Genomic DNA, 144,179 nt, shown 5'->3' with positions numbered 1-144,179 from the left:
TAATTACCATGTATCATACAATGTAATTCTATCAAATTCTACTTGTACAATAATCAATATATCGGCTCCGTCATGCCAGAATCACGAATGTGCAATGTTCTTGAAAAAAAAAATAACACGGGAAATGACGTTTAAATGTTACTCTATGGAAGTTATTTTCCTAAAATGTGTGTTTTGTAACGTGTGTTTTAATAGGTATACACATTCGAGTTTCAGGCACAACTTAGATCGCCAAACAGCTGATATAAAAAAGAAAATTTGTACATTCGTGCTTCTGGCATGCGGCGGACGATAACAAGTTAGTACTTTTACATGGCGACTGAGAGAGAATCAGCCGTTATCAAAATTGTATATTTCTCAAAAATTAAAAACACAGAATAAATGGAATGATAAGTAATATGCGAATATACGGGGGGAAATGTGTGTACGTTTTATGAACAATTTGTTTTTAATAGTCGATTTCAAGTGTAGAATCATTTTGTAATCGGATGATTCTTTCTTAACACTAAGTTATTAAAAACAAGGTAAATGTTTATATGATAAAAAAAAAAATTGAATATCTTTGGAAGTGAATATCGAATCAAATCAAATTTATTCATTTCCAACGTACAGAGATTTAGATTAGTTGAAAAAAAAAGATATATTTATTATCCAGAGGCTGTGATGCCTGTACGGATGATTGAAAATTTATATGATAATTAATGAATAAAATATACAGGGTGATCAGCGAATAAGCCCTTATTTCAAAATTAAATATCTCTACAACAAAGATCAATAGAATTATGCAGTAAACGGTACGTTTATTAGCTAAACTGTAAGAATGTTGTACAGAAATTTCGAAAATTTAGTTTTTGTTTTAATTTTTTAAAATTTAAAAAAAAAAAAAAACTAGATTTTGGGGTTCCAAAAATCCTCATTTGCGGGAAAAGAAACCACTGCCTTCGCCAAAAGTTACTGCATGGGCTGCGGTATGCGCCATGTGTGCTGACAAATTGTTCCAAAATTGTAACGTAACGTTCAGTAGTAATCGTTTCTCGCACGAAGAAGGGGCCGATAATGCCTCTGGCGCATACCGCAGCCCATGCAGTAACTTTAGGCGAATGCAGTGGTTTCTCTTCACACAAATGAGGATTTTCGGAACCAAAAAATCTCCAGTTTTGTTCTTTTTTTAAATTTTAAAAAATTATAAAAAAAACTAAATTTTCGAAATTTCTGTACAACATTCTTACAGTTTTTTTAATAAACGTACCGTTTACCGCATAATTCTATTGATCTTTGTTGTAGAGATATTTAATTTTGAAATAAGGGCTTATTCGCTGATCACCCTGTATAAAGCATACGACATGAACAGAAACATTAAAAAAAAAGACACATTTACAACATAAAAGAGACAAAATTATCACTGTCAAATAAAAAAAAAATACGTAAAGATAAAAATCAAGAACGAAAAAACACACACAATACAAAAAAGACAAAGTTCTTAATGCATGGCGAGAAATGTAAAATAAAACAAAACATTAGATAAAAAATATATGAAAAAAGAAATGAAACTCGCACATACATGGATAAACACAAACAAGAACATTTTTTTTTAATTGAACAAATATACACAATTAAAGTGGCAAAGCTAAATTGAATAAATTTTATTTTGCTCCAGCTAAAGGTCAAAATAAGAGTTTATTGAAATTAATAATTTGAATAATGATTTTTTAAATGCCGCGTGTGTGGATATATTTTGTATTTCTAGTGGTAGTGAATTATATAATTTCGGAGTTGAAAATAATAAAAATGTTTACGAAAAAGTTCTTTCCTAAAAGTAGGAATACGGTAAATCATACGGGGCCTTCGCTCGGAAACATTATCTTTTAAACTGCATAAGCCTTTATTACGGTTTAAGAAAAGAATAATACGAAAAAGAGCATTATGGCGTAAAGAAAGTAGATTAAGATTTCTAAAAATTGTAGAAGAATGAGACTGACCCCGATTCAAAATTTTGAAAACTCTTTTTTTGTATTGAAAATAAAGGCAATAAATTAGTTTTATAATCACCACCCCCATATAATTTCACCATAATTTATAAGTGAATAAAACTAAGCATAGTAAAGGTCTTTTAAGAAATTAGCGGAAACTTTCTTACTTATATAATACAAATTATATAAAACAAAACGAAGTTTTTTAAGTAGTTCATGAACATGAGATTTCCATTTTAAATTGCTGTCTACATTTAAACCCAAGTATTTAACACTATTTACTTCTTGAATTGCATCGCAATGACAATGACGTTGAAAATCACAAGCGAGGGTGTGAAATTTAAGAGATTAAAATGTAAATCAGATTGCATAAGATTGAAATTAACGTATTTTGTCTTCTGTAAATTTAATTTTAAATCATTGGCATAGAACCATTTTTGAATTAATATTAAATCGCCTAATTAAAGGGTTCGCCTTAGACACACGCCTTAGACATCGCCTAGACCACAGGGAGCCCCCCCCTCCCTTAAACGAAGTATTTAGAACTATACGGGGATGGGGGAGAAATGCATGCTTGCCCTGGCCGAAAGAGTATTTAGTTGCGGCTCTAGGTAGCCATCGTCTAATCCTGATAGCCCTTCAATTGTGGTGCCCTGCGTACAGATATTGTAGGCATAGGGCCCTCTTCCTTGGCTGTGTGCGCTCTTTGACGAGCCCTTCTATAGTGAATTTCTAGGGTGAAGAGGAACAGAAATAGTAAGAATCGTTCTAGGCTTAAGCCCTGTCAGCCCCCACTCATCCTTGCGGGGAGTCATGACCATAGTCAGTGGTTCTAAACCCTCAAGTGCCCGAGGCTACACTTACAATTTTTTTCGCTTTACGGTGGACACTATTGCCCACAAATTTATTGCCAAACGGCTTTTTATTACCATGATATAACAGTAGTATGTATAGTTTGATAGTCGTTATCGAGTGATAAAGTCGGGGACCGGGGTTTCCGAGGGCACTGGTGGGAGGGGGGAATCGTACAAAACCATTTTAGAAGGCCGCAAAGCTGTTCTAGCAACTGGCCGCAAAATACTTGCCCGTCACTGATTAGAGTATCCGAATTTTTTCTAGCCAGGAAGTGCTCGTTTTCTCTTTTTATATATGATTGGTTGGAAATGAAAAATAAAAAAAATCTTAATCAGCTACTTTGTTATATAAGTACATTTACTAAGTATTTTCACGTTACGTAATGATTCATTATTATCCCCACACTATTCCCCCCGTGTCAACATTACACGCACTTCACATAGTTTATCGGTTAAAAATGGGAAAATTACCGAAACCATGATAAATGCTGATCAACATTACGATAAGGTATTTGAAGAACAAAATGCAATAAATCAGCAATACATGTCCTTGGCTTTTTTACAGACAAAACGTCCGAGGAGTTCCAGACATGTGTAAACTGGGGTTTAGTCTCGATTTAATAGCAAGAAGGGGGAAAAAAACCAAATGTATCGCGCTTACGTTTTGAATGGATGACATTTTTAGAGTTTCGATCTTCTCTGAGAACATTAGTAAAAAGACGAAAGATAAAATGCGATTTTTTTTGTCATAGATAAGCATTTTTTTTTGCGTAAGTTGTTCGAATGAAATTTTGATTGGAGAATCGCGGCATTTCATTTTCAATCATGCAATCCATTCACCCAGTGATAACGCGACTGTTTCTGGCAGTTTCTCTGGTCGTAGTTATTGATGGCCATTCTTATATTGGGTAAGTGTGAATTCAAGGAACCTTATAGTTATTTCATTTCTGTTCGGAAAATTGTTGTTATAAGTACCGTATAATGATTCTTTCGAGACTTGGTCCGTCGCATTCCTATTTGTAGCAATAATCTCCAACATTTTTGCAACTGCGGACCAGCGGAAGTTGGAGAAAAGGTTAGCAGACTGGCGAAAAGTGAAATATGGGAAAAATAATTTGCGGACCCGCGAGAGAAAAATAAGTAACTAGGAGGAATTATTTGTGGACCAGAAATAATAGATAGATAAATGGAAGAAAAAAAATTCAGAAACGATAAAAACACACAAATGGAAGAAATAATTTGCAGGACGGAGAAATTGACGAAATAATTTGCTCACCAGAAGAATTCGAGAAATAATGTGTGGACGGAAAACGTATATTGTATTTATTAAATCTAAAATTATGTAGCGGCAACATGACTTGGGCGAAATGTTTCGCCAGCGGTTGAAAAAAACTGCTCTAATTTGAACGTGGATTTCCAACTGGTGTTCCGCGGAGCCCTGGGGTTCTGTGGAGATTTTTTTTTTTTGGGAATTCCGCATGATCAAATGCAAAAGAAGCTTAAAAAATTCCGAAATCCGGAAAACTTTCTTGTTACTAATATTCACAAAGATGTTCATTATTTCGAATTTTAACGAGATAGCGTTATTTAAAAAAAATCAAACTCCCCTTGGATGGCTCTAAAACTTAGAACCAGTATGATTAAATTTTTTTGACATCGAATTTTCGAACCAGAAGCCTCAGAAGTTCATGAATGTCATTTTACGTTTCATCAGGAAATTTTAAGTCGTAAAAAGGATACTTTTTGCAGAATTTTTCATCTACTAGTGATATGTTTGGGAGACCGATTCTTGTATATATGTTACCGCTAAAGCTCTAAAGCCGTTAATGTGCACATTACCTAGCTAATCTGCAGATGAACTGAATTGATATCTGATAATCTGTAGAATAACTGATTTCTGCACTTTAGTGGTAATATATAACAGATAATTTACGCATACTTTACGAGACACCCAGGGCTATCTTAATGCATGAGTCCCACCCGGGTCCGGCAATCTCATTCACCTAGGGCAACGTTTCTCAACCTATGGTCCGTGGACCAGAGATGGCCCGCGATGTTGATGTAGGCGGTCCGCAGGCAGACTTGATTGCTCAATTCTAACTGAAGAAAAAAATTATTCAACCATTTTGGTTGATAGGCCTATTAGTAATACCGATATGGAGTTATATAAAAAGAAAGGACTCAGATTTACACCCTGCATACTGATACATGGCCAAAGGTCCCGGGCTATCGACTAACGACTTACACTAGCTTAGTTCTTGCAAATTAGTTATACATAATTGGATCACTTGTATAGACCTGAAAATGGTTAACATCCTACTTGGCCAACAGAAAGGATTCACAAAATTTCCATGCGTTCTTTGCATGTTGGGCAGCCCAGCTCGAGACAAACACATGGCTGTCCATAAATCTCTGGAAGCAAGCATGACGACAAATATTGCGAGTGATCCGAAATTGTCAGCTGAGAGATGATAGTTTTTCCTCCACTTACTCTCCAGCTCGAATTGATGAAGCAGTTTGTCAAGGCATTGAATGTTGATGGTGAATGTTTCGAATATATAGTTTCTTCTTTTCCTGCTGTCTTTCGAGAAGATCAAAGCAAGTGTGTTTCATGGACCTCAAATTCGTGCCCTTGTGTGCGATCCTTAATTTGTCACGAAAATGAATGAAAGGGGGAAGTCAGCGTGGCTGTCTTTTAAATCAGTTATACCAAATTTTCTTAGCAACAGAAAGTCAGATAACTATGAGATTCTGGTTACTAGAATGCTGTTGGCTTTTCGTGAGCTCGGGTGCAACATGAGTGTAAAGCTATTTCCTGTTTTGTCACCTTGATCAATTCCCCCAAGAATCTTGGGCTGTAAGGGATGAACAAGGAGAGCGATTGCATCAAATTTCAAGACGATGGAAGAACGCTACCAAGGCCGCTGGGAAAAAAATAGGATAGCGGACCACTGCTCGAGCATCAAACGGAATTTCCCTCGCAAAGTCCAGAAACGCAAGAATTCTAAGCGCAAATTCTTGCATGGAAAATGCCAGAATAAATAAATTCAGAATGAAACTAAAAATGTTATTTTGAAAACAATCTAGAGCTTATAGGAAAAAACTAAATTCAGATTTGAAATCAGCAATACTCGAATTAGGTAGGACCAAGTGCTTGTATAAATGCCAGAAAAATATTGTTCCCCCAGTGTTTTTAATTAATGTTTTCAGCTGTGAAGAAAACTCGGAAAGGCGGAAACTTTACCTAGCTGAAATTCACAGCCCTCTAGCTTCATACTTTCTCTTCAAAATCACTGTGCCGCATTTCAAATAATCATGAGACTCTCTTATGTATTCGAGCCCGCCCCCCCCCCTCCTGAGTGAGACCCATGAGTTAAAGAAAGTACCGAGAGTCCTCGTTTATAGCTCTAAAAAATAGTGAAAATTCTGATTTTCAAAGACAAAGGAAAAAAAAAGTCTTAGAATAGTTCATTTGAATTCCTACAGGTGGCAGAACACTACCAAAACTGCAAATTTCTTAAACACGAAAACGTAAAATTAAAAACAAAACAAAACTTCAATTTATTTATAAAATTGGCCAGACAAGGGCCCCTCTATCATGAATTTATGGGATGGAAAACACAAAAAAATGAGAATCCTCTCGGGATCCCGGATGTAGTCCTTTCAGCACCACCCCCTCGCGGGGGCGAGGAGGAACCAACCTTCTACGATAACATAGCACAATGATTTATGACTGATTTATGGCAATAAATGATGTATATTAAGTGCTGGTGTCCCAGTCCTCGTTCATTTTGCCGTGGTCCTATGATGTTGTTGAGACAGCAGTAGGGGACACCTTTTTTTAAGATAAATATTCAAAAATTTGTGTTTGAGTTCCGCAGAACAGCCTCATTATCATCAAGGGTTCCACGGCACAGCCTTTAGGTCCGCGAGGAACGTTACGTTGGAAACTCTTGCTCTACAGTAATGTTCTCCCAATTTTTTGCAACTAGACCGGCGGAAATTGAAGAAATAATTAGCGGACTGGCATTAAGTGAAATGTAAGAGAAATAATTTGCGGACCGGCAAAAAATAAGTAACTAGGAGGAATTAAAGTGTATTTGTGAACTGGAAAATAAATAAAAATATAAAGGAAAAGAACAAAATTTTCGAATCCCCCTATAAAAACATATGAATAGGAAAAATAATTTGTGGACCGGAGAAATTGAAGAAATGGTTTAAGGAGTGGTGTAGAGAGAGAGAAATAATTTTCGGACCGGAAAAAGTATTGTATTCATTAAATCTACAATCACGTGCGGCTACATGACTGGGGCAAAATGTTTCGCTTCGCGGACCGCTGGGAAAAATTCTGAATTACTCAAACACTACATTTCTGCTTCAACGGATTAGATACGTGTGTTCTATCACCCCTTAAGGTTTTGTCCCATGAATTCTGAATCACCTTGTATATACCCTTTGAGTGTGAAAACTTTTTTGCATCGCTGACATTTCTCTATTCATGTTATTTTTAGGTACAGTCTTCTTCGCGTTACTCCGAGGACCGAGGCCCAATTGCAGTATCTGTTGGGGATCAATTCGAATTCCTCAATTGGGGTGAGTATTGGTTAACCACTTTACGATCAAGGACGTAATATTGCGTCCAAACACCTGTGAAACAAACTCAAACAAGCTCTCTCTGTTTTCTTTCCTCTCCCCTCATCATCGCGAGGCTTTGTTGTAAATCCTACGAAGTTGTTATTTTTACTTTACTTTTATTTCTGAACAATTTTATTAGTGACTTTTATCCCCACATATATTAACAATCCTTTCACTATATACATATAAAAGCAAATTAGAACAGGTTGAGTGAGGGTGGAAAAGAGAAATCCACACTTTACCTAATCTTTCTTACCTGTACTTATATATTATACTGTTTTCCTTTCATTTGGGGGTTCCCCTTCCTTTTCTTCTTTTTTTCCTCTCAACTTCTTTCCCCTTCTCTAACGTGCGGTTAGGTTAGGACAAGCTTACCATATTTATTGCCTACTCGCCAAATAGAGATCATCCCTATGCTGTTGGCCCGATGACATCCCGAATTCCATTCTTAAATTTTGTGCTGATGAAGTCGTCGACTATCTTTTAATCCTGTTCAATATTTCACTAAATACTGCTATCCTTCCGAACGACTGGACAATCAATAAAATTATTCCTATACACAAATCGAGTCTACTTTCCAATCCCCTTAACTTTAGGGCAATAGCAATCACCTCCTCCTGCTGTAAAATCTTCGAACATTTTGTAGCAAAAGAAATCCGTATCCACTTGGACTCCACCAGCTTTTTTCCCCCCAACCAACACGGCTTCAGACAATCTCTCTCTACTACCTCCCAAGTGGCCCTCTTCATCCACGACCGCTCGGGAGGTATTGATAAAAACCTACAAACTGATATCGTTTTATTAGATTTCTCTAAAGCCTTTGATAAAGTTCCCCATGATAAACTTCTCCTCAAACTCTCATGCCTTAGGCTTAACGTACAATTACTTAAATGGGGGGAGGCTTTCCTAAAACATCGTAAACAGTTTGTCCATTTTAATAATCATAACTCCCTATCCGCCCCCGTAAAGTCTGGGACCCCTCAAGGATCGGTCCTCTCCCTGTTACTTTTCCTAATTTACATCAATGACCTTCCACAATCCCTCAACTGCACCACTAGATTATTTGCTGATGACTGAGTAATTTACCGTATCATTCACCATCAATCTGATCAAGAACTTCTTCAACATAACCTGGCTTCCATCGCGGAGTGATGTTCTTTATGGCAAATGCCAATCAATATCTCAAAAACGGTTCACATGAAAGTTACCCGTAAATTACTTCCTCTTGAATACTCCTACTCCATCAATAATTTAATATTATCCCAAGTTTCTCAAATCTCAGCCGACCTACATGGGAACAAACATGTTGCCTACGTATACCAGAAGTTTCTTAATAAACTTTTCTTCCTCCGCCGCAACCTTAAACATTCCACTCGGGATATCAGACTTTCCTGTTACCAAACTTATATCTCCCTCGTTCTTTCCTACGCCGCTGATATCTTTGACACCTACACCTCCAGTAGTATAGATAAACTCGAATCAATCCAAAATAAATCTGCCCTATTTGCTCACGACTGCTGGTCATCTTTCGTTTCCGATGTTCGAACTTAAAAACGAACTTCTTCTCCTCCCTCTCTCTCCTCTTCGTCTAATTTCTCGATTAACATTGTTTTATAAAATTTTCCATGGTCAATTTAACATAGATACCTCTGGTATCTTAGCCAAACCATCCTACATCTCTAGAAGACTCGACTATTACTTTATATTAAAACCTATTTTTGCTTCCACTGACTACTTTAAATACAGCTTCTTTCCTCATACCATGGGTGAATGGAGCAAACTCCCAAACTCTATTGTCGAATCTCCCACTATCACAATTTTTTTGTCTAATATCAAACGATATCTTTGGCATTTTTAATCGCATCCTATTGTATAGGCCCCCAGGTCCAACTATATTGTATAAATAAATATAAATAAGTAAATAAATACAAATTTCTCGTCATCACCTTGTAAGCGAAGAGGTTAATTGCAGATTGTGAAGAACTTTACGAGGGCTGTTTCAAAAATCCTCATTAGCGGCAATTACGAGATATATCGTCTATATTAACGCTCTTTATTTTGGCAATCACGAAATATCTCGGCTCCTTAAAACTCTCTCATTTAGGCCATGACGAACCAAGTTACTGCGTTGAAGTTTTTTTCACAGTCAAACATGTTTCGTATGTTCCAGCTTGTCGATGCTGCCAGTAGACGGAGTCAGCTTTTGTTCAAAGTTTGACAACAGAAGAGAGAGATAGATAGAGAGAGATAGAGATAGATGGATAGAGGTAGATAGATAGAGATAAAAAGAGAGAGAGGTCCCCCCCCCCTTCTTTTCGGATTAGTTGTAAGAATATGCTTACAGCATGAATAATGTAGAAAAGAAGATTAGATGGAAGATAGTTTCTCTTCCTAGTTTTTATTATTATATAATTATTAGGGCTAGGATTTTTATGACCTAAAAACCGACAGAATATGCTCCATAAAAATGCATTCATGCCCTAAAAAAATTAAAAATATGCCTTAAAAAAAACCTTAAATGTGCCATTATAAATAAATAGGTTGACCATATTTCCTCGAGAAAAATACGGGAAATCGCCAATCATTGTCAAAAATGATGCCATAGGTACGCAAATGAAATTGAAAATTGTTGCCGATTCCGCTGAAAAATCGGCAATTATTGCCAGAAACGGTGCCGAAGGTAAGTAAAATCACCAATTATATTGTTAATTTCACCTAAAAACAAATAATTGTGGCAAATGAAGCTGTAGGGAATAAAGAGCTTGGAGGGGGGGGGGAATCCCAATTCTTTGTTCTGGTGAAACATGCAAAATAATACTCTAAAATATGAAAATATAATTCTGAAAATCATGAAAAATGTCTTAAAATTACCGAAAATTATGAAAAAATGCTTTATCATGTAAAAATAGCGAATATTGGGAAATCATAAAAATATGCTAAGCCTAAGTCACACGCCCCGTAGTCATAAGCCAGTGGTCAGACAATACTGCGACTTAATAAATGGTCGATTCGCTGTGTTTTCTGGCCTATGCCACAGAACTGGCCTTCCACAGAATCTGTGTGATATTGCAGGTTCAAGAACTTCCGGAACAGATAGAGTAGTTGTGAATTAATTTGTTCGAATTGTCATTGTATCAAGTTGTTGTCAATTAATTTGATTAATTGTCATTGTTTTTGATTTGATTAATTTTCTTCTACGCAATTATAATCAGATTGATTTTTGGCTGCGAACGACGGCAGTTAATAAATCAGCCGATGTGATGGTCGCTCCGGAAGCTAAATCATTTTTCGAAAATGGCCTTAACGAAAGAGGAATCGCTTATAACGTCATGATCAAGGACATCGGAAAGTGAGTACTTTGTTACTGAATTATTTCTGAGAATATTTTTGCCGCTGTGGTGGTCGAGTGGTTATAGTGCCGGACTCGTGATGCGAGGATCCGGGTTCGAACCCCACAGTGGTGGTCGGCTGAAGTTGGTTTTCTGTGGTTCCCAACTTCAAGGCGCAAATGCGAGCCGATCTCCCCGTTAAAAAGTCTCGCCACAGAGAGCAACAGTCCTACAACGGTAAATCATTCAACCATAACACTTCACTCATAGTTAGAAAAACTGGGGACAGATGACAGCACTACACACAACAAGCATTACACAGAAACAAACTTTACGTCAGGTTGCACTACACGTACACGCACATTCCCGCATGTACCTATTCGTTGGGGGGGGGGTTCCGCGGGGGGGGGGGGTGCATGTGTGGTGTAGCAATAGTAGGTAGGGGCTCAGGGATCCATGATGTTCTTAAGTCAGCCACCTCGTTGGGCAATTTGCCTGTTGTGGCGTTGTATTTGTATATTTGTATTTGTATAATAGGTACCAGAATTAAGTTTAGATCGTTATAAATTCACTGTATTTACTAGAAACTAATTCATATCAATAGCTACATATAAATTACCTGTTTTGATACATATATATATGCTAGATAAATGTGATAAGTCCGGTTACTATGCCTAATCACCGAACATTTTGGAAAGTTCAAAAAATTTCCCTAAATATTAATCACTTTAAGCGGTGATTATGCATAATACTTAAGCGTCGCTGGCAAATTTAATAAGTACTACAAAATTATCACTTTTACCGGTGATTGTACATAATAACCAAGCGTCGCGTTGTTAGTAAACATGATAAATCGTTCTTTATGAGATAGTATACATGATAATCTATGCACGTGTATTGTATCATTATATGATACAATCGATCGCAAAATATGTTATCGTTGTATCGAAGTCCGACTATATTCATCACACATGCTAAACTCATTTAGAATATTTTTTAATGTTTATCAAATACACTAATTACACTAGGGTATTATGCATAGTCAAAGATGAAGGTGTTAAATTTCAAGTATTTATCAAATTCGCTAACGACGCTTGGGTATTTATTCACATTCGCTGATAAATTTGTTAAACTTACCAAGACGATTGGTAAGTATGAATAACAGGTTATTTATGAATAATAACCGATTTATCATAATTACCGTAACAAACACATATATTTAACTGATTGTAGAGTCATTAAAGAAGATGACGCAGCTCCAATATCAGATCCCTCCGCTGGATTTTTCGGACGTTATAACAGATATAATGACGTGAGTTTTTTTAAGCAAATTGTTAGAAATTCTCGAGATATGTGCATCATCAAAGCGGTAGTTTGTTTTGGTGCTTACATACAATATTAATTGCATTTTGTACAGATTGTATACAGGGTGTCCTGTAAATTCGAAAATAGTTTACGAATTCATAAAAATTAATGGAATTAGTATATTGAATGAGGTTTGCAAAAAAGTTATTCTCACGAAGGGGGGGGATTTTTTCTTTGGCGCAGAAAAAAAAATTAGTTCAGGTTTTTACCGTTAGAGGTCACTGTACGAAAGTAAATTCTGGAAATATGTAAATCAGAGTCCTGTAAAACGCAGAGTGTACGATTAACAGCTCATTTCTGAATTTTCCTGTTACTGGCGCTTATATAAGGTTTTAATTGTGATGTTGGGATCGGTTTTGTTGACACTATTTGTGGAAGCTGTTTTCCCTAAGCCCACGAATCACCCGCTGAAGCTTTACGAAAGTTTCGGACGCAGAAGAGATTGAAGGAAGGTTCAGTTCCAATCACTTCAGCAGAACTTCTTTCCCGCGCCCTCTATGAACAAAAATTTGAACTAATTTTTTGTGTAAAAATAAATCCCTCCTAGTGAGAATGGTTTTGTTTTTCGCCAACCATATTGAAACATACAAATTTCTCCAATTTTTATGAAACTTTTTTATAAACCAATTTTTATGAACTATTTACGAATTGATGGGACACCCTGTACGGTTCTTGTAAAGTGTGAGGATTATTTCAGATTTATTTTATATCTTAAAGGTTATAAATTTTGTACTGCAACTGGCACGAATATATCCTGATTTCGTGACGGTACAGGAAATCGGACGTTCTTTTGAAAACAGGCCATTGGTTTTACTGAAAGTGAGTGCTTCAAGATGTATCGCTAAATAATGATATCGGATTAGCATGCTCGTGAATTCCGTTATTTTTCTTGAAGTAATGTTTGCATTTGAATGGTTTTGAGATGAAAGAACCTAATTGCAAGAAAAGCTTTGCTTTACTGTTTATTAGGTCTGCACCTCCCATGGAAAACCGAAACCAGCAATATGGATACAAGGAGGAGCCCACGCTAGAGAGTTGCCTGGCCCTGCTGCAGTGGCGTACATCGCTCTACAGGTAGAAAGTAACTCCACCTACACCAATAACTGTTTGAAATCCCGTTATTTTGGCAGTACATGATTTTCTAGTAGAGAGTGTTTTCTGGTCACCGGTTGTTGCTCGTACTACGATAATAACGTGGAATAAATAAGTACGAAATTCTAGCCACTCATGCCATTCTTTTCATTGTGCCAATAGTAAATAAATGATGATTGTTTACCAGGACGACAATCCACTGTGTCTTAGGGTACGAACATAGTGCACGCTGGTTTCGGATTCTGTGAGACGGCGTCGTTACGGAATAGTTGAAAAATCTAAAATTCAGATTTTTAACCAATTAGCAGCGGCATCGACTCGCAGAATCGGAAAACAGCGTGTAGTATGTGTTCGTAGCCTTACAACGATATCAGAATTAACTCACAATAATTTCAGAATTTTCGAAAGAAATAATTCCGGAATTATTGAAATTATTTCGTGATTGATACAAATTTCCAATTGATGGGAGAATAATTCCAGAATTATGAATGAAATAGTTTTCAAAACAAATATTTTCGGAATTAGTGAAAAAAATTACTTCATAATTGATAAAATAACCTGTGCAAAATAATCTGCTAATATCCCTCATGGAAAGATTCCCCTTTTCATCCCTTTGAGTTAGGACATGTTCGTTTAGGCTTTGTATAGTCTATTGTGTTGTTTGTTTGTTCAGTTAAAATATAATTCCATAATTATTGAAAGAAATTATTTCAAAGTTAATGAAAGCAATATTTTTGGAACTAATGTAGGTGATATTTTCGGAATTATGAAAGAAATAATGTCAACATATATTGAAAGAAAAATAGCTTCAGAATAACCGGTATTAGAAATTAAAGAATAATTAAAAGACGTAATTAATCAGAAATTTTTTTCTAGAATTGGTGAAAGAAATGATTTCAGCTTAATAAAAATTCATAATTAATGAAAGGTATGTGATTTCAGAATACATGAAGTCTTCAGTTATTTTGGGCCCCTGCTTTACTCAGGGGCTCCGTTTTCCCTTCTGTTAAGATATCACGGTGCCATTGTAAATATGAATTTCATTTTATTATTCTACATACTAGTATGAGTTGGTGGTCTGGGGGTTTCGTGGGAAGTTTAAATTTGTCCCGCGATGTCTAAGAGATTGAAAACCCCCAGAATGTAAATGCATTCATCCTTTGTCATGATACATTTGGAGCAACAACCAGTTATTCCGAAACAGAAAGCGCTCCAGATCAAAATTATCCCCTGCCGGAATAAGTAGGAATCCGTATAACTGATAAGTGTTTCGGCCGATTAGTGGGCGAAAAATTTCGGAAGTTATTTCTTCCCGGGTTGAGCCTATGCGTTAAGACGGCTCTGCATCATGCCATCACCAAATAACGATGAACTTGAATGATTTCGATCAGGCATGTTGGATCATAGTTTCGTTTAAGTATATTAGGGATTGTTTTTACAATGTTAACAGAATATCGCATAAGCACATGGTAATGTCATATGAGTGTAATAGCGATTGAAGACATTGGTCACGATATATGCTCGTTTTTTAAATAAGAGAAAGTGCTTATTTTTCCATTTGTAGCTTATCACCTTGTCACAACAAGACAGTCACATTGCTGAGATGGTCAACGAGTTCCAATGGTACATCATGCCGGTGCTGAATCCCGATGGCTACGAGTACGCACTCACTAAAGTTAGTGAACTGGCTGATGAATGACGATAATTTCGAACGTTTAACACGTAGTTTACAGTGCTAAAGTACTCACTGTTGTTTCAATATTCGGGTTCATACCGATATTATAAACTCTTATAGAGCGACAGTCTTTTTATTTTAAACCGTTTTGATTTGAATTGCAGGATAGGCTATGGAGAAAGACAAGGTCAAGGAACAGTTCTGATGCACGCTGCGTCGGTGTCGATGCCAACAGGAACTGGGATTTCCACTGGAGTGGTAATTCAGTAGTTTAAATTGAAGAAAAATGATTTATGACTGTCTCAGCTTTAGAGACTTAGTAGAAGCCGTTTCTCGTTACCATAAACATGGCATAACCTCTTCAAATGTACCTTAAAATAGTGTTCTTCAACCACTCCGGACTCTGGTCCGTGGGAATTTCCAGCCAGTCTGTGAAATATTTCTCCCAATTCCCTCCCTGTCATCCAATTTTGAATTAGAAAATTGTTGCCCTGTCTCTCCTGAAGCCAAAAAAAAATATCCATGTTTCGATGTACTATATTGGCTGCGATATTTGAATTCAAAAAAATCGAAGAAAAGTTAGGAAAGAACAGCATAAATGAGGGAAAAGGATCGTTTCTAGCTAGTTTGTGCTGTTCTTCTAATTCGGCTTCTTATCTTATGCCCGCAGACACGGGCCAAGGATAGGGTGGCCAGGTCGTGCGACCGAGGAACCGAAAGAAATCCTGATAAATATCGGAATATAATACAAAGTCACTGACAAAAACTGGGACATCTTGAAAAAAAAAAAGCGTGCAAGGGGCATTATATATAATGTCAAATTTTAAGGCAATGGATAAAATCACCTATTGGCACCTAAACGTATGGACGTAGTACGGTTTCGTTCAGTGTTCTCCAACCTGTTCTTCTCGTTGCAGGCCGCTCAAATTAAATGAAAAATTTCGCGGACTGGCTTAATTGGGAAGAATACTTTGCGAACCGGTGAAAAAAAATATATTAGGAGGGGAAATTCCTAACCTTCTCTGACTTATTACATTTCATACTTTGCTATTATAAATACGACAAATCACTTTAAGCTAGGACTTCTGCTGTCTTTTAAGCCGGGTTTTCCTAGGAAAAGGTTTTCTACGGTGCGCTCAGCGTGAAATCGCTGATTGGTAAAAAACCTGAAATTCACGTTTTTTAACCAATCAGCGTTTTCACGCTGCAGGTAACCTGCTAATAGGAAAACCCCGCATTACCGAATGAAAACAGAACTATCTCTTATAATTGTTACAATGAATTGGTTGTTGGACTTAAATCATGTATTGTGTTTTCATTTTTATGCTGCGTATCAGTGTAAATTTTATGTGCCAAAATACTGGTTACGGAAAAATGTGCCGAGTTCTGCCCTTAGGGCTATTCCAACGGCTTACGGAAGGCCTGATAGGGTAAATAGTACTACTTCGGCGGTGACGTTGCTTCTTGGCAACTCTGCCGCATTTAACGGGCGGGCCAATGTAGTGGCCTGATTAAGTACTGATTATTATATTTTTTTGCTGAATTAATATGTAATTACCTAAAACACATAGTAACCGATATTTTGGCACATAACACTCCGATATACGGCATAAAAATAAAAATATTATTTAATACACTACATGCTGTTCGTTTTCATCCTGCACATTGCTTTAAAACCGACATCGATCATATTTAAGAATCAAAACAGACAGTTTTGCTTTCATTTGATGGATGGCAACAGAAATCCTAGAGCAGAACTTTTTTATTTCAAGCAATATTTATGAGTATTTCTCTTCTCAATACAAAAAATATCGGTACGGGAAAACTAATAGAATACGAAGAACCTTACGGTTATTTTCCTGTGTCTGGTAAGGATGACCCGATTTAGTACCACGTACCGTAATGGTGTGTGTAAGATACATATTCTGTCTGTCCGAACTTGAGGCCGTGTTGATGACACAGACCTCTCGATTCGAAACTACAAAAAAGGTAGATACTGCAGTTTGAAGCTTCAAAATAAGACAAACAAATTCTTAAAAGTAATTTGATGTTATTGAATCTTTGATCAGCGGAGAAAATACCGAGAGAAACAGCTATTCCGAAAGCATTTTTCGAGACAGTGCATTTATAATAGTCAAAACCGAGACTCGCTCCTTGGAAACCGGGGCTTTTAACCACCTTAGCCAAGGATGGATCCCATTATTGTTTTTTCCGGAAGGATTAAACTCACTAAAGAGTTAGAATGAACCGAGAAATTGTAGAGAAAGGTCTGTGCACACAAAAATTCTAGCTTCGGGGACGCGCTGAAGATTTCAGCCTATGAGATCAGTTGCACTATATAAGGGCGCCCATGACCTCCCCGGACTGCTAAATAATACGAACGTAAAAAATAGATCAAAATGACTTGACTATATATTTGTATCATGGCTGCCAAAGAAAGCATTTCTGCTGAATTTATGCACATGTGTGGGAACACTTTTGCATGAAAAAAAATGTTTTTTTACGTGGCCCGCGTCGAGCATATGGTTGGAAAAAATACATGTACGGTCAAAATTTTTACATGCCACGCGTATGTTGAGCAATATATTTGTCCAACCCATGTGAAATTATTAGAAATATTTGGAGGGCTCGAAAATATTGGGGGTAGGGGCCTCAAACCTAATATTTGTATAGGTATCATCGAGATGGTCGCAAATATTAAGAAGCCTCGTTTTCACGGATAGGATGCAAACTTACAACTACGATAATTCGAAATCGTACAGTTCACTAGCAGTTTATTGGACGTTATAGTGTATGATTATTTGTCCATTATACAGGGTGTTTCAAAAAGAATCATCCGATTTTAAAAAAATCATAACTATTCAGCTTTTAATCCGTTTTGATCGAATAATGTATAGGTAGAAAGAGGGAAATCTCGAGTTTCACGCAGTTGCCGACAGGTAGCGCTAACACTCTTCTTTCGGCCGCCACTTCAGTGTTTGTCAGTATTGGCTTTTGCCACAATTAGAAACCGATTCGGATGATTTAATTTTCCAGCAGAATGAGGCACTACCACACTGGAGCTTGGACGTTCGAGAACTTTTGAACAACCACCATAATATTACGCTTGAGAAACGATTTATAATTTTTTATTTGGTATACGTTTCATTCCACGTCGCTGATTTATGCATAGCGCTGGAATCTAAAAGCTCAGTTTAAATGGAAGGAATAAATTCAAGGCTCGTCGGAAGTGTTTTAAACCTGTGGGCGCTGGGATTAAGCTTCGTGTAGAAAAACACTGATTTTTGAATAAATTCTGGTTTGTTCGGACGTATGCCAGAAAATACTGGAGGTGTTCGAGCACCTATCGCTTCGACCAACCAAGTTGTACAAAGAGTCCCTAATGTAGGAAGTTATGAAAAAAATCTCTCGTTAAAAAAAAAAAATCTAGAGATTGTTTCAAAACGAGAAACAAATGATAAGAAATGATTGTTCCTCGGTCGAAAATATCTAACAACTCTAATGATGAATATTCACTCATAGCCGTCACCCCAATCTCTATATACCAAATTGTCTATTTTTATCGCTAAAATTTGTTTTTGAAAGTAATCCTGTACAATTAAAGTATATAAAAAGTAATATAACTAGAAAAATAACCTCTTTTTCTGTTTTCTCTCTAGAACAGTGTTTCTCAACCGGGCCCAGGCATCAGTCATACCGGCCAATGAGTGGTTCATCGTTTCATTCATACCCATTATTTCTCATTAGTCTTGTGTATGACCGGGCCTTTCACTCACAAAAAAGAAATCAACCGGACTTTCAAAAGGTTGAGAACTATTGCTCTGTTTCCACTCTTGGTAAATTTCTGCACAGGGGAGGAACCTGCACCCTAGGAGAGGGAAAAATACACGTCATTGAAAGAAGGGGGAGGGATAAAAAATTGGGGGGGGGGGCTAAAACACTAAGCATATTGACTGAAACCCTTCATTATTTTAGTGGGTAGGCTGATCAATACTCAATTTCATTGCATATATGTTGTTCTTCTATTTCTTCCTGCAGAATCACTAGGATCAAGCAGAGATCCCTGCTCGCAGAATTACGCGGGACCTACAGCTTTTTCAGAACCGGAGACACGAGCTGTTTCTCAATTCATGACCAGATACCTGAATGGCAGCCTGATACTTTTCTTGGATATACACAGCTACTCTCAAAGATGGATGACGCCATGGGGCTACACCAGCGAAAAACCGCCGAATTATGAGGAACAGGTAAATGCACTGAATCACGGATACTCACCACACAACTTCAGAGTCAAGTTTTAAAAAACTGCCACACGAAGGGCGATACGGATAGAATCAATGGGAGGAAATGTGTCGATTCTCACAGCTACCTATAATTTAGGCAGTCACCAGTGACACCGCATAGAGCAGACAGATCTTTACCGCGACACTTTCACAACATTAAAATTCAGGCATTTGTTATTTTCACTTCAAAATTTTGAAGACAGATTTCAGTATCTGTATAACATGAATCAAGCACAACCCGGCCGATATAAATACGTTAGGGACACGCATATACACGCAACACGTTTCTGAGTATAACTAATTCATTAGAAATTTCCCAGTGGAATGTTTACGAGGTGCATGTACACTAAGGTATTGGTCAGTGGTAGCCGCTGCGCGGTAATGTCACCATACGGCTGGACTCTCATCATTCTGGGGTGCTGCGGATAAACGTCAACGGAGTCGTGGGTGATAAAAATTGGAGAACTGCTAGGACAGATGATCGCAATACCGGTCAGTTATACGTATATAAGGCCAAACATTGCCAATCAATCTATTATAGATAACTACCGGAAAATCGTTCCATCCTGGAATGCAAGACTTTGTCCTCGTTGGGGTGCCTCGCAAAATCCCCTCAAAAAATCATTTTGTTTAAATCTTCTGTCTGATTTTGTGAAGTGATATTTTTTGTCTTGATTTCAGAAAAGACTTGCAGAGGTTGCTACAAAAGCTCTGGAAAAAATATACGGAACGAAATACACAGTAGGGTCATCAGCTGGAACTTTGTGTAAGATTTACAATCATTTTACAGTAAACTACAAATACCATAAAGAAGTATAGAGTGACCAATAAATTATTAATAGCCTAAAAACTTATAAAAATTGAAGGAAATGGTATGTTTGAATGAGGTTTGCAAAAAAATTCTCACGAAAAGGAATTTTTTTGCCACAGGAAAGATTTTAGTTCAATTTTTTTTTGTCGGTAGAGAGCACTGCGTGGAAGCAAATCATTGGTGATCAGACCTGAATCCCTTCAACTCTTCTGTGTCTGAAACGTTCGTTAAGATTCAGCCGGTGATTCGTGTTAAGTTAAAAAAGCTTAACAATAGTGCTTTGTCCACCAATGGTCAACATCACAATGAAAACCATATATAAGTGCCATTTACAGGAAAATTCAGAAGTGAGCTGTGAATCGTAAACCTTGCATGCTATAAGTCTCTGATTTGTAATTTTTTCAGTGATTTGCTTTCGTGCAGCGTCCTCTATCAGAAAAAAAATTGAAATAAGTTTTTTTTTCTTATACCAAAAAAATTTCCCTTAACTCTTTGGCAAACCGCATTAAAACATAATTGCCAGTTCCTTCAATTTTTATGAATTTATAAACTATTTACGAATTTATGGGATACCCTGCACCTGAAGAAGTATGTTTCTGTGCTTAAAAAATGAGTGTGTGTGAAGTTAATTTTTCCTCCCATTTCTTGCACAGACACTGTGAGCGGTGGAGCCCGTGACTGGGTCTACGGTATGATCGGAGCTCAGTACAGCTACGTTGTCGAGCTAAGAGACGACGGTAGGTTCGGCTTCGTCCTGCCCAAGGCACAGATCCTACCGACCGCAATCGAAGCCTGGGAAGGAGTCCGTGAGATGATTTGCGATTTGTACAGGATGCGTACTCGACAGAGACTAGCCAATGAAACAACGACGATGAAGGTCCCGATCAGCCAAGATTCGAGTGGGTTCGCGTATGGAATCGCTGTTTTCTGGAGAACCTGAAATAATTCGCCATTCCGTGACTTTTGATTGCAACTCGTTCAAGAGTTTTTTTGTACTGAAAAAAAAGAAAAACGAACGTTTTTTACATGTAAATTGGAATAAAATTTTTTATTCACACACATACACGTCAGAACACTCTTTCGGATCTTAAGAATTCAGAAAATTCAGAATTCACCACAGAGTGAGAGAGAGAGAGAGAAGTCAGAGAAATTATGTAGTTTCAGAATTCATTACAAAATGAGAAGAATAGTTTCGGAATACATGAGAAAAAAATTTATTCAGAATATATCAGAATGAATGATTTAGTTTCAGAATACACGAGAATGAAAGATTTAGTTTCAGAATTTAAGAAAATTATGAATACATAAGAATTAGAGAAATAATTTCAGAAATTAAAAAAAAACAAAAACAAAATTCATCAGAATTAGGGAGAGAAATATAATTTCAGAAGTATTAGTATATTCATTAGAATCAGAGAAACAATTTCCGAATTCAATAAGTCCTGAATTCATTAGAATTACTGAGCGAAATAATTTCGGAATTAGAGATCTCAATTTTATTATTCAAAATAATAATCAGAGAAATAGTTTCAGAATCGAGAAATCAGAGAAATCATTTCAGAATTTAGAAATGAGAGTAAAATAATTTCAGAATTTAGAAATGAGAGTAAAATAATTTCAGAATTGAGAAATGAGAGCAAAATAATTTCAGAATTGAGCGTAAAATAATTTCAGAATTGAGAGTAAAATAATTTCAGAATTGAGAGTAAAATAATTTCAGAATTGAGAAATGAGAGCAAAATAATTTCAGAATTGAGAGTAAAATAATTTCAGAATTGAGAGTAAAATAATTTCAGAATTGAGAGTAAAATAATTTCAGAATTGAGAGTAAAATAATTTCAGAATTGAGAGTAAAATAATTTCAGAATTGAGAGTAAAATAATTTCAGAATTGAGAGTAAAATAATTTCAGAATTGAGAAATGAGAGCAAAATAATTTCAGAATTGAGAAATGAGAGCAAAATAATTTCAGAATTGAGAGTAAAATAATTTCAGAATTGAGAGTAAAATAATTTCAGAATTGAGAGTAAAATAATTTCAGAATTGAGAGTAAAATAATTTCAGAATTGAGAGTAAAATAATTTCAGAATTGAGAAATGAGAGCAAAATAATTTCAGAATTGAGAGTAAAATAATTTCAGAATTGAGAGTAAAATAATTTCAGAATTGAGAGTAAAATAATTTCAGAATTGAGAGTAAAATAATTTCAGAATTGAGAGTAAAATAATTTTTTCAGAATTGAGAGTAAAATAATTTCAGAATTGAGAGTAAAATAATTTCAGAATTGAGAAATGAGAGTAAAATAATTTCAGAATTGAGAAATGAGAGTAAAATAATTTCAGAATTGAGAAATGAGAGTAAAATAATTTCAGAATTGAGAAATGAGAGTAAAATAATTTCAGAATTGAGAAATGAAAGAAATTGTACAACATCAGAATTAGTGAGAGAAATAATTTCAGAAATAAAAAAAAATCAAAATTCATCAGAATTAGTGAGATAAATAATTTTAGAAGTATCACGTATTCATAGAATATTATATATTATCAGAGAAACAATTTCAGAATTGGATAAAAATCCAGAATTCGTCAGAATTACTGAGCGAAATAATTTCAGAATCAGAGATCTGGATTATTATATTATTTAAAATACTAATCAAAGTTTCAGAATTGAGAAAAATAATTTTTTCGAATTCATCCACACAATCAGAGAAATAGTTTCGGAATTCGTCAAAATGAGGGATTCAATTTCAGAATTTAAGAAAATCATACATACATCAGAATTAGTGAGAGAAATAATCTCAGAATTCAATAAAATTGAGAATTCACTTGATCAGGGAGAGAAATAATTTCAGAAGTTTTTCAGTATTCATCAGAATCAGAAAAATAATTTCATAATTCAAGAAAAATCCAGAATTCGTCAGAATTACTGAGTGAAATAATTTCAGAACTTGAAAAAAAAATCGGAAATTCAAAAAATTCAAAATTTAAGAAAATTCAGAATTCATTAGAATTACCGAAAAAAAAATAATTTTTCAGGGATTATTTAAATTCTTTTATCATTTGTTTCAAAAACATTGTCTGAATTGCGTGAAATTGTATATTTTCGTGAATGCTGCTTGCGAAAAGATAGTCAGTTTCACGAAGGGGATTTTTTTTTGTTTGTTTTGGTACAAGGAAATAAAAAATTAGTTCAAATTTTTATCGATAGAAGGCACTACACAAAATCAAATCTGGAACGATTGGGCAAGAACCTTTCTTCAATCCATTGCGTGCCCGAAAAGTTCGTAAAGCTTGATCAACCGGTAGCTGAGGTGAAACAGCAATGGGGCGCTTTTATCCACCAATATCAACATCACATAGTAAACCTCATGTGAACGCCTGGTAACTGTAAAATTTAAGAATGAGCTGTTTATCGTGCACCCTGCATTTCATGGGATTCTGATTTGCATATTTCCAGTGATTTTTCTGATGCAGCGCCCTCTGTCGACAAAAACGAGAACTATGTTTTCTGTACTTTTGCAAACGGCATTCCAATTTCCCAATTCTTTCAATTTTTATGGGTTTTTTTTTGGGACACCCTGTATGTGGTATGTACATGTTACTACTAAAGCCCAAAGTTTCGTGAGCTGGCCGATTTCGGGCTTCGGCAGTTGATCCCGCCAATGTTTGAATTTAAGGCTGTGGCCGGCCCCTATATTCCGATTCCTCTGATCGTTTGGGTTGTCATAGCTAACAGTATTTATGAATGGTTCCTGTTCTTATTTCGGGCTTTGGCAGTAACATATACATCACGAGTGCTCCCAACATAAAGGGTCCGCGTATCCAAGGCGGGGACTTCGACAAATATCTTCAATGACCATGTAGATAAAGCACTGCCAACGTCCTCCCATTCGTGTACAACCACAAACATTTGCATGTAATCTACCAACCGTATATTCATTCGAGTGTCCCTAAACCCCCCCCCCCCACCTCGAGAGCGCTGCCCCTTTGGCTTTATCCATATAATTGGTAAAATTTTAATTTTGTTTATTTCTCTCACATGGAAGTCCGACGATGTTTTAGCTGAAGGACTCGTTATGAGTCCCATAGGAATCCATGCTAGGATGTCCACCTTGGGGGGGGGGGGCACAGCTCAACTATATGAGTGTCCTGGTTTAATTCGTTGGTTTAGTGTTTGCCGATAAGTTTTATTCATGGTGACGTCGGTGGGGAGGGGGGAATTGACTTTTTTCCGGAAGTTCGGGATGAATCTGATTGGTTCTTGCTGCTTTAACAATATAAAAGGGAGCCCGCGATTAATCTCAGTCTAGGGTGACACCAAATATCTGCCCATCAGGGTCTGGTTTTCTAGATGTGGTGCCCCGGAGTTTATTCGTTGCTAAAATGCGTAAAAAAAAGTTTTGTTCACGGTGACAGGGTTCTAGCTTAGGGTCCCCATGCTTAAGCTGACAGATTCACATTTCGAGGGCTCCTTGATCAATTTTATTGTTTTTCGTTGCTTTAACATCGTAAAATTCACAATAGCGGCAGCCCGAGATAAGTCCAAGTCTGGCCCTCACTAAATATCTACGCATCGGGACCCGACTTCTCTGGATGTGGGGGACCCTGGATTTTATTAGTTGGTAAAATGAATACAAATGAAATTTTTTTGTGGCCTTTATTGGGGGGGGGGGCGGGTGTCCGACAGGGTACCAGCTTGGAAGCACCCAAGGGGAAGTTAACAAGTTTCATTTCGGAGGAGGTTGTCCTTGCTGAATCTCATTGTTTTTTGTTGCTTTAACATTGTAGTATTCGTTAGTAAGCTGGTGCTTTCATACGCCACTTCCCATAGCAACCTAAAGAAGTGGGGCGCATGCCCCCCTAAACGTCAAAGGTGGGGTCGACTGATCTAATGCATATATGTATATATGAACTGACATCATCATCCAGACTTCCAAGTCTATCTCCGCCTATGGTGGGCGAAATAAATAAGGTATGATGTGAAGAGAAAAGGGGTGTTGGCTGCCAAGGGTGGTTGGTCCCACCCACTAGTATTTAATAATTTTATTAGTAATAACAAATTACACCTCACTATTTGAGGAAAAACACCACGACAATACAGAGAAGACCCATAAAGCGCACGGCGTACGACGCAGTTGACAGCTCCAAAGCCAGTCGGTCAATCCAAAGGTACGTATTAGCGCACGTTTGTTTCCGATTCTGTGAGTCGGCTCCGTCACGGATTGGTCAAAAACTTTAATCTCAAATGTTTTAAACCAATCAGTATCGGCTCCGACTCGCCGAATCGGAAACCAGCGTGCACTATGTTCGTCACCAGAGTTTACTAAAGTTGGTGTTGGCTAATCGCGCCCGACAGAAAAAAAAAATCGCTGACGTTGGACGTGTTGTGCTCTGTAGGTGAACACTCGTTTTCTTTCCTATTGGCTGCACAGCGACACGCTTATTGTTCTCAATGAAAAACAATCCCAGAATCCTTTGTCTTATGGTCAGCCAAGGTTACCTCAAAAACCAGCTTATCGCAAAAAGGTTTTGTCGCCAAGATGGCCTTATGCTACCATCCATTAAAACAGAATTGGATTAGTAAAATGATATGACTAATTAACGATTTCGCTTTTATTTAGTCTGCTCGCGAGTCGCGACAATATTACCATGATGCATTTATATAATTTAATAGTAATATAACATAATGATCATCATAATAATAATGATATATAATACCCCAACGAAAACAAAACGCGTTTCCGTCACCCGTTTTGCTTCGTCGCTTCACTCCTCCAGCCGTTAAAGGGGTCCCCCTATACCCCCCCCCCCCCCCGACTGAAAATATCAACTCTGTTTTCACCGCTACCAGAAACATGGCAAAACTGATAAGGGGCCGTTCAAGTATTACGTAAGCAAATTTTTAGCCATTTTTGACATCCTCCTCCGCTTGTCAGCAAAAGTCAGCAAAACATTGACCCCTCCCTGCCTTGTCAGCAAAATTTCGTCATCAGCTCTGCCCCTCTGAATCTTAACTCATATTTTCATAAAGGGTGGTTGATGACGTAAGCATAATCAAAACCCCCTCCCTCCCCCTATGTCATCAAAAGTCAGCAAATCGGAACCCCCCCACCCCCATCGATGATGACGTAATACTTGAACGGCCCCTAAGTTCAAACAGAATGTTCCAAAAACCGGAGCGCCAATTTTAAAGCAACCTCGTTCATGTACTGCGCTGTCGGGAGAAACTAACAGCCAGGGGACTCTTGGACTTGAACGGTGTAATTAAAAACTTCACAAGCTGAAATTCAGCTCCGATCGAAAATGTGCGATGGATCGAATTAATGTCCTGGAAATACGTCGACCTGCAATTCTTTTTTCAAAAATTTAAATTTGTTCATGTTAGTTGTTGAAAAAAAAAAAATGCAGACGTGCATACAAACAAATTCTTTGAAGAGAACTCGATATTCATGTAAGTATTATATATATTCTCGGCTCGGGGGGGTGGGCGGAGCAAATGCGGTCCTCGGAATATTCTGATGTGGCCCGCGATCTCAAACTTAATTATGTAAAAGTGAACTAATCGGCATATTTATAGATCACCGAAGTGACCCGTGGTATATTCACAGATCACTAAGGTCCGTATTCACCGACATGGTTTAAACTGTAGTCACAATTTTTGGATAAGAGATCTATCTAGATTGGTCAAAACCTGAATTTAACCAATCCGTGTCGATCTCATATCAAAAAATTGTGACTATAGTTTAAACCATGTCGGTGAATACCACCCTTAGGTGACCTGTGTGGTGTAATTCTACATCACTTAAATGACCCACGGCATATTTACAAATCGTTGAGCGAGGTTGCGCACTTTCAGAGCACTCGGAGGAGGAGGAGGGGGGGGGGCACGGCAATGTTCCACATCGATTTCCAGTTTACCCGCGGCACATTACAGATCACTCAAGTGATCTGCGGTTTATTTACAGATAGGTGACCTTCTCTCCATGCAGTTCTACAACACTAAAGGGACCCGCGTGACATTTAGCGATCACTGACGTGACCCGTGTGACAGCTATACATCAATCAAGTACCCGCGGCACATTGACAGATCACTTGAGCGACGTGCGGTACAGATCCAGAGCACTTAAATACCCCGCGATAAGGTTCCACGTCGCTCAAAATGCCCGCGGAACAGTTCCAGATTATTTATGTGGCTCATGGCACATTTCCAGATAATTTGACTAACCCGCGGCAAATTCTTAGGTGACTTCAGCTGCCCGCGAAGCACTACCAGATCACTTAAGCGGGCCGCGACAAATTTCCAAATCGATAAAGTGGCTCGCACTGTCCTAAAAGTTGAGCACCCTTGTATGATACCGCGTTATAACGCTGTATATAATATAAATATTATTTTCCCTCCGATCAGTAAGTGGAAATGACCTAAAAGCTCTGATAATGATAAATAATCTGATAGCGTTTGTTTGGTGAGATATATTTGAACTCTGACCCGTGTGTGTGGTCGTATCAGATTTTTCAGCGTTTCTCAAAAGAATGCTCAATTTCTCGGTCCTTATGCGGTTGAAGTAAGGGTCGGAGAAAGTCTATATAGTTGAGGAAAAATAATCTGACGTTATATATAAAATGTCCAGACTCTTGTTACTCGGTTTGAATCTGTTGGTCATCGCATGTGCATCAGGTGAGCTGTGTCTTATGGTTCCCATTATTTGACTATTATGATTATTCCGTGATTATTTTATGTACATGTTTCGTGGATTCACGAAACAACTGATCAGGAAACTGGAAATTAAACGCTGGAATTTTATAGCGATAGATATGAATTGCCGAATCTTGATGGTTTTATAAAGGATCAATTATAACAGTGTGTTAACTTGTTCGAGATCCTAGAACCCGGATATTTTTAGCCCCCCCCCCCAAGCTAAATTTTAGATGGGAAAATATCAAATTGTATACATTAGAGGTTAACATTTGGCGGAAAAGGTGTGTGGAATACAAAAAGATGAGGGTAGGGAATCCCTTTGATTTATGAAAGCGGCCTGGGCCGTCTTTTAGAGCATCGTGGGCTTCCCGGTAGAGTGATTTTTACTTTGCAGGCCAAGAATGCCTGCCTGCCTACCAATTTATACGCTTTTCCTTGAAAATTTTAAACGTACCTCATTTTTATGAGGCCCTCTTAGCATCGAACCCCCGGACTGTGCGTTAAGATGGCACTGCTATAACCATAGACTTCTTTACATAATAATAGTCAGCCTGTAACCATGTAAAATCAAGTTGATTGATCTCTCATTCAAACTCACGGACAGCTCCCCCCCCCCCGTAACATCTCCAAGGATCCCCTGTTTATTGACCACTGGTAGTGGATCCCGCTTATAAAGTTCCCATTTATAACGTTTTCCCGCTTAAAACTCTTACATCGTGTCATCGATATTTCTGTTTAAAGCGTTTTAGCTTTTCCAACTTACGTTTTTTTATGATGGGCTTTTCTGAAAACGTTATAAGCGGGATTCACTGTATATACGTATTGATGAAACTACTGATGATTAGGTGGTCTCCCCTGTTTGACTCTGGGTCAACAGTGGAAAACAAAACAAAACACCTATTGTATGCACCATAAATTTTTAGCTTTAATATATACTTGGTGGGTATTTGAGAAGCTCTTGTAAGATTTGAGTTAGGCCGGTAAATTATACTATAAAAGATTTAGAAAAGTTATTTTATGAAACTTGAAAAATGCAACTAATAAGTTTATTGGTTGCATTCACTCGAATATAACTGATTCGCTCATTGGTTACATTTTTGAAGTTTCATAAAAGTTCATTTATAAAACTTGAATAATTTAATATTGGTTAAATTATTATTAGGTTATCGGTTGCATTCGATAAAATGCAACCGATAGCCTTATTGGTTGAATTTTTCAAGTTTTATAAATGAAATTTTCTGAAACTTTTATAGTGTAATATCAGTTTTAGGCACACACACACACAAGCCGGTATTGCACTATAAAAGTTCTTCTATAGTAGAAAGCCTCCGAACGAAGCTTTGACGTCACTGAAATCGTCCATTTCACATGTAGCCATTGGATAAAGCAAGCCAACATATGCGAAATCTTTACCTTTTTTGGAGTATTTTCAATGACTATAGGCGAAATGGAAAGATCTCAGTGACGTCACGAGCTTCGCTCGGAGGCTTTCAGCTATAGGTGGTGTTGCCTTAGGGCAGGGAGTGGAATTATAGCTCCAGGATTCATGCGCTCCCCCATTCTGTAGGTGGGGCCATTCCATTGACTAGGATTTTTCATGCCCCCAACCAGACATTCAGTACCCTGTCAGCTCCACCCTTGTGGGGGCATCGCAAGGATAATTATATAGTAGCTTTGAAATAATTTCTTTCAACAACTAAATTTTCTTTACTTCTGCATTTTCATCGATTGACATTTTTCGGTATTGAATATTATGTAATAATACATAAATCCATGGATGCCGATTCCCCTCCCTCGCGAAATACATGAAAACGGGGCTATGGAACCCCGAAATTATTTCCACACCGGGCCTCGCATCTGTTGAGGGCGGCTCCCATTTCCACTATGAATAAGGCCGGGATTACACTATAAAAGTTTGATAAAGGCCACCACTAAGCGCATTGGAGCGAATGTAATTGATACGATTATTAGTTGTTTTCCTCCTTTTATAGTGTAATCCCGGCTTAAGATTTTTTTTTTTTTGAGGTGTGAAGTTATCGGACACCGTGCTGCCATCTCGTGGATGGGATTTTTGGATTTGATATAATGTCTAGAGCTAACATTTATTGTTTGGTGGTTTTGAAAATAGAAACGAAATTTATAGGCTGGAGTTTCCTGTTTTTTGGTGTATCGTTTCCTGTGCAGTGTTTGTGTATCGCGACGGAAATTTGGTTTCTAAAGTTAGATACCTCCATGGAGGTTTTCACTCATTAGTTATTCGCGTTGGGTTTTGTGGGAAAGTTTATTTACACAAAATCTTCCTGCACCCCATTATGGCGTAATTTATTCTTATGTTAATAATCGCACTTCGAGACTGACCATTTTCCGTAAGTTCTGAGTGTTTTTGGTAGGGCTTTTTTGATACTTTTTCTACTCTACCAAACACTCACCCCAGCCTTATCGCTATATTATAATTTACTGCCATTAATGAGTTGGGTTGAAAATGAAGGCACCAAAAACAAAAAATTGATACTTTTTCTATCGTGTCAGATGTCCTCAGGTTGCTGGACGTCCTCATTTTTGATGCCGAGCTAAGCGTCCTCATACGTTTTGAAATTTTTGTCTTCAGTTTCAGGGTTCAGTTTTTCCTTCATTGGTCATTTTTGTCGCGCCACGGTCAACGACACGGGGATCTTGAAAGTCTACCGAAATGTCCAGTCTGGATTTTAATCGTAATCTGTTTATGGATTGTGATTATTTTTACGGGTGTTCAATACTGCTCTAGTCGTGAAAATTAGACATCATGGGAGAAGGGCGGCAAAACACTTGTAGCTCACAGGTGGCAAAAGAATAAATACCTCTGTGAATATTAGGTGGGATTTTGAAAACGTGTAGGACAAAGAACAGTCTTAGATGCAGATTCTTGAACTACTTCAATCACTAATTAACAAGAAAAACACCCAGAGAACAGGTGTGGATCCAGATCGAGGGGGGTCCATCACCCGTCCCAAAAGCCGAATAATATGAGGAAATTTGCGTCCCGTAAAGTACGGGGCGATCCAAAGAAACCTTCGCAATTGTCGCCTTTTCTGAAACATCGCCCTGAGTACGAACCTGCCTCGGCTCCATTCGCGGCTGAGGATCCAGGGAAGTGGGGAGCTATTGCCCCTCTATGGATCTGCGCCTGGCTCAGGAACGTACGAGATGACGTAACGAATCGATTTGCTTATTTTTTTTTTCTTCTATGGATGTCTAATTTCACATCATACTGCGCGAAGTATTCTTTTAGAAAATAATACATAATGTTCGTTTTCAGGTTCTCCATGTGAATCCGTAACAGGGACATGGTACAACAAACTTGGTTCGGAACTGATACTCTCCAAAACTGACGCCGGCAAACTTATCGGAGAGTTCAGAACTGCCGTTGAGAAACACGAAGGGGCCGCAGGCCGATCTTATGCTGTAGTGAGAGGTAATTCTCGTATTCATTTCCATATACAGTGCGACCCATAAATTCGTGAACCGTTTAAAAATCCATAAAAAATTGAAGGAATTGGTATATTTTAATGCAGTTTGCGAAAAGATTCCTACAACGGGGACTTTTTTTTTTTTGGATAGAATTTATCTCTTCTGTGTCCGGAACGTTCGAGAATGTTCAGCCGGCGATTCATGGCTGAGGTAAAAAAAGTGTCAACATCACAATGAAAATATTGTGAGCGCGAGTAACAAAAATTCAAAAATGAGCTGTTAATCGCGTGCATCCTGCAATTTATAGGACTGATTTATATTCCAGTGGTTTACTTTATTGCAGTGCTCTCTATCAAAAAAAAAATTTGCCTACACCAAAAAATTACTCTTCGTGAGAATAACTTCTTCCCAAACCGCATTTAAACACATGTACCAATTTCTTTAATTTTATAAATTTTTAAGATATTCCCGAATTTATGGAGCTCCCTAAATAAACTCTTGACATTATTGAAAATTTAATTATATACATATGGAAAAACATCTTAGTCAATTACTTCGTTTTATGTTCTTTAGGGGTGTCAAAAAAGGATCCATTCGATCATGTCGTGGGATTCTCCGCAATATTCAATGGTGGGACCTCCGCGACAACATGGGCAGGTAAATATATATAATTTATTTAGATGTATGTAGACACAGTATGTCTGATATATAGCGTCATGTTTTCTGTAAATTTCGTAAAAATTTATTGAAAAATCGTCATTTTATAAGCAAAAATCACATGCGCTGAGAATTGGTAGTTTATAGAAAACATTTATATTTTCGTGAATATACGTGCTATTATCACGAAATTGTACAAAGTACTGCACACATACAATATTTTGTTGTAGTTACTAGTCGTCTGCAAATTTTTCTGATATAGTATTGATCAAAAACATTTTTCTTCTTTAGTTTTTTTGTCTGTCCCTTAAGCTCTTGACTAAATTTTCACAGGAAATGGTGAGTACTAATATATGGTATATACGGTGCCGTAACTAGTCATTCCTGTGCAAGAATGTGCATTTAAGATCCTTCTGGCCCATTCTTGGGGTCTCCCCCCTCCGAATGGGCCCTGTGCGGGTGCACCTATTGCACTTGCCTAGTTACGGCACTGGGTATATATGACCGAAATTTGAGAACTATTCGTCTAGTATCTTTTTAGAAGTTCCAGAGAAAGTGTCTAAGCTCCAAAAAGGACACAAACTTTTGGAAACATATATTGGCGAGCATGTGCTCCACACATTGAAAAATAGCCGCTCATGGCGCCAAAAACGCTGTCTACATTTTAACCACTTTGAATTTTAAAAAATCCTTGCTGTTCAGTTGTTATCAGCAATATTTTTCTGGTACCATGACAGGTAATTGCCAAAAATGCGGAGACGAAGAAGTGCTTCACACGACATGGATACTCCGTGGGCAATCGGAAAAATGCTCCGATCAGTGGAAAGCCGTGATGATAAACGAAGACCAATTCAGGAGGCATCCGTCAACCCCTGGACCAAGGAAAGTCCTGGGTCAGGACACACCTGTACGGTCATCGCCCGCACCTCAGGTAAACGAGCAGATCACAATAATATTAACCACAAGACAATAACCCTGTAATTAATTATTTCCAGAGCTAATGTAATTTTTTGTATTCATTTCAATTAGGATGCCGAAGAAACAAAGCCAATAAGTAAGAAGGAATTTGCATTATTTAATAACAAATCTGCTCAACCCACGGGCCCAGTGAGGCACTCGAGTCATCTGATGTGGCCCGCGACCTGAAAAAATAATTTTGTAAAAAATGAACTAACCGGCACACAAACAGATTATCTAAATGACCCGCGGTACATTTAAAAATGCTCTAGGTTACCGGCGACACAGTTACAGATCCTCCAAGCTGCCCGCGGCACATTCAGACATCACTGAAATCAGAGGCGTACGCAGAGGGGGGGGGCATTGCCATTCCCCAAGCCGATCAAAAGCTAGAAAAAAATATTTCAGTTAAAAAAAAAATTAAAACAAGAAGAAAATAAATTTTTTAAATATTCAATTTTAATCAATTTCTGTTAATTTAAATGCTTTTTTGAGGGTGGCAACTGAAAATTTCTCGGGAAGAAAAATTTTATGCCACTCTCCAAAGGTCGATCCTGCTTGCGTCCTTGACTTAAGTGATCTGGAATAGCGCCGCAGGTCACTTAAGTGCTCCGCGACCGGTTTCAAACCAACGAAGTTGTCCGCACTCCCATAAAGGTTGAGCACCCTTAATTCATAACATACTGTGATTTAATATTACTTGGCTTTATTTCAATGATATGAAAAATGACTTTCGGACGTTTTTCTTTGAAATTAAGGCGATAAAAGAATAGATGACGAGCTCAAAGGCAAATGGTACACAAGCGATGGAATGCAGCTGGAAGTTACCGAAGTTTCCAACGGCACAATAAAAGGTAAATATTGTTTTATCAATGATTACTTCAGATTATTACAATACTTTGTGTAGGTATGAGCTCACGCGTGCGGGAAATCCATCGCCAACAATTCAGTAACTGGAAATTAACAGACGAAAATTCGTCGCCATGCAGTTCACCAGATGGGAAATTCATCGGTGGGTAAATTCCCCGTCACACACGTCATATTCACGGATATGACAATTCACTACGAAGAGAATTCGCCGACACAGTTCATCGAAATAGTGAGTGAATGAGCATGTTAGTGATCGAATTTGGTCGATCATTCATTATCATTCACCTACTCACTAATATGTTCACTGCCTCGCTCAATCGCTCTCACCCATTCACAATTTCATTCATCCATATGGTCGGTCACTCAATTGAATCACTTACTCGGCGGGCTACCGATTTAATCGCTTGCTCACTCTTACGGTCATTCACTGACCAACTTATTCAGCCATACACTCCTTCACATATTCACTCACTTTCTCAACAACTCGGTCACTTACGAAAAGTTGTCGGTGAATATTCGCAGACGTGATTTCTCCGTCGACGAATCTTTCTAGCGGTGAATTTTCCCCATCGTTAACCCCTTTACGATCAGGGACGAAATATTGCGTTCAAACGCCAGTGGAATAAATTCATCTCTTTCTTCAACCTCTTTTTTCCTCATGGGCGAAGATTTATTGTAACCATGTGAAACAAAGTTGTGTGTGTTTTTCCCCCTCTCTTTTCTCCTATTACCATCGTGATATCTCGACGAGATAACGAGCTACTGAGATAACGATTGGCGGTTCTTCCCAACTTTTCCCCCTCCTTTTATTTTATATATATATTACAGTGGATTGCTTTTTTGCCCTCGCCTACAAACTTGTTTTGTAGGGTTTTTATTACTTGTTCTCTTTCTCACTTCTATGTGCTTCTATAATAGAAGTGCTTCTATAATGTATCTTTCTCAGATCCAATCCTTCTATTATAGAAGCACATAGAAGTGAGAAAGAGAACAAGTAATAAAAACCCTACAAAACAAGTTTGTAGGCGAGGGCAAAAAAGCAATCCACTGTACTAATATTCTTATACAATTATTTCTGTACTTGTTCCACCCTTATTTCTTTCTTTCCCTTCTTTAACGTGGAACAAGCCTGCCAACTTTGCAGCCTGCTAGCAAAAATACACGGTGCTTATCGGGTTTTCTTCAATAACTGGGAAGATTGAAAAAGTGACAAACCATTATGAAGGAATGAACTAGAATACTGGCAGCATAAAAGAAGTGACAAACCATTGTAAACGCATATGCATGTCTGAAACGTATTGTCAGGGGAAACACGTTAACCGAAGTAAACATTCCGGAAGTGATTGTTGGGGCCCCAGGAACCATTGTTTGCCCGACGTTTTTTTGCCAATTTCGGACATTTGCCCAGCTCTGACAAACTTTTAAAGTAGCCTACGGTTCAATCCCGGCCCTGTTTGGTAAATGTGCAAAATTTAGCGACGATCGGTCTAAAATTGTAGATTTGTATAAAGAACAAACATAGGCCTTCTCATACACACTTTCACATTTATATATAAGATACGTCTAATACACATCAATCAAATTTATCACCAGCAGCTTGTACGCGAAGGAATTAAATTGCATGGCGGTTAGTTTTCCGTGAATCGTGAGCTTAATCCTTCGCGGTCCAGAGTTTTCTGTACTTCATTGGTAAATTACGAACTGTACTGGCCTTCCCCAGCAATTAGGAAGACCCCTGAATGCTAGCTATTGAACTTTTTGTATAGCTTATGGGTTCTGCTGGGGAGCCAAATTCACAGGGGTCTTCCTGTGATTGTAAAGGTTGTTGCGAAGATGACGAAGCTACCGGTTTTTTCCTGATGTCGATTCCACCTCGACAAAGGACCGAAAAATGTTGATTTTACATCCGCGTGAATTTTTTCAGGTACACTCAAGAAGGCTGCCACTTTTAAGGAGATTGAAGTCTCCGGTAATGTAAATGAAAATAATGCTGACGGAGTGTTCGCTATGAGTGCTGTACGAGATGAAAGAAATGTTGTTGATGTTTGGGTTGGTAAGTACATTTTTTTGAGGATTTTTCTATCCAATGTAATATATCGATTCAAGTCTTTAACTGATTCTTGAACTTATGGCAATACCTGCTCTTTCGATTATTTACAAGCGGCTGCTACGCCCTATCGAGATAATATTAAAAACCTGGACTATTTTACCAGCCGCCTCCTCATCAATTGTTGAGTTCGCCCCTCCTTAATAATACAAATACAAAGGCCACAACACACAAAATGCCCAACAAGGTGAGGGAAAAATATCCATGACAGAATATAGATGTCTGATGTCTATGAGAAAAGTTGGGAGTAAAACATAAACGGACAACGCTTCTTTCCCTCTTGCACGCTGTACTTTCCCAACTTTCCTCCTGTTTTTGAATATATATATCTCTTGATTTACGTAGATTACACACACAAATATCACTGCGTATATTGAAACCCCATATCACTTAGAAACATGGACATTTTTTTTGTCGGCAGCAGGAAAATCAGGACAAAAACTTTCTCATTGGGATTTTGACGACAGGGTGTCCCTATGAAAAGTTAAAAAGTTAATATATTTTAATAACTATACGTTCTCTTGCAACATGAATGACGTATTTGGGTCCTACATGATATTTGGACAATACTTTTTGTAACTAGAAGTATGCCTCTAGAATCAACGGTTCATCAGTAAAATGGGGCAAGGGGAATTATCGAATCACCCTGTATATATATATATATATATGTATTTTGAACATAGTGGGAGCGTGGAAAAATATATCGGCAAAGGAAGAAAATCGGTTAGAGGAATGAAAAGTTCCGAATTATTATTTACGAAACAATAATTCGGAACTTTTCCATTCCTCTAATCGATTTTTCTGAATTTGCTGGTATATTTTTTTCATGCTCCCACTGTGGTTGATAACCACAGGCTTTTTCACAGGGGAAAAAAAATTTGCTTTGAGAGTACGCAATATCATTGCCTTACAATTCCATGATACACGGAGAAAACATTTTCTAATTTTTCGTTTAAAAAAAATGAATTTAATTCCAGGCCAACTTCACCGATGTGCTACTGGAGGTAAAGCAACGATCTTACAGACTTCGAGCCTGCGACTTCAGGGATCTTCAAGATGCGAGGATAGGCCTGATCGAGCTGGGTTCAGAGGAATGCAGTTCACGAGAAATGCACCCACGAAAAGTAAGTCGAAAATATACAGGATGAATATGAAATAAAGGGGGGTAAGCATTAAATAGGCATGTTCAGAGTTTTTTTCTACCTAAAGCTATAACCCATAGTCATTAGATGAAATGAAATATTTGTGCTCACACTAATTAATCTTGCAATGAAGTGAAACGTTCAATCCCCTTCTCGTAAAGAGTTTTGGCAACAAATTTGGATAATCCATATTTGATGAATCGGTGTTAAATCTGGTAAAATTGTCCTGCCTAACTACACGTTAGAAAAAGTAAGGAGAAAGAAAACAGAAGAGGGAGAAAAAATAAGAATACGTAGCAGATTGTCTTTTCCTCCTCATCGTTCTTTTTCGCTATTACATGTATATAGTAAGAAGATATGTGGGGGAGAGGGGAGAAATCACTAACAGGATTATAGAAAAAACGGGGGGGGGGAAGACTTTTTGATTTATAAGATTACAAAAAAAGGGTTGCTTCACGAAATTGAGGAAGAAATAGAACTGGATTGAATTTAGTCCATTGCCGTTTGGACGTAATATTTTGTCCGTGACTGTAAAGGGCGCAATTAAGGCAAGTGTTAATCTATGAGCAAAAGTTGAGTCACAAAGTGTTCCGAGATGGTTATACAAGTCCACGTATAGCTAGAGATTCTTGACCTAAAGCTTGAGTGGCATAAGTTTGTAGATGGGTCATGAAATTCACTTACAGCTAGGCATTCTTGAGTTATGCGTCACGACGAGCCTCGTAGATTAATAGTACGAATCCACTTACTGTCCTGTTTATAAATGCAGTTATTGCATCACTGGTTTCACTAATTTCGAAAAAGCCCCATGGGTAGCGAAGGTGATCTCGTTGGTTTTGGGTATCGAGTGAATAAGTTGAGAACCCCTGGTTAAATACTTGGGCTGCGGGAAGTAGTCAAAGAAATGCTTCTCACTGCGCGGCAGTGTAAAAATAATTCACTTTTTTTTTCAGTTGTCTTTTGTGTGAAAGATAGAGGGCCTTTCCCGCCGACTTTTCCCGGCAAACTCACTGTTGCCAAAACTAATCTTTACAATAATATTGATTACCCTGTGTGCCGCAGCGCCATCTACCGATAACAAAGAAAACTATAACTAAAAATCCTACATATATAGATTCACCTCAATCAAATTTAATCCTTAATAAGATTGATGTTGTTGATCCCTTATCTTTCTTATAAACCTGCCCCCTCTATTATACCCCAAGCACTATACGCCTCGTAGAATTCTTAAGAATTTGGCGTCGCATGGAATCGCAATTGAATCCGCTGCAAATCCCACGTGTGGCAGATTTGTTCACTAAAAATTTCTGGCGATAATCTTGGGTTGCCTCCAAGTCAGAAGGGGGCGGGGCACAGGAGTGAAGAGTAAGAAAACAGTGAAGCGCTCTGAATGTATTCTGCATTATGGCAGCCAGTTAGGAGCTGGCACTGTGACGCCACAAAACTTGCGTTCGCTTTCGCAGTATACTCTCGTGTGACTAAAGGGTCACGGGGGTAGGGAAGGGTAAAAAACTGTCTTTGACTGACACAACCCCCCCCCCCAACTTTTTCTTACGAGGCCGAATATCTATTAACAATCCCACCACAACCCATCTGCTTCTCGGAATTTCATCACTCAATCAGTTATTTAACGGAACGAGTTTTGAGGAAAGCATTTTCGCACTTTTTGTGTAATGAATTCACTCTCCTCGATAAAGGAGTTTCGCTTCAAAAAAAACATCACAGGTCGATGACAGCAGGCTATCACGCACATTGTCATCAGTGGATGATGGGTTAAGGAATGGAGGAAAAAAATAAATTGGCCGATGTTCAACATGATTTGGCGCATTCAAAAACAAAGTAAACAAGATGCTGATGTGTTTGAAATTTTCTTGTGTTGAATTTATTTTGTTATTTTTCAGACTCTGGTGACGGGGTGTGGTCGAATTTCGCGAACAAAATATCCGGATTTTTTAGCAATTTGGTTGGAAGATAATTAACACACTTTTTTTGAAACGTTAACCTAATGGTGAAACAATACTTGTATATCCATGTGTATGAACTTGTTTTGATCAATATTATTTATTAAAGTAGAATATGAATGTTAAATTTTTGTGTTTTTTTTAGTGTGATTTACTGGATGTTAATTGATAAATCTGAATGTAATTAAATAGATATCTAATAATTTTTGGTACTTGCGTGTTATGCGGCCGACCCTTTTCGAGCTGGCGCAAATTTCGCCAAACTTGCGGAAATGCAGTTTAAAATATGTGACACACTTGATGGTGTGTCACGCAGCACCTCCTGCTGCCTGACGTCCCCGAAGGGTAAGGGTTTATGATCTGCTAACTGAATGGAGTGGCCAATCGGCGCGTAAGAATCTTGACAAGAGAAATTGCATCAACATTCCATTATTGACGCTAAATCTCGCCATTTGGTGACGTTGAAAATGGTAGTCGGCATATTACGTTAATACTCCCTTTTGTGCTTACTAATAACATCTTAAAATTAATGTGTTCGATCTGAATATTACGTGACAAAATGAAGACTTTTGTACATCGTATGCATCGTCTATATTAAAAGTCGATGAGAAATTTCGGGAATTCATGCGAAATTAGTCGATTGGAATATGATTATAATAGTGGGGGGGGGGGGAATTGCAGCAAAATGCTTTAAATTAATTCGTAGTCTCATGCAGGGATTGCCGTTTGCCAAAAAACATGTAAAATGGTGATAAAACTTTGGCGTGTACAGTTACAGTACTTATGTTACTCCCAAAATTCTCCGAATGCATTGTTCTGAAGGTATTACCTTCGTCACTGTATAATAGTTCATGCAGAGAGACACGACAGGTTCGATTTTGTACTTGTGAATCGCCTAGAGAGGAGGGCGGACTCGTCCTCCATGATCAAGTGGCCAAAAAATTTTCTTTTAAAGCGATGCCTGGAAAAAAAGGCGGTGATGGGAAACCGCGAGAGAGATAATAGACTTGATACTTCGCTCAAGGATGGATAAGTCAGCCTGAGATTTCAAGAAACATACCGTTAGCAAGTCATCGTAAGCGACACCACACTCGCGCCCAGCCTGGCTCAATGGCCATTCGCAAATATTTGCTTCCAATGTTAGCCTCCCCTTGCTACATTGAAGCACCAGCCGCATAAGCTAGATACGAACTTGCCCAACGTAACTTGGCGAATATTTGCTTAGAACACATTCCGTGTTGCGAATCTTGGAGCACACGGATTGGAAGCAAGGCGGTACCTTTGACTTTGTGGGGAGTGAATGGCACTGGTCGTACTCTTCCAGCCTTCCGATACCTTGATTATCGTCAATGGTGAAGCGGTCACACTAGTCGTCCATGACCAATATTGGAACGGCAAAAATTTACATGCCCGACCGTGCATAGTGATCTCTCTCAACGGCATCCACCCTCCCCACACATAATGTACCTTTTCTCAAAAGTAATCCTTCTATTATACATATACTGTACATAGAAGTGAAAAAAAAAAACCAAACCAACCACGAAACTAGTTTGTAGGCGGGAGCACTATACTAATAATCTAATATATATTTGTATTGTTCCTCCCCACCCTTATTTTAATGTGGAACAAGACCACCCCATTTATATATCGTTCAAATTTATCACCAATAGTTAGAACGCGAAGCGGTTAAAAAGTTTTTGTTGTAGAATTGCATTCAAAAGTACTGCGATTTTAAATTTTTTTACTTCATTTCCCGCCATTAGTGATTTTTTTTTCTTAGCAATTTTACCACTTTAATAGGTGCAATAATTTGCTTACCTTTGGCAACTTTTTGTATTTTCCTTGAAATAAAGCAACCCACCAATGATTATCGTAGGAGTTTGTGTAGTTGATAGTCTTCATCGATTCTACAAGAACTCATTGACAGGGAACTTCCAGCGACAGACGAAATCACTCTAAACCCCCCTTCAAAAATGTCATATCTTTTCCTGGTAAATTAGGCTTTGTTCAGATTTTCAGCAGGTGTAGTAAGAAGTGTTTCATTGAGAAATATACTTTACAAAATATCTGGGCTTTTCAATGCTAAATTTAGTTTAAAATAAGGCGGTATATATCGTCAATGCCACTTAAAATATCAATGGCATGAGTCGAGAGCTAGATATACAACACCGATTAGTAAAAACCTCACCAATAAAGCGTTTGTCGGTACTTAAGTACAGGTTGTTCGATAAATTCGTAATTAGTTTGAAATTGGTACACGTGCAACCGGTTATTCTCGCGATGGATGTTTCAATACAGAAAAGTTCGGATTTTTGTCGACAGAGGGCGCTATACAAATTAAATCAATGAAATGTGGAAATCAGTATCCTTTAAAATTAGGGCATAAGATTAACAACTCATTTATGAATTTTCTTGTTACTAGCGGTTATACAAGGATTTTATTGCGATATTGACATTGATGGATAAAGCACTATTGTTGAAATTGTTTTACCTAAGCCACGAATCACCGTCTGAAGTGTTAGACGATATACAGCGATTGAAAACAAGGTTCAGGTAAAAAAATTCATTTCAGTCATCACAGTCTAGAAGACAGCCGCTATGGTGGTCATAGTGACGGTCTCGGGTTCAAACCCCACCGTCACCATAGTGGTTCACAACTTCAAGGCATGGATGCGAGCCGATCTCCCCGTTAAAAAGTCTCGCCACAGACCTTGCACAACGATACAATTATTCAATCATTACACTTCACTTATAGTTTGAAAAATTGATGGCAGATGGAAGCACTACACACAGCGCGTTACACAGAAACAAACTTCATGCCAGGTTCGTTACACACACATTCCAACATGTACCAATTCGTTAGAAGTTCAGCATAAGAATATGGACGAGGTGCATGTGTGGTAGCTAGTGTAGTCGTCTATGGCACAGACACATTGTATATTTCAGAGATGTTTCACAAATGATGCTCAATTTGTATTAACCACGTCTAGAATTCTCATTATCAGATGAAAGGTTGAATTGTACTGTCAGAAAGAAAAAAAATCCCCCACCGCATCAGAAATAAAAATTACACAATGATCTTATCCAAAACGAAAGGCTTTTTTGTTTTTAATTACAAGACATTTTACACAGATACTGGACAGTCAAACACACAACACATAAAAATTTAGATTTAGCATGTCTTTCGGAAAAACGCATGCTATACCATAAAGAAGCTCTTGTTGATAACTGGGAATGTAAGTATGTATCTCAATATTCACAAGCCGTAGGCCTATCATAAATGAGACCTGGACTGGATGTAAAGGGTGTCTTTCTCTCCCTCTACTTGGAAATGTCGTCCGTCTCCGGCGTCACAACATGCAGAATTTTCTGGACGAACCGTGTTAGAGTAGCTGTTGGAAATGGAATTTCATTAATTATAATCCATATTAATGGTTTTGTCATAATCTAAATAAAAAAATTTGAAGTCAAAGAAAATTTAATTGTATGTACAATGTAATGAACACAATATACAGGCACTTTCCGACTTGAGAACAAAAGTTTTTTGGTGATCTTGGCGATATTCAATGACATTTATTCAAATTTACAGATAAAATTACGTTAAATGATATCGGATTGTTCCCATACTAGCAAGGGATCGCAATTTTTTCACGCTTCAAGTACTTCGTGGGAAAGCTTTTGTATTTAGAAATACTTAGAGCCAGGGTTCCTCAGCCACGGCCCAAAATCAGTACTAATGGCATTTATACGACCCAACTTAGAAGCCCCTGTGAATCAAGTTTGGGTCATGACCCATAGTTCAAGAATCTCTGACTGTTTGTTAGCGGATTTGAACGACCCATTTCGGAATCCCATGTGACCCAAGCTTGGATTGTGACTCAGGTTAAAAACTCCTGACTTAGTCAAGGGTTTAACACACCCCTATCAGCGTACCCTTTAAGAGTGCCATTGGTCTGTTCTTGAACCCAAATTGGTGAACATTAACTTGGCGCGAAGCTATCACTGATGGACCAAGAAATTCTGAACATAAAAAACATGAAAATATGTGCACGGCATCCTTAGAAATATTTCGAATACAGTGAAACCTCTCAATAAGGGACACAAATGAGACCAAACGTTCCGTTCCATAGAGGTGTCCTTTATTGAAAGTTAAATATTGAATGTCCCTTGAACGGAGGTTTGACTGTATGTTGAAGCCACCTTGTCTGACCTCGAGGTACCCAATAGACGACACGCATTAGTTGGTAATCACAGATTACCCGAATAGTCATCTGGCCGATCTCATAGCAACCTCGAAGTGTGTCATTTGAATATCATCAAACTTGTTGGCTACAAATGACGGTGCCACCGATTTTACCTCAATGAAAATTCGTAATTTTGGCTTAGGGAGCTTGTTCGTAAGTCGGGCAGAGGCTGTACTGATTAGAAATAATGTACACGGCCGGAATTAAATGTATATGTTATCGATAGCCTCACCTGAGACAGTCGATACCTTCTTCTGGGTGTGATGAGCGATGGCGTACACCGGTATTCCAGTAGCGGTGATCGCAAGACCGATGCCAGCGCAGTAAGGTTCAGCCAGGAACGACATCACGGTCAAGAATATGCAACAGACGAGGAAAGACAACGGGAAAAAAAGATTCAACTGGATCGGTCGATGCAATTCGGGTCTGTTCCATCTCATCAACAGCATCCCTACAATAACCATGGCGATCCAGAACCAGTGGACGAAACTCAAGTAATTGATGAGCTGGTAGACGTCACTGGTGAACAGCATCAGCAAAGACATGAGACACTGCGGGATAAATAAAAAAAGTAAACATAAGTACTAGGGCTGCTGTTTCTTTATCACTGAAGTTAGACATAATCAGGAAACATAATAATAGTGGGACATAATCAGGCACTTGTGTAAGTCTCATAGTGCTGCTCATTCGCGTCAGTACGTCAGAGGAAGCGTTGCATACATGCAGCGTAGTTGCAAATGAAAAGGTATATGGACTATAGAGAAGAGAGATTCAATTAAGAAAAAGTTAAATTTTTGACTACCAGGTGAAAAAAGTGGCGCTCTTCTATAGCAGTGATCATTTTTCCCATGGTCCAAATAACGTATACGCCAAGTTCCGATGAAATACGGCCACCACAGCGAGAGTAGCGTCAGTATAATAATTAAGCTTAATGTCAATTGAATTACACTCACTACTCTGGCCTATGTTATTTGGACCATGTGAAAAAAGGTAACTGCGATAAAAGAGTGCCACTTTTTCACCTGGTGGTCGAAAATTGAACTTTTTAATAAATCTTTTTTCCCATGGTCCATATATCCTATATAATAGGCCAAGTTTCATCAAAGTACTTCTATCAGAACAGGCTCTACATGTCTGAGTAGCGTCAGTTTATTTATAACCACCCTGCACAAAGTTTCCAAGAAATTCGTAAATGCATTAAAAATTCAGAAAAATTGAAATAATCGGAAAACTTGAATGTGCGGTTTCCGAAGAAGTTATTCTCGCGAATGGAGGGGTTTCTTCTGATGAAAAAAAAAACGTGGTTCAAATTCTTTTCGATAGTGGGAGCTGTACAAAATTCCAGCAGGAGTAGAACGCGAACCTTTCGCCAATCTCTTCCAATGTCCGAAACGTTCGTAAAGCTCAAGCCGTCCATCCATGGGGGGAGGTAAAACAATGACAGATAGTATTTTATCCATCAATGGTCAACATTACTATGGGAACGTTATGTAAGAGCAAGCAGCAGGAAAATTCAGCGATGAGCTCTTAAACGTACACCCTGCATTTTATAGTACTCTGGTTTGAATTTTCCAGTTCTTGGCTCTCGTGAAGCGCCCTCAACCGATAAAAATTTGAGCTGAATTTTTTCAAAAACGGCATTCAAATGTACCAACTTCTTGAATTTTTATGAACCCTTAAACTGTTTACGAACTTACGGGACATCCTATATATAGCTAGCGTGGCTGTATTGGTCGAGTAGTCATAGTGATGGACTCGCATTGCGAGCTTCCGTGTTCGAACCCAAATCGGCGCCACAATGGTGGTCGGCTGAAGTTTCTGTGGTTCCCAGTTCAAAGGGATGAATGGGATCCAATCTCCCGTTAAAAAAAATCGCGTCACAGAGAGCTACAGGCTTACAACGGTACAAATATTCAATCATTATACTTCACTTATAGATGACGGCGCTGAAAATTCAAAAACACTACTAGATACTCACTCGGACTGTTAGGTACCTTTACACACACTTCCGGCACAACTCAATTGGTAGTAAATTGCCCGTGACGATAAACCCGAGGTGTGTTCGGTATGAATGAATGAATGTGCATAGCTAGTTGTGTGATCATCGCAAACCAGTCTTTGTGACTTATAGAATAAATAATCATCGTGAATGGTCCCATGATGCTTGTGTCATGGCTAAATAATTACATAGCCAATACAATTTCTAGAAATCCTCAAGAAATATCATGTAGACTCTAGTCCGCGAAAAAATTCATTATCAAACTTTCATTCTCTCAAACCAAGCACAACTCCGTTCTATCGCCATAGCCAATTAACTACCGAATGGGTTATGCCGGAAGTTCGCATGTTTACTCAACAGTCTGAGTGCGTATCTAGTGTTGTGCGTGAATTTCAGTGCTGCCATCTATTTTTCAAACTACGAGTGAAATGGAACGATTGAATATTTATACCGCTCCGTGGCGAGACTTTTTAATGGGGATATCGGCTCGCTTTTACAACTCGAACTTGGTAAACCACAGAAAAATCATCAAACTTGATGTTCCAAGAAAACCTCACCGCTTAAGCATCAAGAGACAAAAACATACGAAAGCACAATCGTTTAATGACGTCATCGAGTTCAATTTCTTGCCTAATCCAGGGAACATGAACCATCACCGACTGAAAGCAAATAGGACTACTGATGAGACTAAGTTACAGCTAAATCACTCCTAAGGGAGACTGACATATTGTGGCTCATAGGCCACGAATTGTACTAGGAAGGCCGCACGTGCGATACTGACGGCTCGATAATTGCTTGGTGTGTTTGTTGCTTGGAAATTTTTGGTACCATCGACATTTCACCAGCCTATTATAATGCATCTCGATACATAAAGCCGGTGGCTGATCATTTACACCAGTTTATGCCAGTCTTCAATCCCAATGGACCTTACAGATTGGGTACTACATGGTATCAGGAGTATGCCGTGGACATGCCTGTAACAAATTGCACAACTAGAAGCCTATTACTTCAATTCCATGGAGCATGTTCAGCTATTTTGGTGATTTTAGATTTGTATTAGCACTGGGAGAAAACAGTACATTTACGCCATCAATTATTACAAGTGACTCCACCTGAATCATGGATAGATGAGACTGATGTATATAAGCAAGCAATGCAATAGGCGCCTTTTTGAGCGTTAGTTGGATCAATGTCCCATCGCATGGTAAGGCTAGACGTGTCTCCACTCATTTCCCTAATCCAGTGTATAAACGGCATATGGAAGAGTAGGTAAACTTGGCCTAATAATACTCAGGAAAAATCATCAACGAAAAAGGCAAAATAAAAGGAAGTTAAGAAAACTCCTTATGCATTCGACACGCTATGGCTGTTGTCTTCAGGGGATAAACTAGGTCACAACGTTTGACGTGGGGAGATTTATATTTTTTTCTTTCCACTGAGCAATCGAGAGTTAAGATTTGGTAATCAATCCAAGTGGGATCCTCAGTCAGCGGGATAGTTTATCCACTGAAGACCACACCCATAGCGTGTCGAAATACATAAGGATTATTCGTAATTTAATTTTATTTGCCGTTTTCGTTGGTGATTTTTTTCTGAATAAACGGTGTATAATTTTTGCCAGTAATTGTACAGGTTATTCGATATCTCTTACCGTGAAAATCAATGACGGCATCGGCGTGAGGAAGTTGACGTTTATCATTCCGAGGACAGCCGGTAACTGCCCATCATGGGAACCAACTGCGAAGAGCCTGTTGAAACAAAGCATTGCGGGTGGGACATGTGAGTATATGTATTCATTGGACAATATTTTATAAATAGAATCCTGGGCGATCAAAAAAATTCAGTTTCAAGCTAAACATGTTTCACTAGAACAACACGTGGCTTCAAAATAAGCAGAAATGTTAGAAACCATTCTGACCTGCTGTTACACTGTACACAGAATTTTGTATAGCTTCATTATGACAAAATAACATGCTACCTCATAAAATATGTATAGGGAATTTTTTCCTGCTCAGGAAAACACTATGTACAGGTAACCATGGAAAAAAAAAAAATGGTGCTTTTCTTAGTTACTTTTGTTTGTAAGCAATAAACGGGTAAAAAATAAAATTTTATCAGTAAAAATGTGCCTACCAGAAAATATTGAAAACAAGTATGAAGTACATAATGTAACATGTAAACATCATTGAACTGAAACTACTGCTGTCACCTATTAAATGAAAAATACAATTGTTGCTTGATTACCGGTTTTGGATTAGTGTGCCCCATTGAAAAACTTAATATGGTTGTGATATTGGCACAAATAATTTTTGAACAATAATATTAGTTAAATTGTCAAGTTAGCTTCAAAATTTTAACAGTTGTTTGTGTGTGGTAAACTCTACGTGTCTTCAGCTACTTCGAGTTTAGACCGAAGGATGCTCGGTTAAGTGCTGATGAGAAAAACGCTCCACTAGAGAACTGCTTGGTTTACAAAATCCGAAACCGAGTTGATTTTTGTAATAGAGAATTCGTTGAATTGGTTGTTTGTAACAATATTGGTAATAAAGACATTGTCTTACCTTGCAGAGGTGAAAAGGATCCCGTTGACACCACCAAAAGTCGAGAAAGCAACGAACAGAGGCATCAAGAACGACATGTAGCCAAAAACTTTAGTAGCGAATGTCTATAGAAGAATATATGTTATAAAAATCCAAAAATCGTCCACATTGTGAAGTGTCAAAAAACTTTGAAAATTGGCAATAAAATATAGACTATGAAATGTAATGTCACTTATCGACTTTTTCGGAAATTTAAAACGCGATAACGTAACATATGCATTAGATCAGTGTTTGTCAACCGCTAGACGGCGGTGCCTGTTAATTTCCTACCGGTCCGCAAACATTTCACCCAATTCGTGTATAGACCCTACATAAATTCAAATTTAATTTTTACTATTATACGTAAACTATTTTTGTTTTTATTTCTGTCTTAGCCGACAGAGGTGTGCGAATTTTAACTATTTTTTACCTTTTGTCCGGCTCCGGCAATAATTTCTGGCATTTAGTTTTCGTTAGTCCGCAAATTATTACTACTACAACAGTATGTATATATTTTTCCTCCTCTCAATTTTTTGTCGGTCCTCGAATAATTTTTGCTACTTATATTTTGCCGGTCTGCCAGTTTGTCTGTACAATTGTCACCAATATTGTACTTTTGATATAAAACCGCAAATTATTACTACTATATTAATTTTTTGGTGATCCGAAAATTATTTCCCTATTTTTTGAGGTTTGCAAATTATATGTATGTCAGTTATTCCCAACCCCCCATCCCATTTATTTTTGACCGGTTTGAAAATTATTTCCCCTCTTTTTCTTTGAAAATTTATTTTTTACCAGCCCATATATCGCCATTTGGCAATTCCCAACTAGTGGGGTTGGGAAGGAAATGAAGGTGCCATCTATCGTTGGTCACCCAAGGCTCGGTAGGTAAAGAATTTGTTTCTGATGTTCTTGCCTGGATTCGAACCAGGGGACCTTGACGGAAATGTTCATAGTGAAAGACGAGCATCTTACCACTGCGTCACTCGAGCACATTTATTTTTTACTGGTCCGGAAATGTATATTTCCATTAATTTTTTCACCTATTTATTTTTTGGCAAATTATTTCTCCAATTTCTTTTTTGTCGGTCCGCAAATGATTTTTTTTTCATTTTGCAGATCCGCAAATTCTACTACTGCATTAAATTTTTCTCCCGCTTATTTTTGTTAGTACGCAAATTAGTTCTCCAATTTCAAACAGGTCCGTTTTACGGCCAAATAAATATTTCCCGGCAAAAAGTCTATTCGAATAATGCATTTCGAGCCACTGTTTAACCCTCAGATGCGGTCACAGACACCATTTTCATCATTCGTTACGTTGGACTGAAAGCCCTGTACGGACACGAATGATTGAAATTTTGGTTCGAATTATGCTCACTAGATGGCAACAAAAATTTAAATATAGTCGAATCCCGTTTTAACGAACACTTTTCTAATCCCCCCAGATAGGTTTACATAGGAATAATGCAAAACCCTGGAATTCCTTTATAACGAAATTTCGTTCTAGCGAAGTGATTTCTATGGTCTCTTGGAGTTCGATATAACGGGATTCGAGGCTGTACCTCTGATTAACTTTTTAACACAGTAAAACCTATTTTGCTCGACTCCGGCGGGGCAAAGAAATTCATCCGTGAAAGAGGAGTGACCGTTAGTCAGAGGTTCGAAAGTTACTTTTATTTAACGAGGGAAATTATTTTGCCGTGGAAGAGGAATGGCCGCATGTGAAAGATGTAGTTAAAAGGGGTTTTAACCGTATTTGGCTCTAAATTGCTGCTCGCGAGTTGTTAATGGTTGCTCCCTGGAGTAAGATGTAAAGTTTTTGTGGATAAAATAAATGCTTCCTTTGGGGAGCCCGGTATGGCGAACTATGATTGCCGGGCCGGGGGTTAGTATCTTTTACTTTATTTGGCTACTTTTGACTGAAATCTGAAATTCTGGCTTGAAGTTTGTTAATGTTTGGCAAATCTGATGTCCGTTTAGAATCTGATATCCCGAGTGAGCCTACTGGTTGTGCTCGTATATTATTCCACGCTGTTTAATATTTTGCCAGCTGTAGTATATAATCGTCGCGCTCTGTCACTAAGAGAAAAATTTGATGCCTCGAATACAATGAAAAACGTAAAATCTGAGTTTGTGCTCTTGCAAATGAATTCAATGCATTGATTAAATACACTTTCCTGTAAACACAATGACGGAAAGGCATTGGGATTTAGTCTCTCAGCTTAAAGTACATTTTAAAGGCGTTGAAACACTCAGTGAAGTCCACCAAACATCAAATGATCAGTTTTTCCAGCAACTTTGTATGATACAGTATTTCTGTTGTAATTTTAATTGCGTATCTATGCAATCATTATGTATATTCATGACTTCTGATTCGATCAGCCTTCTTTTACGGACTTTTTTTTCTGACCCGCGAGTGTCCGCAAAAGAGGGGGGTTTTACTGTACTTTCATATAGGTCCGCAGGTGTAAAAATTTTAAAACACTCTGGATTAGATCGCCATAAGTATTCGGACTCAAATATCGAAAAATAACTTATAGTTACGACATATTTGATTTGAATGCTTATTTTTTGATTATTTCCTCCGCTAGAAAAAGTAATTTTACGGAAAATGTGATCTGAAGAGCTAAAAAATGCAAAGGAAATAATTTCGCTTCTTAATTTTCCTTTTTTGCCCTATGGCAACGACAATTATCACACATTCATGCCTTTAACCCGAACATACTTATAGCACGACGTAACGCTTAATGATGTAGCGAAGTTGCCCATCCGCAGATTCGGCTGCAACGCGAATTCCTGAGACCGTAATGTAGTATCTACGGACACCATTAAAAGGAAAGTTCTGGCATCTCTCGGAGACGGCGAAAAATGTTCTTATTATATTACAGCGTTTCCTTTCAACTCTCATTATAACGATAGAAAATTCTAGAAATTTTCTTCGCCCGTTAGAAGTGGAAAATCTCGAGAAAAGCTTTTCTAAAGCAATTTCTACTTGATATAATTAAAGAAACAACTTCTCTATCTACACAGCCCACTCCCTGACTTGCGAACCGAAAGAGAGATTTCGCGCTCTTCGTGGATTATAGATTGATATTGGAATTATTTGTCAAAAATGTTTTTTGAAAACCTGCCTCATTTTCCGATCTGTTTCTGGTTCCATATTAGAGAATAATGACAAAGGATGATTTCGCCTTGCGAATGATTTGAATTGAGAACAGGATTCGTTCCGAGCATCGTTTATTCCGATGTATATGAATCAATTTTCAGTAGAATATTTTGGTAGAAACTGTTCTAAAAAAATCTGTTTCCAGAGGATGAACAACACTATTCATATCAAGTGGTACATAATTTCGACTCGAACAATAGCAATAAATTATACAAGGTTCATAGGTAACAGGGCGTATAACATTTTACTGGCGAACCGCGTTCATCCTAGACATACTCTTCCAAGTAGAAAAAGTTTTCAAATAACACATAGCACTCATATATGTCATTCACGTTGCAAGGATTGGTATAGTTATTGCAATAAAAAAAAATTAAATTTTTATACGGCAATATATGTGCTCAAGAACCCAATTACAAACTTGTTGCCCTGTCTCTCCTGATCCCAAAAAAAACCCCCCGCACCTTATAATCTGTGTTTCCAAGTGCAATATTCACCGAGATATCCGAATTCGGAAAATGTGGGAAAGTTAGGGGAAATGCAGCTCTAAATGCGGAAAAACCATTTTCTGCATTTAACGCTGTTTTTTCCCCTCGAATTTCACTCCGTTTTTTGAATATATTGAATATATATTGAATATATATTTGAATATATATTGAATATATATTTGAATATATATTGAATATATATTTGAATATATATTGAATATATATTTGAATATATATTTGAATATATATCGAATATATTTGAATATATATCGAATATATTTGAATATATATTGGAATATATCGAATATATTTGAATATATATTGGAATGTATCGAATATATTTGAATATATATATATATTTTTTGATAATATTGAACTTAGGAACGTGGACTTTTTGTTGGCATCGGGAAGACAGGGTAACAACTTTGAAACTGGGTTCTTGACTATAGGGTGTCCGTACAAGTATTTTTTATTTTATTTTAATAACTGCGAAACAAACCCCTTGCAACATGAATGACATATTGAGCACTATCCGTTATTTGGATACGTTTTCTAATTGCAGGTAAGCTTCTAGGATCAAACTGTTCACCAGTAAAATACCATACGCACTGTTAGTTGTGCACGCCTCTATGTAAAAAAATATATAAATTTACAAATTAGCATATTTCGGATTCTTTCTATGCGGATAGTCGTCTGCGTACGAGTCACCCAGAACCATTTGGCTGATTAATTCAGCAACGATAAACTTTTTACGAATTTAGATCATGCAGTTTTGCCGGTTTCTCATCAACAAAATTGGAATTTTTTTTTCGAGAACTGAGTTGCTAAGAAATAAATACAAAGCGGAAAGCAAATTAAGTTCCGACTAACAGAGGGCGCCGTTCTTAAAGGAAGTAAAGCTAGTTTTTTTTTGTTACAAGTTGTCATAAAACCTGGCATTATCTTTAGAACTGACACGACAATTACTTACACGTTGCTCAGTGGGCAGAACGTTAGAATGGCAGTTCGAGCCAGAAGATAAGATCAGAAAAAAAATGGCACCCATTGTTCACCTAAATTAAGTGAAGTCAGAATTTTTTCACTTTTATTTTAGAAGATTTACTGTTTAACAAATTGATCAGCAACTAATAAGCAACGAATAATGAAGATTGAACAAATTGGCCAAGAGAATCAACGCCTCTGACTGCTTGTGGATACTTCCCAACTGGATACACTTGCTCTCATAATAAAATCCTGATCTTTTTTCCCCCCTCCAACTTCGAATTATCCAAAACATTCGAAAACAATTCGATCTAAAGAAGAAATTTCGACATTAAATTAGATAAACTTCGAAACTCAGGTAGAAAGTACGACTTATCTGAAATTCGAATTAACCAGGTTGAAACGAACCAAGTTCTTCTGTACATTGGGTGCCGGAAAAAAATAACTGAAATTCAAAAAATATCTTTTTTTTATGGGAATGGATGACAAACAACAAAATAGGCACTGCAGTGACACAAGGATGCTGATATGTTAATGCCGGTGCGTGGAGATTGTAGCGAAGTACAGATGAATGAATACCACGCGAAGAGAATATCTGAAAGACGAGTCACATTTCTCTGTGGGGGAACTTTGACTTTCCTTTCCGAAATCATCTTCACTTGGTATCCAGTCATCTGTACTTTGTGTAATAGGAGAGGTTCATCGTTTCGTCCATTATTTGAATTTTTTATGCGATGATATTTTGGTTTTAAATAGAACCTCACTTATGTTCATTTGTTGTCGAATGTTCATAATTTCGTGAAACGTGAATTTTCTGTTGTTTAGTCAATTGATTTTTGGATCACCCAGTATGCATTCAAGTTTGCTTAAATCGGGTAGTTAATTTTGAACTTACCATAGCTACAGCGGGAGAAGCCAGCAACTCCGTCGGAGCTACGACGGCGAAATACGCGACATTCGTGAGGACGTATATACACGTCACCAGAGGTATTCCTATCCATATAGCCCTGGGCAGATTCCTGTAAAGTTCGAAGCAAAAAATAGTGAGAAAAAAAAATATTGTACATTTGAAGAATTATATTCTCAAACTGCAAGGTGTCATTGGAAATAATAAGATAGGTAAATTACCTATAAAGGTCTTTGAGTTCACCAGTGACAAAGTTCAGATAGTTCCTGTCGAAATAAGGAAAACCGAATGTTTCAGTCAACTAAAAATTAATTTGAATAGTCAAATTGATTTCTTTGATAAATATGAGAAATGATGCAACTCTTTTACCATCCGGCATAAGCGAACAATCCAGAATAGAAGGCCAAGGATATAGACTTCACACTGAACTCGCCATGAAATGAATTATCAAAATTATGCGTTTCACCTGAAAAATAGTATTGAGAAAAATAGTATTGAGTAATAGTATTGAGAGAGAGGATAATATATTTTTCCTACACAGAAAAACTTACTAATTTTTTTATAAGCGCATCAAGTAAATAAGTGAATGGAATTGCCTGTACAGATATCCTAGTTTCGGCTCTGTGTGTTGAGCCGTATTAACAAACCATCTTCAACAGGTTTAAGAGGGTCCGCGAGTACAGGTAATATAATAAACTTATTATTTTCACTTTATTGTGTGCTGATTGATATTCAGTGATGGAGGTTCCGTGGTCTTCATATTATTGGCATCAATGGTCCTTTCTTTCAAACCGAGCACAACTTGGGTCATCGCCGTGAGCAGTTTATTACGGAAATATTTGTGCAGGGAGTGTTTATGTGCATCTAACAATCTGAGCACGTTTCTTTAGTTGTTCATTAACTTTTAGTACCATCTTTTTTTTCACATCAGGGGCCGTTCAAGTATTACGTAAGCAATTTTTTATTCATTTTTGACCCCCCCCCCCCTGTCAGCAAAATTTCGTCATCAGCTCTGCCCCTCTGAATCCTAACTCATATTTTCATAAAGGGTGGTTGATAACGTAAGCATTATCCAAACCCCCCCCCCTTGTCATCGAAAGTCAGCAGATCGGAAACCACCCCCCCCAATCGATGATGACGTAATACTTGAACGGCCCCTCATGAGTGAAGTATAAGGATTGAATATTTGCACCATTGTTGGCCTCTGTAACGAGATTTAGGGGCCATTTAAGTATTACGTCAGCAAATTTTTAGCCATTTTTGACCCCCTAATCAGCAAATCCGAAATCCCCCTCGATGCTGGTGTAATACTTGAATGACCCCTTATTTACGAGGAGATCGGTTTGCTAAAATGCCTCGAAGTTGGGAACCACAGAAAACTAACCTCAGCTGAGTATCATCTGCGCCACCGGTGGGGTTCGAATCCGGATCCTCGCGATTAAAAAAAAAAAGAGTTGATCTCGGACATTATTTTTCAGCTATCATGAGAATTTCAAATGTTACGCAGCATTCGCCTTCTCGATTTTGCGGTACTTTGGTGGCATCCATAATCACCGTTACACACCGCTTTGTAATCGTAGTCCCGTTATTCAATACATCTTACGCGTAGAATATTTCGTGAAACCGGTGCCAATCCGTGAGAATTACTTATCGTCTCCCGAAACATTTCGACCGAGTAATATAGCAATATATACAAAAAAACCATTCCACGTTTCTCAGTGCAATGTTCACTGAGATATTCGAATTCGAAAAACGGAGGAAAACAGCTCTTATTACTGAAGAACCATTTTACCAGCATTTAACGAAGTTTTTCCCCCCAACGTTTTTGCGAATATCTCAGTGAATATTGCACTTAGAAACATGAAATTCCCTTAGTTGCCATTAAAAGAGAAAGAACTTTCTAACTGCGGTTTGGGGCACATGGGGACTGTATAATTTTTTTTTCTTTTATTTTAATAACTACATGACCCTTTGCAATATGAATGACATATCCGAGTACTACACGTCATTTGGAAACTATTTCTAATTCAAAGTATACCTCTAGGATCAACGGTTCGCCAGTAAAATGCGATACCACTTTTGCTGTGCACCCTGTATATATAGAACTAGTGGTCTGCGAATTATTTTCTAATACTTTTTATTTTTTGCCGGTCCGCAAATTATTTCTCTGGTGATCCTCTTCATTTCTTACTGGTCCTCAAACTATTTCTCGCATTTATTTACTTTTGTCGGACCTGAAACTATTTCTCCCATTTATTTTCTGCCGGTCCTCAAATATTCGCCCATTTATATATTTTCCATATATTTCCCCTTATTTATTTACATTTTATTAGCCCTCAGACTATTTTTACTATTGATTTTTTTTGCTGGTCCTCAAATTATTTCCTCCAATTCATTTTTGGCCAGTCCGCCAATATTTGTGCCCGAGTGGAATGGTGGTAAGATGCTCGTCTACCATCGTGAAGGTTGTTGTCGTCAGGGTCCCGGGTTCGAACCCAAGGGGGGATATAGATATTTTCCCTAACGAACTCGAGGCGACCACCGATAGACAGCGCCTTCACTTCCAACCCATCTTACTAATGGCAGTAAATTGCGATATGGCCAGAGTTGGTGTTTGGTGAAGTAGTCCGCCAATATCATTTTCATTTATTTTTTCCAGGTCCCCAAATTATTATTTTTTTTAGCCGATTTATAGTTTGCCAGTACACAAATTATTGCTCCTATTTCGATTTTGTCTGTGCTCAAATTATTTGTCCTATTAAATTCTTTCCACCGGTGCTCAAATTATTTTTAATTTTTATTGTTCGCCAGTCCTCCAACTATTTCCCGTATTTGTTTATTTTTTTGCCGGTCCGCGAATTATTTCTCCCATTTCCGTCGGTTCGCAGCTGTGAAAAGTTGGAGTACAGGTAACTTTTGTGAATTTCTACCATCACGTCTTTTGGTTACACCTTTGAATGCGCCACGTTGTCCTTGAACGACGGCGACTTCATGAAAAGTGTCTGCTGACCGAATATCTACTCAATAACTGTGAAACGTTATCTTTATTATGTAAGATTAGCATTATAACCTTGGGAAATATTTTAATATTCTACACTCATTTTTTAAGTTTGTGACGCAACGATTCCTTGAGTTTTACCGTAGCGTAAGTATCAACTGCTTTAACCTCGGGGATGACCGTCTTGGTCTGCTTATAGGTGTAATTGGACGATTCGATTATTATCTGTTTATCGCACTGCTGTATCTGAAACATACCACCCTGGAAATAATGTATCCAAAGCATTTTTTCAATATCGTATAGTTCGGGGGTGCACAACCTTTCCGGTCCACGGGAAACGAACTTGGTTAGTTGGAATTTTGGATAATTCGAACTCTTATGATTTGAGATTTATAATTCAAATGTTAAAATTTCTTGTTTAATTCGAAATTTCTTGGAATGATTTGGGTAATTCGAAGTTGGAGGGGAAAAAATATGATTTTCGTATGAGAAAATCTGGGAAAATTCTACGAAAAGTCAGACTTTGCATTGCTTTTCACGACCAAGTTAAGCAAATTTTCAGAAATAAACAAAAATTTGAAAATTCTGTTTTTCTCTACTCTTTCTTTAATAACATTTAACGATCATTTTAACATTTTTCAGCTGGAGTGCATTGAGAATGTGTACAACTTGATACCGATTATATTGTTAAACCTATGAGAATGAAGGAATACCATTCAAAATCGGAATATTTTTGTCATCATTAAGAACATGGAAAGCGTCAGAAAGTTCAGATTGTAATGCGATAATGAAGATACATTTTCTTGATCGCATAAGAATGACATCAAAATTTTGGAAATAGTTTCATAACGGATGATCATGAACTCTTTCCACAAATCAGACTTTGAGCATGGTGCAGAAATTCTACAGTGATGCTACGTCACCACACATCAACTCCTGCTATATCGCAATTTACTACCATTAACGAGTTGGGTTGGATATGAAGCTCGTTAGGGAAAATATTTTCAGCGATGCCGATTCCAGAGCAGCGGAATAATGTAGCAGCTAAGATCAATTATTGCATTTATCAATTATTAAAATTTGGGAAGCAGTTTCACAACTGATAAAATTTTAATAATTGAAAATTATTATCCTGTGTGAACGTGATGATTAAGTTACAATTTGTAGTCATTTTACGGATCCAGGATAGATCAATTGGATAATCAAAATTTTAGATAATTCGATCTTTTTGCCAGTGACTTCGGACCAACAGAGTTCGACTGAACATGAAGTGACCATATCACCCGTATTTTACGCGATATTACCGTATTTTTGGACGTTCCAAATTTTCTATAAAATGTTCCGTTTTACCCATTTTCAGCAAGGTTCAGTTGAATTTAAAAAAAAAATTTAATGACAAATAATTTTCCGCGATTGGCGATTTTCAGCAATCGCCGTATTGTTTATCTTTGAAACTTTTTTAAGCTGTAATTATCAAATTTACTTGTCATTGACAATTTTTAGGCAGTAAGTGACAACGTTACTTGCTTTTTGACAATTTTGTCGGTGCAAATGTAAACTTTAATTGCTTTGACAATTTTTTTTGGATTTAATTGGCAGCTTTACTTGCCCTGGTTACTTTTTTTGGCGAATTACTGTATTTTGTATGAAAGAAATATGCCTAGGCCACGTATTTATCGCGTTGTGGGCATTGATATTTTTTTACCGGAACAAATTTCACGAGCCGGATAGAAGTCACTGACGGGTCGCATTTGGCCCGCAGGCAGGAAATTGTGCAGGTTGTGCATCCCTGGTATACTTCAATGTTAATTACGCTATAGATTGCAGACGCGTCCAGTACTTATAGGGTTATATTTGGCACCTAGCGATATTCTGACAACCAAACAACTCGCAAGACAGCGGATTCCAACTCTTCATAGAAACGGTTTCGATTTTCATGGACTAAATACATAAATGTATGCACACACAACACAGCGAGAACGCAAAAAAAAAAAAACATCCATATCATTAATACCCAGAAAGATGAATGGACGCTTTATCAGCTTTTCTTATAGGAACTGAAGAATGAAGAACCCAATCTATCGCATTCATGAATAAATAAGATATAGGAGAAAGAGGTGGACACCTTTTCTTATTGATGGGACCCCGTTCATTTTGGAAGTATCGGTTACTTTCCTTGGAAGACACACGAAGTATGTCTTATCACTGTAAGTCGATACTTTATGTATGAATGCAGTCGAAGAGACGAGGTTGAACCTTGGAGTATAAAATTTCATAAAGAAATTCGAATCACGTGAAAATAACGAAAAATTTCGTGTTCGGTTTCGCTCTTTGAACTAAATAATATACTGTATACTATAAAAGCGTATTTAATGTAGGCATATGCCAATGCAATTCTTGCTCTTCACGGTTTCATTTTACCTGAATTAAGAAGTTTCTGATTTCAACTGCACGTTTTCAGATGGTTTATTAACTATACACTGTAGAAAGCTATTAGGCTCACTCACCCCGACCCGAACGCAACGGTGAGGCTGACGAGGCCCAATCCCTAGGGCTCTTGATGATTTTCGTCATTTGTTTTATCACGCTGTAAATTCACCATAAAGGGACCGATGAAAGTCTGGCCTTGGGGAGCCCGCAAAAAATCTCAGCCTAGGGATCCTGCTCCAAGATGTGGGGACGGGGGCATGCCGAAGGCAATACGAAATATCTGTAAAAGACGCCGAGAAGGCAATCCGACTCTAGGTGGTATTCACTGACATGGTTTAAACTAGTGGGGTTCTTAAGTTCCTAACCGAGGGTGCGGTGAAACATCTTTGGTGGTGCGAGATGGGAAATAAAGTATAAAATGCCGACTGATCATTCAGAAAAATTGAATTCTTCAATTCTTTTAAAAAAACGAATTCTACCGGCAATTTTGTTATGCTTTCGCTTACAGCACAGGTGTTTAACTTTTAGGAGAGAGTGCGGGCCACTTCTTTGCAAACGGGTCGATGGCGACCTAATTAAGTGATGGGACAGTACCGCAGGTTGCCGAAGTGATCTGAAAATAATGTGGCCGCGGGTAGCATGAGTGATATGGAAAAGCCTTTCGGGGCACTTAAGTCACCTGGAAATGTACCGAGAGCAGGGCCAGAACTAAAGGGGGGGGGGGCGGGGGCAAATGCCCCGGGCAGCAAAATTTAAGGGGGGTGGCAGTTTTAGGTGGGAGCAAAGAAAACTGTTACAAAATTATTGAATTTTAAAGTCGTGGGGGAGGCAAAAATCACAGTTACGGCCCTGCTTGAGTGATCTGAAAATGTTCCACTTTCCGCTTGAGGGGATATGGAACTGTGCCGTGGATGACTCAAGTAATCTAGAAATATGCTGCGGGACACTGAAGTGATCTGGAGAAGCGCCACTAGCCGCTCCAGGCATCTGTAAATTTGCCGCGGGCTGCTTGTGGTGTGGAACCGCTTCGTGCGGAGGCCTTGTTCTAAAGGCGGTGCTGCTGCACGTCGATTTCCACTTCCACTCTCGTGTGGGTGGAAAAGTTCCTGTTTTTCAAACAAGTTGCGCGACCAATAAACATTGAAATATTATAATGATGTTTTAATTTGTGTTTCATTTTATTGAACCATAAAATAAACAGAACAAACTTTTGCGTGTCGATCGTAGAATTTTAAGTAATATTAAAAATTTCAAGAAAAATGTTCGATTTCCATAAACTTCAAAATACGATTCGTGCGGCCGGAAGATATCATTCAATTTTAAAAATTTTTACGTCGCTGTTCTTCTTAGCAAAGGAGGTGACTTTTCCGCACTATAGCGATTTGAAAATAACTTCTTTTTTTGACCCACCATACTGTACAGCTTGTTGATTGCGACGGAAGATTTGAATACCAACAGTTTCCACGAGCTAGCTCGAAGCTGATGTAAGCGCCCTGCTTGTTTTAAAAGCGGGGGAAGAGATTTGGGGACGGGATAGAAATAACGATGGATGTCGACCATAGAATAGCATTCTTATTCTGTTATACAGGGTGCCCTGTAAGTGCTGATGCGACCTTTATCTCACCAACCGTCCGTCGTAGAGGCATAGTTTCAATTTAAAAAATGCTCAAAAATCACCATGTACCAATTTTGAGACTGAAAATACAGTGTGTAGCTTTTTATACAGTCCCCCGTCTTCTTAACTTCGTACTCTCTTCGGTAGTACATATACAAAAACTGGAACGAAACAGATTAGCATGTACTCTGGCTTCCAGAAAAAATTCCATATTTCTAAGTGCAATATTCACTGAGATAATTGAATTCAAAATTGGAAAAGGTTGGGAAAGGTTCGTTGTCTGTTAGCTTTTTCGTTCTTTCGTAACTTTTCTCCGAGTTTTGCATGAGAATAATGCAGTTGAAAACATGGGATTGTTGGATGGGATTCTGTTGGCCTCAACAGATACAGCGCAACAACTTTCTTACTGAAAGTTAGAGTACAACGCCATTGTATAAAAATGTAGATTTTTTATTTTGTGTGTGTGTGTTGCACTGTATTTTCACGCCGCATTAGCATTTACGAGACTCGAGGTTTAATTCTATCCTATTATTGGGGTCGCATTATCTTCACAGAATGTTTTTGGTGCGGTTGAGCCCCCCCCCCCTTCCCCACGTGATAATTGGAAGATTGAAAATCATGGCTGGAAATAGTCGTGGGTAAGAGTCAGTAGACGGTAAAAACAGTTATGGCTGCCAACCGGGCAGTAAGCAGTAGTATTTTATACTGAATGCACAGGGTGATTATGGTTTTCTAAAACTCAGCCCCTCCCCCCGATATACGCAGGGCCGTCATTTCAACTTTTTCCAGGGGCAAAGCACATCTACTCAATGTATGTATATATATACATACATATAGACATAAACAGTAAAACCTCGATAAGTCGTCACCTTAAGTTATCGAAAAATTATGACGGCTTAAGCGGAGTGACGACTTAAGAGGAGTTCTGTCAGTTTTAATGTGCAATGTAATGAAAATCTTATAAATTTAAAGTAATATGACATTTATTAAAGTATGAATCAAAATAACAATATTAATAAAATTTATAGATTGCGAAAGAAAAAATAGCAATTTTTTACCTTTTTTATCTCTTATTACTTAAATGATTGTGGTGAAATGTACTGTACACTTTGATTTAAACTAGTAATTTTTGATTTATAGACTAACAGAGCAACTGCTTGAGTAAGTAGCTTTCCTTCATAACAGAACTCTCTATTGCACATTAATTTTACATATACATCAAATTTATATAATTTAGTGTTTAAATTCTTCATCAGTTGTTCATGATGCAAGTACAAAGTAATCTCGAACACTTTTGACTTGGTGGAGGGGCCCTGGGAAGGGAAAAGTAAACAGAAGATCTCAACTTGGGAAAGAATGTCTAATTTTTTTCAACAAAGATATTTTGTTTAAATTTCAAGACCTAAATTAGTCGAGCCCATGATTATTTATTTTCTGTGCCCGCGCGTTGCACTTTGACTTTAACTTGATTAATTTGATTCTTTGATTTACGTAATTTGATTTCCTTTATGTAATCTTTGACATATCAATAAATTTTGGTTTTGCCGGAGATCAATTTGCGCCCCCCTCCCCCAAGGTGGGCGAAGTGCTTACGTTGCTTCTTGCGACAGAGCCTGGGTGTCTCGCGTTTTGTCCAGTTTCTCCAATGGAGCCCAGGCAGAAATGAGATCTAGCTTGAACAGTCCCCAACGTTCCAAAAACCTTAGTCGGCAAATGAACTTCCCGTGGCATAACTTTCGTTATTTAAACTGTTCCGTTTGGGTATATAAGATTTTATTTTATTTATTTATACAATATTGTTTGGCCGAGGCCTACACAAGAGGATGCGGAATTATATATGGCAAAAGTGTCGATTGATGGTACGAGAAAATTCAGAAATCGTAGTGCAATCTACAATATTTGATGGTAGGTTGTTCCAGTCGATAATAATTCTTGGGAAAAAGCTAAATTTGTGACAATCTGAAGAGGCAAAGATGGGCTGTAATTTTTTGGAATGATTGAGTCTAACAGAGAAATGTGAAGGTTGGATTAGAATATTGGATGTGTCAATATTAAAAACCCCATAATTTTATGGTGACTTTTAAGCATATAGCAATGCTGTTAACAAGCTCTTTTTTTAATGGGAGCCATAAAAATAGTCTGTTCTTCTTTCTCAAACTTTTTCATAGTGACGAGTTAACCGAAATTAGCGACGAGCAAACGAGGGTTTAATAACATTGTGGTCTATGAGAGCTGGAAGGGCCTGAAGAAAAATGACGACTTAACCGGAGTGACGACTTAACGAGGTCGTACTGTATATATATATATATATAGGCGAAAGATGAGAAGTTATTGAAAAATTGTAATGTTTATCGCAAAAATATAGGGGGAACTGATGGTAATTTTATGCCTATTAGGCTTACCATCATTAGAAACATTTTTGCAGTTCGGAGCAATGTGGGGGGTTCCCCCTTGAGAACGACCTCATTGATCCATATTTTCCCTTTTTTAATTTTTCAATAACTTCTCATCTTTCGCTTTTTCATAATATTTAATTTCGGGTTATGTGTATAAAGCAGCCTTTTGTGGCGCGATACTTTAACTTTTAAAATTTTTCATTGAAAATCTGTTTTTGAAATTTTTCATTGAAAATCTGTTTTTGAAATTTTTCATTGAAAATCTGTTTTTGAAATTTTTCATTGAAAGCTGATTTTGTTAATTTTTTTCTTTGATTCATACTGCATAATATATATATAGTCACGGGGCAGGAGGACCGTTGCCCCCCCCCCCAAAATGACGGGCCTGGATATACGCCCATAGCACATTTCATCCAAGGAGGTGCATTTTCCACCGGACGTTTCGTCTCCGGTACATTTCTCTCTCAAAGGAGGCTAAGTGAATGAATGAGTGAGTGACGGCAAATTCACCGACAACGTGTCATCGTCAAACAATTAATTCATCGAAAGAAAAAAAATTCAATATGTGACGTGTTGAGTGAGTGGATGAGCAAATGAATCAGTGAATCAGGGAGTTCGGAAGTGAGCGGGTGAGTAAATGAGTGAGTCACTCGTAAGGTAACTCATTCATTCAGTCGGTAACTCACCCATCCACTGACTTGGTCACTCATACGGTAAGTGATTCACTCACCCACTCGGTGTGTTGTATGGTCAGTTACTCAAATATACATTATACTCATTCATTCAATCTCCCCCTCATTCAGTCGGCATAAAATGTCGGGAACAAAATGTCCTGGGAACGAAATGTCGAAGGCGAAATTTCCAGATCTCGATTACGACTCAGGTGTCGCTTTCAAAATGGTTGGAATCAAGGACCCCCTAAAAAAGTGCTTTAATACATTCAAGTGAAAACTCATGAAGTTTTGGAAGACAAGTTTTCGGGACAAAAAAAGGCATTCAAACGATAGTCATGCAAAAATCTAAGAACTTTCCGACCAGCGGTTTTCATTTCCAATCATTCCAAAATCGAAATTTCAATTATAATCCACCCTGAACTTATGAGTATTTGAGGAAAATCGATTACAAATTACCTTGAGCTATTTTAACCAGTCCAGTAACAATGATGGCGAGTAATGCTATTACTTTGGCGCCGGTGAAAATGTCTTGAACGCTCATTGCCCATTTCACACTTCGGCAATTGATGTACGTCAGCGTACCTGCAAAAGAAGAAAAGAGTTTAACCTCTTTCTTAGAACAAGCCTGTTGGCGATAAATCTGAATTATCTCCATTAGACGTGTAGGCGATAAATGTGGAAGCCTTGTTCCACGTTAAAAAAGGAAGAATACAAATAAGGGTGGAGAGAAACAGTAGAGATATATATTGGATAAGAGAATTAGTGCAGTGTCTTGCTTTTTTTTGCCCTCAGCTACAAACTTGGTTTTTGTTTTCTCACTTATGTACAGAATATAATAGAAGGATTAGTTCTGAGAAAAATGCATTATGTGTCTGCGCGCGCGTGTGTTTGTGGGGGAGGGAAGTTGAGGAGAACCCCGCCATTGTTATATCAGTTGTTCGTTATTTCGTTGAGATATGACGGTGGGGGGAGAAGACACACAACTTTTCTCGTTGGGTTACAAGAAACCTTCGCGATCAAGAAAAAAAAAAAGAGGTTGAAGAAAGAGTCGGCTCGACTGAATTTATTCCACTGGTGTTTGGACGCAATATTACGTCCCTGATCGTAAAGCGGGTTAACCCATTTCGCTTACGAGTTATTGCCAAGAAATTCGGATGATCTGTATTTGATGAATGGGTGATAAATACGGTAACGTTGTCCTAACCTAACAGCACATTAGAATAAGGGAAAGAAGGAAAACAATAGAATAGATACGTACTGATAAGAGAGAAAATAGAGATGAGAATGGGTATATAGAAAGTAGATATTTTTTTTCCACTTTCTACCTACCTGTTCTCTTTCGCTCCTATATGTGAATATTAGAAGGGTACACCGTATGTGGGGAAAAAAGAACCCAACAATTGTATAGAAATAGAGAAGGTAGGTAAAAAGAACAACTTCGTAGGGTTACAACAAAGCCTCACGATGAGGAGAGAAGAAAGAAAACAGGTTGTATTTATTCCACAGACCTTTGGACGCAATATTGCGTCCTTAATCGTAAAGTGGTTAAATACATATTAAATATTATTTTGAAATAGTGTTTCACGGGGAAAAGGGACGTTGTCAGTACCAGTTCACGTTCTTCTCAGCATTTTTTGAGCTCCCTGTCCCTAACGGGGATACTTTAGTCGAAAAGATACAAGACTCAGAATGTCGTTAGCCTCGGTATTTCACTGGGACCTAGGCCAGGAGTTTCTAACGTAAAGCCGCTCCCCGTACCTTTGGTGGTTATAAGCAGGGCCGTCATTTCAACTTTTTCCAGGGGGGGGAGGCGGCAAAGAGCATTAAACGATGAATCACTCACGGCCCGGTTTGACTGATGTCAGGGCCCGGCGGTTGAGAAACACTGATCTATCGGACAAGAATGCTCATAAAGATGCCTATAAGGTACAGAAACGAGTCCGTTGGAATAGTATCATTTGGTCTAGTAGAGAGCAAGTGATCACATGATAACAGAACACGGCCCCTTGCGGACATATCTAGAACGTTTCACGAAGTCCGACAACGCCAAGCGTGCTTGTGATGAGATTGTATCTTCATGGCATTGCAAATTAATAAGTCATTGGCGATAAGGACGTATCAAGTGGGATTTACTCGGCTATAATCATGTCTATAATATTGATAACTCCATTGGTTTATGATTGTTTATTGATTTTTTTATTTATCGGTTATATAATTCCAGATTGACGATTACTGATGTTTCAAGATGATTGTATCAATTATTTATTGTACATTTTGTTGCCTTCGTATGAGGTGACTGTTTCTTTGATTTTAATAAAACTTTCCGGACACACCCATCCGTCGATCTGTCTCCGAGATGGGAAGCAGGGCGTGCGAGCTCTTCATAGGTCAAAGCAGTGTTTGATTGCGCTAGTGATTGCGAATCGGAGGTATGTATTTGGAGAGAATTACATTTATGCGCAGCCGCTCCCCGGCTTTCGGTTGGTATCTCGACAGTAAGATTCGCGAGATTTGGCAATCTTGTGCAATGATAGATTGTTGTCGGCGATGCTTGGTAAATTTTTTTTGAATGAACTACCTCACTCATGTTTTATTCTCTGATACGAATTGAGAAAGTGACGAATTCGGGGTGAAGGGTTCGACTTACGGATAGGATCCATTTCGAACATCGTCCGTAAGTGGTAGAGAATGGAAAATACCTTGAAACATTTACAATATTTGGTAAATATTGGCAAAAATGGGCAATGTTTGAAAAATCTTTATTTTTTTATTTTTTTTATTTTTATTATAAGTTTTGTGTTATTTTTTTGTTTCTTTCGTCTTTATCTTTAATTAGTTGCTCTGTACAGGCTCAGGCCTCTTGACAACAAATATTGAGATTTCACTGTTTCATGTATTATTTAACTTTGGAAACAAATAAATATTTGGAAATAAAAAAAAAAAAAAAAAAAAAAAAAAATGTCAGAAATTGGCGATATTTGGAGTAAAATTAGCATCGAGTCGCCGCGACGGCAACAGCATCGAATGCAAGGAAATCACGTGGCACGTTGAATAACACGGTTCGTGCCTACAATTTTCTTATCGAAATGTACAATCAAGTCTCTAAATCTTGCAATTAATTGTGTTTCAACGATTAAAAAAAGAAAGATAGAAAACTGATCTAAACATGAAAAAAAGATGAAATTGTTTCGCCTTTTAAACTCCATCGATTACACAGAAACAAACTTCACGGAAGGTTCATTAACATATACACACATTCCACATCCAAAGATTCGTTAGAAGTTACACAGAGGAATATGGACGAGGTGCATGTCTGGTTTAGTAGTAGTAATATAAGCTCAATGGAAATTAGCCATGAAAAAAATTGACGATACTTCGTTAAAATAAACTATAGTTGTCAGATACTGGCGATATTTGGTGAAAATCAATTAAAATTGTCGGAAATTGGCCATATTTGGAGAGAGAATCAGCTATAATTGTCAAACAAAAAGGCCACATTTGCTTAAAAGAAAATCAGCTATTGTCGAAATCAGGTGAAAATCAAGTAGAATCAGTTGGTCGAAAATTGGTGATACGTAGAGGAAACCAGCTTTAATTGTTGAAAAGTGGGATATTTTATTAAAATCAGCTATTAAATTGTTGAGAATTGGCAATATTTGGCAATATGTGACCAAATTTCCCGGTTTCATTCATTGCACAGAAATCTTAATATTCTATCCATATGTACTACGACCGCAAGTGACATTATTTACGAGACAAGGTATTGCGTAAGAAAAGTCCCAAAGCGGAATTAATATTCAAACGATTACCATAAAATCTTTCAAATCCACATAAAAAAAGGTGATTTAAGTTAATGGGTGTCGTCAAGTCGATGCAGAAAAGTGAAATCCAGTGCGTAGATAGTCCATGAAAGTTATAAAAACGTTCATAAACGTCATCAGATGGATTTTTCTTACGCTATACAATGCAAATACGTAATCATCCGGTGTAGAACGAAAACGGATTCCGCCTGAAGTTAAAATTACATAATCCAGGGTGCGCAGAATTTTAAGGAACGCAGTCACGGAAGTCCTTGATTCGCCCTTACGAATGACAACATAACCAAATGCCGTAAACGTATTACATAAAGGATGGAGTAATCAGGATGGACCGCCATTATATAATATCGTGTGTGTCTATATATATATATAACAGAAAAATAAATTCCGTTTGTGCCTTAAAGATAAATGAAATCCATTCTGCGTGGACAGCACCGGGAAAATTATCTGCTTGAAAAATAAGTGTGACGTGAATGAGGTTAGGAAGGTGTCAAATATGTATATGGAACACCAAGTGACTTCACTGAAGACAAACGATGTCTCGTAGATGTTTTTGGCTTTTTTTTTGTGCTCTCGGATAAAATCGCAAGTCGAATTTTAACGAAGGCGGACAGGCTGTTGGAAATGGTTTAGATATCAAGACAAGACGAGACTATCCTGTTAAGGGTGAAGAAATAGCTGGAGGCCATTAGCCGAATAAAGTCGAAAACACGATCCGTTTGACGAATCTTATGTGAAGACATTTTTTTTTTGAAATTTCATTCTAGGGATGGTGGACAGGCGTATTTGGAGCAAAATCGGGTTTCCTGGTTCACCGAGAAACAATTCATCGATAGGAATATTGACACTGACAACATATATTGTGTGATGACTGATAAACTACGTATACAGAAAATTCATCAACTATTCACAGGTAGAAAAGCACCGACGGGAAAACTCATCGCCACGCAATTTACCGACAGAATAAATCACCGACAAACAAGTCATTGATAGAAAACTAACAGAACAAAAATTCAATGACAGAAAATTCACAGAAGTAATTGATTGACAGAAAATTCACAGAAGTAATTGATTGACAGAAAATTCACAGAAGTAATTGACAGAAATCCACCGAGAAGTAAGGGCCCTTTCACACGGAGCGGATGCGGGTCCGGAAGAAGTTTTAACAATTGGAATATACTGCGCCTTTCAGACGAGCCGAAAAATCTCCGCACCTAGGAAATGTTCATGCGGGTCCGGACGTCGTCCGCATGTGTCAAAACCTAAGTGCGGGCTCCGCATCCGCACATAGAAGTTTTGACAATAGGTTTATTCGGAGCTATTCACACGATGCGGATGCGGAGCGAATTCGTCCGCATCTTTGGCTACTTTTTGAAGGTGATTTTTCACGGAATTTTTTTAATTATTTGCCATAAATACCCTTAAAACATCATATGATGGTCCCTGCTCATTAATATGATGTACCTACATACGTCTATCCCTCCGTTTCCTTCTGAGATGGAGATATAGCAACTTCAACTGCCTTTTGTCCATATTTCACAATTTTATACAAAAAAACCTGTCAACAATAGCCACTGACGGGACCAAAATTATAAGCCGTTCTGTTCATTACGAATATTTAATTGACTAAATACTTTAATAACTTTTAAATTTAATTTAAAAATTTTAATTTTTTTCTTTTATCATTTCTTTTTAAATTTTTAAAATTATTTAAAAAATTATAAATATTTGAAATATTATTTTAAATATTTGTTATTTTTTTAAATATTTATTATTTTTTTAAATTTTTAATCTTTTAATTTTTTCAAACTTAAAAAAAAATTCTTTTATTAAACAGTGTTATCCACGTACGGTGTTCACTCAGGGCCGGATTAAGACGTTTGAAGACCCTAGCACTTGAATATTTTTGGTGGCTCCCCCGATAGCTACAAGTTTATTTTACTCAATATTCAGTCTATAAACTGAAAAAATGAAATTTTATATTTCAGAAGTGAGACTAATCTAACGATGGGATTTCACTCTAAAGGGTTTATGAAAGTTATTTTATAAAACTTGAAAAAAGCAACTAATAAATTGCAAGTGCAACCGATAAATTTATTAGTTGCTTTTTTAAAAGAATTATTATAAAATTTTCATAGTGCTTGAGGCCGGGATTATACTATAAAGTTTTGTAAAAGATCTTTTATAAAAGTTGAAAAATTCAACCAATAGGCGCATCGGTTGCATTCAAGCAAATGCAACCGGTGATCTTAATGGTTGAATTTTTCACGTTTTATCAAAGAGCTTTTACAAAACTTTTATAGTGTAATCCCGGCCTAAGACAGAATTGTGATGTGAATATTTCTAAGCACAGACATTTTGAAAGTCCCAACCCCTCCCTTTTTTTATACTTGCAAATTCTTTGATATTTGCTGAACTTTTTTTTTTTTTGGAACATCGAATGTTTTGGATGTTTTTGGATTGGATTTTTCGAACATTGGATGTGTTTTTGGAATTTTCTTTCATATTTTTCCGAAAAGATAGATTTTTTTTCAAAATTTTTTGAAAATATTTTAAGATATTTTCTCCCATCGACTACTTGTGAGAATCGGAATGGAGGCATCTTTAGGCTCAATGATAAAAACCACCAAAGAATGCCTCTAGGCTGCCTATGGGCACTGAATCAGGGGTGAAGGAGAAAAACAGTTACGAAAATTGCGAAAAAATAGTTTTTATGCACGAATTTCGAACTAAAGATGCGGGCGATTCGTCCGCATCTTCAGCGCTCGTTTGAAAGGGTATGCGGACCCGCGTCCGCATCCGCTCCGTGTGAAAGGGGCCTAATTCATCGGCAGGAATACACACCGACAGCAAATATCAAGTGATGAATGAAAAAAGTGCGTGGTCGGAAAATTCATCGCCATTAACTCACAGCCGGAAAATTCACCGACAAACAATCCATCGATAAAGTGACAGTGAATGAGCGAATGATAAAATAAGCAAATAATCGAGTGAGCGAGCAGGTGAGTCACTCAATCGCTCACTCACTAGGACATTCAAACTGTCGCTTACCCTGTCACTCATACGGTTACTCACTCACTCTGTCATTCATATGGCCACTCAGTTCAGAAAAATGGACACACAATTAAATGTAAATTAGCACAAAAAATTTTGAAAATTCAGCACTGAAGATAGTTTTAAAGTAATGCAAGAATTCACGAAAATAATTTGTCCTAATGAACTAGAAACAATTCAAAAGAACAAATTCCACCACCAATGAAAATTTAGAAATAGTGGGAGAAATAATTCCAGAAATTGATAATTCAGAATTAATGAAAGAAATGATTCTAGAGTGAGGGAAGAAAATTTTCAGAACTAACGAGAGAAATAATTCGAGAAATTACGTGAAAATTTATAATTTTAGCGGAAGAAACGATTCCAGAATTCATTTCTTACTTTTTTCAATGGTTCAGGCCTATGAAGGCAGAAGCGACATTGTATTAACCGATATTTAGGGCGTGACGATCAAAATAATCAAGTATCTTGTAAATTTTTCCGGACAAAAGGAACGATAGAAAGTGAAAACGGATCAAAAAAATTCACACGTTATAAAATTGGGAAGTATTATTTAAAGTCAAAGATATAGATGACGCTGGAAAACAAAAATTAATTCATCTTGGCACGTTCCACGGCTTGAGGTTCACGGCGTTTAAAGCGAAAATCGTATTAACCGATGTTTCAGTGTATCCGATTTTGTTGTAAGTGAGCTAAACTTTCTTAAATACTGTCAAAAGGTTTAATTACACAGCACATATATTTTTTATATTTCTTTTTCAGAAGAAAATGAAAAAAAAAACACATCGTTCACGTACACATGAAATCAGTAAAATACCTTGTTGATAATAGATGCATCTAGTACAGAGGTTCTTAACCTTTTCCTCAGAACAACAAAATCAGCTTCGCGACCCATGGGACTGTAATACTTTTCGAAATCAGTAAATAAGTGAGTTTGTAACAGGACTAAGTTGATTTTAACTACCCATCTAGGAAGCCTATGCGAATCAAGACGTGACTGATAGCTCAAGAATCTCTTGCTACAAATGGATTGGTATGACCCATAGACTAAAGATATAATATTTATCATTACTTATATTAATATTACTCTGTGGTACGACCCCCTCTTAGAAGCCCTTTCGAATGAAGTTTAGATATTGATTAATAGCTCAAAAATCCCTTTCTATTAGTACATCGCTTGTCTACCTTTTTAGGACTCGCGGAGCCCTTACAATTAAAAAAATTCTATGGGACAGCCCCGTAGGCCAATTTTTTAATTATTCATCATTTTTTTTTAAATTTTACTGTTTTTAATTTTCCTCGAGCTTCCGCGGAGCCCCTGGACAGCACACAAGGAGCCCCAAGGGCAACGCGGAGCACCGGTTGAGAACCGCTGTATTAGTGGATTTTTACGACCCATCTCTGAAGCTCCTGCGTATTAAATTTGGATCGTGACCCTTAGGTCAAGAGCCCCAGGGTTTGTGCGACTACGACTTATCTCGAAAGCACCCTGCTAATGGCGTTTAGATCGTGATCCATAGATCAAGCATTTCCGTCTGTAAGTCGATTAGTTCGATCGCTCTCGGAACCCCCAGCGAATCAAGTATCGATCGCACACAGCTCAGAGCCCCCCGGCTGTAAGTGGGTTAAGAGTTTTTGGATTCAGACAACGACCCAACTTGAAAGTTCGAATAAGTTAAGAACCCCTGCTCTAGAGAGAGAAACCGAAACTAATTTTGATTGAAATGCGTGAATATCGAAACCGAAAGTTAAAACGCACGTTGGATACGGCGCGATTTTCTGCACCACGAGAACAAAATAAACGAAAACTATTTTAACCGATATTTGACCATCAAATTTCACTCCGATTAAGCTGAATTGTAGTGAATTTTATTAATATAACCAGTAATAATTAAATTTTTTCAAAAATATTGAAATAAGCATAATGCTAATATATGTATCAATTCAGAAATTAGTGTTTTAAATTCACATCAGGTGACGCTAAGGGAATTAATGAACGAAATTATTTCAGAATTGATGGAAATTCAACATTGGCGGAAGAAATATTTCCAGAGTGAATGAAAATTTTCAGAACAAACGGAAGTAACAACTCGAGAATCGACGAAAATTTAAGGAAGACAAAAAATTCCAGAATTGACTGAACAAACAATTCCGGAAATGATGAAAATACAGAATAAACGGACAAAATAATTCTAGATTTGATGAAAATACAGAATTAACAGAAGAAATAGTTCCATAATAGAGATGAAAATAAAATTTAACGGAGGAAATAACTTCAGAATCGATGAAAATCTGGAATTCGTGGAAGAAAATTCCAGAATTGATTGGAAATACAGAACTAAGGCACGAAATAATCCCAGAATTGATTGGAAATACATAACTAAGGCACGAAATAATCCCAGAATTGATTGGAAATACAGAACTAAGGCACGAAATAATCCCAGAATTGATTGGAAATACAGAACTAAGGCACGAAATAATCCCAGAATTGATTGGAAATACAGAACTAAGGCACGAAATAATTCCAGAATTGGCGATATCCTCCAATAATTTACCGTGATTGCGGGAGGCCCGGTTCAATCGCGTCTGTCGCATATTCCTAAGGGAGGCTGTGGAATTAATTCAAAAGGAGTTATGAAAATTCAAATTATCTTCAAAAAGGTGGAATTTACCGAGTCCCACAGTCATAATTTGAAAATGAATAATTTCATTCCAGGTGAAAAAATTGCGGCTCATCGAAGATTCAATGAAGTGAGACAAACATCGCATATTCAAACGACGTTAAAATGTCGAAAAACCGAAACTAATTCCCCGTTTCGTAAAAAAAGAAATAAAAATATCATTGTTTCACATAATGTAACTAATTTTCTCAAACATTCATTCGTGACGATTAGGAAGAATGTTTTGCGAGTTTATTAACTCTTTGATCACTTTTATTTCGGAATATTTTTCCCGTACAACAAACAGCCTTTGTAAATGTGTCCTTGAACACTTGGAAAACAGAGGAAAGTAATATTATTGACTGACCAGGACACGCTCCGACGCACGAATACTTTTCAGCGATAGAGCGCTTTTTCAATTCGAGGTTATACTGACCCAGTTCCCATAATCACGTGCGCAGCGGGCGCTTCCGGAAAAAAACATTATCGCCATCATTAGAAAATGGTTCTAATCTTAAATGTGTGGAGAATGCACAATATTAAGTCAGATTCATACACAGTTTCTGCATGTTATAATGTAGAAGAGGCGATCACAGCCTGGACATTCCGGTAGGATGTTAAGAGGTTAAAACAACCCTTTGAACGAAGACGAGGAATATTTAGAAAGCACTAGTGTAGCAGAATACAATCAAACTTGGTTATAAAGACGTTGTAACAACAGCGCGGCTATAACGCCAAAAATGTGCAGTCTCGACTCGACTGATTCCAATAAAGCAGTAGTTCTCAAGTTTTATCAGCCGCGGTTCCCTTACTCAAATCATGGTTTTTCAGCGGCTCCCTGCGGTCCTTACAACCTCAGTAGCACACCTATACAGAACGGCGTAGAGATTTCGATACCGTTCGACATAGAAATGACATACATTTGTCGACGTAGTTCGGCAGAGAAATTTGGATCATTGAAAAAGAGACTAATTAGAAGATATTATTCTTCGAAACCAAATACTGTAAAAAGAGTAAAACTATTTTAGAGGAAAAAAAGATATTTCGGCGTTTATATTGAGTGAATTAATTTTTACTATATCGTTCGATACCAGACACCTAAAAATTTCCGACCTCTTTCCGACGTTCGATATTCATTCGACGTTGGACTGGTATCGTTGTACTACTTGGGAAAGGTTTTCCCGAAGGTGTCTCTTTCTTAAACTGCTATGGGGGAGCCCGCGACAGTACCCAATTGTCCGGGGAAAATATGTTGTAAAAAAGTTTTATGTTTTTTTTTTTTTTTGACACTAAATAAAGTGTTGCAGACTCTGCCACGAAGCTGGGCTGGAAGAGATCTCGGCAACGGGATAAGTCCAGTGGCAAAGTTCTGGCGTTCATTCATTCATTGCTAAGGGGGAGCCGCGGATAAGCGTTGATTAGGGAAAAGCTACCGTGGGTGAAAATGGTTTGAGAACATTTGGTTTTTAGTAGATATTTTCACTTATAAAACAACCACTTCAAAGCGTAAATAACACACAAATGAATAAATATCTCCAGCTCGTCGCGAAGTACACTTTGAGGAAACACTGCCACAGAGAATAATGGTAATGAGTCTTATAACGACGATGAAATGCAACGAACTCACAAGGAAACGGTCCAATGGTGTCGTCCTCAAGTCTCGAAAAAATTTACCACTGATTCCTACTCAATTGAATATGCACAAATACATAAAAATATCGGGCGGAATCATTATGGGTCACTCAAAAAAAAAAAAAAAAAATTCAAATATTCACAGTTTGCACGCCGATAAAAGCCACGAATGAAATTAAAAATGCAGCAACCCTAAAAGTCTTAGAGCGACGTCATTCTAACACAAGATTAGATACAGCGCAGACAGTGGAAGAGAAATAGAGTTCCTGCAGGAAAAAAAAAGCTGGAGAAAAGAATTTTTTATAGGTATCGCCAAGAAGCGCGAGAGGAGATGAGTATATAGCCAACTGTTGCTTTTTTTTACTAATTTTTGTAGCTTTAATACTTGCATTCCGCATTTGCTTTAATAAATTTTTGTTTTTACTTGTTTCTGAGTGAAATGGAATGTACTTATATTTTTTCATAATTTTTTGAGGATGACACCTTTGGACCCTTTTCTCGTCAGATACATTTTTTTTCGACCCTTTTGCTCCTATTTTGTTTTCCAAAAAAAGAAAAAAATGTCCCGTTTTTGCAATGAAGCTTACAGAGACGGAGATAATTTGCAAAATCGATAATTTTCTTTTTTATTCATAATGAATATGACGAAAAATATTAATTTCTTATATTTGCCATCTTCAGCTTTTTTTATAATGATTATATACCTTTTATGTCATTGCATCTTACTTTATCTTGCAACCGACAACAACCCGGACACATTACCTTGGGGGAAATTTACGGCCTGAATGTGACTACATACTTGTTGTAGCACTTCATTTTCCATCATCATCGTGCCCCCCCCCCCCCTCCAGACCTTCAACTCTATCTTCGCCTATGATATGTGAAATATTTCTTCTTTCCATGAGAACAACTCCGGTCTATCGCCATGGGCAATTTACTATCGAAGGAGTTGTGGTGGAAGTGTGTACTTAATAGTCTGGGTGGGCATATAGTGTTGTGTCCGATTTTTCAGTGCTGCTATCTGTATTTCAAATTGTAAGGGAAGTGTAGTGATCGAATATTTGTACTGTTGTAGGTCTGTTGCTCTCCGCCGAGAGACTTTTTAACGAAGAGAAGAGATCGGCTCGTATTCGCGTCTCGAAGTTGAGAATTACAGAAAACTAACTTCAGTCGACCACAACTGTAGCACCGGTGGGGTTTGAACCCACCTGCTGGCGACGTGCGTATACACCTGCCCATGTAACCTCAACTTTGTGGCTTCTTGCCCACTGGTGGTATCTCCGTGCTTAGAGCTCCGGACGTCGCATCACTCGTCCAACATGGCCCAAACCCTCTGGATCGCCAGCTTATATCCTCAAGTGGTCCGATAGTTGCGAGAATACCTCTTGCAACTGAAATAGATAAGCTTGTATCCCCTATGGGGACAGAGCGGGGGTCATGGTCGGTTTCGGGTCCTTGCGCCACTCACGCCTTCGGGCCACTTGACCACCACAGTGACAGCCTAATAAAAATAATATAACTATAACTAACTATACGAAATAACTATACATTTGATCACATCTGACTATATTTTACATACTCAAAAGGATTTGGACACCTCGGTTATAGCGAAAAAATTTCGTGGAAATTCTCGATATCGTTATAACCGAGTAGTTCGAATGCGCATTCAAAAATTGCTGAAAAAAATATTTTTTCTTTCTTGGTTCACCTAACGATAATTCGGAAAGTCATTGTTAAAGGCAGGAATCTATTGTTGTCGGATTCCGAAGTGTTAATGGAGTTTAGGTGGAGAGGGAGGTAACACATTTCTTTTCCCAAAGTGGCAGTCTCGTGAAACAGAATGGCTTCTGTATGCTACCTTCTCAGATTATTACAGCATCCAATAAAAGACTGCGAAAAACCCACAATAACACTGGTCTGCGACGGAAAAGCTTCTTTAAAAATTGTGTTTTTCCAATTTCTTTGGGTGCTAATTACTGGAAAAACAATTAAAAAAATCCATCATGTCTAATTTTTGAGATAAAACGAAAATTAAATTTTTCTCAATACTAATGCATAAGCAGCGTACAAACAAATTGAAATTTAATTTCGTTTCTACTTATATTAAGTCATTAGACGGTCTTTATCTTTTGAACCGTTGGTTATAGAAGAACATTTTCAATTGGAAAAAGTATCTAAATAACATGTCCCTCCGTCCTCTAACTTCCAATTAGAAACACGTTGCCCTCTCTTCTGATTCCCCCCCCCCCCCAACCCCAAAAAAAATTCCACGCTTCCAAGGGCAATATTGGGTGGCATGTAGTTTAGATGTTTTTTTCCGCATTTAGATCTGTTTTCCTCCCCAAATTTCATCCGTTTTTCGAATATCTCAGCGAACATTGTACATTGAAACGCCAATTTTGTTTTTGTTGGGATCAGAAGAGAAGGACGACATCTCTCTAATTGGAAGTTAGAGGACGGGGCGGGGGGGGGGGAGCGTATAAAAAATTAAATTTTGTATCTCGATACATGTACGGCCCCTAGTAAAATAAATGACGTATCTGAGACGGACATGTTATTTTGATACTTCTTCGCATTGAAAATACGCTTCGGTAACTACCGGTTCAAAAGATAAATGGTGTCCGAGGACTTGACCTCACACCCTGTATATAATTTTCCGTGGATTATAAACAAGTATAAGGGTGGATTCACATCCACAGACACTCACCGTGTCACGATACGATAGGCATGAATACGTTCATTGGTTTTATGTTAATTGTTTGCGCGTCTGACATGACACGGTGAGTGTCTAGATTGGAAATGGATTATTAGGATGGATTCGCAAGATATTTCATTGATTTTAGCGCCTATCATTGTAATGACAGAGCTAGGATACATTCATGTAAAGTATATGTTAATGAGATAATAATTCCGAAATATTTGGATTAGAGTTATTTTCCCTCAAAGTATGAAATCGTTTTGTGAAAAAACCTTACGTGATAGAAAAAAATATGGATTGCATTTTTTGGAATTGGCACTGAAAATAAAATAAAAACAAGTTATAACAAAACTAAAAAAAGCTTTCATAAGTATTTCATAAGCTTTTCAAGAGAGTATTTTTTTGTACACCTGTGTAATCGACACTAGGCTTCAACTATTATTTCCAAAACGTTCATTCTGGGTAGGAAGTAATTAGCATTATTTTCAGTATTTAGATCCCTCCTCCCCCGTTTACATCCCAAGCATAATTGAACCCATTGTTGTCAGATTTTAGAGTCTACAGAAATTCAATCGGCACTAGCTATAATATGCGGTTATTATAGCTAGTTTATTTATATGTATAGCTAATTATTTATATGCTGTTGAAAAGGTCATTTTTTGGAAAAATCTTGGTTCTTACACCTCCCTCCCGATCCTCTTAATAAGCAGGTGTAGTGTTAATGGAAGCTTTAATGTTAATTAATTAAATATATTCAGAAAGTGTTAGAATATTCATTTTTTACGGGTCTTGGTCTTCGTACCTTGAGCAAATAAGAATATTGAAAGTCACTGCTTAACGAAAAATCTTATCTCAAAGATCTGTATTTGTTGGATTTTGCGGTACATTACGGGAAGCTCAGCAACCGCTTAATTTGTGCTAGTATTCGTAAATTTTTGTAAATTCATTGTTTGTAGAATTGGTCCCAAATGAGTATTTTACAGAGTATTATGAAATGTAAGAATCTTATGCCGAAATTACACCAAGTTTGGTAAAAATTTTTTCATAAAACTGGAAAAATGTAACCAATAAGAGTATTTGTTACATTGGATCTCGAATGTAATAGATGTACTTATCGGCTGAATTTTTGAAGTTTTATAAAATAACTGTTATCAAACTTTTTAAGTTTGAACGAATTATATGGAGAAAAATTGGTTTGTTCGGGACGATTCGGTTCGTTTGATTGGTTTGTTCTGTAAAATACGGCACGAGATCTAACGAACTTACACATTAAATCACTCCTCCCAACATATTACCCTTGATCCGCGTCTGCAGTGAACAATGCTCTTGGTGGCAAAATATTATCTGCATTCGGTAATTATACTCAAAATGAACTGTTATAGCTTCAGACACTCTAATTTTTCCCTAGAAACTTCATACCAGTTAAACAGTGTCACCAAATTACAGTGATAAATTATTGAGAAATTTCAAGAACAGATACTCACATAAACACAATGCAGACAACAACTTGAGAATCTCATCAGGAGGTGTGCAGTCCTTATAATAAGGATCCAGAATGTAATAAGCGAAAGTTAGCGCGAGGATAGCCTGGCTCGTCGGCCTGATGATCACAAGCGCTACCCACAGCCTAATGAACGCAACGAAAGGACCAAAGGCTTCCATGATATAGGCATAATCACCGCCTGATCTAGTGATACTGGTCCCGAGTTCAGCATAGCACAGCGCTCCGAACATCGAGAACAGTCCGCACAAAGCCCATATGACCAGGGAGACACCAACTGAGCCGGAATGTTCATAGACACCTTTAGGCGTCACAAAAATTCCAGATCCTATAATGGTTCCGACTATGATAGCCACACCGTTCATCAAAGTTATTTGCTTCTTCAGTTTCACTTCGGATTTCGGGGATGAGTTGACACCGTTTCTGATGACGCCGTCCCTGGCATTACTGCCGACAGATTCTTGACCACGTGACATTTTGCCCCCCACAAACAAAAGGACGCGATCCCCCCTTTTTTCAGATTGAGGTTTCCGCTGAACTCGCAGTGTCCGGCAGCTGTTGGGCTTCACCTGCTGCTGTTGCTTTGTGAGCCGTCGTGAGCACGTGTATGCGAGCGCTTGCCTCGCTTTTGTGTCTCTTTTGCCTCACTTTTCCACCTCATGCTTCTTTTCTTCTCCTAGTGTATCGTTTCCTTCGTGTTCAATTGAAGCTACCGGCTTCGGTTGCGTCATCCACGTCCTCTGCGCAAGCGCATTTTCTGAAAGTGGCGGTTGGGGATGCTGACTGAGACTTGGCTACTGACAATTTCCGTGAACTGCCTCTTCCTTCTCCTGCTGCTCCCAAACATCCATCCTCCAGCGAACAGATTGAGGTAAGTGTAAATATTCCATCATGGTTCGTAATTAAGATTGATGACAGTCGTTCTTGTACGAAATAGTCTTGTGAGATTATCTTTCATTACTTCATTGCTGATTTGATGAACATTACGATGCACGTTCCCCTCGTGTTCCTCCTGAAGAATAAAGAGGAGTGGTCTTTTTGGGGTTTAATACGATCGATGAGGTTCGGAGATGACGCGACCAATCAGAACTGACGGTACTTTTCCAGTGATGAGAAATTTCTTGTCTCTCTCTCCGTACATTTCACGTGTTTTTCAAGTGATACAGTTTATGACTAATATTATCGAATATTGGGAAATCACTCTGAAATTTGTTAGCATCCCTGAATTTAAGTGTATTGTAAAAACTATTTTCCATTAAATACAGTGAGAATTTTGTCATATGTGAGTGAAGTTCATATTCGCTCCAAACTATTACCAGAAAATTTTTTTGTAATTTTTCTCATCTTGTACAAAACTATTTTTGAGTTTCAAATTGTTAGGCTTTACATACAGTCTTACAGTGAAACCTCACTACAATGACCCTCGATAAAACGATGAATCCCTCTATAACGATATTTTTTCAAGTCTTGTTTGAAATTCCCTACGGTTTAATGTTAAATTCCTTTCGATTCAACGATATCCTTTAAAAAACGACAAATCGCTTCATCCTTTACGACAAATCGCTCTGTAACGATATTTATTCAGGAGATTTTGGAAACTGCTCTACAACGATATTTTCTATATTTTGCTCAAAATCAACTTTAATATATTTTTAAATTCCTCAACAGATTTGTTCTTTCGAGAGTTGTTTGATAGCATTGGTATTTCGCACATCTACCCTCCGAAAGTGTTTATTAAGTTGCCATGAAACATCATCTTCTATGTTTCTTTCTGTGTACTACACGGAAATACTGTGTGGTAAATCACCTTTCACAGTGTAGATCACTAATTGAATTTTGTTAATCAACTAATCATTTATAATCTTTTGTTATGCTTATAAACATATTTTGCAGTCGTACAACTAACGCTAATGATAATGATACCTCTATAACGATAATTTATCTTGGTCCACGGAATATCATTTTGTCGAGGTTTCACTGTATTAGAATGCTCTCGTCTGAGTAACTCTAAAAGTTTATAGCATCCCTAAATTTAATGCTAAGATAAAGGACTATATGGTCATTATAAATGAAGGAACCATGTTTGTGAGCATCTATAAACTTTGTCTTTTCTGAATTGCGTTGTTGAGGAAGGTACTATTATCTGATATCGAGTGTAGGCCTATGTGTGCACTGATTTTTAGAAAAAAAACCCCACTCTCATACAAAATCTTTTTTCCTTACCGGTCTTTCTCTAGGGCAGCGGTTCTCAACCGGTGCTCCTTGTGCCCTCTTTAGGGGCTCCGCGGTCACTCGAGGAAAATAAAAAAAAAACCAGTAAAATTAAAAACAAAATTATTATTAATGTTTTTAAATAGTGAAAATAAATCAATAACTTTGATAGATAATAAAGAAATGGGCCTACGGGGCTCCGCCATAGAACTTTTTTACTAAAAAGGGCTCCCCGAGTCAAAAGAGGTTGAGAATCACTGCTCTAGGGCAGTGTTTATTTTTTTTAATCCGTGGCCTCTTTTGCACCATGTTTCTCTCTTTCTGGTTTTCTGCCTTAACCAGGGGCTTCAACATCGAGAAGCGAGACGACACTGTTTTCATTTATTACTGATTAACTTTTTGAGTAAATATATGGCTTACAGAAATTTCATAAATAATGTGGATCTCCATAACTCCCGAGAAAGATACCTATCACATTTCCTCCCCTTTGATTTAACTATTTTTTCATTTACTATGACTCGGTTGTCTGATGTAAATATGCACTATTTTTTCCTCTGTTCATAACAGTTATAATTTTTCTGATTTTTAATTTTGTTATGTGCGTTTTTCTTCTCTGTACGCCAACACTGATTGGTCAATAAAATTTCAATCAATCACTTCTTCCCCTTCAGTGTAGCTCTCGCAAGGGAAAGGCTGATGGGCATCTCTGGACAATTCTACTAGATAACTGAGCTTCCCCCCCCCCGCTATATTTTTAACTTAAAATATTTACATCTGTGCTGGTTTTTCCCACTTTTCTATGGACCCCCTAATCACCTTCTATGGCACAGCAAAATGAATGGGTTAAGTCCTATTTCAGTGGTTCTTAACCTTTGGATGCGCGCGGCCCGGTTGATTTCTTTATTTTTGTGAGGGGAAAGCCCTGTCATACACACGACTAATAGGGAATAAATGGGGGAAAAAAATGAGATAGTGAATCATTCACAGCCCGGTTTGACTAATGTTAGGGCCCGACGGTTAAGAAACACTACTTAATTTGGTTTTCAGTCACGGTTACGAGTGAGCCATATGGCCTCTGGTTGAAAACCACTAGTCTAGGAAGAAGTATATTGAAAATATTTCTTAGTATGTAAAAGAGGAATCATGATACACTAGTTCATGATTGTGAGGTGCGCTATCTAGGCTATTTTCTTATCGGAATAACATTAAAACACAGTTTAGCTCTACTTCACTTTAAATATAAACTCTCTAATAGGTTTTAGAAAGCGAATTTATAGGTTTCGAGTCGGTTTTGTGGAAATGTAATCCAATAAAGTTCAGCGTGGCCCAATACATTCCAAGGGTAATCATGGGCTAGTAGTGTGGCCGCTCCACCATCGGCAATGATCGTCAAATGTTGGAGGCTGGTCGAACAGAACGACCAGTACCTTCCAGTTTCCAATCCATGTTAAAGGTGGCGCCTTTCTTCCCGATCTCCCAATCCGTCTGGCCACGCATTGGTTGCAGAACGCCAACAGTCACAAGTGTGTCTTTTAAAATCAAAGTTATATAGAAGACGCTGAAAAAACGAAACTGATTTATCTTGGCACGTTTCACGGCTTGAGGTTCACGACGTTTCAAACGAAAACCGCGTTAACCGATGATTTTGCAGGTGCGCTCAACTTTCTTAAATATTGTAGAAATGATAAATTACGCACAGTACATGTTTGAATAAGGGGGAAAAAATATCGTTCCGTACTCGTAAAATTAGAATATATTATCTATAAATTGATGTAGCTGTCATTAGTGAAACCGAAACTGATTTTGATTGGAACGCATAGATATCGAAACCGAAATTCGAAACGGACGTTATTATAGTGATTTCAATAGTTCAGGTCCACGGGAACAAAATAAACATAAATTTTTTTAACCGATATTAGACTATATTGAATTTCACTCTGATTAAGCTCGATCATGATGAATTTCATCAAAATAATAACTGATAATGTACATATCTTCAAAGGAAAAAAGATAGACATATTGCTTGAATATGCACCGATTCAGAAATTAGGGTGTAAGTCAGCAGCAGATGGCGCTAGTAAAACATTTTTCACAGGTATTTTTTTCCGCATCAACACATTTTTATAATCGCTCTTTCAATTCTTAATCAAACTGCACACAATTTATGTATATGCAGGGTATCGTGTAAGTGCTAGCACGGTTTTTATCTCATCAACCGTCTTTCGTAGACGTATGATTCCAATTTAAAGATTGCTCAACAGGCGTTCACAAATCACCGTGTACCAGTTTTGAGAGTACAAATACAGTGTGTAACAAAATAAAAAAATTTAAAGATTTATACGGGCCCCCCCCCCCCCATGTTCTAACTTTCAGTAAGAAAGTTGTTGCCCTATATTTCTCGGTTCCGTGTTTCTAAGTGCAATATTCACAGAGATAATCGAAAAACGGAGGAAATTTAGGAAAGAACAGCGCTAAATGCGGGTAAAATGGTTTTTCCGCATTTATTACTGTTTTTTTTCCCAACTTTTCTCCGTTTCTCGGATTTGAATATCTCTGTGAATACTGCATTTAGAAACATAGATTTTTTTGTTGGCATCACACACAGGAAAGATAAGGCAACAACTTTGTAATTAGAAGTTAGAGAACAAGGGGACCGTCTAAAATTTTTTTTTGTTTTTCACACTGTATTTTCACTCTCAAAGCTGGTACAGGGTAATTTTTGAACGCCTGTTGCACATTTTTTTAAATTGGAATCATACCTCTACGACGGATGGTGATAATGTCATGATATGATGAGATAAAGGCCGTGCTATATATATATAGAGCACGTTGAAAAAAAAACTTTTTTTTTTTACTTCAAAACAATGCAAAAACCTTGTTATAGAGCTTTGGAATTTTACGGTGACAAGGGAGCGGTGGCAAAATCAGGGCTACCTCTCCTGACAAAACTTCCTGTGTTTAGGCATGATGAAAATATATTGAACGCCTAGATTTCGAGTGTCCGAATGAATAACATCTTTTGCAAGTGCTGGACATGCCATTCGGAAGCATAGCAAAAGATCCTGCGAGAACAAAAAAAAGTGGCCCCTGGGAAAACATAAGAACTCATTATAAGTGCACACTACATTTCTGGAGAAAATGCCTACAGATTAAAATTTTCTGTAATAAAAATGACCAATATATGACGTCATAAATATCCGAACCCTAATGATAACACTGTGGGTACCTTAATAACAAATATGAGAAGTTTCAAAAAAATTGCTATTAATTTAGAATGTTCTTCTCTGTGTAATTCATGTAAATTTTCAATTAAATTTTTAATTAATATGGATTAATAAACTTATTTAAAATAATTAACAAAATTTGACAAAAAATAAAGTAAAATTATTGTTTTCTATTTTTTTTAAAAATTATCTCTGTTCATGGGGAAAAAAATATATTCAGATCGAAAATCAGAAAAATTTAACTTGTGAAAAAAAAAAATTGAATTCTCCTGTGCAAAAAAAATGCTAAAAAATTCTATAGCATTTCATTACACTTTTTAATTTCGAAAAATGTTAATTTCATACAAAATTTTTAATGGAAATTAGTTGAAAAAAAATTGAAACAAAGCGTTGCGCAAATGCAACGTCAGTCAACAATGGGTGCACTCTATTTTTTTCCCATGCCTTTATTATGACATCCCTGCCATACAAAAAAAAGAGCTGTTTCACCGCCGTATCGCGTGTTGAGGATATCCATCATTGTCTTTTTTGAATACATGTATCACAGATCTGTTGACTTGCTGTTTTTCTAAACACTTTTCACGTCCATCTGCTGACGGAATACATTTTAACCTGCTCTAATGTCAACATCGTCACTTACATGGCCCGTTCCATCCGGGAATTACCGATCACGTGTCAAGGACATCTTTATGCATTTTTGCTGATTTCAGTCTTTTAACGATTCGCGTCAGTTGTTTTTACATTGTCAAACATTTGTCACCAATAGACTGATAGACATTTTTTTACAATTGAAAAAAATGACTTGCTATGTTTCTGTTTTGATTTTTTTTTCAGGTGTTGAAATAATCGAAGGAAGGTTCAAGTATAAGGACTCAAGCAACTGCCATCGATAAGAAACAGACTATGTAAATAACGATTGGGGTATTTCTAGGCATTCACCCCCCCCCCCACATTTTCAATGTTTTTTTTGGGGAGAAAAACACATTTATATAAAAAAGTAATAAGTTTGTGATTCCTGTTACTCTTGGTTAGATGCGTCAGTCTATTCTTAATGAACGCCATGCTTTTAGACAGCCTGGTCTTGTAAATAATTTTTTTCGGGTATAATGGATAAAAGGATCTTATATACAGTAGACCATACATCAGGGGTGGAAAATTAAAATTTTGTTTTGTAGCACTAAAATTTTGGCAGTAAATAAAATACAGTTTTTACATGCATATATGCAGTAGCGTACACAGGATTACTTTTTGCTTTAAAAAACAGTGATTTGAGCTCAGGAGGAAGGGCGCTTCCCCCGAGGCACAATATACAGAGATTTCCTCTAGAAGAAATAATTGTATTCTTTCCAATTTTTACATCATAAATTTTGAAACAACTTGATATTTATATTCTTATATTATCTACAATATCAACAAATGAGAGGCTTTTAACATATTGTATTTCAGATTTCAAAACTAATTTGAAAAAATGAGTGTTTTTAGATTTAGCTTGTAGACATGGTAATTACTAATTAAAAAAAATCACCAAAGAAGAGACTTGATACGCTCATTAGGAAAGTAATTACTTTTTTCTTTCGTTCTCTTCAGTTTCCAAGCATTTTTGAACGTTTGATCTTTCTTCTTTTACCAGAATTTATTCATTTCTTATTTAAAATCAGGTTTTCTTTTTGAGCTCGCTCTTGTTCATTACCTCAGTTTGATTCCACATACTTTGAGACGACTTCTTTTGCTGAGCCATTCATAGAAATTTAATAGTGCGATTAAAAACTATAGACTTAAAAATAATCTAACTTAAATTATTAATTTAAACCATAGAATAATGATTAAGCTATTAGAAATTAAATAGAACGATTCTATTTTCACTAAAAAATCAGTCCGAGCACATCCGTTTTCACTCCCTATTTTTCACCTATTTCTTATTTCGTCACTCTTGCATGATCTGGCTTTTGCGTCCCAACTCCTGATGGTGAAGACGGATTGGTTATTGCTGTTTTTCCAGTGCTATAGTACGTTCTTTCGCAAACTTTTCTGTTCTGTTAAGGATACACGAATGTTTCGTCAAGTACAGCCAGTCGGGGAAAATCGGACGCAATTTAAAAAAAATAATCAACGCATAAATCAAAGTAGTCAACCTTTTTTTCCGTAAAAAATTAGCTAGAAATAGCAATTGAAGGGTTTTTTTCGTTCTGCGGATGAACGGCAATTCGCATAGTTTGACACTATTTTATACCTTGTCGGAAGCCTGGGCGTCGAATCTTGAGGAGGGGGCCTCAAGAAATAAAATTGCGGAGAGGACAAATAATGTTATCGAAGTTAGCTTCTATTCTGATGCAAGTTCACAGTTTCTTAAGGGAAAATTTTTCGTCACAAAATAGAGTAGAATTTAAGAATTTTGGCATTTTTGTAGTAGAATGTATCAGATTTTACATGTTCAACCAATAGGCTATGTATAGATGTGGCCCACGACACATTTCCAGATCACATTGAGGAACCAGCGGCATATTCATAGATCACTTGTGATCTGTGGCGCAGACAATTCCACATCATTAAATTTACCAGCACCGAAGTCAGAGGTGGTTTTTCCGCCCTTGTCTAATTTTTTTAACCACTCATTACTCTAATTCGCATCCCCGTTCAATAGCTCTTTTGGCTCCCGCTCTTGTGAATACACCCGTGTCAGTAAGCCCTTTTGGTCACTCGCATGTTTGCGTGCTTTTTTGGTACTCTTTCGCAAACTCTCGAGACTATTTTAATCACTTACTGATCTGAGATTTACTGCATCTAAGTCACTCCCATATTCACGCAGTGTCTACGCCGCTATTTTGGTCATTCACATGCTTTCACCAGGTCACCCTTCTGTTCACTAACGTGCCTGCAAACTCTAGGTCACTCACTGATTTATTCCCTTACCCTCCAGGGAGAGGTGGGGACTCTTATGGTTCTCTCCCACGCTTTTCATTTTAATTTTCTTAGCCACGCATTCTTCAAATCTGCCGATCCTCCAAACTTGCCGCCGCCGCTAAGCCTTCCCCGTAATTGTGCCACGGACCACAGTTCCAGATCCCTGAAGCAACTGAACTTCTCCAGCGTAACTTTCGTTATTTAAACTGTTCCGTTTACGTGTATAGGATGTTATGTTGACTTTTAAGCATATGGCAATGCTGTTAATAAGCTCTTTTTCTTAATGGGAGCCATAAAAATAGTCTATTCCTCTTTCTCAAACTTCTTCATAGTGACGAGTTAACCGAAATTAGCGACGAGTAAACGAGGGTTTGTTGTCTATGAGAGCTGGAAGGACCTGAAGAAAAATGACGACTTATCAGGGTGACGACTTAACGAGGTTTTACTGTATATATATATATATATCAAAGTAATAACTCTTATATAAAAGTATTGAAAAAAATACGAGAAAAATGTTATTTTATTTCCATAAGAAAAATTCAATATGGAATTTCATGTTGCGAATATACAGAGGGTATTCAACATGCATAGAATATATAAAATACCTATAAAATATTTTCTGATAAAAATAACTTTCATTGCATTATAATCGATATTAAACAAATATTACATAGTTATGCATGTACATAAATATACAGGGTGTCCATTTTTATGGTTGTCCAATAGCAGATTCCAAAACAATCACAAAGAGGAAACCCTCCAACTATAAAAACATTTCCAAAACGTTGTTGAAGATCATTCTTGAAGCTAAGTCTAAAATATTTTTGAAAGTTTCCATAATACATCTGGTCATATATCTAGAAAAATTTCATGCGCTGACATGTAAGAAAATGTTCATTCCCTTATGACCGAAACTCAAATTATGGAACACTGAGTTTCATTTTTTGTCATATTTCCCAAGGAACAGTAACATGCATTCAAAAAATGAATTTCTGGAATTTTTTTTTAGAATTTTTTTTTAATTTCAAATAATGGCATCTAGGATGATGTCCAGCAACATTTAAAAATGTTTTATAAGTGAAAAGTTTCGCCTCGGATCAACTTTAGAAGGGTTTATTTAGCTACTGGACACCCTGTGTACAGGGTGAAAAACTTCAGTCAGCTCGAATAACTTGTGAAAACCGTGGGTTACATAAACACTTTCAATTAGAAAAAATATTTAAATGCCGTGCCTATTTTAGGTCAGCTATTTTTTCACTAACGGCCGTATATGACATTTACTGAGGCACCGAAATACAAAAATTAATTTTTTATATTATTTCATTGTCTTAATTTTCGTTATAATATTGTTGCCCTATCTCTACTTAGCCCAACAAAAAAGGTTTCGTGCTTCCAAGTACAATATTAGCCAAGATATTAGAGTTCAAAATCACTCAAAATGGGGGGGGGGGGGGAAGGAAAGAACAATATATCGAGGGACAAAATTTTTTATGCCAGGGGTCGCCTACCTGTCAGAGATATTCTGGTTAAATAAAAATATCCATGAAGCCCACGGGCTAACAAGTCGTACTGCGATACATGGATCCACACAGTGGCGTCTTAACGGGTATGTCCAAAGATTGCCTAGCGCTCCATGTCGAGGGGGGGGGGAGAACTATATCATCGAAGAAATTCATGTATTTCCAGTTTTTCAAATCAAAAATGAATTTTCATCAATTCTGAAAATATTTTTTAATTAAATCTGAAAATAATTCCTTAATAATTGTTTCATAAATTGTGTATTGCATTGAATTGCGAAATAATAATTTCAAAATTAATTATTTCAATAATAATTATGAATTCCATTAGTTCTGAAGTGTTTTTTCTAGAATACATTTTCTGATTGAGATTTTTTGTTCAGCATTTTTATAAATCTTGTAAATATTTGAGGTTCTCTGTCTGCGAGCAACTTTGAAAATATTTGAGGGGGCCGCATGTTGAAGATTCCTGCTCATATGCTTATCTTCCCCTTATTTTTAGCGATTTGGAATCCAAATATATCTGCTAATATTGTACTCAATAGCATGGATTTTTTTTTGTTGGGCTCTCAGTTGGGACAGAGGAATAATTTTCTTATTGAAATATATAGGACACAGTAAGACCGCATCAAAACCGAGTTACCTGATATACGACCCTTGGCAAAACAAACAACATCTGAAATGTACATGTTATTTTAATACTTTTCCCTTATTGAAAATATGTTCCTATAACCGACGGTTAGCAAGTTACTTGAGCTGAGATGGACTCAAGTTTCAACCCAATATAATTATCACAAGAATCAGAACCATTTACAGCAGAATGTGATTGTTCATGTAGCAATACTTCGAGAAATAAAAAAATACAAATGGCACAGAGGAGTGATTGCATTGATGAAATTTGAAGATCGACTAGAGTTTATCGATAATTATTTTATGTGTATAAAAGTATTTCAGGCACTTATGCACAATAATATTCGAAAGAAAAATGGAAAATATTCAACAAAATAAATTGCGTTACATAAACCATTGAGACAGCGGGTGTCGGAGCCGGGTGCTCAAGCACCCACAGTAATTTTTTCAGCACCGTTTGAGCACTCACAGAATAAATTCCGAAGTAAAAATTTCCTATGTAAAGAACAATTCGGGCACCCACATGTCTAAAACACTTCCAACACCTCTGCATAGGGAACTTTCAATCAAGCAATGAGCTTATTATAATCTGTCTGTCGCCCCCGCCCATCAACCTCTAGATTAGCGGTTCTCAACCGGTGCTCCGTGGAGCCCCAAGGGCTCCGTGTGAACCTCCCAGGGGCTCCGCGACGATTCGGGGAAAATAAAATGAATCAGTAAATTTTATAAATAAATAAGAGAGGCCTACAAGGTTCTGCCATGAAAATTACGTACAAAAAAGGGCTTCTCGAGTCAAACAGGGCTCCACCGTAGAAATTATATATTGAAAAGGGCTCCACGAGTCAAAAAAGGTTGAGAACTGCTGCTCTAGATCATACATGCTCAACCCGTGGCCCTCGGAGTCATCTGATGTGTACAACGACCTAATACCCAATTTTTCGAAAATGAAATAAGCCGCACATTTTTACAGATAACTCAAGTATCCTGTGGGCGGTGCAGTTCCACATCATCTGAGTGACCCGCGCAGCACTTGTAGATCACCCAAGTGACCCGTGCCACATTTACAGTTCGCTTAAGCTGGCCGCGGTACATTTGCAAATCACTTAAGTGACCCACGGCATATTTACAGGTCATCAAAATGACCTCCGGCACATTTCCAGATCAATTGACTGATCCTTGGCTCATTTAGAGATTGCTTAACTTGCCCCGCGGACCATTTTCAAATTAATAAAGTGACCCGCACTCTCGTACAGCTCGAGCATCTTTGCTTTCTAGTTCAACTCTGGGGATTAAGTGATAAACAAAATTAAAGAATAGAAAACAAATTAGAACATTAATCAAATGTGGTTCAAACACATTCGTGTAAATTCAACCAAAAAACAAACATTGTGAGTGAATACAGGTATTATTCTTTTTAAAAATACTTAATGGAAGCTCTTCGTGAAGGTTAATAAAATTTGCTAAAAAATACATCATTGGAGCTTGAATACGCTGCTGCCAATCGTATAACTAAAATGATTGTATTCGACAGGTAAATGATTTGTCGTCCTGGCTTGAATCGGCCTCTGATGAATGATTGTCAGTTCGTTACGTTCATTGGTGTCGCTTTAGACACGTGATAATATATGCATCACATCACTGTATAATACATATTCTCTATTGGTGACGCTGAGATTCACATAATGATGACTAGAGAACTGTGCAATCTATTTTCTTTGTTACTAGTCGTATTTGTCTTCTGGAACGCAAAGGAGAAGTTTCTGAACCACTCGGGTGGCTTTACCTGCAATATAAAGTACAGAAGTGATTCAAAGACTAGAATAAATGCGACGGGGACATAAAATGAACAAGAATTATTTTCTGAAGGGGGGGGGGGTCACTTTCGCCTGCTCTGACTTGGTGTTTGTACGTGACTATCCTCCGAATCAGTGCTCTTCGTTTTGATCTGTTATTTTTTCCGAGCATAACTCTGGCCCATCGACATGGACAATTTATACCGAAAGAGTTGCTCCGGAAATGTGCATGTGTACCTTGCAGTCGGAATGCGTGCGGTGTGCGTGAATTTTTCAGCGCTGTCATCTATTTTTCATACGGAATATTTGTGCCGTTGTAGGTCTCTTTCTATCTGCGGCGAGACTTTTTACGGGGAAGATCGGCTCGCATTCACGCCTCGAAGCTACTACTAAACCACACATGAATCTCTTCCATATTCCTCTGCGGAACTTTAAACAAATTAGTACATGTTGGAAAGTGTGTGTTGTGAACCTAACATGAAATTTGTTTTCTGTGTAGCACTAACTATCGTGCTGCCATCTATTTTTCAACTATGAGAAGTGTCATAATTGGAGAGGTGTACCGTTGTAGGCGTATTGGTCTCTGCGGCTAGACTTTAAGAGGGAGATCGGTTCACATTCACTCCTCGAAGTTGGGAACTACAGAAACAGCTTCAGCCGACCACCACTGCGGTGCCGGTTTGCGTGCGCCTCGAAGTTGCTGTGCGGTCGTGTGGGCATCATGCCGGACTCTTGAGTGATCCAGGTTCGGAATCTGTTGGCGGCACAATGGTGACCGGCTTGAATTGTTTTTCTGGAGTTTTCCCAACTTCGAGGTGTCAAAGTCAGCGGGTCTCCCATTTGGAAAAGTGTCTCCGCAGAGAGCAGGCAGACCTTCAACCACGATACTTGTAAAGACAAGGAACAAGCACATCTCGGACAACATAAATACGTCATGGCCACGCATACACATATAAATCGTTCCTGCATGTACTTATTATCCAAGAGGAATCTTTACGAGGGTCATGTCCGTTAAGTAGCAGTAAAACTTCTCACAGACGCTACCTCTAGAAATGGGTCTGCTTTTGCCCCATAATATTTCCTCTTACTTTGCAACTTGTAAGTTTTAATTGTTGTACCTAAATATTAAACTGACTGCTATAAAAATTACAAAGTGAGTAAAAATATTTAAAATAATTTAAAAATTTGTATTTAATTTTATATGGAATTTTCTCCCACACAATTTCCCTTCTATATTTAATTTTTTAAATCATGTGTAATTTTTTTATTTTACGTTGAAAAAGTGAAGTAATAAGAATATTGGTCATATAATGGGCTAATGCGAGTCAGAAAATAATTATGTCATGGGAAGGATCGAAGAGATTTTGATTAACAAAAGGTTAAGTTTTGCTCCTGCAGGGGTTTTACTACGTTTAAGTAAGGTTTTCGAACAAAAAAATTAACTCGGACTAAAATGAATCGTGAACTTACTAATTGCTCGAGAGTAAGATTTCGGTTTGTTTCTCCAATAAATAGTGATGAAATACACGGGGATACCAGAGATGGTGATGGCAATGCCCATGCCGGTCTCCCACGGGCTGACGTAGAACGGAAGAGTTAGCAGGAAAACGCATACTATCAAAAACGTTATCGGCAGAATGAGGTTCACCTGCAAGAGAATAAAATACAAATTCAAAAATGAGTCGCAAAAATACACTTCTCATAATCAGTTCCTGATCGGGTAAAACTGGTTTCACTCAGCAGTTGGCTACGAAAGAGCTGTCAAAAGTCGAGCATTGTTTATTTACGAAATGCCAGTACACTTGTATTACATCATGCCAAAATTGCGATAACAGAAGATCATGAGTAGCATAATGATGTATGAAAGTATGATAAGTAGCATATGATATCAATGAAATACAGGGTGTCCCGTAAATTTGTAAATGGTTTAAAAATTCATAAGAATTCAAGGAATTGATTATTTGAATGCAGTCAGCGAAAAAGTTGTTCTCACGAAGGGAGACTTAAATCCAAATTTTTGTTGATAGAGAGCATTGTACGAAATTTCAGAAGCAGTGAATGGACCTGAATCGTTCTCCAATCTCTGGTGTGTCCGAAACGTTCGCAAAGCTTCAGCCGGAAATCGATGGCTGAGGTAAAACAACTTCGCACCAATAGTGTTTTATCCATCAATGATCAACATCAATAAAACCTTATTCAGGTACCAGTAACAGGAAAATTCAGAAACGAGCTGTTAATCGTACACCCTGCATTTTATGAATCGAATCGCATATTTCCAGTGATATGCTTTCGTGAAGCGCTCTCCATCAGCAAAAATTTGAACTAATTTTTTTTTCTGCATTAAAAGAAGCCCACTTCGTGAGAATAACTTTTTTGCAAACCACATTCAAATATACTGATTTTTATAAATTTTTAAACTATTTACGAATTCATGGAACATCATGTATAATGACGTCACTGTACATGAAAAGCAGTCTCTCTCGTAGTCATTTCATCTACTAACAATATTATAAAGCTGGCCTACAAACTGCAATGAAGTCAAAACTTGAGGCTGTTTAATGGGATTACTCAGTTCGTAGTCGCTCTGCGCGTCGGCGTGCAAGTAGAGAAATGCGTAGAAACAAATCAAAACTTGTTATAACAGCTATAAGCGTTAAGTTATTGTAAATATTGTGAGGGCTCAAATATATTGAGCACTGGTCCACAAAACCAATATTTGTATAGCACGGGCACCAATTGCCGGACATGAAAAATCTAGTTTGTCACGTGACGAAATATTCCGTTGCCGAAGAAAACATGTCATACAGATTGAAACGCGACGTCACTCTCTCCGCTGTTCATACGAAGTACGAAAGTATGGATAACCAAGCGAGATGAAGATCGGAAAGAAAATTCACGTTCCGTATTGGGAATCCAACCACCAATCGTCAAACCGAAATATATCCAAGCCACATCGCCATATGGCAATAGCGGCTCATTGTCCACACGGACTGGATACCTCTGGCAAATTATTATAAAAAAACATACATTACAACCATGAAATCACAATTCAAGTATAAAATCAGTTGTAAGACCACAATCAGAAATCAAACATATAATCCTGTGTATCGCATATTAAATCTTAATTTGATTATGAACCAACCAACCTCTCACAGTCTTACCCGAACAGCGAGAGGTTGGTGGTTCGATTCCCTACAGAGGAATGTGAAAAGTTTCTTTCCAAATCTTCATCACCACTTGGTTACCCAGGCGTTCGTACTTCGCAAAAACATGTCATACAAGGCTAATATTACCACTCAATCGTACATGCATCTTGTATACATTCCTCTACGGAATTTCTAACGAATTGGTTCATTCCCGTGCATGTACGTGTTGTGAACCTAATGTGAAATTTGTTTGCGTAATGATTGTTGTGTAGTTCTGCCATCAAGTTTTCTAACTATGAGTGAAGTGTGTGTACCTAACAGTCTGAGTGCGTATCTAGTATTGTGAATTATTGCCACCTATATTTGAGAAGTGAAGCGAGTAATGTGTTATGATTGAATTACATTTGTACTGTTTGTAAGTCTGTTGCTTTCTGTGGCGAGACATCTTGAAGGGCAGATCGGCTCGCATTCGCGCCTCGAAGTTCGGAACTACAGAAAACCAACTTCAGCCGACCACCGTGGCAACGGTGGGGTCCGTCGCTATGACTAGTAGACCACCACAACGGCGAATTTTTAGTGTTGCCATAAATATCCGAAATTCTGAATGAAGTATAATGATTGAATATTTGTACCGTTGTAGGCTTTATCTGTGGCGAGACTAACGTACAAGCTTGCATTTGTGCCTCAAAGTTGAGAACCACACTACTGTGGCGACGGCGGGGTTATACTCACTCACTCTAGGCCGACCATATTTCCTCGAAAAGAACTCCAAACATGGCAAAATACGGAGATCGCCAATTATCGCCAAAAACGATGCCGAAAAAGCGTCGATTGCTAAAATATGTAATCGTTGGGAAATGAAGCACTATTGCCAATTGCAGTAGATTAAAATGAATTTTACAAAATAAAACTTTGGAAATAAGTAACTATAAGATAACTTAATAACACTGGGGAGATAACTTTAAATCCTTGGTAACAATGCTGAATGACAATTCACGTTTGATAAAAAGGTAATTATTAGTCATGATGAGCAAAATTACGTAAAAATACGGAAATGTCCCGAGGAAGGGGGAAAATATGTGTTTTTTGGGATTGTGCCATGGGTGACCATATGAACTGCTTTTAAGGATAGCCCCGTATTTTTAGCAGCCTCATTTTCTTTTGTTAAATCACCAGTTTTTTCAACGGAGCCTACTCCAATTTTTATTCTTCAATGACATCAAGGATAAAAATTATTTTCCGCAAACTTATAAATATTGATAATTACGAGCAGATCTTTTCTTGCGGCCCCCTTGAAAGAGGACAAAATAAGTATATTTTTTGTGGGTGTCCTAGTTAGCTCGGGGGCCACGTTTGCCCAAGTCCAGTTACGGCCCAGTATGTAATCCAATTTAATCCACCGCTCACTGATTTGCAGTAGAGCTTCAATTCCCACTATTCGAAAATCTTCGCCGTTTTTAGCAGTAATTGGCAACTTTGTTCACTTTTAGCATAATATTAAACTACTAGCGCTTTCTCATCTCTGAAAAATCGGTCAGCCTAAAATTGCAAGTACTAAGCGATTTTTTTTAGGGATTTATCACTTTTGCAAAGCATAATGCGAGGGTGTGTTAGGGAAAAAACTTACTTTGATCGGTCTCTTCAAATTCGGTTCTTTATACCTCAACCACAACAGGCCAGCCACTGAGAAAGTCACAAATAAGGCTTCGGTGAATGCCGTGTAATTGATGAGAACATAAACTTCGGTTGTTGAGAGATACGCCAAGCTCAATAGACACTATACATTAAAAAAATAAAAACATTCAATTAACTGATCTCCCGCGTATAAATTTGGACATGTCAAATTTGGACGGTAAATCTGTCCAAATCCACAAATTGACGTACGGTTTTCACCGTTAGATTTGTAAAAGAGTTGGAGTTTTATTGAGACAATGATAAAAGGTTAAAATTTCCATCGATAGGTGGCGCCTCGTTAACATTTTTAGGTGAAAACTCCATTCATGGAGCACCACCAATTTTAAAAACACTTATACGATCTTAATAAAGTGCCACGGAATCAAGAATAGACAACATGAATATTTTCTAGCACTACTCACCCGCATCTTTACAAATGTAACCTCTTTACGTACAGGGTTTTTGCAACAAACTTGAAAAATATACTAGATTCATAGGAAAGTCTTTTTACCGCGGAACAACCGGTGAACCGTTTACCCTAAAAGCGTACTTCCAGTTGGAAAACGTATCCAAATAACGCGTGGATATCAGATAAGTCTTTCCTATTGCGAGGAGTTGTAGTCATTTAAAAAACTTTTCATTTGGCGAAATTATCCTAAAATACCCAACTACAAAGTTGTTGTCCTGCGTCTTCTGAGCCGCGTTTAACAAAATGAAAGATCTAAATTTTTATACCGGGCCCCTTTCCCCTCTAACATCCAATCAGAAAGTCGTGGCTCTGTCTCTTCTGAGGCCAACAATAGAAACGTCCATGTACTTATACGCAATATCAGCAGAGATATTTGAATTCAAAAATAGGTTATGGATTCTTTGCTTTGGAAACAGCCAATACGCACATCAAAATTACCCCTCCAAAATTCGTTGAGGAATTTAAAATAATTTTTTTGAATTGAGTTATTTCTTTACCATAAAATAATGCCCTTCTTTTTACAAAACTAACCCTTAAAATTTTGGAGGGGAGTGAAATTAATGAAAATTATTTTTTCGGAATTCTTGCTGTAATAATACTACGCAGTGCCATAACTAGCCATTCCTGTGCAAAAATTTGCATTTAGGCTCCTTCTGGCCCATTCTTGAGTCTAAATGAGCCCCTTCCAAGCGCAGGGCCGTCGTTTCAACTTTTTCCGGGGGGGGGGGCACAAACTAGATGTACTCAATGTATATATATATCTATATACCATTTTTAGTATATTTTTAAAAGTCAGGGGGCAACGGCCCCCGACCCCCCCCCCCCCCAAATGACGGGCCTGCTTCCAAGTGGGCCCTGTGCGGGGTGCACCTGCCTAGTAACGGCACTGGCACTACGTATAGTATGCAGAGATGTGTATTGGAAAAAAATTGTATCCTTATATTTAAAAAAATAAATTAAAAAAATTAAATTTCTACGTATATGACAATCACCCAGGCGTGGATCCAGGGGACGGGGGGCGATTACTCATCCAAAAGCCTGGTAGTATGGGGAGTAGTCTGTCTTATAAAATGCGGGATCCGACAAGATATACACAATTGGTCACTCCTCCCGACACATCGTAATGGATCCACGCCTGAAATTACTATGCATTATTATAGAATACATAAATACCAGGAATATCAAACTAGGTGCCGGCGTGTAATGTCCCATGTTGATCATCGCAAGGCAGCTCGGTAAATGCCCTTCGCGTGCACCAACAAAGAACAGTCTGGAAAAAAAGGCATTATTAAAATTTTTGTAGGCAGAATTTTAAACGAATTACTACGAACGTTGCAAGCAAATTTACTTTTGATAAAAATTTAGAATTTCTATGAATAGTTTCTCAAGGGGAGTTAACTAAGATGGAAATGACATCCAAATAATGTTTTGCAGAACACTCCTAGACTGAGTTTGAAACAGGTTTTGACCTCTCCCGAATGTTTTCTTCCTAGAGGAATTACTTAATTAAAATAAAGATGGCGTCAAGACGACCGCAAGTGACCCCCACACGTTTACCACTAAAGTCGTCTTATAGAAAGGAATCAGCTGTAAATGGAATATCCCGTTACAATTAAATTTGTGATATTTACGAGAAATATTTTTGTTTTATTCATATTTATTCATATACAGGGTGGTAATAAAATATCTTTACCGATATACGAGCCCCTGGCGGCAGCAAAAAAAATAAATAATAATCAGCGAATGAAATTCGAGGTATAGATATTTCGGAGTATGCGCCCAAGAACGAAGAGGACAAACAAAACCCTAGCTCTTGCAGTAAGAGTTACAGCAACAAAATTTCGAAAAGTTCAAATGGTAACACTCACTTTCATGCCACCAAATAGCCATGAATGGCTTGGAACTGCACCCGTAGCACAATACCAAACGCCGACGTAGTCAAAGAGAGATCTCGCCAAGGGGTAATGTTCTAACCTCCATAGTTTCCCCAACCTTTTTTGTCCCATCGCCCCCAGCCAAAGCCTCCTAGATACTACTTCTAGGAGGCTCTGCCCCAGCGCAATATAACCCGTAGGATCCTATGTTACATCCGTAGCTTCTACCGCCGCCTGGAACATTGTATCGCCCTCGTTGGGAATCACTGCTCTAACCCCTCGGGGGGGGGGGGAAGCGCTTCCTACGGCAGTTATGTGAACTGAATGTTTCCGTTTTGCGCCGGCGTTTATCATTGCACAGTCACATTTCTAACGACTTCTATTGTTTTTTAAATGCACGGATAACTTTTAGCAGTGCATAAAAGTGTTACCACATTTGAATTAATTTTTTTTCTCCAAATTTTGTTGTAACCATAACCGCGAGAGCCAGGTTTTTGTTTCTCTTCTCATTCTCGAGCGCATACTTTGAAAGAACTATATCTCAAATTTCCTTTGCATTCGTGGCCGCTAGGGGGCACGCATATCGGAAAAGTCATTTTATGAAGACCCTGTAAGTAAATGCAGGGAACATAACAATGCGTACAACAAATCACCATACCTAGCGGAAGCGAAGATGTTTCCATTGAGGCCACCAAATGTCGAAAGAGCTACGGAGACGGGCATGATCCAGGACATCACTCCGAGAATCCTCTCGCCAAACGTCTGAGGGAAAAAATATTTTAAACAATTCAAATGTTACACCATTGAACATGAGTTAAAAAATCACATAGTAGAGTCGAATAATTTTCTTATTTTTTGTAAAAATCTCCAGTTGTATAAGTAAAAATTTCGAGTTCAATATTTTACAACAGTATTTCCCAAAGTGTGGGTCGCGCTAATGAACTTGTGGGGATCGCAAGAGATTCTCCAAAATGAAAAAGTCCGAATAAGAAACATTTTTCACAAAATGTAAGAATATGTCAAAACTAAAAAATGCCTCAACTCAGCTACTTACCATATAATTATGTGTGTCATAATGTAATTCCATCAAACTACACACGCAATCAATATGGATCGTTAATATTTATGCAGGGAATTTAGAGAGAATTAATGATTTTAAAATATTTAAAAAAATTAATAACACAGAACGTGAATGTCTAGGGGAAATGTCTACATTTTATATTATGAGAGCTCTTTTGAAATCATTGAAAATATTGGAAGGGCTTAAAAATATCGGGAAAAGGGAGGGCGGGGTTGTACTCCCCCACAATAATTTCACGCGGGAAAATACTCCTGTAGTTGAAAAGAAAAAAAAACCATTTTGTATAATAACGCAAGGGCGACTGCACCACAGCTATGAAAACATTATGAATATCCAAATATGACAATTAAACTAAAATTATTCTTCCTACAAAAAGGAACCCAAAAATATTCCTACACTGCACCCTGCGTTTGGTAATGGCGATCCTGAGTTTGGTTACCCACTCTGCACCATTACAACACGCAAGATAAGCATTCCGTCTGTTGATGATACTCCCTCAAGGATCCAAAGCTAAGAAGCATGTGGGGAGTTTGAAATCTCATAATAAAACAGTTCTGCCAACGAAAGTATTGCAACGTGCCTTTCTTTGCCTTTCTGTATTGCAAGGTGCTGTTTATGTCTGTGTTTTGTTTTATTTTTCTTCACTCCGCTGTAATTGGACATATGCTGGTTGTGTTAGTTTATAAATAAATAATTAGATTTTATTAATTACTGATCATGGAAATTAAAGCACATTCATTAACAAAAAAAAAATCAAGAATGTCCCGGAAAACAGGACGTGCTTATCTGATGTCATAGATATAATATAAAACTAATTTTATGTCAATGCCTTAATGACGGGGGGGGGGGAAGAAGATATAATTGTCAAAAGGGCGTCACTCTTCAAAAAGTTTGGCAACCACTGTTTTACAACATTGCATTATTTACTTCACTGCCAGCTCAACTACAGTGTAAAGAATTTTGAATATCAGTGACAATGTCTGTACTCACGACAGCAACAGCGTTCGAAGACAATACTTCATTAGGCGTCAGCACAGCAAAGTAAGCAACGTTTGCTAATACGTATATGATCGTAACGAGCGGCAGAGAGATGTAAATCGCCCGAGGCAAATTTCTGTAAAAAAAAGTTCAAATCAAGTTATTCAAAGCTAATATTCCATTTCATAAATTGCCATCGTTATGATTACGAACAGTTACAAAAAACATGATTCATGATTAAAATTTGATTTCTTGTACAATCACAAGATTTAAAAAATTAATTCCCCACCGATACAATACCTAATCCAGTGTTTCTCAAAGCGTAGGCTATATGGTTCCCTAGCGGGCTCTGGGATATTTGAGGGTAGCTAAAGATGTCCTACCAATTGTGTACAACCTCCGGCCGTAAAATAGAGTTGGTGTGCGGTAAAATAGTTTAGCGGCCCGTACTAGATTCCGTCCGGGTAGATAATTATCAATACGCACAAGATAAATGCCCGGGCTGACCATATCTCCTTCATAAAAATACAGGAAATCGTGATCCATGACTGATATCGCGAAAAAAGTTGTCTCGGGCAAGTAAAGTAGCCAAATACAACCAAAAAAAAAAAAAAAAATTATCAAAGGCAAGCAAAGGTGTCAATTTAAGCCAGAAAATTGTCGACAAGTGCGGCCTCAAGTAGAGAAATATTGAAGAACACTGCTTTAAATGATGCATCATCTGTGGATAATTGTCTGCTTACCTGAAGGGAGCCTAAAACGGTGAAATTGATCAATCATTACACTTCACTCATGGTTGGAAAAATTGACAGATGCCAGTACTGCGCATAACAAGCACATTGTTTTCCGCATAGAAAGAAACTTCACGTGAGGTTCACAATACACATTCCGGCTTGTACCAATTCGTCAGAAATTCCGTAGAGAAATGTGTACGAGGTGTATGTACGGTTAAGTAGTGCTTACCTGAAGGGGTCTTTCAATTCCTCCGTCACGAAATTCAAGAAATTCCTATAATAGGGAACAAAGTTGATGTAAACATGCATTCAAAGAATGATCGTAGGACTAAATATGTATCTCCTAAAATTATCGTAAATTTATGCCTCCGTAAATGACATTGAGAAATTCGAAGATCTATGCTTTGTAAGCAATAATGTTAAGATTTTTTTCACCTTAATATTTTGATCATATTTTATTGCAATTTTTAGGAGGAAAAACAGACAATACATTGATTAACCGTAAAAACACAAAACCAATGAACATGAATTTTCCGCCGTTATGGAATAGGTGACGGTGTAAATCGTAAACAAAGACTGCGATATCTCTTCTAGGAACACCTTGGTTCACCATTTATTTTCGATGACATGGATGCAATGCGCATCGTGAGCTGAATTTTAGCGTCAATGATCATCAGAATAAAACTATCACTTGAGTCCGATTAACTCATGTCCACCTCGGAATCTTTCCACAGATGCACCTTCACTTCTCTTTCTGAACGTTTTTAAACCACTTCATGTAAAGATTCAGCCAGTAGAAAGGGCAAAAAAAGCCTGTTTTAAGAGCGCTTTCTTTCATTGTAAGAATTCAGCACCAAACTCAACAGTCTGGACACGTTCTACGAGATTTCCTTTTTCCCCACCTGTGCGTATCAGACACAGAAATGAGCCGACAACAAATGTATGGGAGACACTACGAACTCGATACATACGTACTTTGTACATAGTGAAAAATAAAAAAATCTTCAGTATCAAATTTTCCAACGCCAGAGTGGCGTAGTGATAAGATGCTCGTCTACCACCGTGAAGGTTGCTATCACGGTCCTGGGTTCGAACCCGAGGGAGGGATATATAGATAAGATATTTTCCTTAACGATCATCTTAGCGATCACCAAGACAGCGCCTTCCAACTCATCTCATTAATGGCAGTAAATTGCAATATAGCGATATGGCCGGTGTTTCGCGAAGTAGTGTCTAATCTTCCGGTAAATTCTCATTCATCAAATTTTGAATCTGTTCATTATAAAGGTGTCGACCAGTTTGTCTTTTTTATAGTGCTCCTTGGTCTTAACAATTTGAGCGGCGTTGACGAGATATCTCGTCTGCTAAAATGCCTCTAATTTTAGCATTGACATTTTGTAAAGTTTATTTGATGTAACACTATATTCAATGTAACTTTTCCCTATATCCTCCCCCCCCCTTCTAGTTTGCACGATGCAGAGAATCAGAAGAAAGTCTACTTCATCAAAAAAGACGGCATCTGGAAGGTGGGTTTAGTGATTTCAGCTATGTCGCTTAAAGGGTTACAAAACGTTCATCTTTGGATTTTTAGCAGTGGCTGGAACGAATTAAACGATTTTCAATAGAAAAACCAATATAAAATATCGTTTCGGTTAACGAAAGTGAATCCGGAACGAATCTTCGTTAGCCGTGGTATCACTGTACTCATGTTAGCGCATATACTATGTAATTATGTCATTATATACGATTGCACGGCATTCAAGATGGGGATGAATAAAAATATCGTTTAATTTTATATTAATGCTATACGAGACGTTTATTTTCAAGATTTCAATCAACTTAAAGACTTTGAATAACTTTAGAAACTACAAAACTTGACGTTTTCCGTGAAGTTTTGATGGAAATTTCCAGTTCTTACTTCCAAGTTTTCAGTCAGAATTCTCCACAGTGATACAATTTAAAATCCGAGATGTGCGATTCAACGGATTCGTAAATATAATAATTACCGAAATAAAAGGCTCCTACAATGATTATTTTAGAATAAAAAATAATACATTGACATCTCATAATTTTCAGCATAACACTCAATTGGGAAATGTATCCATTAATAGAAATATCTTTAGTTTCCATTCATGTGCTCGCACCGAGGAAAATTTCATGTTCATAGGATTTCCGTTTTTGAAGATAAAGTTGTGGCGATGCTGTCGGCAAGAGTGTGTAGGTGTTGGTTTCGAATAGCATAAATCTGCCAACACCTCGTTATGTGTGCGCGCCTTTTCTTGGCCTCTCTTCCGCTGTTTGGGAGAGAAGGCTTTGGTTTCTTGCAGAGTAGAGATGTCTTTTAACTGTGTGTCCGTGTATTCTTATTTCGTATATATGTGTTAACGTGCCGTGTGTTTCTTCTAATTAATAAACCGTATATTTAACCGTATCTAAAATTGAACAGTCTTAGTGGAGTCAAATAAAATTTAATTATGGATAAATAGCTACTTCAATTTAAATGTCATTATCACCTCCGGCAACCACATTTGGTGTCCACAAACTGGTGACTCAGGACTATCGGATATTACCTTCTGAAACCACTGTTCCAGTTCAGCCTCGTATGTTATAACGAATCATGAATACCTCTCTGCAACGTGGATTTTAATTTCAGTTTCGTGGTGAGTGAATATTTCTCTCTTTCGTAGGACTATTGCCGTCTTCATTCTTTCGCTATGGCAAATCCGCAAGCAACTGCTAGTCAGACTGAACTTTCCCTTTCGGGAACCGAAGTCTCACGTGTTTCATTCCGTGCGCCTCCATTTTGGGAAGCCGACGTTGATTTATGGTTCCTTCAAGTGGAATCCCAGTTTATCACGGCAGGCATTACCGCGGATAAGACGAAGTTTCATTCGGTGATTTCCGTTCTCGACACAAAAATCTTGTCTTACGTGAGTGATTTAGTACGTAATCCTCCCACACACGATTTATATGAGACTCTAAAGAAACGTATTCTTTCCCGATTTGCTCAATCTGAAACTGCTCGCTTGAAATCTCTTTTTCATGAGTGCGAGCTAGGCGACAAAAAACCGTCCCAGCTACTTTGTGAGATGCGAAACTTGTCGAATAACACAATCAGTGATGATGTTTTGAGCACATTATGGCAGCAAAGATTACCCGTCAGTGTTCAACAAATTTTGTCGATTTGTCGGGATCCTCTTGACTCTTTAGCTCAGATAGCTGATCGCATATTAGAAGCTTCGAGTTTCAACGCTGTCGTTTCTCAGGTGTCTCAACCTCCTCTGCCTTCTTCAGAGTTGCATGAGCTTAAAAAAGAAATTGCATCGCTCGCCACACGAGTCGAAGAGCTCTCTCGTTCTCGAAACCAATACAGAGGTCGGTCGCGAAACAATTCGAAAACTCGTGAGCGGAAAAAATCTTCAGATCGCTCCGATCGACGCAAATTGTGCTGGTATCATGCTCGATATGGTGAAAAAGCACATCGTTGCATTTCACCTTGCCAACACTCGGAAAACTAGTGGGCAATCCTGTTACAGCGGCGGCCGGAGATTGCCACTTTCAAAGTCGCTTATTCATTTGTGATAGAAAATCGAAAATTCGTTTTCTTGTTGACAGTGGTGCAGCTGTGAGCTGTTTTCCTAAATCACTTGCCAAAGTTTCCAAGCCTGACGACCTTTCGTTATATGCGGCTAATGGCACTAAAATTCACACATATGGAACTAAGCATTTTGAACTTGATCTCGGACTGAGGAGAATATTCTCATTCAATTTCTTAGTGGCCGACGTCACAAGTCCTATTTTGGGTGCCGATTTCTTGGAGAGATTCGGTTTACTTGTTGGTGTCAAGAATCGCCGGTTGGTTGATAATTTGACAACTCTATACTCTCTTGGTGTCGTTACCACTGGTCCTTCTCTCGGTCTAACTACAGTTTCTGGTGCCACTACATACCATAAAATTTTGACCAAGTTCCCAAATCTCACTGGTTCGGTCTTAAATTCTCAACCCAAACCACATGCCATTATCCACTTCATCGAAACATCAGGGCCTCCCGTCTTCGCAAAGGCTAGACGTCTTTCTCCTGAAAAACTTTTTGCCGTCAAGAAAGAATTTAACTTGCTTTTGAAGCAAGGCATCATTCGTCCTAGCAAAAGCCCTTGGGCTAGTCCTATCCACCTAGTCCCAAAAAAGACAGGTGGTTGGCGCATATGTGGTGATTTTCGTCGGTTGAATGCCGTAACTACTCCTGATCGTTATCCTATTCCCAATATTCAAGACTTTTCTTTCGGTCTGGCTGGAAAAAGAATATTTTCTAAACTCGATCTTGTAAAGGCATACCACCAGATTCCTGTGAAAGAAAGTGATATTCCCAAGACGGCTGTGATTACACCGCACGGTCTCTTTGAGTATGTTTTCATGACCTTTGGGCTCAGGAACGCCGCACAAACATTTCAACGATTCGTTGACAGCATCCTCTCGGATCTCGACTTCTGCTATGTTTACTTAGACGACATTCTTGTTGCGTCAGCTGATGAGAAGTCGCATGAACAAGATCTCGATGTGTTGTTCAAGAGACTAAGCGAATACGGTTTAGTTCTCAATCCTGACAAATGCCAATTTGGACTCAAAGAAATTCAGTTTTTAGGTCATCTTGTGTCAGAAAAGGGCATTTCCCCGTTGCCGGATCGTGTTACCGCACTTTTGGACTATCCATTGCCCAACACAATCGATGAGCTGCGACGTTTTCTGGCACTAATAAATTTTTATCATCGTTTCATCACGTCCGGGTCACCAGTTTGTGGACACCAAATGTGGTTGCCGGAGGTGATAATGACATTTAAATTGAAGTAGCTATTTATCCATAATTAAATTTTATTTGACTCCACTAAGACTGTTCAATTTTAGATACGGTTAAATATACGGTTTATTAATTAGAAGAAACACACGGCACGTTAACACATATATACGAAATAAGAATACACGGACACACAGTTAAAAGACATCTCTACTCTGCAAGAAACCAAAGCCTTCTCTCCCAAACAGCGGAAGAGAGGCCAAGAAAAGGCGCGCACACATAACGAGGTGTTGGCAGATTTATGCTATTCGAAACCAACACCTACACACTCTTGCCGACAGCATCGCCACAAAGTAATACCTCGGTTTTCGTTGACTTCGGTTATCGCCGGTTTTTTTGCAGCGAAAAATGTGTCTCGATTTTCGCCAGTTTCCTCGGATTTCGTCGACTTGCCCACACGTGTGACCTCGCTGCTGATTTTCGTTTGCTTGCTCAATGTGACTCGTTTTTATGAGCATTGCCCCGTGCGTCTAGCCAAACTATTTAATGAGACCAAAGAAACTTTCCAGAGCCAGCAGCCTTTTAAAGAAAAAGGCAATGTCCAATTTTGGGCAAATCTTAGAGATGGCAGAAACAGACGTCTTTACCTGCTTACCCTTAAGGGTGGGGCAGGGGTGTACCTAGAGATCTATTGTGCGACATGGGTCCTTTGGCTTTGAAGCTGGTCCTACTGCCAAAAGACCAAGAAGGGAAGTGACCCCAGATAGTGCCTTGAAACCTAAGGTCCTTATGGGGGGGGGGGCATCTCCCAAACAATATCTGCACCTTCCCCCCCCCCCCCGGCGTCCATACACCAGGAAGAGTCTTTCAGAAAGGTATAAAAATGTAGATGAAATGTTAAATATTCATTTATTCTTTACATTCATATTAATTTCTTATTGTTTTTAGAATTAAACACTATTTATTGTCTGCAAAATAGGTTTTTGGTATTATTTTGGAGAATTAATTGGATTTACATGGAAATAATTTCCTCGGTTTCGGATTTAGCCGATTTCTTTCGAACGGATTATCGACGAAAACCGATGTATTACTGTAGTATGAAGTCACTGCGAAAATATGGCCTGTTTTCCTAGGGTTGCATTTCCGTACTTTATTACGCGTAACAAAAACAAGACCATAATTTGTTGTAAGCTCATAAAACGAGAGCTTAAAGCTTGTGTAAATTTTCAAATCTCACCATCCGGCATAGGAAAATAATCCAGAGTAGAAAGACAGGGCAATGAAGCCCGGGTCCGTTCTGGTCCCTTGGAATGGATTGTCGAAATTCTCCGTATGACCTAGAAAATATAAGTCGAAACGTTATGTAAAAACCTTGAGGGGAAGACAGTTTCAAAATGAACTATATTTACGTCTATGAAAGCATAGCCAGAGACGTTACCCGCACGAAGCACTGTCTGCTCTTCAGGGAAAAGCGAGCGTAAAAGGCATTTACAAACAATGGAAGATGAAAGTTTTTGAAAGACATGGTGCACGAAATACCCCGTGTCCGATATCAACATTGCTGCAAGTGTCGCCCATCACCGCTATCGGCAACGCGGGTATTCACATAACATTCGTTGCCGTTAATTTTTTTAATTACCTTAAGGTTCGTGGATATACAGTGTATGTTCGGAGTTACGGGGGGGGGGGGGAGCATTGTCTCCCCCCAGCGTCAAAGGTCAAGTCGACTGATCTAATGTATATGCGTATATATGAATTGATATCTGCCCCCCCCCCAAACTTTCATGGCTATCTCCTTATGATACAGGGTGTCCAGGAATTGAGAGGTTAAAATGAAAGGAGTGAAAGTATACATCAAGATTAAAAAGATTAACGATGGAGAGACCAAAGTCACAACCCACTTATTCGGGAGATACGTGCATTACGATTCAGAAGTCGCCTAAAGATAGCAACCTTGCTCACATCATGAAACACCACAGGGAAATTTCTTCCTTATAGTTAACAGGGATTATTCATTCAGGGATTATTGTTAAGGGGGATTATTCATTCAGGGATTATTGTTAAGGGGGATTATTCATTTGTTTTAGCGCTAGTGGCTTAAGTATTATATCGCCATGCTTTGAGCATGTATATGTTGAGACCAGAAGTCTTCAACCTTTGTTGAGCCAGAGCACTGTATATGCCCATTATCAAACAATGAGCAGCATCCTTATGGCAACTTTGACATAAGCATGTCTGTAATTGTAATTCTTGGATGAAAATTTCCACAGGATGCTTAATCGAAACTTCTCGTGAGCACGAAGTAGGGCACAAGCATGAAACACTCAGTGCTTCGGGGAGCACCACGATTCTCGCGATCAACAGATTGAAGATGGCTCTAAAGTATTTTGTGGAGTTCTGGGGCACTCTGGTCTCTACGCAAGGTCAAGAGTCTAACAAAAAATTAATGTCACGAGCACCATCTATGAAAATCTGGGAAAAAAAGTATTCCCATCGCTCCACCATTGGCAATAGAATGTTGGAATCTGGAAAGTATTGGAAAGCTGGTAGAACAGAACGACTAGTACCTTCGAGGTTCCAACCTGGAAAAACCCAGTCAAAAGGTGTGCCGCCTTCCTTCCCGATCTTCCAATCCGTTTGGCGACAGATTGGTCGAAGAACGCCAACAGTCACAGCGCGGAGTGTTCTGGAAGCAAACATTAGCCAATGAATACTAGGCCAATGTGTAGCCAACGTTATGCCGCTGCTGCTTCTTTGTATCGGGGACATCAAATATTGGAAGCAAATGTTTGGAAGTGACTATTGGACCAGGCTCGACACGAGTGGGGCCCAGGCATTACACATTATGAGGATTTTTTCTGCGCAGCAATTTTTCTGAATTCTGAGACTAAGCGTCCGTATTTATTACTGGTGAATATGCATAATATCCAAGCGTCGTTGGTAAATTTAATTACTAAAATTATCACTTTTACCGGCGATTATGCATAATACTTAAGCGTCGCGTCGTTGGTAAACATGATAATTCATACATGTATTGCATCATTATATCGGGGTATGATCGAGAAATTTGTTAACATTTTATTGGGAGAGATCCGAATATATTCATCACACATACTAGACTCATTTGGAATATTTTTTCATGTTTATCAAATTCAACAATTACACTGGGGTATAATCACAGATGCATTAGATAAATTTAAAGTACTTATCAAATTTACCAGCAACACTCGGTTGTTATGCATAATCTCCTGTAAAAGTGATAATTTTTTGTGCCCCCTTTAAAAAAGGCCATTCCTGCGTACGCACCCCTCGGTAAAGAGGAGTGGGGGGCGTAAGAAAAAATATGGTACAAAGGGGGCTATGGACTCAAAAAGGCTTAGAACCACTGCAGTACAAGTACCATATTACATGTGAAAAACATCTGTGAACCGGAACTTCTGCTGCCACCTGTCAAATGAAACTTATTTTTCGATTGAAATTAGGACAATTAGTTTTTGATTAATGTAGAATAGGACAAAATATATAACATTATGCTAAAATATATTTTATAAGCAATAATATTAATTAAATAATCAAATTTCTTTCGAAATTTCAACAGTTGATATTTCCACATGGTACAATAACATTAGAAAACACACAGAATAAAGCCGTTCACAGCATTCATGCAAACACATATCTATCTCCGAACATGTACACATTTTCTTCTTCACAGGCCTTCTTGGCCAGTTTTTATGCCGGCAGTTGGCCCTCGCGGGCTGGAAATCGGCTTAAGGTTCAATTCTGGTCTGGTCGTTCACAGCTTTCTAAGATTGCAATGAATAATATATATAGGAGACAGTTTAACTTTACACAGATTACATATACAAAAAGTCAAAAGATGACCAGCTTTGCAAAATTTACTAACGTTAATTTACTTTACGCAAGCAACAACTGTTAAAATTTTAAGGCTAACTTAATTTAACAAATATTATTGTTAATAAAATACAAATTAATGTCAAATCATATTTTCTTTCCCTATTAAGTACATTAATCAAAAAACAGTCGTCAATGTCAATCGAAGAATCGTGACAGTTTTATTTGATAGGTGGCAGAAATGGTTCTAATTTATTGATGTTTCGTACATGTAAATAAATGTACTGAATATTCAATGTCACTATTTTCTAGAAAGCATATTTCTGCTGATGAAATTTTATTCGTTGTGGCCAAAAGTAACTAAGACATCATTTCATCATGGTGAATAAGTTTACAAAATATGGACGTTTAGAGTCAGAGAATGCTTCCGCGTACAAAACAGACCGAGTACCACCAGGCTCATCGCTAAAAGGCTCACCAGGCAAATGAGCTAAAATCGCTTACGCGATTTTAGCTCATTTGCCCGGAGAAAATTCTGAAACACAAGGAGGGAAAAAATAATCGGGGTCCCTATTATGGGATCTAAATGACCCAAATAAATACTCTAATCATGTATGTGCATTCATTTTGACATGCACTCTACATAATATACATACAAATGATTTCTCCCATTTATGTGCTTAAAGGTTGAACACTGAACTAAACCGTACTAGGTCCCAAGCTTTTAGTGTGAATAGGTAATTCCGATTCCCTCCCGTACAAAATACATATAAAATCGGGGCTAAGGGCCAGAAACGGAAATTAACACACACGTTTACAATACATAAATACACCAAGTATTTACAACGCTACACATATACGAGCAAAGAGGTATATAACAAGCATGGTACACTTCTGTTGTGTCTAAGGGATCGGTGCGATCCGTCCGAGGTAATTATTTTCGCACTGCGTCCCGCATCTGATAAGGGCAGTCCTAATCATGCATACGTACAGAGCCAGATTTTCTTGACCACTCATTCACCACTCCTGTAAATACTCCTGTGTCTCTCTTAGTCACTCTGTCGTTCCCTCACATTTGCTTGCATGCATAATCTAAGTCACTTCCATACTTACTCACCCTCTAGGTTACTCTTTTGGTCGCTCACTGAGCTGGTCCCTCGCTCTATAGGCTTCTCTTTTGATCATTCGAATGCTTGGCCGCGAGCCTTAGGTTTCACACAATCTCGATCGAGAAACACCGATAAGCAGAATTGAGAATACGAAACACGATCTACTGCATTGAATTATAACTCCAATAAATTACTCACCCATGAACAGATGGGCAAAACCGGCGATAATGATGACCAACAAAGCCGATATCTTCGCCAAGGTGAATATATCTTGAACCCTCGTTGCCCATTGCACATTATAACAGTTTATAAATGTTAGAAGACCTGTGGAAAAAATAATTTATATTTATTCATAATATACTTCACATTCAGAAAAAGTCAGATTGTTTTCCCATACAGGGTGGTTATAAATACACTGACACAACTGAGACGTGTAGTGAGTGCACATTCCGATGGAGGTATTTTGATGAAACTTGGTAAGAAGGATTTATGGACCATGGGGAGAAAAAAAAAATTTAATTAAAAAAAGTTCAATTTTTGCCCACCAGGTGAAAAAGTGGAGCATTTTATCGCAGTTATCATTTTTCTCATGGTTTAAATAGCGTTTATACCAAGTTTCAGTATAACGGGAACTACATACGTCGGAGTAGTGTCGATAAATAATTCAACCGACCCTACTCAGCTTGATTATACTGACACTACGTAGCTCCCGTTGTGGTGGAGATATTTCATTGAAACTTTATGAATACGTTATTTGGACCATGAGAAAATGATAACTGCGATAAAAAGCACCACTTTTTTACCTGGTGGGCAAAAAGTGAACTTTTTAATGATTCCCCCCCCCCCCACATGCTCCATATCCTATATACCAAGATTCATCAAACTGCCTTCATCCGAATTGGCGCTGAATAAGTCCGAGTAGTGTCAGTTTATTTATAACCAACCTGTGTTATTTAAAAATATTGCAATTCAAAATATTATGAACATTTTTCAGTAAAATTAGTAAAATTTTTACATACAAGATTCATACAAAATACATCGTTGATACATGCCGGAATGTGTTCTGAGTATGTGTGGCCCAAACATGTTTATGTTGCGTTTGTTTCATGTTCATTGCTGGCGCTGTCATGTGTCTTCCATATTTTGAAGTGAAAATGACAAGGAAAAATTTTCATGTTGTGTAAGTATCGTAACAGCTGGGTGTCCGAACATTGGTGGACCCAGACCTCCACGTGACTCAAACATGATATCGATTTGTCGTTGTACGGCCTACACGACGACTACAACTTTTGACATCCAACGCACGCGGACGTACCGCTAACAACGGATCTTTGGTTATCGAGTCCAGACTGATCAAGGATTCGCGTATCGCGTATTCGCGCCTCAAAGTTGGGAAACCGCCGAAAACAATTTCAGTTGATAACCACTACCGTTTCAATGCCATTCATAGTTTTTCACTGCATCATTTTGCAATGTATGAAAATGCGTGTTGCCGTTAAAATTTTTTGAAATTTTGTTGATGCGACCGTAACCGCCAGAGCTAGAGTTCCGTTTGTCTTTACATTCTTGAGTAACTATCCCTAAAACACCTATACCTCGAATTTCATTTGCATTAGTTGATTTTTACGGCCGCTAGGGAGCTCGTATATCGGCAAAGTTATTTTATGAACACCCTGTATTTTTACGGCACAATAATGTAAAAGAAAATTAATACAGTAGACGTCTTATGCAACTGTCATGTTTACATACATTCGCATTAGGGGATCAAAACAACTGGCGTCACGGTTAATGGAATGGTAATAGGTTTTTTTAACATAGCTCCCAATGACGTCACAAGATGAAAAATATGTTTATTTGGGCACAAACAGTTCTTTTTTTAGATTGAACTGGATTTCAAGGATCTGCGTTTAATCGAACTCATCGAGAACAATTTCTTCCTCGTATTTGTTATTTTCAGGTTGATTTCTGGGGTTTTCTCTTCATGAAGAAAACCTTGACGCAAGAGCTCCAGGGCAATAGAAGTGCGCCCGAGTGGCGTGGTATTCAGCATCGAACTGAACAGTCTGGACACGTTTTCTAGGAGATTACCTTTTCCTACATGCGTGTCTCAGACAGAAATGTATGGGGGGGGGGACACTACGAACTCGACTGGGTTGTGTTGGTTGCGTAATGTGAAAAATAAAAAGATCTTCAGTTATCAAATCTTCAAACGCCCGAACATGGCCCCCACATCCTGAAGCACAGGGCCCCTAGGCTGGGGTCCCCTTTAAGATGAATTTATTGCGTGAAAAAACAAAAAATGATTGAAATCCCCCCGGGCCCCAGGGCTGGAGCCTTGTCAGCCCACCCCTTGTGGGGGCCATGCGGCCGAGTGGCGTGATAAGACCACCGTGAAGGTGGTCCCAGGTCCGAACCCGAGGGAGAATATACATAAGCTATTTTTCCTATCGAGCTTGAGGCGACCACCGATTGTCGGCTCCTTCATTTCCAACCATCTTATTAATGACAGTAAAATTGCAATATAGCCAGAGTTGGTGTTTGGTGACGTAGAGCAATAGAGGTCTGATTTGTCTCCGAGCATGTTATTTTCAGAATTGGATATTAACTACACTACTACAAGTCGGTCCACTATACTTTCGTGTGATTTACTGACTTCACCAATGGAGCAATGTAGACGAGTAAGCAGATTGTGAGGTGTTGCCGAAAGTGCCTGGAAAGCAGTGCGGATTCATCATCGTTCCCCATCTTTGAACCAAAAAAAAAGTTTAATCGATGACAAAAGCAAAATAGGGATAGGACTGACGTCACATTTGCTCTCAAAATGGTGAACCATCCTGGGGTTTCAAAGAGCCCTAGTGCTGCTTGTTAGCATACAGGGTGTCCTGAAAGTCCTACTGCGACATTTATCTTATCAACCGTTCCTCGTCTATAGAGGTAAGATTCCAATTTTTGAAAAAAAATGCTCAAAATGTGTTCAGAAATCTTTCTGTACCAGTTTTAAGAGTGAAAATACAGTGTGTCACAAAATAAAAATATCTATAACTTTATACTGTCCTTTAACTTCTAGCTAGTAAGTTGTTGGCCTGTTCCTCCAGATCAGTGACTACCAACGTGGGCGTTAACGCCCCCTGGGGGGCGATGGAATGTTTCAGGGGAGCGGTAGTTGCGTTGGGGGCGACGGGAGAAAAAAATTTCTGATGGGGGCGATGGGACAAAAGAGGTTGGGAAACTATGCTCCAGATGAAAAAAAAAAAAAGTTCCATGTTTCAAAAATCGGACAAAAGTTATGACAGAACAGCAAAAACTAACGGACAGCGTTTCTTTCCCTCATTTATGCTGTCCTTTCTCAAACTTTTCTCCGATTTTTGAATATCTCAGCGAATATTGCACTTAGAAACAGATTTTTTTTGGGCTCAAAAGGGACAGGAAAACTTTCTAATTGGAAGTTAAGAGGATGGAAAACGTATAAAAATTTAGATTTTATTTTGTGACACATCGTATTTCCACTTTCAAAACTGGTGTGGAGTGATTTTTCTAAACACATTTTGAGCATTTTTTAAATTAGAATCGTACCTCAACGGCTAACGGTTGATGAGAAGAAGGCCGCATTAGGACTAGATACTTTAGATACGTGCCTAAATTACGAAAGGATGTTTAGCGGTTTCGATACCCGGTTCGTCCTTTTCAGTAAACTTTCCCGTCGCTGGAGTACAACAGAAACAGCGGTATGACCACATGAAAAAGATTGCTATCGCAGGGATTCCCCCATCGAGGGGTTAGCGCACCAACCTCTCTCGGTGAGTATATAAAAAAAAAAGGCTTCGTTCGGAATTTACCATAAATTGTAGGTCTCGGTTTGATTAGCCCGCGCGAGCAGAAAATGATCGTGGTGCAACAAAAATGATCAAATGATTGGTCAATGGCTCCTAGGCCAACAGCAAAAAAAAATCCTATATTTTTAGGTGCAAAATTTGTCGAGATATTCGAATTCAAAATCAGAGAAACGTTGAGAAAAAACAAACCAGCATAAATGAGGGAAAGGAGCGTTGTCCGTTAATTTATGCTGTTCTTACCTTTTTTTCCGATTTGCGACTTCAAATATTTCAGCGAATATTGCAATTAGAAACATGGATTTTTTTGTTGGCTTCAGAAGAGACAGACCAACTACTTTTTACTTAGAAATAAAAGAACTGAGGGAGAAGTACAAAAATTAAAATTTTTTTATTTTATTATGCTGTATTTTCATTACCGGAACTGGTACAGGGTGATTTATGAACACATTTTGAATTGGAACCTCCATGACGAGCGGCTGGTGAGAAAAAGACCGCATTAGGACTTGCAGGACACCTTGTATAGAAGTATTTAGAAGAGGTCTCGTGTTAGACGCATGAGTCATGTATACTATGCCTTATGACTCCAAGCATTAAGGCCGGTTTACATGCGGCAAGCGATTTAGTTGGTAACTAAATTTTAACTTACAGATTGTTCTGAAAAGTGTCCACACGGTAAGTAGCAAGTAGACGCTCATTGGATAATTTTTACGGAGGCGAGAGCAGTTGGCGCATGCGCGCTAAATTCGACTCGAATCAACGGTAGGAAAGATATGCAACTCTCGGGAGAATAATAGCAATGATTTTTATATATCCGGCATTCAAAAAGGTGTTTTTTTTCCCTTCAAAGCTCATAGCTTCGCAACAATGGATAAAGATGATCCGGTAGAACTAACGAATACTGTTATCAGAGCCACATATGATTTTTTTTTTTTTTTTTAAAGAATACATTTATTCACTTCCACTTATATAAGAGGGGGAAAAAAGAATACACAACATATTTTAGACTGACGTAAATATCGATTATACGATATTTTAATCGAAGTTAAAGGGGAGAATTATGAATTATGTAAGCCGAAAAGATTATGGGAGAAGATTCTTGGCGTTTGAAAATTAAATAATAAAGATTCATTAAACAAAAATTATTAAACAAAAATTATTTGAAACCACCATCCTATATTTCCGCGGAATTCTAGCAAAACGGTAGGAGACGACGGAGAATGAACAGGTTCACGCTTGAGATCAAACTAAACCCCTCCGCGAGAGAGCAAAAAGACCCCTCCAGAGCGGCAGTTCACGCCCACTGGCGCATGCGCGTAGGTCTACTTAACCGGAAAAAATAGAACCGTTTGTATTTCACTTGTCCACTAAATCACTTGTGCACTTGCCAACTAAAGCCGTGTAAACGGCCCTTATCGTCTGCATACATTATATCGTACTTGGCAAGTTAAAACTTAGTTACCAACTAAATCACTTACCGCGTGTAAACGGGCCTTTATTTGAATTGATTTTTTGGATAACTGATGCGCGACATTGAGAACGAACCCTCCCCTCACCACATCCGAGAAAAAGTTTGACGAGAAACTTTAAGTAGTGAACCAAATGAACCATAAACAAAAGCCGGACGGGTGTCGCGGGCACGAATCGTGTGAATCCACTTTTACGCAGTGTTTCCGGGGGGGGGGGGGAAGGAAACGTTGAACCTACATCAAAGGGTACCATCCTAGGAAGGGTGGTGACTAAATCCGAGTTGAAACGGCGAAAAAATGCCATGTTGACCAAAAAGAAATGTAGTAGGGGGCGCCAAAAGTAGGTCACACAAGGATTTAACAAAAAAAAAAAAAACAAGGTATCACAATCAGTTTATCGAATAAGTTTACTGTATCACAACCTTCAATATGTAAACCGATGCGATATTGGGGGCCTTCAAACTTTTGAGTCACATGCTATGTTCACGTCCAGCATTACAACATTACCTATAGCACAATTTTGCCATGCATTTGAAACTCAAAAGTTGATGTCCATATTTAGATGTAAGGTGCCGAAATTCGTCAATTCTGTCGACCATCGACCGTCCATTGTTGCGATATTTGACTGCCCAGAGTCATGTGTACGTAAGGAGGGGAACGGAGAGCCCGTGACTTCCTCCAAACGATCGGAAAATTGAAATTATTTTAAAATATCAATGTAAAATATCAAATTAAATATAAAATATCGGAAAAATACCTTTATATGTTATTTTAATCGATTTCTGTTAATTTTAAAAAGGTTTTTAAAATTCAGTAGAAAAAATTCGATCTAGTCCACACCCCCCCCCCCTCCCCCAATCTGTTTGCTCCTTCCAAATGGGGCATTCAGTCAAAACTGAGTCAGGGCCGTCTTGAAACGTACAGGTTTGGGGGAGGGGGTGCTCACGATATCAGAATCACATATGGTACTATAATTAACGAAATTATGTATGTAAATTGGTTGACAGGTACTTCTAGCCTTGTTACTGCATCCTCAGAATATCATTTTGCCGGACGCCCATCATACTGTTACGATGTCTGCTTACAATTCGATATCCATCTCACAAAAATGTAAACAAATATACTCTGATACAACGTCAAAGCTTAGATAACATCGTACTTACTCATAGCGATGACAGCCAACACCCTCACAGCATCCGCAGGTGGCACGCAGTTAGGAAACAACGGCTGCAGAATGTAATTGGCGAACGTTATAGCAGCGATGATGTTTGTCACGGGCGCTATAATGATCATGAACACCCACAGGTACAGAAACGCCGGCAGCTCGCCGAACGCCGCCTGTATGTACGTGAAATCGCACCCCGATCTAGGAATGCTAGTCCCGAGCTCTATGTAGCACAACGCGCCGATCATCGACAGCAAACCCGTGCAAGACCACACCATCAGCGCCATACCGATCGACCCCGACGACTGCAGGACACCTTTAGGAGACACGAAGATCCCGGTTCCGAGTATGGCGCCCACTATCATCATCACGCCATTGAACAAGCTGAGGTTACCTTTCGAAAGCACGTGGTAATTATCATGGTTATTGTTTTTGGGATCCTTAGACTTGTGGGATCCCAAAAGCAGGGATTTCTCCGAGAGGCTTCCGTAATGGCCCATCGCTAGGAAATTTCAGAGTCCACACACCGAACACAACAACCGGAGTGAGTGTCCTTACACTCGAAACGCTGATTAATTACAGGTTTTACTTCGGATCTGCGAAGAAAGTCGAATTCCTAGATGGCCTTGCCTCCGGTGTTTAATAGTGACGTCTATCGACGAAAGAGCTGACGCAATATTTTCTATCTACGAGTTCGTGGTGGTGCCTCCGAGCCTGAATGGCGAGGAAAAAAGATTTTTAATTGAGAGAATCACCACGTGATTGAAAACAATCACGATTTAACACACATTTATAGTGTGAGAGAGAGAGATTCGGTTCAGACTGGAATCCCTCTGACAGATAAAATGGCCTATTTTTTTGGGGGCGGGGGGGTTCGGGCTCTAGTTCTTTGAACTCACTCTCAATTTATATATATACACAAATCAGGTCCAAATTCTTCCCGGCGTCCCTTTCATGTCAACTAATTTCGAGAGATAACTTCCAGCTGATCCAAGAAGATCTAAGCGGATAATACTGGTTCGTTAAGAGAAAAAAGAAAACGTACGGTTGTGATTTATTGCAGATTTTTTTTTCTTTCTACTGACCAAGTGAGTACGAAGGGCATTCGGTTCCGTTCCGATCTGGTTTTTACTGCGACCACTGGTCTGTTTCGGAGAAACTCGTACCGTAGATAATTATCATCACTTATTATCATCGATGAGACCAAACATTCAAATGCGTAGTGAATTTGCTGACATGCCTGTCCGTCTCTCTCTCTTGATTCGGGCTCTACTATCTAACCCCGAACGCGTGATCGGGACCAGGGTCCTTGACTTTCAATGATTCATCACAGCAATCGGTTGAATTTCGATAGCTATTTATAGCCAATATTATGATACGTGGACAATTTTTTTTATCCCCTCTGATTTATGGATATCAAAGTCTGCTTCAGAAAGGGTTGATTGATTGGACGACTGAGTTTCCTATTGCAATCATTCAGTGAAATGTCCGAAAAAGGATTTTGAACCTATTCAAAAAGGTATTTTCTGAAAGATGAACGACTTATTGTATTCGTAAGAAAGCCCGAGTAATCTCATCTGACGCTATGAGTCAGGTAATATTCTGGTAAATACTACGTTATAATCTCCGATTTTACTAGAAAAACTGCAATCCGCAATAATGAAAGTTTACTTCAAGTGTTACTCTATTTTTTCCTCAATATGGACAGCTTCATTGAGCTTGTAAAAAATATGTAGGAAACCCCCAGAACACCTGTCTGTTCCGTCAATACAGAGACGTGTTCAACTCGGACGGTTTTACTATATCAATAGGTTTTGAGAAATTTGTTATGCTCTTTCCTCTGTTTTTATCGATTTTAAAGAGAATATGCACGCTCCGCATCCTCCTATAAAACTGATCGTGCCATTTTTGCACGATCTTCTCTTATACAGTTCGCATGATCTGTTTGCTCCTCCACCTTTGATATAGCTTGCGGAATTCGTTAGTTCATTCTCTTGTGCAGCTTGCAAAATCGGCTATCTACTCCACTTATACAGCTTGCGAAATATCCAAGCTGCTACTCCTCTTATACATACAGGTTGCATAATCTACTCGCTCCTCTCCTCGTAAAGCTTGCGAAATCTGAACGCTCCTGTTCCTCTCATACAGCTTGTATGATTTTTCGGCTCCTCCATGTTTTGTACAGCTTTTTGAACTCTCCACGACGCTTCACTCCTTTAACAGATTGCAAAATCAGCCAGCTCCTCCTCTCACATAGGTTGTGAAATCTACAGGCTCTTCCTCGTATACAGCTTGTATAATCTGTGACCGCTGGCCATTGATTTTCAGTACCTCGTGCAGTTAAAAGATCACTCATTAACATAGCTTAGATCAAACATTCAAATGCGTAGTAGTAGTGAATTGGCTGACTAGCCTATCCGTCTCTCTCAAAAAAATTCAGGCTCTTCACTATCTAACGACGAGCACATAATTAGCACCAGGGTCCTTGCCTTTCAATGATTCATTGCAGCAATCGATACATAGGGTGATTATAATTAAATTTCCCGTGTACTCCAAGTAGTTTTTTCAAAAACGCTCATCCGAGTACGGCCAAGGTTTTACGATACCTTAATATCTGAGACCGTGGGGGAAGAGATTTATGAAATAAAACGGAAAATATATAGTTCAATTTTCAACCACCAGGTGAAAAAAAGTGGAGCTTTTTCATTGAATTTTTTCTTCTCCCATGGACCATACAGCGTGTATATCAAGTTTCGATGGAATACATCCATAAGAACGAGAGCTACATAATTCTGAGTAGTTAAATGTTCTGATACTGCTTTGACCAATGTAGCGCCTGTTCTCGTGGATGTATTCAATTGAAACGTGGTATATGGACCATGGGCGGAAAAAAAGAAATGCAATAAAAAAATTTTTTTACCGCAACTTTTTTCACCTGGTTTTTCGAAAATTGAACTACTTTTTTACTGCATAAATCTCTCCCATGGTCTGTCTCATTAGGATATCCTGAAAATTTTTGTTGCATTTGTTGCTAGTGCGCAGAATTATTCAGAGTACGGGAACCTTTAATTATAATCACCCTGTGTATATTTGGCGCATTACATTTAGACCGGTATGCAGCATAAAAAAAAATAATGTATGATATTATGCCCTATTTTGTTTGTTTCATGCTGCATTACCTGTTTGAAGCGAACAACTTACTTAAAAATTACAACTGATAGATCTTTGCTTTTTATTTGATAGGTGGCAGCAGAAATATCCCACATTTTTTTGTGATGGAAATTTTTATCGATATTTTTGTGTAAAAAACATTTTTTACAATTTTAGAATCGATCACAACATTTTTAGTCTTTACGGGTACTTTGCACACTGTATAAAAGGGTCATATAATATAAAAAATTTTTTTGGAAAAATGTATATGACTAAGAAGTCTCTTGTTATCATCCGTGAATACCATCCGGATATACTATATCACTGGAAGTGGGGTTTCCGTTTTACAAAACAGCCCAGTTGCAGAATGATTCCATTTTTAGCTCGGATACAGTACAATGGAGGCTCCCCATGACCGTACCGGGCTGCTTAATATCAGGAACATGAAATATATCAAAATACGTTGAGTACACATTTGTATCATGATTGCCGAAGAAAGCGTTTCTAGGGATTTTCACGCCTGCGTGTAAGCACACTAGCATCATCGTCGTTGTCCCCATGTCGGACATGTTGTCGGAAAAATACATGCTGAGTTGAAAATTTTACATGCCCCGGCCATGTTGGGCAATAGATTTTGTGGAAAAAATGATAGGGTTGATCCCATTGCTGCTGCTGGTACGTTTTGAAGAAGATGCCATCTACAATTCTCAAGATTTGCGATACAACAATTAGCTCACCTTGATAAACTAACATGAAAGGAGGCTGTAATTGTGACATTCAACACTGCTATAGATCAACGGCATCTGACAGATATAGCTCAATAACCTCGATAAATTTCATAATGGCACCTGAAACCGAGAACCTATTTTTTAACCCTTTGAAGGTTTCTTTAAAATTTCACTGACCCGCATTATAATTGCCTGCACAGTGGAAATCACTGAACTCTGTAAAATACCACACCTTTTTTCAAGAATATATTTTTTCATATTTTGCACAGATGATAGTGTTTTCCTTCTAACTACGAGAATAATTAACAGAGGAAGAGAAATGATACGACTTTTTCTATTATTAATACTATACGCATATTCCTGTACTACCCTTAAAAGAAAGAAAAACTGTCCCTTTCCTGCTCTCCGAGACCATCCATCCCTTTGGGGAAAGAGCGAAAACAATCCCAAGATGTACTCTCTTGGCGGTCAGCGGTCATGTCTGTCCGTCTCTCTCCTGCTCTTACCAAACTTTGAACAAAAACTCACTTCGCTCACTAGCAGTTGATCTGACAGGTTGGGGGAGAATGTAAAAAATATTTCAGAATTAAAAAAAAACCACCACAAAGCATCTGTACTCGCCATTGACAAAATAGGAGGGTTTTGAAGAGATGAGATATCTTGTAATTTTCTCGAAATAAAAGGCATGAAATTTGGCGAGATATCTCGTCAATGTCGCTGTGAGGATTATGAAAAAACATAAGCTCTTACCCAAAACAGGGATGAATAAGAGTCTCACGGCATCCACGGGTGGTTCACAACCTGAAGGCAGCAGCTCCAGTACGTGATACGCAGTCGTCGTTGCCAAGATGGCGCACACGACGGGTGCATTGACGAGCACAGAGGCCCACAGACACAAGCATGCAGCTAATTCACCGAAAGCGGTTCGTATATAATTGTAATTGCAACCGGATAGCGGAATGCTAGCGCCTAACTCGATCTAACACAAAGCACCAATCACATCACCGAAAGTCCAGTGCTAGACCATATAACGAGGGCCAGTCCGATGGAACCAGCAGTACTACTTTCGGACAAACGAATATTCCGGACCCTACAATGGCTCCTATGGTCATCGTCACGCCGGTGAAGAGACAGAGTTTGCACTTTTTGGGATCGATCAGCATCGATTCTTCACTCGTAACGTGTGGACCAAAAGTGGTCACTGGTATCATTTGACGAATCTAGTGTCCGAGATAAGAAACTACTTTTTGATCCCAAAAAGTTTTCACATTCAATACCGAGAAGAAATCATTGAGCTCCGTATAAAGTCAGCGCTGTGTAGTTCGTAATACATTATTTTACTAGCAGCTGTTCAAATAAACGTAAAGCGACAACCATACTCATAAAAAACGCTAAACACATCCGAAAAACGCTTTTCTGCCGATACCAGACTATAGAGCACGGATTTCCAACTGGTGTTCCGCGGAACCCCGGGGCTCCGTGGCAGTTTCTTTGGGGTTCCGCATGATCAAACGCCACGGAACCCTCAAATAAATCCGGATCCCGAAAAACTTTCAAAGAAGAAAATTTTTTGTTGCCGAATATATTCGTAAAGCCTTTTTTAACGAGATTGTGTCGCGTTTAAAGAAAGCCAAGATTACTTTGATGATTAACCTAGAGAATGTGGAAGCATGTGATTGTGACCAAAATAGTGTGCGTGTGTAATTATGTGAGTGACCGAGGACCGAAAACAGTGAGCTAGAGAGTGTGAAAGCATGTGAACGACGTTGAATTTCGAAGACCGGGCACACCCCGCTTCAAATCTCAGAAAGATATCGAAGCGTTCCCGAAGAATGGATGTATCCTTCGGGAACGATTGAAAGATAGTGATACACAGACATTAAAAGTATGGGAGTGGGGGGGGGGGCTATGCAGGCTATAGTTCGGGGCAGCTACTTTGGGGGGAACGAGTAGCCAAGAAAACTAGACCAGAATAGATGAATGAATTGCGGCAAAATTTGTATAGAGCCGACACGCCACCAAACGATAAATCTGCATCGGGGGGGGGGGGGGGGACCCTTATTTTAGTTCCTCATCGGAGGGCACGGGAGCGGATGATGGTTATAATAAAAGCTCTAGTTCGTGATAACATGTGTATTGCAGTGCATATAAAATATATGTTAATATCTAATACTGTAAATCACAATGTATAAATTGATTGAAATACATAGTCCTCAGATCACGAGAAGAGTTACGCGAACCCCCCTCTCTGGAGAGGGTCCGTTTCGGCGTGGGGAAAGGATAAAAATTATCCCGGGTTGCCAGTAAAGGCTCTGTCTTGGCGCAAATCGGTTCTCTGTATTCTTCACGCTTTAGTGAGTTGCGCTTTTTTGTGTTGGCGTTTGTTAAAAAATGTACTCGAAAATTATTGTTATAAATTTTTGAAGTAAATTAAGTTTTTTAAATTTAAAAAATTTGAATTTTTATTAAATTTATATTTAATATTTTGAACTAAAATATTTGATACAGAAAAAATTCGAAGGGAGTAGTGATCATTCAGTAATAAAGGGAGTAAAATTACTTTAAAAGCCACCTTAAGGGCATGTCTCCCCCAAGGGCAGGGCTGACAGGGATCCAGTCCTGGGGCCCTGGATGATTCTAATCATTTTTTACAACTATAAATTCATTTTAGAGTCGAAGATTCCAATCTGAGAGCCCGGCTGCAAGATGTGGGGGCCATGCTTAAGGGCATCGGAAGCATGGTCCTCTCATGCTGCAGCAGGGATCCTGGCTGGGATCTCTCACCGGCCGTCCATTCTAAATTTACAGTGCGGGGAAAAAAAAGAAAATAAGAGTTCTCCTATAGGCTGGATTTTGCTAGCCCATCCTTCGTCTTCAGCTCGTCTGCCACTACGAAGGTTACCATCAAGGTCCATGGGTTCGAATCCGGGCATAGAACATTCGAAGCATGTTCTTTACCTACCGAGCCTAGGGCGACCACCGATGGATGGAGCCTTCATTTCCCACCCAACTCCACTGGTTGGAAATTACTGTATGGCGATATGACCGGAGTTGGTGTGCGGTGTAGTAGCCCATCCTTCAGGGGGGCCATGGTCGAAGATGTTTTATACGAGCAGTGTTCGGCTTCAGCTTGATGCATGGAACTGATTATTAAAAAAAAGTCTGGAGTTTTCGATCCCTTCTGCGCGGAATAAAAAATATATTTTTTGTATTAAAATAATGTGCCGTAAGTGCTCGAGCAGCCGGGCCGTCTTAAGAGCATCACGGGCTTTCCCGGGCCAAGTGATTTTTCTGAGGTCCTACCACGTAAATTCTGGAAAATTTGAACCAGATCTTAGTTTTGTGAATCTAATGCGACAATGCCTTAAGACGACGCTGTCGAACAGCCGGTGTTTACGCAACAAAAACACTGCGATGACGACGTTATCGAGAGCACTGCCGTGGCGCTTTTACTGAAATTTCTAGGCCAAAATAACGCTAAAGACGCCAAACGGGAAAGTGCCGTTGCTAATGCGCTATTCTCGATGGGCAGTTGCTTCACCTAAAAGTAAATAATAGAATCGTCCGACGCGACGTAGCCAGTGTTCTTCTCGTGATCGGTGGACTATAACTTGTATCACAGTTTTCTTCGATCTCGTGGAAAGTTTGCTGATTGATGGACTGATTTGCTTCTGCATATTTCAGCTCCCCCGATGTGTATAGGTTTTTTTATGTTGAAAGATCAAACGATTGTCGGACTCTCTATGTGAATGTATATCTACAGTGTGATAATTACAATGTAAAATATAATGCTTAAGCGAAGTAATTATAAACTCCAGGGACCCTAAATTGCTGCTCGCGAGTTGTTAATGGTTGCTCCCTGGGGTAAGATGTAAAGTTGATTTTTTTTTTTTTGTGGAGAAAATAAATGCCTCCTTCGGGTAACCCCGTATGGCGAACTATGTTTGCCGGGCCCAGGGGTTAGTATCTCTTATAATAAAAGCTCTTTATTCGTGAATATGCCTCCAATAGGATGGCAGGGCTCCAAACTCTGGAGTCCTAACCATAAGTTCAATCCATCACGGCACGAAGTGCCTGCAGTAGGGCCCTTAAACAGAGATCTTCGGTAGACCTTCCAGGTAAGACTTAACAGCCTCTCTATTATGAACTTATAGAATGAAAAAACAAAAATTATGAGGATAATTCTGGGTCCAAGAGTTGGGCTCTGCCATCCCCACTGCCTTGTAGGGGCCATGTGGGCACCTCAGTTGAATAGGGGTTTCACGATAAGATCTGGCGCAATGATTTACGACAATAAATATGTATATTAAGAGCAGAAATCCCATGCGGGAGGGGAACGTGCCCCCTCCTAAGCCGACCAAAAACTTTAAAAAAAACGCACAATATTTCAATTAAAATTAAACTATCGGAAGCAAATACCTTTATGCTATTTCAACCAATTTCAGTTAATTTTAATGAATTTGAATTATTATAATGATCTCCAAAATTTCTCGGGAAGACAATTTTTGTGCCCTCCCCCCCAAGCCAAAGGTCGATACTGCGTACGGCCCTGCTTCAAAGGTGGTGCGCTCTTTCATTTTGCACTGGGGCGATGGTGCTGTTGAGACGGCATTAGGGTGAAACTTTTTTTTTTCGATAATTATTAAAAAATTTGTTTAAGTTCTGTAGAGCTGCTTCATTATCGTCAAGGGTTCCGCTGAATAGCCATATAACCATCAAGGGTTCCGCGAGAAACTCTACGTTGGAAACCCCTGCTATAGAGCAAGGGGTGCACAGCATTAAGGAGAGTGCGGGCCACTTCATTGATTTGAAAACATGTAGAGGGACATTTAAGCTATCTCTAAATGTGCCGCGAAACACTTAAGTGATCTGGGAGAATGTGTCGCAAGCGAATTAAATCATGTGAAAACACGCCGTTGGCCAGTTGAGTGATCTAGAACAGTGCCGTGGGTAACTTGAGTGATGTAGAACTCTACCTCGGGCCGTTTAATTGAACTGGAAATTTTCCTCACGTCAATTAGGGGATTTTTAAATATGCCACAGGTCTCGAGTGATTTGTAAATGAGACGCGGGTTAATTAAGTCATCTGAAAATATGTAGCGGGCTACTTAAGTGATGTGGAACTGTGCCACTGGTCGCTTAAGTGCTCTGTAAATGTGCCACGGGACGTTTAATTGCTCTGGAACAGTGCGGCGGTCATTTAAGTGATCTATAATTGTACTGCTTAGTTCAATTTAAAAAAAATTAAGTTTGAAGTCACTGGCTACATCAAATGATTCCAAGGACCAGATTTGATCCGCGGGCCGTAGGGTGAGCATATGTGCTATAAAGAAAAACAATTTTTTTTCTCAGGCTGGTATTACACTGTAAAAGTTTGATAAAAAATCCCTTTTATAAAACTTGAAAAATCTAACCAATAAGGTTATTGGTTACATTCTAGAAAATGCAACCGAAGATATTATTGGCTGCATTTTTAAAGTTTTATAAAAGGGATTTTATCAAACTTTTATAGTGTAATACCGGCGTCAGTCAAAGATGATTGTGGCCAAGAATTTTGAGAAAAATTCAAAAAGCAATTTTCACGTAACCTCGTAACCAAATATGGATTTACAAAATTTGGCTGCGCTATCCTCAGAGAGCTACAGGTTTGTACTTAACGCATATTTTGCAGCATGTTGCGGTACAAGATGAACAGTTTGGACTTTGGAACCATAACACACACACACCTTTTTTCGATTCCTCCTTTCAAAATCATTATAAACCCCTAGGAACCGTTAAACTCTTGATTCTAGGTTAGGCCTCAAAGAGAATACTTACTTTGAAAGCTACGCAAACGCGTCATGCCAGAGAGAAATCTGCAGCAGCAGCAGGCTTCAACTACCAGAGGGAGGGGGCGACCGCACCTACCAAGAGCTGAATAATGTGGGAAAATTTGTCAGAAAATACGGGGACGATCCGAAGAACCCACATGATTCGCCCCAAGCGACACATCACCCTACAGTCATACTTGCCTCCGGTCCATCCGTTGCTGATGCCTAACTTGCTTTCTTCGCAGCTGAAGACGTTTACCTCGACTCTGTTCGAAGCTGAGATGTCTGACTACGCTTCATTCGCAGGTGAAGATGTCTGCCTCCACTTTATTTATGGCTGAAAATGTCTGCCCCCCCCCCTCTATTCTCAATTGAAGATGTCTGCTTCCACGCTATTCGAGGCTGAAAATGTCTGCCTCCACTTCATTTGATTGCCCAAGCACGGATCTAAAACTGGGTTGACAGGGATGATCACCCCTCCGAAGAGCCAAATAATATAGGACATGTGAGTCCCGTAAAATACGGGACGATCCATAGCGAAACCTATATTAAAAGTCGCCCCTCTCCCAGCACATCCACATCATTAAAACCAATGCCCAAATATTTTTTTGCCAGGTTTTTTTTTTAAGACGATTTTTGTTACGGGCACACCAAGTGTACACAAAATGCTTGAATCACCGACTCAACCCGGACATCCCCCCGGATTATGCAGGATGGCGGAAGACTATCGCAGTGTCTTTGCTGATTCGCGATTCCCTTAAGGAAACATAGTGACGATCCACTCATTTGTCTGCAATAATTCCGCTCGACAACCGGAAAGAGCATCGCAACGCGTTTCCAGAGAATCGGTGTGGTGCTCTGAGGCAACTTCAAAAACGCGTTGCGTGTCAACAGCGAATATATTCCAGAATACGTGGAACATTCACCACCGGATGCATTGCGTGGCTATTCCAACGGACGTGCCTGACACGGCGTGATTTAAAAATTTCAACATCCGGACTGCGACATGCCATTTCTCGTGATGGTAGAAAGTATGAAAAAAAAAGAATTCTGATGTGTATTTTAGGTATCGCAAGTAGCTTAGGGTTAACCGTTATCCGGAAAAACGCTCATTATCTCTTTGTAATGATTCATTTACCTCTGCTCATAACAGATGGCGTCACTATACTGAAAAACATCAGTTTTAAACAAAAATTAAAATACAACTGCTATTTCTATTTTTTTTTTCGATCTTCGATAAGGGTTACCACATCTGGACACTTCAAATGAAGACGTGTGCACTCGTGATACATTATTAACTTTCCATTCACGTCTAAGAGATGGTGCCACAATACTCACAAAAAAACCTTGGTTTACCAATCAAAACAGAGAACTGCTATTAGTTATTTCATAGTCAGGTGACCATATTTCCTCGAGAGAAATATGGAAAATTGGGATTCCAAATACGGGACATAGCCAATTATCGCCAAAAATGGCGCCAAATCAGAACAAAGTTGCCAAATATTATCGAAATTACGGAAAAATCACAATGGCGGGAAATGAAGTATTACTGCAAATTGCAGTGGATTAAAATGAATTCCACGAAAAACAAAACGTTCTCCAAGACAAATGTGGGAGATTAATATTCTCATTTATAGTTGTAGTTATCACAATATAATTTATGAGTTGAAAATTAATTTCAATCGTACTTTCGACTTCGTTTAAAATACGGGAAAAACCGGGACACTTTTGCCAAAAAGTCGGGACGGTCAAAAATACAGAAAAAATACCGGGACTGTCCCGGAAAATACGGGACGTATGGTCACCCTATGGTCATAGGCTTCTGACGTAGGATCACAGAATTCCAAAATTTACAAATGAGGACATTCATTCAAACCGAGCACAAGTCCCATCTATCGCCCCATAGGCAATTTACTACCGATTGAGTTGTGCCGGAAATGTGAATGCGTCCCCACGAATCCCCTTGGTACCCCGGATCTCCTATAACCCGAAACCCCTGGACGTAGGAGACCCAGGACAAATTAGGACATGTGCACGCACACTCTTGGCAACATCACTTGCGTATTTCCACAACAGATGGCGGCTCTACATCAAAATTTTTTGTTTAGCACAGGGACGATTGTTTTACAACAAAAGGCACATTTGATATTTTCTTTATATGACAGTTTTCTGAGGGTGTGGTGGCGCAAGTTGTAGGCTAAGCATGGGCGGAGAATACGAGGGGGGGGGGCGTAGGGGCATTGTTCCCCCCCCCCGCAGCGTCAAAGGTGGAGTCCACTGATCTATATATACTTGTATATGAATTGACATCATCGTGCCCCCCGCCCCCAGACTTCCAAGTCTATCTCCGCTTATGAGGCTAAGTATAGGCCCTGGGTCTCCTCAAAGAGTGTGAATATGTGTGCGGGAAAAATCGACTAAACTGAAGAACAAATTATTTCAAGACGCATTTTTCTTCTGGAAGGAAAAAAAGGGAACAAAATCCGTAACACTGAAAATGAAGACAAAAAGTGGATTAAAATAACATCCATAAATGAGGACGCCCAGTAACCCTAGAGAAGCGAAGTTTGACAGATGTCGCGTACATTTATAGGGATTATTTCAATTTTTATCTGGGACTCGTTTTTGTCCCGTATTTTAATATTTAGCCCCATACATTTCAATTCAAAACAGTAAAAAACCTATACTTATCAGTTGGTCTCAGGCTTTTCTATTATTTCATCTTTAGGTCATAAAAATCTGAGACCTACTTATAGCGACTGCTGAATATTTTTCGCGCGTCTGCCAGATCTCTTGGTAGTTCGGTCGGGTGGCATCGCTTATCAGTGGGTGACACTGTTTGGTGATGATAGTCCTGCATAATCCCCCAGATTATTCTCGCGGCACGTCGATTATTCTCGATGACGCCCTATTACTGTACAACGTTCGATTCAGTTTTATAATAAGCAAAGGCATATACAAGAGGGGCGTAGTTTGATGTATTCTACGTAAGAAAGTCGTCTAGTGAAGAAAGTCTCGAATTCTGCGCCATTATTTTTCTTCAAGATTCAGCGTCATCTAACGGATAAAATAACCATTCAGATGAACATATTTCAGTGCATGTGCTGTCATCTATGTATTATTTGAAAAACGTAACTTATTCCATTTGGTTATTTAAAAGAAAATTTTGAATTCATATTTCAAGTTAAGCCCACCATGTATGTAGGCCTATAAATTCCCACAAAAGAAAAATCGCCTAGGCCCCGGGCCAAGTGATTTTTTGAAGTGAAAATTCTTGGAAATGCCAACCAGTTCTCATTTTTGTGAGGCCCCCGGGCCGTGCCTGGATCCATGGCCCCCACATCCTGATCAGGTCCCCTGGGCCCCTCCATAGTTAATTTATAGCGTGAAAAAGCAAAAAATAATGAGAGTCACTGGAGCCCTGTCAGCCCCACCCATGTGGGGGCCGTGACTGGGTGAGCCAACGTGTTAAGGCGGCACTGCCTAGTTCCCGCCCCCCGGATTGCACCCATATAGACCAGGTAATTCCACTCCATAGTATTTAAATAGAAGAGAAATAGTGAGAAACATTTTTTCTGGGCAGAATAAGGATGATTCATCTTATTAAATGGTGAGCCAGGACCAAAAGTTAAAAGGCAACCCCCTCCCCCAAATAATTGACAGCTTCCATTAAAAGATTTTATTTGAAGACCGAGCTCAATTCATTAAGAAGGAATAGTAATAGCATTGGGTTTTAAACAATAGAGAAAATGTTCTAAAATTTATCACAGATGGCACTACATTACATAAATAGGATTTGGATATTAGTAGGAAAATACACTTGCAGATGGCGCCACGAACACGCGTTAATGACTGCTCTCAACAGCATTTTTTTCCTTTTTTTTATTTCATGTTTCGAAGAAATTTCAACGGTTTTAGGGCATACCGGGGGCTGCTGATTTGAAAACTGGTGTTGGTTTTGCTGAATTCTATTAATATATAATTCTATTGAATATACAGTCGACGCTCGTTATAACGACCGGTTGGATAGATCCCAAACGTTTTCATAGAAGGACTATTATAATTATGTTTTACTTTCGATATAACGTCCGTTTTCGGTGGGACGAAGAGGCTCGTCATAGGGCCGTCTTAAGAGTATCATGGGGCCCCCGGACCAAGTGATTTTTCTGAAGCCCCTAACTTCCAAATTTTCGAAAAATTCAACAACTACTCGTTTTTCTGAGGCTCCTCTTCTCTTGAGGTACCGGGTGCCCGTTAAGACGGCACTGAGCGTGCGTCGACAATATTATTATATATTCATATCATGATCAGCCACCCACTGATCCTCATTGGTCAGCTGATCATCACACAATTTTCTTTAATTACTGATATTAAGTTTGATTTTATTATTGTGATTTACATTTCACACCCTTTGAATGTGATCTACATATACTGTACTTATGTACTCTGGCACTGAAATTTAACTTTCACTTTATCTAAAAAAATTAGAACCGAACCGAGACAAAATCAATGCCAGATTCGGATTCAGTGCCTCAAAATCATTGAAATATCTTTGAGAACCAAATCAAAGTTGAGCAGTTTCGTAACTGACAGCAATATTTTTTTAATCTCTATTATAGACACGGCCCATGGGCAGGCACAAGGCCACCCTTCTGACAGGGCTCTACACAGTAGGATCAATTTTTTTTTATTTTTACAATTTATGGAGCCCGAGAAAAATCGAGGCCTCGTGGCTCGCCACAGGTCTTGGGTATATAAAACAGCTTTTATACACCCCCTCAAAAAAAAAAAAAAAAAAAAAAATCACAGTAATCATTGATTATTTTTGTCGCATCACGGTCACTTTCTCCACACACGAGGGCAATTTAGATTGGGCCCTACAATTTATTGCCGAACGGCAGCCTTTTGTTTCTAATACTCATCAAGAGAGTTTGGTGCGCTAACCCCTCGACGCGGGACTTCCTGGGGTAGCAATCTTTTTATGTGGTCATGTCAGCGTTTATGTTGTACCCGTGTCAGGGACGTTTCCGACAAGGACGAACCAGGTATGGAACTCAACACCTCTAAACATCATTTGGTATACTTCAGGCGAGTATCTTATCGACCTGTGGGCTACTGCGCCCCCTAAAAAGAATCACAGTAACTCCCACACAACAATTCTGCTTTTTAGATTCCCCTCCAGGAAATTATTCAGCTTTTACACGAAGATAAAGTTGGAATAGGAGAAGTTTTTTTAAGGTTATAAACATCCGAAAAAATATAACGGCCCCTGAAGTGATTCAGCTTCGTTTTAACCCCAGGGCCAGTTCCTCGCATGGGCAAAGACAAGCACGTGCCAAGGGCCCACAAACTTTGAGAGTTTCAAAACTGGCCCAGAAAGCTTTTGTATTTTAATCACGTGATCACATGCTCCTCTCCCTCCCCACCTGCGTATGCCTCAGCCTCAATGAACACTATACAGGGTGCATAGGTTACAGGGCGTATGACATTTTACTGGCTAACCGTTGATTCTAAAGGCATATTTCCAATTAGAAAAAATATCCAAATAACGTGTAGTACTCAGATACATTATTCATGTGTTGCATAGTTATTAAAAACATAATAATAAATAAAACTTTTTATACAGTCTCCGCGTGCCCAAAAAAAACCCCAGTTAGAAAAATATTGCCCTGTGTCTTTTTCCCGATTCCGACTAAAAAAATTCCACGTTTCTAAGTGCAATATTTACTGAGACATTCGAATTCGAAAAATAGAGGAAAGTTGGGGGGAAAAAAAACACCGTTAAATTGGAGTAAAATGGGGTTTCCCGCATTTAATGCTGTTGTTTTCCCAATTTCCCTCCATTTTTCGAATATCTTAATGTTGCACTTAGAAACATGGAATTTTTTTTGTTGGCATCGGAAGAGACTAGGCAACTTTTTCGAAATTATTTGTTTCAACCGGGTTTTCGGGCACACGGGGACTGTATAAAAAGTTCATTTTTTTAAAAACTTTTAGTAACTATACAACCCCTTGCAACATAAATGACCTATCTGAGTGCGAGACGTTATTTTGACACTTTTTCTAATGGAAGTATACCTTCAGGTAGGATCAACTGTTCGCCAGTAAAATAGCATACGCTAGCTATTAAAAATACGAGAAACCATGTTAAACCAGGATTCCTTTCTGTCACCTGAATAGAGGCAAAACTGAAGGAAATAGATATTCTCTGGATTTTACGCTGTGAGGTGGACTCGGAAAGAAAAATCATCTGGTCCCCACCGGGACTCGATCCCAGGCCCTTCTTGCAAAACCGGGCAAGAGTGCTACCATCTACACCACTGGAGACACAACCCTGCTTTTCTTATTTCACGCACTGTGGCACGAGGTGCTTAAGTGCGTGATTCTCTTAACTTCAGCAAATGTCCACCCTCCCTCAGGTGGGACGGTAGAGACAGAGGGCCCTTTTCTCAGCCCAATACATCAAGGCAACAGATATTTTCTGGCGAGGTGATCGCGGAAAGAAATCGAAGAAACGCCTCACTCCACAGTGCGTAAAATAAGGAAAGCAGGGTCTGGTTGTGTCCAGTGGTGTAGTTGGTAGCATGCTTGCCCGGAATGCAAGAGGGCCTGGATTCGAGTCCCGGCGAAGACAAAGTGATGTAAATATGAAATTATATGAATAATTCCGAACGTTATATAAGAAATTTTCCTCCCAATATTTGTTTTTCGCCAGTTCGGAAATTATTTCTCCCATCTATACCGGTTCATGGATACGTTCACTTAATTTCATCGGTCTTGGCGACGTCTTAGCGAGGAAAATTGTAATTAGCCGTTTGACTGAATTTAGGTTTTTATTTAGTGACCACATTTTCCTTTTGAATTGTCTTCGAAAATTCCAATTAAAAAAAAGGAACTATGCCATTTCGATATTTTCATTCAAACAAATTGTTTTTTTAATTTTTTCAAACTACATCCAGTGATATTTTTCGGGCATGTAAAATATTCATTCGGGCATCTGTTATTTTAAGTTACATTCCCGACGGGGCATGTAAATTTTTTGTTATTCGTCCAACCTTGTTTTGTACGACTCTAGGGTCAGAGCTGCCCTAGGGGTGTGCGACAGGTGGCGTCGCACCGGGCACTTACAGTAATAGTAATTATTGCTTTAAGTGCGGCGCCCCCCTTTCCCGAAACGCGAGGCACATGTTATAGCAGAAATTATAGTTTCTTTCACGGGCTCGCTATGGCACTACGTCTGCCAATGTCCACACACACATCAGCGTTTCATTTTGGTCATATGTCACAAAGTCAGATGACGGCATTCAAGAGAAGAATACTAAAAAGTCCGATGAATCTCTCGCGCATTCGAAATTTGATTCAATTTTTAGATCCTAACCTATATTTGCTGCACGAAAAGAAGGGTGGACTACGGAAGAAGCAGGATGAATGTCAGCCTTCCTGACTAGTAAAGCTGATACCAGGGAGAGGCTACAACTTGCTGCCACGTAGGGGTACTCGAAATTCACGAAACTAATATGGCGTTGAATGGCGAACTTTATTGGAGAAACAATAAACACTTAACATGTAAACGGGGTGAATCAATGCCACCCATAATCCAGCTAGCCAGCCGATGTAGCTTCGGGAATGATGAAATTCTCCTAATTGCCCAGGAGAATTAAGATGTAGGATACTTTATGGAACAGGAATGTGCACCTAGAATGAGCTAAAACACCTGGGTGTCCGAACATTGGCTATAACACCAAACATGGCCCCCGCTCTGTCCCTTGCGGGATATAAGTGGATTACCTTGTGGCTGGGCCATTCTGGAAGAACTCTCCCGACATCCGGGCCCGGCGAACATCCCCCGACTCGCAAGCCACAGGGTCCGTCCCGCCGGGACCCCACTCTATCCCAAGCAGCCACACTCCGGGAACGCTTCGATATCTCCTTCAGATGGGAAGCGGGGTGCTGTCCGGTCTTTCAATGTTCAAGTTTCATAAGAGTTCTGAATTTTCAACGATCCTAGATGTACTTCTTTCATTTAATAGTATTTTTTCCTTTAATTTTTGAACCCTCGTCAGTTCTGGAATTATCTCTTTTAATTCCTATTCTAAATTCTCATGGATGCTGGAATTATTTTTCATTTCTTCTGAATTTTAATAGGTGTTGAAATTATCTATCAATAATTTTTCCCATTTTCGATTCATTGGTTCGGAATTTTAATTAGTTCTCAATAATTTCTTACATTAGTTCCCAATTTCAATTTGTTTTTCAATTATTTATTTTCAATTTAAATTATTTTCAGTTCAAAAGTTTCATTCATTACTTATTTTTGTTGTTAATTCACATTTGACCCAATGTATGCTAAAAACTCTTATTATGTAGCTTTTTTTTTTGAAACAAAAAAGTTACATGAAAATGATAACATGAATGAAATATGGAAGAAAAACTATTTGGGAAAAAATTACTAAATCAAAATTATTAATTAGTTAATCATTTATTTAAAATTTTAGAATATTTTATTGATTTTTCATCGCTTATAGCAATTTAATTCAAGTGGTTCCCAACTTCGAGACGTAAATGCAAGCCGAGATCCTTCCGTTAAAAATTCTCGCCAAAGTAAGCAACACGCCTACAACGGTACAAAGTGGGCAAAAAGTCTGAAAAAAAAAGACTAAAAATTCATAAAAACCGGAAAAAAGACCGGTTAGCATCACCAGGTCACGGGAATTTTTTGACAGGGGGAAAAAACTCGAAAAACAGCCGATAGATGGTGCTGGTACAAGCAACTCCGGTGGAAATATGCAAATGAGATGGTTATAAGAACCTGCGCTCCTCATCCACAACCAGTTCACCGTTGTAAACCGTGTATGTGAACAAGCATGCTGAGTGCGAAGGATAAAGCTTTGTTGAAGTTGTTTTACGTGAACCTATGGTGATGTGGAAACATACACACATTGTATTTGTATACTGCTGTAATAAACGATTTGGATGCATTCTGTTCGCTATTTGCGTATCTTTGAGTTGTGTACGTCAGCGCCACCTATCAGCTGTTTTTTTGTAATTTTTTCCTGTCTTAAAAGAATTCCCGTGACCTAACGATTCTTACCCTGCAAACAGTATTTTATTTAGACCAGAATCCAAGTTTTCCCCCCCATTCCCAGCGCCTGCGGGCTGATTCTGGGAATACAGACGAGCTCAGGTAGGTCTATGAAGAGAAGGAAAATTATGTATATGAGTGTACGTATTTTATTTCGGATATTTTCCAGTTTTTATGAATTTTTAAAGTTTCTACGGACTTTTTGCCCACCATGTATTTATTCACCCATTACACTTCACTCACAATTGGAAAAATTGATGGCAGATGGCAGCACACTACATGTAAGCTTTAAAACAAACCACGTTAAGTTCACAACGCGTACACACACATCACGACATTGTTAGAAATCCTGTAAAGGAATGTGTATGTACGGTGGCGAGTAGTAATCCGTTCAAAATTTAGGTAGAACACTCAAAACTAAAAACTCCACTGCTTAATTAGAAATGAAAACAATATTCCCAAAAAAAAAGGACAATGGTAAATAATAGGTAAGTTGTGAATTTTATATATGTGTGCATATTTTTTTGCATTCCTAGATTTTGTACTAGTTTAGGAATTCACGTATGCCGATCCTTCTCTCCCACAGAATATATGAATATGAAATCGGGGCTAAGGGGGCCGCAAAAATTAATACGCAGCTGGCCCAGCTGTCGTCCTAGCACCGGAACTAACGTCTGAAGGGCGGCCCTGCACTCGGTGAAATTATTCAGGTTCTACACCACATTCCCCAAGATAGAAATAAACCAGCTATTTCATACGGCCCATAAAAAAATAGTCATTACCAACATGCCGAAAACTTCACGAGCTTAGCTTTAGCGATTCCTCTCATTAAGATTAATTTACAAGGCATGTCCGCAATTCAACATGAAATCGATGATTAAGGAATCCGACTACGTTAAAAACGTCATTTTGGAAGAAAATATCGATTTTCATTTTTGTATTTTTCATGAAAGCCTATTTGTTGTGATACTGAACCAGGGCCTTGTTTTCTTTATATGACGCTCAGAACTGAAGTTACGTCCACTTTAGTGTTGCACATACAAGTATAATTCGTGAATAAAAACTTTGAACATGTTTTACGAAGAACGATATTTTGCACGTTTTATTTGAATTTGTGACAGGATTTCTAAAAATTTATTCAATGTATTCATTACGAAATTTTAATGATATCCTGCTATAAATTTTTAAGGTTTGGAATCAAGATCTAAGGGGGCTACCACATGTATTGGCCTATGGCCATGATTACGCTATAAAAGTTCTTTTAATGCAACCAATAAAGTTATTGGTTGCATTAGAAGAACTTTTATAGCGTAATCATGGCCATAGGCCAATACATGTGGTAATGCAACCAATAAAGTTATTGGTTGCATTTGCTCAAATGTAACCAATAACCTTATGCTTGCATTTCTAAAATAACTTTAATAAAACCTTTATAGAGTATAATCAGTGTTGTGGTGCAAATGCGGATAGGGAGGGTATACAGTGCGAAAGCCGTACTGTGGTACCTTGACATACCAAGGAAGGCAAAAGAAAAATCAGTGTTTTTTTAAACATGATACGCATGGGCGTACCCTGCGAGGGGCAGCTGCCCCCCCCCCCCAGAAGGGAAATTAAAGTGTAATAATTGGCACACAGCACAGGCTTAACAATTTAGTATCGCGAGTTGCCCCCTTTAATTCAGATCATGGGTACGCCCTTGATGATACGTAGAATGAAATTAAAAAAAAAAATTCACACGTACACTCAGATTTGAATGAAACTCGTGATCATGCAATACTTTTAGTTCAAAATCGGCACCACCACTAGCTAAATGTACTGCGAAAATAACGAAACATTTCATTCATAGCATTTTTTTTTGCAATCGTGTTTCCCATATTGCATGAATTTTTCTTAAAATTTGACATAAAAATGACTTTTCATAGAAAGCCATCAGACAAGTATATATTTACCGAACGATAAACTTTGTGATGAAAAATAAAAATGTAGTACAATGTCTTTTTGGCTTCCAGGAAGGAATTAGTGTCCCTTGGGGCCACAGTGTATATTCGTTACATGTGTGTCTTTTCGTGTGTTTTTGTCCAGTATTCGTGTAATGTGTATGTATTTGTTTACAATTTAAAAAAAAATGAAATGGTTAGTCTAAAATTTATTGTTTTCCCCACTTTGGGATACTTTCTATCAAAAAAATGTTATTAATTCAGTATAATTTTATAGTAAAGTGCTCTCGAACGTAGTTGGATACTTTTAATAGGAGAAAGTACTTACATAGCACGGAAGCAGCGATGAGCCTTACGGCATTCGACGGAGGCAGACATCCTTGGTAGAAAGGCTCCAAGATGTAATTAGCGAAAGTCAGAGAGGAGATCGCGTTCCCACCGGACACTATGACCACCATGGTGACCCACAGGAACAGGAAAGCCGGCAATGGGCCGAACGCCTTCGAGATGTAGGCGTAATCTCCACCGGACTTCACGATGCATGTCCCGAGCTCGGCGTAACACAGGGCGCCTACGGTACACAGCAGTCCACAAACGATCCACACGATCAGTGCCAAACCGATCGATCCAGATTCCTGCAGCACACCACGTGGCGAGACGAAAATCCCCGAACCGATTATGACTCCCACGATGAGTCCTACACCGTTGACGAGTCCAAGAGTCTGCTTGAGAGCGATTTTGTCTTCGGCCATAGTGTCACAAAAACTCCCCCTTATCTGTCTAAAGAACGAGTGTCCACATGATTTTTGCTCTCTCGACGCGACGCAACCGTGATTCTTACTCGCTCGAGTAAAGCATGTCTGAATGATGTTGCGTCATAACAACACGTTATTACGATTCATGGAAAGTTTTTCTTTGCCCAATTATTTTCGGTGTCGACGCGAGCGCCGTCTATAACCGACCTCGCTTTTTATTGTTGTGTGTGCGTTGCCTTGTTCTCTTTTTGTTTTTTCTCCCCCCCTCTATTTGCCGTGTTTTATCAAGTTGAACATCAATGTCGATTGGACTGAGACTTCCGGCTGCGGAAAAAGAATTTTAAAATAAATTCGAAGGACGGTTTATGGTTCAACAAGTTCCCGAATGATGTGGCGCGTGTTTGTTTCCATGTTGAGGGCCCCGAGATTACAAATTTGACCAAGTGGAGGGTAGGCCTGGTTTGAAGTAGTTGAGAGCCTTATCGATGCGTCCGCAATTAAATAGTTTTTATTTTATTGTTTTTGATCACGGAATAATTTGTTTTCGTTTGATGTGGAGATGATTGAAGAACTGTTATCATCTAGGGCAGAGTGTTTTTTTCCGCTTCACAAAAGCTCCTCGAGGAGGGGGAGGGGCATAGGGAATATAGTCCAGAGACATTTTGAGCTAACAACCTTCATAAAGCATTGAAAATGAACAGTTTTATTGTTTAAAACAGCGTGCACAAAGGAATTGTTTTTAATACTTTCATATCTTTTCACGTTAAAAAACAAATGATTGTCTTGTAGGGGGGGGGGGAAGTTTTGTGGTTGTACAGGATGATTCTAAATTCCTCAGGCGATATAGGACACCTAAACAAGAATTTTTGATCTTATGATGTGCGGTCGAATCGCAAAAGCTGTAAAAACAGCACGTCACTAAAAACAAATATCACATTTCTCCGACGGATTTGCTGCAATAAATGCATTCAACCATTCGAGAGCGCAGGGTATTGTAATGTGGTAGGCCTTATGTGGTGCAACCTGGGTAACGCAGATTCTATCATAAGTCCTTATACTGCATGATCAGTGTTTGAGGCATCATGACCTTGATGGTAATTGCACCAATTAAAAAACAAAATACAATCCGTAGGTGCACCTGCATCCTCGAATGGTTGATAACACATATCGTAGCAAATCCGTCAGAAAAACATGATATCTGTTTTTGGTGAAGCGCTATTGTGCACTCTCTAAAAACACCCTCTACCGCTTTTACTATTGCGATTCGACCGCGCATTCTATGATGAAAAATGCTTGTTTAGGTGTCCTATATCATCTTTTAAAGTTCGTCCCATGAATTTAGAATCACCCTGTATAGGCCTACAGGAGGCCCAAGGGAAACATGGGCAGATTATGAAAGCTCGAAACAGTTACAGCAAAAAAAACGTTGTTGAAACGTTTTTTTAACCCTTAAATTCGTAGCTTTGCATACATACTGTATACAGGGTTCGTTATTGTAGCCAGTTTGAAGATGAGAATTCAGAATAGCCTTTGCACGTAAGATGAGGTGATATTTTTTGTTTCGATTTTATATTTTGAGTTTGCTGGTAGATGTCCCAATTAAAGACAACAACTCTTTGTACAAGGGGGAGGGGGTGAACCTTCGAACAACTCTTTGTTTGTTTAGCATGTGGGATCGGGATTTAGATAATTTGTTGAAATGCCTTGTTTGCATTTTTTTTTCATCTTCAAGTTTGCGTTCTGATTTTTTTTTCATTGTTTTGAATCACAAAGAAGGTGGTTATATATTTGAAAATCGATGTAACTTTCAATACATCCATTGTGTACGCAAAATTTGAGACCCTGTACGTCCTATTGAAGGCCTTGTACGAACAATAAGAATTCGAAACATTTTTATATAAAGTAGTTTTTCAGCTTTCTATGCGTGTCATTAACTACGAAAAAAAAAAAAAAAATGATCAGCGCGAAAAAAAATTTCAGCATTTTAGGGTTAATCTAAATTTTAGCCCCTTGTTAAGAATTAATTAAATTTGTTTGCGTATTTTGCTCAGTACAAATTTAACGAGCATTTGTTTTCCCAAGATTGCCCCGTAGTTAGTATTTTTCCTAGGCTTTATTTTGCTATTCATATTTTGCCCATTAGGGTCACAATCTCACAGAAAGAAACCAACAAAAGGGGAATAAAAGGGTAAGCCTAATGTGTTTCGACAAAAAAGGGTGCCATCTTGAAGAGGATAAATATAATCATAATTACGTTGACCAGGAATCCCCTCTTGGGTTGCTTTCCCAAATCGGAAATCAAACCGTTATGAACTCATGCTATCGTGGTCAATATTTTCCTCAGGACTTTTTATTTTTTGGCCATATTTTGCTAGTTTTATGGAGCACTAATTTCACTGAATAAAACAACAAAAATGCGAAGAAAAAGAAAAGAAATTCCTAATGCGTTCCGACAAACAATGGGTACCGTTTTCAGAGGATAAATTAAACCACAATTATATGCTGACTGAGGATCCCCACTTGGGTTGGTTACCCAGACCTTCACACTGAGATCAAAGGAGGTTGTCAACCCTGTGCCTTTTGCATTCTCTGCAGAACCTCAAACGAATTGTTTATGGTATTGGTTGTTTATGGTATGGTTTAACTGTATTGGTGAAACTATTATAAATGAGTTTGGCATGTTTCTGTTCAGGACCTGCTGCCATCTAGTTTTGAAATCATAAGTTAAAAATTGACTATCCAAGGAATAGGATAAGTGGATTTTTTCAGTGATCGTTTGACTAAGTCACTGTAATAAGATTTCTTTGTTAATGATATAAAAATTTCTCTTAAATAATTCTGTTTCAGAAAAAAGCTTCACATAACAAAAAGAACATGAAATAAATTAGATTTACGTAATTAGATTTACATAATTTAGTTAAAAGAAATCATAATTAAAATGATTGAAAATTTAAAAATGAATGAATCGATGAAAATGAAAAATAATTTAAATAAAATGTAAAGAAATTGAAATAAAAATCAAAATTTCGTCAGAACATGTTATTATGAGATGAATATTTTTGAAAATATTTTGCAGATTTTAACATTGGCAAATTGATTCACGAACTAATTTAATCACTTATTTTAATGAATTATTTAAGAAATAACCATTTTACGCCACTTCATATTCAGAATATTTATTTTTCGGTAGCGTAATATACAATTATACGGTACATTAATTCAGCCGAGATGCTTACTCACGTGAGTAACCCGTTATGTGCAACGAAACGGCGCCAGATACTGTCAAACTACGAAGTTAATGACCGATTGCTGTTTTATCAGCAGCTTTATAACTTGAATTGAAATATTCTAGAAATGATATAGGAATAAGAATCAGCTTGATTTTTCCAACATGTCGTCGACCAGTTTGAATCAAATCCTCGCGTGATTGAATAACTCGTTCATGCTTATAAATCAGCACATCGAAGAAAGATTACGAGTAAGCATTTATGTTAAAATAATTCAAAATAACTTCAAGGCAATCAATCGGATATTCCATGTTTTATTAATGTCGATATGATAGATATTAATTGATTGTAATATTAATCGATTGATTTGCATTTATGAAGGACGGTATATGTAATTCGGGGAATTTCTATTTTTTGAAACTACTAGGTGTTCCATAAATTCGTAAATAGTATAAAAATTCGTAAAAATTGAAGAAATCGGTGTATCTGACTGTGGTTTGCGAAGAAGTTATTCTCACGGAAAGGGTTTTTTTTTTGGGAAAAACTTAGTTCATATTTTTGTTGATAGAGGGTCACGCTTTAAGAAAAATCACTGGAAGTAAGCAAATCAGAGTCCTATAAAGTGCAGGGTGTACGATTAACAGCTCATTTCTGAACAAAGCTGCATTAAGAATAACATATTTTTTGGATTTTCCTGTTACTGGTGCTCTCATAAAGTTTCCATTGTGATGTGATTTCATTGGTCAGTGGTTTCCAAACTTTTCTCACCCACGGCTCGCCTGGTTCATCCGAGGCTCCCCCAGAATAGTTTGGTAGACATTTTCATACTTACAAAAGAACTACTTCAAAGCATAAATAGGCACATGGATGGATATCTCTAGCTCGCCGCGACGGCTCATGACAAAAGTTGGCGATGGCCCCAGGAGTCTTGACGTACATCTTGAGAAACATTGACATTGGTGGATGAAGCACTGTTGGTGAAGTTGCTTTACCTCAGCTATGATTCACCTTCTGAAGCAATACAAACGTTTTGGACATTAGAAGAGATTGAAGAAATGTGAAGGTCCATAATTCTATGATTTGCTTGCGTGCAGCGCTCTATCGACAAATATTTTAACTAAATTTTCTTTCTGTACCAAAAGAAGTGCCACCCCCTTCGTGAGAATAACTTTTGCGCGTTTAAATGCAACAATTCCTTCAATTTTTATTAATTTTTAAACTATTCCGAATTTATGGGAAACCCCGTATTTCAATTTATGGTTAATCATCAAGGCAAATGGAAACAGGATATTAGTTAATTTCCGCTATTGGTATCCAACGAAATTGGTGGATTTAGTATTTTCGAAATATCCGATATCTGTCACAATTGTTCCCTTGTTTATGTCCTTCCAATAGTACGCATAGGGTTTAAGGATGAATGATCTTCCGGTAGATAAATGCTTCCGCTTTGTGTTGTAAACGTGGTATACATGATATTACCAGCTCGAATAAATCGCTCAAATTAAGAATATACGAGGCTTTGATGATGGTATACGGGCTGTTGAAGATGGCACCCATCAAAAAAATGTTCTTCCGAAATATTTTGGCAGCCTCAATTAACAGATATGCAAATGAGACTCACATACCAACGCAAGTGCGTGAATAATTGCGTGTTTGTACGTCGGATATTGACGTAAAAGAAGAGGAATTATTTTATGTTCAAGGATACATAATACCATACATTCATCCTAGTTTGTGGGCAAATATATTGTTCTTTAAACGGTAATATCTCAAGAAGTGTTTATCGCAGATAGACGTGGATGGTGTCGACGGACAGACCTTATTTAGTTGAACACAACTGTTCCTTATTGATGTGAATACGTCATCAAGTTAATATACAAGACTGGCCATTATGTACTATTACTACGAATGCAGGCTGAAAATGATCGCGGCAAAATATTACCCGCAAAACTACGCCAAGCGAAAATGTGACTACTTGAAATCACTCCTGGAAAAAATGCAAAACACAAAATTAACTCTAGTCTGAATACGATCTGCAAAATTTATCCTGGGTGTAGAAGACTAACCCAATTAATCCTGGAAATCATATTACCCCTCAGAATCAGTACTGACAAATTATGACACGTAAAAAAATGCTAACCAAAATACCGAGAACCCACAACAGTAATCTTTGAAAAAACACGACGCACATAATGGCACATTGGCATATCCAGAGTAGAAAATTTCGAGTTGTTATATCAAGCAGATGAGGTACCTTGAGTGCTACTACAGCACATGACAAAATACATTATATTGTAATCAATATTATAAAAAAAAATGTGGGATGTTGCACTTACGGGAAAAGCACTGTAT

At 38.3% G+C, this 144,179-nt stretch overlaps 4 protein-coding genes across 6 annotated transcripts; 2 read left to right on the top strand and 2 right to left on the bottom strand.

Annotated features, from left to right (window-relative positions):
• Positions 1–3,385: 3,385 nt before the first annotated feature.
• On the top strand, positions 3,386–21,078 carry LOC149068656 (carboxypeptidase B-like). The gene is made up of 11 exons (XM_089251106.1): positions 3,386–3,732; positions 7,336–7,417; positions 10,672–10,808; positions 12,022–12,100; positions 12,871–12,972; positions 13,123–13,227; positions 14,810–14,920; positions 15,085–15,178; positions 18,959–19,167; positions 19,885–19,969; positions 20,668–21,078. Exons 1-11 carry the CDS (start codon positions 3,650–3,652, stop codon positions 20,952–20,954), a joined length of 1,374 nt encoding a protein of 457 aa, XP_089107232.1. The 5' UTR covers positions 3,386–3,649; the 3' UTR covers positions 20,955–21,078.
• A 5,163-nt stretch (positions 21,079–26,241) lies between these two features.
• Positions 26,242–38,975, top strand: LOC149068655 (uncharacterized). Of its 2 annotated transcripts, none has more exons than XM_089250816.1 (9): positions 26,242–26,462; positions 31,003–31,158; positions 31,728–31,811; positions 32,549–32,742; positions 32,841–32,865; positions 33,527–33,622; positions 35,563–35,691; positions 36,723–36,869; positions 38,789–38,975. In XM_089250816.1, exons 1-9 carry the CDS (start codon positions 26,390–26,392, stop codon positions 38,860–38,862), a joined length of 978 nt encoding a protein of 325 aa, XP_089106942.1. In that variant the 5' UTR covers positions 26,242–26,389; the 3' UTR covers positions 38,863–38,975. The 2 variants fall into 2 exon arrangements, with proteins under 2 accessions (XP_089106942.1, XP_089106941.1); XM_089250815.1 differs by lacking the exon at positions 26,242–26,462 and adding an exon at positions 26,923–27,686.
• Positions 38,976–41,930: 2,955 nt separating this feature from the next.
• On the bottom strand, positions 41,931–79,709 carry LOC149068654 (Y+L amino acid transporter 2-like). Its single transcript, XM_089250954.1, has 9 exons — positions 78,672–79,709; positions 63,782–63,907; positions 53,582–53,678; positions 53,434–53,478; positions 53,201–53,324; positions 47,653–47,756; positions 46,743–46,839; positions 43,325–43,643; positions 41,931–42,240 (listed from the first exon to the last, which is right to left on the bottom strand). Exons 1-9 carry the CDS (start codon positions 79,162–79,164, stop codon positions 42,170–42,172), a joined length of 1,476 nt encoding a protein of 491 aa, XP_089107080.1. The 5' UTR covers positions 79,165–79,709; the 3' UTR covers positions 41,931–42,169.
• Positions 79,710–88,022: 8,313 nt separating this feature from the next.
• Positions 88,023–139,073, bottom strand: LOC149068653 (large neutral amino acids transporter small subunit 2-like). 2 transcript variants are annotated; one of them, XM_089251309.1, is made up of 10 exons: positions 138,174–139,073; positions 110,873–110,998; positions 106,951–107,050; positions 101,150–101,194; positions 100,199–100,322; positions 98,786–98,889; positions 97,427–97,523; positions 95,738–95,887; positions 92,435–92,612; positions 88,023–90,954 (listed from the first exon to the last, which is right to left on the bottom strand). In XM_089251309.1, exons 1-10 carry the CDS (start codon positions 138,595–138,597, stop codon positions 90,893–90,895), a joined length of 1,410 nt encoding a protein of 469 aa, XP_089107435.1. In that variant the 5' UTR covers positions 138,598–139,073; the 3' UTR covers positions 88,023–90,892. The 2 variants fall into 2 exon arrangements, with proteins under 2 accessions (XP_089107435.1, XP_089107434.1); XM_089251308.1 differs by lacking the exon at positions 138,174–139,073 and adding an exon at positions 117,137–118,026.
• Between the last annotated feature and the right edge of the window lie 5,106 nt (positions 139,074–144,179).

Source organism: Pholcus phalangioides, unplaced genomic scaffold, assembly GCF_987345545.1.
Source record: "Pholcus phalangioides strain wild (caught in Gottingen) unplaced genomic scaffold, Ppha-v1.0 ptg000024l_1, whole genome shotgun sequence".
Lineage (NCBI taxonomy): Eukaryota > Metazoa > Arthropoda > Arachnida > Araneae > Pholcidae > Pholcus > Pholcus phalangioides.
The sequence above is the reverse complement of the archived record's forward strand: the minus strand, read 5'-3'. Positions and strand labels throughout refer to the sequence as shown.

Bases quoted from the DNA above. Each gene is read 5' to 3' on its own strand.
- LOC149068656 (XM_089251106.1), top strand. From the start codon at position 3,650: ATGCAATCCATTCACCCAGTGATAACGCGACTGTTTCTGGCAGTTTCT. The intron at 12,101-12,870 runs GTGAGTTTTTTT...TATATCTTAAAG, and splicing joins GTTATAACAGATATAATGAC to GTTATAAATTTTGTACTGCA. The intron at 12,973-13,122 runs GTGAGTGCTTCA...ACTGTTTATTAG, and splicing joins GGCCATTGGTTTTACTGAAA to GTCTGCACCTCCCATGGAAA.
- LOC149068653 (XM_089251308.1), bottom strand. From the start codon at position 117,638: ATGGGCCATTACGGAAGCCTCTCGGAGAAATCCCTGCTTTTGGGATCC. The intron at 95,888-97,426 runs GTATTTATGTAT...TTTAATGTATAG, and splicing joins CACCTAGTTTGATATTCCTG to TGTCTATTGAGCTTGGCGTA. The intron at 92,613-95,737 runs GTAAGTTTTTTC...ATTCTCTTGCAG, and splicing joins ATTTGAAGAGACCGATCAAA to GTGAACCTCATTCTGCCGAT.
- LOC149068654 (XM_089250954.1), bottom strand. From the start codon at position 79,164: ATGTCACGTGGTCAAGAATCTGTCGGCAGTAATGCCAGGGACGGCGTC. The intron at 63,908-78,671 runs GTGAGTATCTGT...CTTCTTTTGCAG, and splicing joins GTTGTCTGCATTGTGTTTAT to GTACGCTGACGTACATCAAT. The intron at 47,757-53,200 runs GTAAGTTCAAAA...ATTCTTCTATAG, and splicing joins CTTCTCCCGCTGTAGCTATG to ACATTCGCTACTAAAGTTTT.
- LOC149068655 (XM_089250816.1), top strand. From the start codon at position 26,390: ATGTTAGTTGTTGAAAAAAAAAAAATGCAGACGTGCATACAAACAAAT. The intron at 31,159-31,727 runs GTAATTCTCGTA...TATGTTCTTTAG, and splicing joins ATCTTATGCTGTAGTGAGAG to GGGTGTCAAAAAAGGATCCA. The intron at 33,623-35,562 runs GTAAATATTGTT...GAATTTTTTCAG, and splicing joins TTCCAACGGCACAATAAAAG to GTACACTCAAGAAGGCTGCC.